At 40.2% G+C, this 123,663-nt stretch overlaps 3 protein-coding genes and 1 long non-coding RNA gene across 5 annotated transcripts in view; 2 read left to right on the top strand and 2 right to left on the bottom strand.

Annotated features, from left to right (window-relative positions):
- igfbp2b (insulin-like growth factor binding protein 2b) overlaps positions 1 to 20,318 on the bottom strand; it is a 24,016-nt gene extending 3,698 nt beyond the window's left edge. The window contains exons 1-3 of the mRNA XM_034693997.1: positions 19,964 to 20,318; positions 9,526 to 9,677; positions 1,566 to 1,706 (exon numbers count right to left, since the gene is read on the bottom strand). Coding sequence (XP_034549888.1) covers positions 1,566 to 1,706; positions 9,526 to 9,677; positions 19,964 to 20,318 — 648 coding nt within the window. The remainder of the gene's footprint in view (positions 1 to 1,565; positions 1,707 to 9,525; positions 9,678 to 19,963) is intronic.
- Positions 20,201 to 33,514, top strand: LOC117819830 (receptor activity-modifying protein 1-like). 2 transcript variants are annotated; one of them, XM_034693310.1, is made up of 4 exons: positions 20,201 to 20,279; positions 28,445 to 28,490; positions 29,503 to 29,641; positions 31,771 to 33,514. In XM_034693310.1, the coding sequence occupies exons 2-4, from the start codon at positions 28,445 to 28,447 to the stop codon at positions 32,003 to 32,005; spliced, it is 420 nt and encodes a 139-aa protein (XP_034549201.1). In that variant the 5' UTR covers positions 20,201 to 20,279; the 3' UTR covers positions 32,006 to 33,514. The 2 variants fall into 2 exon arrangements, with proteins under 2 accessions (XP_034549201.1, XP_034549200.1); XM_034693309.1 differs by lacking the exon at positions 20,201 to 20,279 and adding an exon at positions 27,380 to 27,523.
- A 4,635-nt stretch (positions 33,515 to 38,149) lies between these two features.
- Positions 38,150 to 119,473, bottom strand: slc4a3 (solute carrier family 4 member 3). The gene is made up of 23 exons (XM_034693465.1): positions 119,143 to 119,473; positions 107,819 to 108,217; positions 89,731 to 89,914; positions 87,701 to 87,951; positions 87,329 to 87,516; positions 84,413 to 84,639; positions 66,318 to 66,463; positions 63,909 to 64,089; positions 63,508 to 63,643; positions 56,512 to 56,698; positions 55,650 to 55,755; positions 55,077 to 55,261; positions 53,786 to 54,005; positions 52,301 to 52,516; positions 52,060 to 52,208; positions 51,760 to 51,954; positions 51,484 to 51,675; positions 49,335 to 49,424; positions 49,078 to 49,244; positions 48,730 to 48,983; positions 47,581 to 47,750; positions 43,358 to 43,531; positions 38,150 to 41,735 (listed from the first exon to the last, which is right to left on the bottom strand). Exons 2-23 carry the CDS (start codon positions 107,870 to 107,872, stop codon positions 41,658 to 41,660), a joined length of 3,750 nt encoding a protein of 1,249 aa, XP_034549356.1. The 5' UTR covers positions 107,873 to 108,217; positions 119,143 to 119,473; the 3' UTR covers positions 38,150 to 41,657.
- Positions 93,227 to 119,846, top strand: LOC117819930. Its single transcript, XR_004632655.1, has 3 exons — positions 93,227 to 93,325; positions 113,532 to 113,654; positions 119,155 to 119,846. It is a non-coding gene; the product is annotated as an uncharacterized LOC117819930 (long non-coding RNA).
- The last annotated feature ends 3,817 nt before the right edge of the window (positions 119,847 to 123,663 follow it).

The following is a 123,663-nucleotide window of genomic DNA, read 5'->3' as shown; positions in this document are numbered from 1 at the left end:
CATGTTGGAAAGAATGCACTCATAATGACAAACACAGATTATGTCAGTTTTCACTAAGAAACAAAGCTCAGTGAAATACAAAGACCAAAAATTAATCAATTCCTCCGTACATGGTCGGAACATTCATAAGTGTCAAAACGCTCACCGAAACCTTAATGAGTGATGTCACAGCAGGTGTTGCTCCTCTGACATCAGGCAGAAAACACCTGCTGTGATATCACTGATTGGGGTGTGGCCAGTGATGTGACTTTCTGGGAAGTTTCCACCCAGAGCTGCAGCATCCTGCTGTGCATTACAGCTACAATTTAAGTTTCATTCATGACAAAGTAGTTCATCCAGAAATAATTATGATGCATCAATCAACTAAGCTGAATAATGGAATCTGGATGAATGACAGGGAGAGATTTTCCAGGGGCACAAACACAGCATCGGGAGCCAATTCCAGTCAAAGTAGATTATCCTCGCCAAAACTGACACAGTGTTTATAGATTATGACATTTGTGTTGTTTTATTAACATTTTCCTAAAACCTCTGCCCTTTCCCACTGCAACCCTGAACATGTCTGTTATGAAAAATCTTCCACAAAACCATAAATCATTGTAATTATATTTTGTTGTTGTCATGATTCTATCCCAGTTCGGTTATTTTTAGGCCCATTAATTCAAAAACAAGAAGATCTAAGCATGGTCCAAGGCCTCGGGTTGGTGTACTAGTTACATGGCTGACATATGTTATTTAACTTATATATGGTATAACTTCAGTAGATGAAAGGGTCACTTAACGTAAAAGTAATTAGCTTCTTAACCCTAGAAAACTATCGGCGGGTGATTTTCACCCGAGCAAACACAGTTACATGATTTCATTATGTTGTGTTTGTCTGAGTGTCATGGGTCCCTGGGTAGCTTCAGCATCTTCTTTGACGTCTTTGAAGGCGTGGGTGTTTCCCTACTCCAAAACCCGCTTTTTCCTACAGACACGTGTTCGGGTGATTTTCACACGGCAATAGTGATTTTTTGTCTCTCTCTCCTGCAGCTGTTTGTGTGTCAAGGACACTGTGCCTTCACCCGGGAAGTCTCAAATGTCCCAGGAATAGGTGGACCGAACACCAAGTTTCCAGCTTCATCATTTTTGGTTTTAGAAATTTTTGCTCCCGAATTCCAGATTTTCAGTCATTTTGGAGCATTTTTATAGGAGTCCCCCCATAATTTTTTCCATTTTGTTAGACATGGCACAGTTTAAAATAAAAGACAGTACTCTAATTTGTCATGTATTGTCATATTTTGATATATCTAGATGACAAGTACTTTTTATTTGGTACATTATATCTGGTAAAAAAAAACATCCAACGTTAGTGATGGTGTTACTAATTTTAGCATTAGTATTCTAGGGTTAAGAGGAGTAACCATTGGTTTTAGGTTCCGTGCGGGGATCATCAGTCATATTTTGAAGAGCTGAATCCCTGACTTTGAGGCCATTTCTGATGATTAGGGTGTGCGGATGGTCTTAACTGTGCCACATTGTGTTTGTTAGAATAAAGAGACGTAAGTCCGGTCTCTATGGCTCACCTGTTTGGGGTTGTACAGTCCATGTTTGTCACAGTTTGGAAACTTGAGCTCGTACAGGTTCTCCAGCGGGCCTCTGTTATCCTCTGACGTCATTTTGGAGATCTCCTCTAAGACCTTATCCAGCTCCTGCTGACAGGCACTCTGAAGGGACGAGAAAGGAAACAACAATTATACTTTGATAATAATTAAGGCAACAGAACTATTCTGAGCAGTGTACAAATACACCAACAGATTATTTTAAGTTAACTTCATTAAACATACAAGAGCAAGAAGTATAAGTAAGTGTGAATTCTGTTTGAAGGCGAATCTACTCTGTGTAAGACCAAAAACCTGGAGAAATAAAATACGACTGTGTTCCTCGTAAAAACGTCACAAACACACATTTATAGCAAACTTTTTTATGAGGTGTGGTTAGGCAAGCAGAAAGTTCAGCCAATATTATTGATGTGAGTCTGCTGGAGTGGAACATGAGGGGCTAGACTGCTTAACTCAGCGGGCGGCCATTGCCACACACACACACACACACACACACACACACACACACACACACACACATAGAGAGAGAGAGACACAGAGAGAGAGATCTGTGCGGACACACGTTACATGAATAGTGTGCACATTGTTCCTGTTGAATGCACACACACTAACTATACACACTTGGGCAAACACAAACTTTCATGTAACACCCAACCGCCCCATACACACACACACACACACACACACACACACACATACACACACAAATACACACACACACACACACACACACACACACACACACACACACACAGACACACACAGAGTGTATCAAGCTGCCAGTGGGATCAAAGAGGTCGAGTCTTATGATTAGTTGGATGAAGATGAGAGAAAAGGGCAGGAGGAGGTGAGTTCTGCCATGAATCTTATCAGACATCTGAACATATGGATGAAAGTACCCTTTCTCTCTTTCTTTTTTTCTGTCTGCCTCTCTCTTTCACACTTAATCTAACAGTCTTTTATGATGACTAAACACATTACACTGAAGGTAAACTGCTGCCTCACTGATCTCATATATGAAGGGTCAGGTTCAGGCCATTTTATCTCACATATGCCACGTGTACATGAAAAGAGTAACTGGTTGCAGTGTCGTTTTCTATCCTGGCTCTGAGATCTCTCATAATGCAACCACAATGTGAAAAACAGAGAACAAAATCCACAAATGTTCTTCCAGGCAAACATGCATTAAAAGTTATCTTTCAATTTCGCTTTTTGCGGTACATTTTCGACTGCCAGGGCTAGAGGGACCCATGCTTTAATGCACTGAGTTTCACTTAGTTTCTCTCTCCTGTAGCTGTTTGTGTGTCAAGGACACTGTGCCTTCACCAGGGAGTTTAGAAGTCTCAAATGTCCCAGGAATGGGTGGACCGAAGACCAAGTTTCCAGTTTCATCATTTTTTGCTTTAGAAATTTCTGGTCCCGAATTCCAAATTTTCAGTCATTTTGGAGCATTTTTATAGGAGTCCCCCCATGATTTTTTCACTGAGTTCTTTTACACCTGTATGAAGCCTATGATGCATTTTGAAACTTAGTGTAAATGGGCTCTTATGACTTCAGAGTGTCTACTTTGCTTAAACAACTGGTTTTTTTTGTTTGTTTGCATTGAGGATGGTGGATTTGTTTACAATTGTTTGTTGTGCAGTCAGGGCAGATTCAGTTCTTGATTACACGACATATGGTTGCAAATTGACCATGCCTCTTTCACTTTGCAAACTTCTTTTCCACTGAATATTGCAGTAAGGCAGAAAAAACATGTCTCACTTAGTCAGAACACACCTTAAGAAAATACTTGCATGCTTTTGCAAATGCAGGCGAAAAGAGCATGGGTTTGATTGCAGTCAGCTGTGGGAACTAGCATGGCTTGCGAGCTAACAGCAGCATTCCACAAAGTTTTCAGTCATTGCAATAATTCAGTATCATTGATCTTATTTCACTGTATTCAGTCAGGTGCTCACACTTTTCTCTGCAACATGTTTTATTTCAGCATGACAAAAAGATACAAACGTTAATTTCTGAATGAGACAGTGAAAGGCTTTGCTTGTCAGATCAAACTCAGTCTTTTTTTTCAACTAATCCCACAGCTGTGTTAAATACTTGATTCCAATTTGTCAAAGCCCCACAACAACAGGAATTATTTCTCAACACTGAAGACGGTGCCAGAGACAACCTGAAGACCAAGCGGCAACCTCCGGTCTCAAAATGTGAAGCCCATGCAGAAGTGTAATAAACTGCAATTCATCAAGAGTCCGCTTGAGGCTGGCTGCAGAAACACACCCATTCAAAAAAGACGATATTTGCAGCATTAATAAACATGTTTACAGCCTGGTACAAAAAACAGCTTTGGTCTATGTAGCTAATTTCTCTATCAGAACACACTGTACAGAGAGTGAATTTGTTTCTAACGCGACGGTTCAGAAAACATTAAGATTTCGAGTTTTTGCCCAAATAAGGACATGACTGACTTAACTGACAGGCGGGAACACATAGATGTTGGCTAAAAGGCTCAAACCCCGCGTCTTTAAGTCACACTCTTTTCATTGAGTTCAACATTTCCAATATGGCTGCTGCCGACGATTGGCTTCAAAACAGCGCTCAGGAACAGATGTGTGACGTCACAGATACTACGTCCATTATTTATACAACATCTCCAAGTTGCTGATCGCTAAAAAATAACTTGAACCATGACCAACAGAGTTAAAAGTTGTGATTTCTGCCTCATTTTTCTCTAAAAGGCATTCCAACTGCAAAGATTTGAGTTGAAGGTCAACCTAATGATAACAAAGGTCAACCAGAATATTCCTGCAGAAGTCCTTAATCGTACAGGGTGAAACAACACCCTTCTGTTTTGTGTTGAAGCCCTGCTCACCCTGTACAGATTCTAATTCACTAATGCTCACTAATGGCAAGTATTTCTAATGCGCCAAATACCTGATAGGTGTACATGTGTGGTGATATTTGGTGTGAGTGCACAATAAGGAAGGACATGGCCTGAAAAGAGAATAAGAATTATTCCCTGTGCTGTTTATCTCTAGGCCTTTGTATTGATTGCATACAGTTGTGCTCATAAGTTTACATATCCTGGCAGAATTTATGGTTTCTTGGTTAGTTTCTGTTGTCTTTATGATATAATACAAGTAAACACAGTTGTTTGATAAAAATTTTGCTTCACCAGACCACTAACCATGAGTGAAAAAAATGTTTTTCTCCTATCATTCATATTCTCTGAAAAATGGCCAAAAAAATCACAAATTCTGCCAGGGTATGTAAACTTATGAGCACAACTGTATCTCTTTTTGCACTGAAACCCATCAGATACAAATATCTTGACTTGTTTGATATTATTCCTAGTTAATTAACTTGAGGAGTAAGTTAGGTCAAATAAGGAAGAGGATCAATGAAACAAAATACAAAGAAAATACAAAGCTAGCTAACAAAGGTAGCTAACAAAGGCCGTATTACCACAGCTCTGATAGCTAAGTATGCACTTAGTGTACAGTGTTTGACCTCATATGGCCACCCACAATGAAGTGCATCCATGCTTGATGCCAGCTGTTTCTTCTAACGATCTGGACTATTGTTTTGTCCATCCCGCTTGTGATTTTTTGTTTTGTTTTGTTTTTGTTTTGCTGCAAGCGAGCAAGTTAAGTGAGGGAGAAAATGAGCAAATGCACTTATAATTGTCTGCCAGGTTGAGACATACGTGGGCCTCCTCAAGCGTAACCCCCTGGACCCAAGCTCATTTGCATGAGACAAAGAATATCTATGTTTGGACGTCATCTCGTTGAGGCTTTACCAGGAACTGTTTATATTATGTGGAGCGGCGTTTGAAACTGTGAAATGTTGAGTGAAATTTAAAGAATGGGAAGCGGGGGGGGGGACGAGGGGGTTGAAGCTATAGACTGCATTAAACCGCCAACATGCATTCCACTGTGAATAGCAAAACAATATCCCTGCACATCATGAAGCTGCTCATTATGTGCAATTATGGAAGCTGAGACATCTCTGTGTGAATGCAGCACATGTTGCTTGTACAATTTCATAACTGGAAAATAAATCACAGAGGTGGTTCCTGAAGCATTGAAGTAAAGACATCTTCATTTAACAACCACACAGCGTGCAAGGACAGATTTACAGTTAACAGGTTTACATTTAGCATGAAGGCATCGTAATAGAAAATCTCTCCTTTTAAAAACAATTTAACATTTCTATAAATCATTTAATGTAACAGCTCTACAGCAGCCCCAAAGTGAGTGCTTATTTGAATTATGTAGACACATAGTCAAGGTATAACACTTATATTTAACTCTAATATCTCTTTTGTTTTACCTGCTTTCTGCCAACATACTTAATGTTCAAAGACCCCGTGAGGTCTACGGTTAAAAACAACCATGACAGCAAGATGTTAAGTTATTTATTTTTACAGAATTTAATCTACAGATAATACACAGATCATAATTGTTAAGTGTTTTTAATCTGGTTCTGTTGAATTTGTGTGTCCTTCAAAATGACAGGCATGCCCATCTCATTACAGTGGAATAAGGAGCCATGGAAAACTTGAAATAATTCCATCTATATGAAAAGGCAAAATGGATGCTTTTTACTGCAGTCATGTGCAACCCCAATACATTGTTCTTTTCTACATCAAAGCACCTGTGAGATACGTGAAAAAACCCTGGGATCTATAGCTACAGTTATCAGGATTAGAGATGTGTGAGGGTGAAACAAGGGTTACAGTTAGGATTAGATCTAAATGCTCATTTACATTTTTTTTAAGTGTGTCCACATGTTGAAATGTGTCCATGCATGTTTGTTTGAGTGAGTGTGAGCCCAGAGGAGGGCACCACTGTATCAGACAACGACAGCGACACAGCACATGGTTGACCTTTGTCACTGCTTGCTTTGGATACATACCAAACACAACTACACATAAAACACACTTAACAGAGAAACATGAACCCTTTTTGTAGAGCAAATAGGGCTCTCTGTTGATGAAAAATAATATCATATTCAGAGTTTTGTATAAGATTTTTTCCAATTCAAATAAAAGAGAGGTTAGAATAAGAGGTAGAATTAAAACAGTTTTAAAAATCCTTTACTGCTGTGAGGGGCACTCAAATTGGCCCAATCTCAATGTCCTCCCTGAACCCAGAGCCCTTTGCCCTTTTTGACTTAGTTGACTGTAATGGCTCAAAACTGTTTAATTGGGAGTGGGACAGCACTTCATGACTTTTCACTTAACCTGCATGACGTCATGTCGCTCACCTTAGCGGCATTAGCAATTTGTATTGCACAATTTTCTTCCCCCTCAAATTCAAGGCGTTTAAGGCACGGACTGCCATATGATCCAGGCTCTCGCATTACAGACTGCTTAACTACAACATTTAAAATGTATAAATATATAACTAAAAATGTAGAAATTATACTGTTATACACTTATAGGCTATGTGAAAATAAATACATTTTGGCTGATTAAGGCTGTTTTCTACATTTACACTTACAGGCAAACTTTTTTAGAAGGCAAAAATTGGTTTCAACTTTCAACTGCTTCCCCTGGGAAACCCATGTTTGACGTCACAATGCTATGAACTATGGGTAATTCCCTTAGACTAAGGCTGTTGTCGAAACGGCCTGCTAACTACGAATGTAGTAGGCAGTAAGTATCAATCAATCAATCAATCAATCTTTATTTGTGTAGCGCCAAATCACAACAAACGTTATCTCAAGACGTTTTTACAAACAGGAGGTCTAGACCACTTTATGTCAAATTATGAACAGAGACCCAACTTCAAGACAGGGTAAGACTCAGTCTGACCCCACCTTAATCCATCATGAGCATTGCACATTGCAGTATTTAGCTAGTTACAGTGGTGAGGAAAAACTTCCTTTTAACAGGCAGAAACCTCAGGCAGAACCAGACTCATGTTAGACAGCCATCATGCCTCAACCGAGTTGGGTCTGGAAAGACAGATAGAGGGGAGTAAGAGAGAGAAGTGATAGTGATGAGACGAGTCGTAGAAGCTGTTGCCGCTGGAGTCCAGCACGTCCGTATCAGCTGGAGTCCAGATCGTCCGCAGCAGGAGCACGTCTACGGCAGCTCAGAAGAATCTACGAGACAATGGAGCTCAGGGACTCCAGAAAGGTCTCCCTACTACATACTGCGTTTGTATTTAGTCTGTAGTCTGACTGTTCTGTTGTGTCTGGTCTGCAGTACGCCGGGCCAGACATCACTGGATTCCAGGTTTCAGAAAGTAAGTTACTTTGTGAAGTAAACAACGGCCAAGCTGATAGAGAAACGGCTTCTTTACCATCACTTATGATTTAAAAAGTTAAGAAGTGGTTTATGTGGAATTTAATCATTTTCACAGTACCTAAAAACTGAGTTCCCCCGTCAATAAGAAGAAAAATGAAAAAGCGGAACAATGCTGTGTATTGTGGGAAACAGTACGCAAGGGAGACTGGTCTGATGCATACTGTGAAATTTTCCCAAATCAGTAAGGCATCAGGGGAGTTTTGGCTCGCTGCAGATTTTTCTCTTGTTCCCTACTGTATACTACAAACAGAATTTTGGCAAAGTAGGAGGAGGTTTTGAAAACAGCCTAAGTCTGTAAAAATGCCCACTTACGGGCTCAAAAAGTCTGCCAAAGATCCCTCACACACTTGAAGACTTGAGTGGGACAGCCCTAAACCCTCACGCACTTAGCGGTAATGCGCCTCAAGGGTGTTTGAGGGTGGACATTGAGATTGGGCCTCTGAGTTTGGTGAGCTGATCATCACAGTGCAGGGTCAGGTGTGTGTGTGTGCGTGTGTGTGTGTGTGTGTGTGTGTGTGTGTGTGTGTGTGTGTGTGTGTGTGTGTGTGTCTGATTGTCCCTGATCTGGAGCAAGTGTTGGAAGTTTATTTATACTCCTGGTCTCCAGTTCCCTGTGTAACTCATTAACTCACCTTCAGAGTTAGTGAGAGGAGCTCTTCTGTGATCTCTGCATTGTGTAGTTTGCCTAAGCACAACAAAACCTCTCTATATTTAGGTCAATAAGAAGATAGTTTAGTTGAAGTTGGGTGGGTCTTTACCCCAGTCTTTGGTTATCTTATAGGCATCTCTAGTAGCCCTTGAGTTTTGTTGAAGGGTTTTCCTGGGTCTCCCTCATACATTGGTTTCCTGTCAGTTGCTCTGCAGCGGTGGTTTAGTTTCTCTCATCATTGTAAAGCTTTGTTTAAGTTTTGGAGTCTCTTTGTTTTAGTCTTCTTTATTTTGGTTTTCCCCTCTCCATTTGATCGCTTGCAATTTTTATTCCTTTTGGAATAACTTTAAGAAACCCTGCAGTCCACACTTAAGGCTGATTTATACTTCTGTGTTGAATCAACGGTGTACCCTACGTCGGGGGTCCGCGTAGCTCCCGTACCTACGCCGAGGCCTACGCATGTACAACACTTCCGGGATCCCGGACATCGGCCGCACATGGGCCGTGTATTTCATCTCCTCCTCTCTATTCTTCATGTAATCATATCTGTATGATAAACAGCAACATGTATCAGCTGTAGATTAACATAACAAGCTCTGAATCTCTGTGGAAAAGTAAACAGAGATCGTAGCGGGGACGGAAGCAGGCGACCGGCTATCAGAGAGACCGCACTGCCCTCTAGTGTTTCGGCGGAGAATTGCTGCGCGACACGGACACACCGACGCACAAGTATGTGGGGCTCATGTCCGCGTCAGCCCCTGCTGCGTAGGGGAGACGCAGAAGTATAAATCAGCCTTTATGTCCACTCCCCCTCTTCCTGACAACTACAGCCTGCACCAAAGTAAAATAAATCAAAGAACAACAGTTTTACAACTTAGTGTCACAGTTAGAAGTTAATATTAGTACTAAGATGTGAGGAAGGTGATCTTGAATTGTTACGAATAGTTTTCGTGTTAAGTTCTTACCCGAGGCACTTTGGGGGTTTGAGGCTCCTCCAGTTGGTTTGTCTTCATCTTGGTTTTGCGCTCCCTCTGGTTTTGTGTCCTGGCCAACTCCTGCCAAAACCAAGTATCTAAAGCAGGTCTTTTGGTGAGTGGATTCTCTGTCCCGTGCACCTCTACAACCAAAAACACAAACACACAAACTAAGTTAGAAATGCTGTTAATCTGAAGCATCTGTGCCTTCAGATCTGGCCTCTTCTTTTACTTGAAAACAGACACAGCGATCAAAGAAAACCTATTCAAAGTTCATTCAACCTTTTGGGTTTACTCTCTGGTTTTAATCAAGAGTGTAACGTTCAATACTGGTGAAGGTTCTCTGAAGTGCTTGTACTGAGTCAGGTCTTTGAGCTTGAAAGTAATCTGCGTCCTGTCTTTTAGGTATGTGGTTAATGGACAGATGTTACACACACCCATACACTCACTAGACTGTCATTGCCAACATCGTTGCTGCTTTCTGATATAATCACACACATGTTCATCTACATTTATCTATTCTTTAATCACAAAGCTGCTATTAAAAGCAGACATTTTTTCTAATAACAGGCCGTTTTACAAGTCATCTCAATCCCAGAATTAGAAGACAAAGTCATGCTGTGTCCTCAGGGCATCCTGTGTCCCTCCTACCTCATGTCACTAATTCTATGCTGGACGGTCAGGCGTTGCAATGGCTGTAATTACTATGGCGACAGTGTGAAGAGAGCCGCTGAGATCTTTTTCTGTGAAATAGCTAAGTGCTACATCCAGCCCATCGCTGGGCTCATCGCACAGTTTACACAGGTCTCCTCTGAGCAGCAGGGTCACTCTGAGTGTGCTTCCTGCTGCTTGTTACACCAAAGTATGGTCATCATTTGTGCATGGCAGGAGACACAAAACACATACAGGCTAACAAGCTAACTCAGAGCAGACACACGCAATGGTAGTAAATGAATGCAGAAGGTTTGTCCTAAAAATAAACCCTCTCCTGCAACTAATGACTGTGATTGTAAAACACAAATGCATGGAGGGATTACCTCTGCATGGACGCAACAACATATTTATTCTCAGACAAAATTCAAAGTCTGGCTGAATTAAACACCTGAGTCTGACTAGCTTAACATTGCTGCTCAGTCCAGACTCGTGAGGAGGCTCTTCTGAAGAGGACTTTATATGCTGAGTAAGGTCTCTTTTAGATACATAACCAACCTGCCTGAGGCTAGGTGAGTGTGTATGTGTGTCTTCGTGAGTGCATGTGTGTATGTCTGTAATTAGCACTATAAAAAGAGAAGCCAAACTCTGAGGTCGTAAATCACACCTGAGAGGGAAAGGCCCCCCTGTGATTCCCTCGAGCTTGTTACACATGCTTCAACACCATCCGAAGTGTGTGTGTGCACAGGCATTTCACTCTGTGTTCACTCTGCCAGGTGTAAAAACTAAGTGATTGTGACATTTACGTCACAAAAGACATGTCTTACAAATTATTCTCCACCAGCACTTTTTTCATTTATAGAAATGACTTGAGAAAGTTTGATTTCATGAAGTTATTTTCAACATTTACATGCAGGGATGCTGGGTAATGACAAAGCGGAGAACGGTGTTCAGGTTTTAATCTGCAGAGAACAAATATGCACTGGATAGAGAGACTAAAAGGGAGGAGTTAGCCAGGGTAAGGGGGACTGGCTAACACTGCTTTTAGATTAGTTTTAGCACTAGCTGGTTTATAAGAATACGCTAATTTTCAATTATTGTCTTTGGTTTGAGAGTTTAACAGTAGGTCAGTTGGTTAGATTATGTTGGTAATGCCTAGAGGCTTATGTCTGTGTTTTAACAGTCAGTGGTAAGATGTCAGCACCTCCAAGTCTGAGTTACATAAGTCACATTCTGCAACATAAGCAGTTGAGCCTGAAGCGAAGCTTTAGATTTACCAGTCTATGCTACAACTCTCACATTTGCTCGTGAGCTTTAGGCAGTGACCAATGGAATGAAATCGTGGATACAAGAGGCAAAATTGAGTTTATTTTTAACTCTGGCTGGGCTCAGCCTCAAAGATCTCAGACATACAGGAGGAGCTCGGAGAGGAGCTACTATCTTCTTGCATCAAAGGGGGTTCAAGCATCAAAATAAGTGTCTTCTGGGTGCCTCCCATTGGATATTTTTTCAGGCATGTCCATCTGAAAGGAAACCCTGGGCAGACCCAAAGCTCACTGGAGGGATTATGTACTGATCAGCCATGACATCATGACCTTCTGCCTGATATTGGGAGACCCCTTCATGTCAGGTCAAAACAGGCTAAAACAGCCCTTAACTGATGAGATGTGGACTCCAGACCTTCTAAGGTGTGCTCTGGTATCTGGCACAAAGACATGAGCAGCAGATCCTTTAAGTCCTGGAAGTTGTACGGTTGGGCGTACATGGATCCAACTTCTTGAACTCTTTTTTGTGTTCCTCCACCTTCTTTAACTGCTCCTTGGTCCAGTTCTTGTACTCATGTGCTCGGTGGCGGACAGGCGTATGCATGGGCACCATGACTGGTCAGCACTAAATGTGAAGACTGTGATGCACTGTGTTCTGACACTCAAGCCTCTCATGCCCTTGTCGTCAGACCACCAGTTTTCCTTCCTGGTTCTGACCAATGCAGAACGGGAACACCCCACAAGAGCTAGAGTTATGGAGATGCTCTGACACAGTGGTTAAATCATCACAATGTGGCTCGTATACGTTGCCTCATTTGAATTGCATGCAGCTAGTTCAATGATTGATAGTCACTGCCTGATGCAAATGTGTACAGCACTGTTAAATGTTGTCCAGTTGTGTCTGCATGTCATCTTTGACATATTGCTGTTTCCTGATTGTCTTGCTCCATGTATTTTATGTCCATGGTCACTTTCTCAAAGACTGTCATATCATGTCCTTATGTAACTTTTAGTCATTTTAATTGCATGGTGCTATTTGTACTTTTCTTTTCTTCTATTTTTTGTTTGTTTGTTTGTGTTTTGGTTTCTCCTCTACCTTCTTATTCTGATCTTATTTTACTCTATGTTATCTTTGTTTAATCTTGATATTATTAGGGAGCCTTTTTAACATCTGGCAAGGGACTACGGATGTAAACTAGCCTTTTAGCTAATTCTGGCCTATTTACAGAAGTGTTAATTATTATGCATGGTCCTTTTAAATAATAAATAAATAAATATTAAAGTTACTGTGGTGAACGACGTCTAGGTCAACTTGCTTACCCGGCTGCTGCTGCTACCCAAATATCTTAGCCTGCAGATTGTCACCCTGCTAATTTAATTAAATATCATTTTGTGCTGAATGTCAAATAAATTCTTGATGATGATGTTTTATTTCACCATCAAGAAAAATATATAATCTGGGGACTTAATCTGGCACCAACCTGTTGGCATTAAGATCACATGAGGGGGCACACACCCTTGTGAGGAACATTGTGTAAAAGTATAGTCAGTGATTGAGATAACTCCAGTCTTTTAATTATGTGTTGATAGTTTAACAACCACCATTACCAGATACAGCTAATGCCAGCCAAGGACAACTGAAGTAAAAAGAAATCAAGGCTCCATCTGACAACATGTTGAAGACAAATCTTCATCAGTGTATCTTCTCCTTAGTTATTAGACTGACATGTTTTAAAATGCTACTCTCTATAGAACAGGAATGTTAACTGAGTTGCAACAAAAGGCTTGTTATGCAGGCATAAAGATGCCTTTATTTCACTTAAAACTTTCTATAGACACTTATAGGAACTCATGACGGCATGTTCCAGGGAGAAAAAACAACACCTTTTTAGCCAACAGCTGTCATCTGAATACTGTGTTGTTGATTCTGTCTTCAGTGCCATAGAAACTACCTGTCTCGAGCTGTCGGGAGTGTTGGCTTTGAGTATTGCCTTTGAGCAATGCTTACACAATTCTCTCATGGCACAGAGTGAGTAATGTCTTTCCAGAGCGTCTCAGCATTAATATATTTGCCCTGTTATCTTATGCACTGAAGCTGAGTGTGCTTCTACAGGCCAGAGTGGCCTTACATTACTTCAAACCATTGTCAGTGTAAATGGTTCCTCTCAAGCCTCGGCCACTTCAAACACTTTACAGCTGGCAAACAGACAAAAAGGAATCGAATGATGAAGAAGGTTTTGTGTAGCCAGAGGTTCCCTTCAAACCTTTTACGGTTGGTTCCCTCTTTCAACTCTTGGTGCTGCTCTGCTTCATGTGGCCGAGTGTGTCATCCTAACCAAATGACGCTGGCTTTGTAGCTTAAAGGGAAAACTGTTTCCAATCGGCGCTCTGAGACTGTTATTCAGACTTGAAAGACAATAGTGCACTCCAAGGTCAAGATGAATTTTATCTGATGACATTTTAACCATGATGTACATAGTGTGGACTGATACTATTTTGAAGTGGCTGTCCAGTTTTAGAGTTCACAAAAAAAATGCACATTTTTATCCTTTGTTTTTGCAGTTATGTGTTTTATTCTGTATTTTCTTGTATGCAGTTTCTCAATTTGTCTGTGACAAATAGTAACAACTCTAACTGGCCTGCAAAATAAACGTCCAGTGCAACAGTTGTCTTCTAAAATAACATGATAACCTTATGTTCATATCAGTTATTCTGCCAATCTAGACAGCACCAAAAACACCCAGCAAAGGTTGTGTCGGTTCAGTCAGATAGTCAAAATCAGAAACTAGCCGGTGAACTAGTTAAACATCGTGCATCTAAAGAAACAGATGCTTTGAAGAGGTTGGTGGAGGGCAACACAGAGCTAAAAGGAGAGTACATATACACCTATCAGCGATAACATTATGACCACATGCCTAATACATGCCCACCTCTCATAAGGTAAGGGCCAACACATCACTAGACTGATGGACTCCACTGGACCTCTGAAGGTGTGCTGTAGTATGTAGCATCAAGACATTAGCAGCAGATCTTTTAAGTCCTGGAAGTTGCGAGTTGAGGCATTCATGGATCAGACTTGTTTGTCCATCACATGCCACATATGCTTGATCGGACTCACATTTGAGGAATTGGAAAACACCTTGAACTCACTGTCATGTTCCTCCAGGCCACTTTCTTCCATTGCAGTGGTCCAGATCTGGTTCTCACGTTGTTAGTGCTTCAGGCACTGGGCAACTGGACAGGGGTCAACATGGGCACCCTGACTGTTCACACTACACAGCCCCATATGCATCAAAAAGTGGTGCAGCATGTGTTCTGATGTCTTTCTATCAGAACCAGAACTAACCTCTTTATCGATTTGAGCTCCAGTTCAGTCAGACAACTCACGTTTAAATTGTTTATTGTAGCAGCAAATACATATTCATGTTTGGCGCCCAGGCTCCGGCCTCATCACACCCTGCAGATAAGTTTACATGCAGACTTTGAGGAGTGATGAGCAAAACATACTAAACACCCCCGAAGCCTGCAGGTGGAAGCTGGGGAGGCGGCGGGGAAGAAGAAAATATCAGCAATGGCATGCAGCAGCAGAGTCGTTGACAGGCAGAGGGAGAGATGGGAGATTTTTTCCCAGTTTAAATAGACCGCCAATTTGAGAGGCAGAGGGCAGGATTGGATGATGGATAAAAGAGTGGGACATGTGACGTGTATGGCATTGCAGCTCGAGTTGTCTGCCTGAACTAGCTCGCAGGCGTCGCTCCATTTGTGCTTCTGTTGGATGGGACTACATGGGTCAGCCTTCGCTTCCCACACAAATGAATCTTGGCTGCCCATGAGCCTGTCACCAGGTCACTGGTTTTCCTTCCTTGGCCCACTTTTGGTACTGACCTCTGCAGACCAGGAACACCCCTCAGGAACTGCTGTGTTTCGAGATGCTCCGACCCAATCATTCAGCCATCACAATGTGACCCTTATCAAAGTCCTCAACACTATATGCCATTGTACAGAGGTTATCAGTGTTATTCATCAAAGCAAAACACTGAAACAAACCTTTGTTTAAAGACTCCCCATGTTGACTTTGCAAAGTGTATTTTATCAGTGTTGTATCATCAGCTTCTTGTACTGCCCATAAAAGTCAAGTAAATCAGGTTTACAAAGGATGTGCAGTGCATCCTTCAGAGGGTTCTGTTGTCATTACAAAGAATCTTCCTATTGCTAATCTAGAGACTACGCAAGTAATAATTACACTGCTGCATTAATATTGATACAATGATTACAGTGACAATGAATGGGTGGTTGTATAAAGCACAGGTGTACTTCAGTATAAACTTGAGTAATGCAGTGCTCTGTCTCATTATTCTTGTTAAAATAAAAATGCAAATATGACTTTGTAACATCCTTGGCTTTTGGACTAGTTAACTGAGGCAGGACTTTCTTTTAACACCTCAGGTGGAGCTTTCTCAGAACTGCACGCACCAACATGCTGCTCCCACCCAAAGTGATCTCTCACTGTTTCACCTTTTCCTGCACACACATCTACATAGAGTAATTAAAGACCAGAGAGAGCCAGCGACGGAGCAGGAGCATGTCTCAGCAGAGGATCACCTGCAGGGCAACAATAAGGCCAGTCTTGGTCCACTGACAACACGAGAAAAGAGAGAGAGAGAGAGAGAGAGAGAGAGAGAGAGAGAGAGAGAGAGAGAGAGAGAGAGAAAGAGAGAGAGAGAGAGAGAGAGACTGAGACGAACAGGGAACAAGCTGTTTATTTTCAGACTTCAGCACATCTAATTTAATCACTATTATTAACAAGGCCTTTCTCAGAAATAGCTAAGCTGTCACAAGTTTTCAAAACTTGAATGTCAGAACTGCTGCCGTCAAGTTTCAGCTTTTCAAGGATTTCAAAAATAAATAAACAGAGCCGTGCTGAACTCAAAGCACACATTGCTCAACAGACCTTCACCGCATGGTAACAGCGTATGTGGAAATGTTTGGTTTAATCCAAATATTGTTGCGTAATAATATCTCCGTTATTGACAGGAGCTGTGCACCTCAGTAGCACATCATCAGTTCAGTATCACAAGGTTGACCCTGTTTGTTCTCACAGCTATATGTGCATGGCTGTTAGCTAGTGCTATATTATTACAAAGTAACACTCTGATTGGTCAAAACCCCATAACAATGTTAATGAATGCTCAACAGCGGGTCACACACCGCATATCAAATCATCAGGGTTAGAGGATCAGGCTCATATCCCCTCTGCCTGTTGACACTGGTAAAATCATTAGTGTGGTCTCAGGCTGGATTGAGAGTAGGGACATAATGACAGTTAGCGGGCACATATGTGAGAGCAGCCTGAGGAGCTACTGGACCCCAACCATCTCTGATAGGGAAAAGTGGAGCAACACCCTGTCCTTTAATCCAGGCAACAGCAGCAGAGCTGGTGAGAGCATCTCTAAGCTACTCATCTCTACAAATTCACTCAAACTAGAAGCGTTAGAGAGGATATAACAATTGTAAAAGTTGTGACATTAGCCTCTTTAATGTTTAAAGGTGTCTCACTGCAAAGCTGAGAGAAGAAGGAGAGCTGAATGAGGACAGAGATGTCAACATAAACTGCAGAAGTTCTGCTAAACTTGTCATGTGACTTGCTATCCCTGTTTAATCGAAGGAAGTTTCAGAGTTTGCAGAGTTTGATCACAAGATTAATAAAGTGAAGTTTGCAAAAGTCCATTACTAAACTGTAATGGAATATTTGTGACACCAGACGAAGCTGTAGTGCATTATTTTAAGTCTGTAAACTGTTCTTGGCCATGCTGTTTACATCAGTTTCAGTTCTGCAGGTGAGAAAACACCATTTAAACTCAGGATCACACCAAAAAACTGTAACGAAATGCAGCTTTCTGTGCCCTTTCATGTGCACTGCAGTGTGGTCATTGAGGAGTGAAAATATAATCTCAACCAGCAACAGGAAACGACCCCAAAATGTGAATTTTAATGTGTACAGAGAAGACAGATGTTGACATCTGATAGCCAACAGTCACTCTTGTTTAAAAAGCCAAGCATAACACAGTGAACTCAGGGCAAACCACAGTCTGATCTGATGCTCATTCCAGTCCAACTAGGTCAGGGTTACAGGGACCTGAACAGGTTTGTTTCCACTAATTTCTACCATTGAAACATCTTAGGGTGTCACAATTAAATAAATATCCCTGGAGTTTCATAATGATACAACATATCTTGATATAGAAACTAGGTTTGACCTGTTTGTATAACTTTAAAGGGTTCCTATGATGACAAGTTTTTTGTTCGATAAATGCGTACTAAATCACTTCCCAAAAGCACCACAAAAATAGCCTATCAAAATAACACGCTCCCAGTTGGAGAGTTCTGAGGATACGCAGGTTACAGACATGTTATGGGTTCATCGGGGGGATTCTGCTTGTTTGCTCTCACAGATGTGGGACTGCCACTGCCTGCCAAACACATTGCATATGTCAACATTCATTTACAAGAATCAATAGTGACCGTTTGTCCTTAATAACCATAATGTGGGAGAGAGGAGGCTGACGTTTGTATGTCCCTGCTGGATTTCTGGGTTATATCTTTTGGAGAGTTATTTTGACAGAAGACTTTTGATGTCGATGTGGTTTTGATGACATAAAAAAAGAATCTTGCACTGAAAATATTGTTTTGACTGAGTGAACAGCTTCTGCATGAACTCTTGACTTGAAGGCACTTTAAAGTGTCATGCCCAGCTGTGATGGCAGGTCAAAACTAGCAGGCTGGGGGATGCTGGCACACTTACAGCATATTAATCAACATGTTACACGAACTATAAATACTGACAGAGGTTTGTTAATTCAACTAGAGTATGCAGGTATTTGGCAGAGGGCCAGCCTTTAATTAAAATAGATTATATAAAACCTTTAAGAGTGTATTAGTGGTCAATATCTTAACCTCCTGAGACACAGAAGAAAAAAGTTTTGATATTATTTTTTTAAGTATTGTGGTTGAAAGAAACATATTAAAGCAAAAAAAACAAAAAACAACGGTGTTGTTTATTTAATTTGTATCATCTGTCCCTTGTAGTGGACATCAGGTCTTGATAAGTCACAGAATGTAAACATAATATTTCATGGATTTGTTTATTTCTGTTAAGATTTCTGGTCATCTCATGAACATTAAAACCCTTTCATGGTGGGAACACATCAGAACATTAACATATCATTTTAAACTGCATTCTCAACCCTTGATGGTCACCAAAATCAAACTTTTAACTGATTGCGTGTGTGTGCATATATGTGCGTGTGTGTGTGTGTGTGTGTGCATGTGTGTGCATGTGTGAGAGTGCGTGTGTGTGTGCAGGTAAAATCCTCCCAGCCTCACTCAGCCCTCTGCTTCCTGGAGTACGGAAATTGGTTGGACACAGATGTATTTAGTCCTGCTGTCCACTACAAAGGACACTGAATAAAAGTCGTGCTCTGTTGACCACACCCCCACAAGTGAGACATCCTTAGAAGGCCCAGGATGTCCCTTGACAGGACAGTAGGGTTTTTACAGACTGCATATATGGCGCTTAACTTAGATGGCTAAAATGCAAGTCCTCTACAGAGGAAAGAAATGAATTGCCGGGTAGATAAGATTTTATGATAGTGTTGTGTTCAGGACTGAAACTCAAGTTTGACTCCAGTCATGAACTTAAGGCTTTGTGGCTGAACTTGGGATTCGAGCACTGATGACTCAGACTCAGATTGATTGCATCAGGGCTCAGAAGATGAAGAAGAGGACTCTGACTCATTTATTGATAAAACATACGCCCTATCATGCAGTGTTGTTCTGCTACAGTTTCTGACAGGATGCCTAAAGAGATGTCACAAATTGTGTGTTTTGTTTTCAAAGATTTTTACAGTAAATGCAAGCAAGAATAAGTAAAATAACAATCCAGGAGCAGATTGGGCAAACTAAAACTTTAACAGACATATGTTTGGGACGCACCTAAACAAGTAAGTACAATTCTAAAGTTAGCCGACTGGGACTATTGATTATGTCACTGTAGCAAGCTAGTGGTAATGTTAGCCTCTAAGGTGATTAAACCGCTGGGTCCTTCATTGGAAAACTGCATCAGCAGAAACTATGACTGACTTTTCATTAAGAGAAGCCTGCTAAAACTTCACTGACCATTTAAATCTACGTACATGCAGAATCCAGTCATTTCCGTGTAACGTGTGGAGTTTGATATGAAGCCTTTCTTGCCCGCCAGGCGAGCAGTTCCATGAGGGTGTGACGTCACGTGATGTAAATTAATAGGAGTTGTTTGTTTGTTTGTCTTTGTTTTTTGTTTTTGTGAGTAGATAATAGTGAAACAGTGTTGATTAGAGCAGAAAGACCAAACTGAAGCAGTACAGTTGTGCGCTGTGAAACACAAACAAGGATGTAAAAGATTAAAAGCTTAATTTAGCCCATAGAGGCTCTGGAACATGGGAAAAACGCCTCAACTTTTCTCTTTCACTACTCACCATTTGTAGCCCCGTTAATAGTTGGAACATCTAAGTCCACTTTTTGTCCACATCGGCCAAAACCCTGGATGAGCTGCTGCAAAGGAAAGTCACTGTCCGTGCTCGGGTAACACCTCAGGCCATTGGAGCACTTCGGAGAATAGACCCCGCAGAACTCACCCTCTTGCCGAGCACACATCGGGCAGCAGCCGCAGCCCGGCTCCCTTACTATCTCCATACATAGATCTGTAACTTTGGGACACGCAGTGAGACGCTCTGCAGTACAGCTGGGACATCTGAAAGCCAAATCTCCAAGGATGATTCCAGGCAAAGCAAGGTATGCAAACAGCAGCACATGGCTCATATGTATGACCATCCTAACAGTTTGCAGTTTACAACTCACAGCCAAAAATGACCCTTGGAAGTATTGAACAGCATGAACGTCAGGAGCTACACTGTGAGGGTAAACAATGTGATGCAACCAGCAGGGTCCAATCTGCTCTCATATTACCAAGAGACAAAGCTTAGTCTCTCCATTAAACACAACCAAGAGTTTACTGGTTTACTTGTGCTGATAGGATTTTTATAGGCAACTATGATTTATCTTCATGTCAGATAAGGAATCCCAAAAGTCAAAGAGAAGTCAGTAAAAATAACATTTTTATTATCTAATTTATGCTACTATTAAATTCATTTTGTTCAACAAAAGTTCAACAGAGAGAAAGAGGCTTGATTTCTTATCTTTCTCTGTTATTTATTTTGCAGTGCTAAACTGAAATGCATACAGCTGGCTCAGCACCATGCATACTCCTTTATAAAGAAATTTGAGCTACAAAGAAAACACAGAAAACCAGATTCTACTCCGGGAATATTAAAAGTAGTGCTGAGTGTTTGTGATGTGGCCCCTTTATTTTTTGCATGTCAGCTGACACTCAGTTAAAGGTGAGGAGGCCAGGGGGCCAATGCTACACTCCAAAGGCAGCCCAACTATTTTGCTTAGTGGTCCACATAATAGGCTCTGCTGTGAATTGCAGCGAGTGATTACAGCCCTGAGCTTCCAATAACCGGCCGTTGACTTTTGCCCTCTGGAAGTTTGGGCAGTTGTGACATGAGGTTGACCTCACTGAAGTGTTTCTTTTATCTGATTGATTCTTTACTTCAACTCTGTGTTTGTCCCCCTTGTTATCCATCCCATACTAAGATCCGAAATGTCATAGTTTTGCTGTACACAGACGTTAGATGGCGCTCTCAGTTAATGTGTCACTTTAACAATGCTGTCAGAAAAACATCAACAAGTGTAAATAAGTTACTAGCAGCAGATCATATCAGCAGACCATGAGTACAAAAGGGCCTAAGGTATATCCTTTTTAGAATTAACAACAGATTTCATGCAAGGCAGCAAAGAGGTGAAAAGAAGCTGACATAAGATGCAAAAAAAGAACAAAGCTGTATACAACATTTTAATACACGGCTGTAGACTCTCCATACTTCAGAGAAACTAAGGCCCCGAAAAATACCCAAAACGCTCAGCTAAAGGTCACCAGTTTACAGGGTCACTCTTCAAACTGTAACACTGCAAGCTGACGGAGATGCATTCACACTATCTTGCCCAAAGCAGACTAATGTAAAGGTGTTATTAAATTAAGTTGTCTAGTTGTAGTCTACCAATGAGAAACATTCAGCATTCCCGGCCCTGCCATCCAAACTTCCTGGACCATTGGAAAGTACTGCCATACAATACAAGCAGGGGCTTTTCAGGGGATAGATCAACTCCCCTAGAACTAAATTTAGACCCTGACTCCTCCTGTTGAAACCATAGACTGTATAAATAATGGACATAGTATACGTGACGTCACCTATCTGTTTCTTAAGTGCTGTTTTGAAACCAATCGTTGACGGGAGCCATATTGCTGAACTCAACCTAACTGCGGTCGAGCTAGTGTTACGTAAAGAGGCGGGCTTTGAGCCTCCTAGCTAACAGCTACAGTGTTCTTGTCTGTCAATCAAGTCAGCTGTGCCTCTCATAATGGAAAACTCGAAATCTTAATATCTTTGAAATTGGCGTGTTATGAAAAAATTCACCCCCTGTACAGTGTGTACCGATAGAGAAATTGGCTATCTGGCTGGAGGTTGCTGCTTGGTTGAAACACAGAGTTCCTCAAAAGGTCCATTATTCCTGGGGAAAGTTCCTGCTGTTGAAAAGCAACTTTAAATTATTGTCCCAAATGAAATGAAATCATTCTGCACTTCTTTGCTACATGGTTTTCATCAAAGGAACCATTAACCTGAAGTGTTCTCATTTATACTCTGAAGCTTCAAGCTGCCCTCACAGCGTCTGCTCTAACCGGCTGCACAGAATAAGAACTTTCTTTTTCTATTCTTAAACACTCATCCGTATTTTCTAGTCTAAAGGAATTCACAAGACACACAGTATAATTCAAAGTGAAACGTATGTTCAATATTTCATTTGGCTTTCATTAATTGAAACAGAAATGTTTGGATTATAGGATTTGACTGTCAGTAACAATGAGGAGTTGAGGAGCGTGAGTGCAGATTACGTAGTGACATGATGTAATGATGGATTAACTCTCAGTCATATGACGAAGTGCACCTCTTAGGAGACGCTGCACCAACAGGAAGCTTCTCATTCTCATTACACGAGGCAACTATTTCCTCGTTTGACTGACCCCAGGATGCATGTTTGGGTTTTCCAGCCCTGCAGGGTTACTCCAGAGTGATGTCAGTGTGGCTCACTGTATAAAATGCTTCAACTGAGCTGCTCTGAGTATGAAGTAATGTCTGTCAGGTCTGTCTACCCTTACTTTGCCCCGTTCTGCCACTTGCATAATGTTTCAAGAGAGCAGGATTACTATAGGGCAAAAAAGACTCTGAACTGATATTTGTAAAGATTTCTCGAGGATAAACTCCCATTTTCAAATCTATAACACGTTCATGACGAATGAAATGAATCCTAGAATCCATTTGATGAGAAATTAGTCATTACTGGCAGAAAACTAACTAGATTTGATTATAACCACTCTATGTAAAATGTCTTCCTGTAAAAAAAATTATGGAAGGAAGTCATGCATTTCTTTCTGGTCCAAACTCAAATGTGAAAAGAAATTCCAACCCACTGACATTTAAAGGCACGTGCAACTTCCTCCCCACCCATGTTTGCAGCTGCATGGTGATGGAAGATACTTGTTCTGTGAAACAGCTGGCATAGTGCAAGAAATTTCATCCTCAAACCTCTGAAGGCTAGTAAGGCATTCTCTTCAATAGATGCACTCAATAAATCTCTTAAACTGATCCAGCTCTCTTTAAAAACATTTTTTCAGGGGGTTTCTAATGCCTCTATTCGGTGGATACGACATAGAATGGGAAACTGAGACGAGAGAGCGAGGAATGACAGGAGGCAGAGGGCTGCAGGTTGGATTTGAACCATAGACTGGATAAATATTGGACGTAGCATCCGAGACGTCACCCATCTGTTCCTGAGTGCTGTTTTGAAGCTAATTGTCGGCGGGAGCCGTATTGGAAATGCTGAACTCAACCTAACATAGGCTGTTTTCAAACCGCCTACTATACTAGCAGTACGTACTGATTTGGCCAAAATTCAGTATGTACTGAGTAGTATGTGAACAATAGCAAAATCTGCAGTATGCCAAAACTCCCCGGATGTCTACTGATTCGGGAAAGACTGCCTTGCATACTGTTTCCCACAATGCACAGCGCTCGTTCCGCTTTTTCTTTTCTCTTCTTTTTTTAACGGGGGAACTCAGTTTTTAGCTGCTGTGAAAATGATTAAATCCCATATAAACCACTTTCTAACTTTTTTAATCATAAGTGATGCTAAAGAAGCAGTTTCTCTATAGGCTTGGCCGTTGTTTACCTCCTGCATTCCGAAACCGGAAATTCAGGGATGTCTGGCCCAGCGTACTGCAACACAGATCAAACAGGACAGTCATACTACATACTAAATTCAAACACAGTATGTAGTAGGCTATACCTCCTGCCTACTACATTAGCAGGTAGTATGGAGCAGGCCATTTCGAAAACAGCCTTACTGTGACATAAAGAGGCGGGGTTTGAGCCTCCTAGCCAACAGCTATGTGTTCCCGCCTGTCAGTCAACTCAGTCATGTCCTTATTTGGGAGAAACTCATAATCTTAATATCTTCTGAACTGTTGCGCTAGAAAAACATTCACCCCCTGTACAGTGTGTGCCGATAGAGAAATTAGCTATGTAGATCCAAGCTGTTTTTTTAACCAGGCTGTAAACATGTTTACTAATACTGCAAAGATCATCCTCTTTGAATTGGTGTGTATGTGGTTTCCGGTGTTTCTGCAGCCAGCCTCAAGCGGATTCTCAATGAATTGCAATTTATAACACTTCCCCATGGGCTTCATATTTTGAGACCGGAGGTTGCTGCTCTATTTGAACCCAGGCAAGCTGCTGTCAGGGCCAAAAGCCTCTGTACATGGGGTGCCCAATCTAACCTCTGAGCTTTCTTTTTAGTAGTGTAAAATATGTCCTCACGGATACAGCAATGTAGTTTTAGTTAGCTCATTGTCTTGTCTTATCATGGAAAAATGGTTATTGAAGAACATTTATTGTCATATTTTATACTAAAGTGACAGGATACAGGTGTAGTAACTAACATACTTACATTTTGTCTTTAAAGATTCATCAACTGAGAAAAACAAACCCTGTTGGTCCATTTTTTCTAACAAACATCAAACCCTTCACAAGTCAACACTAAATTATAAACCCTTACAGACGTAGACGTAGACAAGACTGCTGCATGTTTCTAACACACGTGTCAGAAAAGAAACAAAGGTAAGTAGATTTTCTTGGACAAAGGGAGGGATTTAAGTTTCCTTCTTCCTAGGACAAATAACCAGCCCGTAGCACATGGTCTCCTCTCTCTACTCTTGTTCCTACCTGAGAAATACTTTCCACTACTGTAAAGACAGAGACTGTTCAAACAGCACGTGCGCTGCCTTTCACAGACGGTGTTTACAGAGCCGTGTCTATCTGCTGTGTCCTCTTGTTTGCTCAGTATCTTACGCCTCAATTTAAGAAAATGGAAATGTTTTCTTACGACCAATCCTCTACAATTCTCAGATCCAAAAACCCATTAGGGTTATATTATGTGTACGCGTTGCCTGGTAACTCTAAATGAATGGGCACTAGCAGAACAATGTTGGACCGTTTAATTTCAACTCTAAAGTGGAACGACCTGATAGTGCAGCGCTGAGAGATATTTTAACTGGGCTCCTGAAAGATCCGCCTTTCAGAGAGTCATTTAGTCGAGACAAATGGAATACCACAGAAAGGTGGTCACATTTTCCACACTCACTCATTTTCCTCAGTCATGGGTATAATTCAAAGGAGAGGAGTGAAAAGCAGGCCTATATTTGGGAGGATTCAGATATCCAGCAGTGAACAAGAGACTAATGAGGCTAGGATTAAGACCAAAGACAGGACTCGTACTGATTTCTAATAAAACAGGATACGAGAGAAGCTTTCTTGTGTTTGACTTGCGGTGTGTAATATCTTTCATATCATAATTATAAGGAATATTAATGGCTTTTCATAAGACACTCCCAGTACTTAAGGTTCTCATTGTGAGCCTGTGTGTGAGAAATGAACCCAATGCCAGCGGGTGAATAGTTTCGGAAGGTTTCACCGTTAACAGAACTGAATGTCTCTTAAAATAAATCGATGCCCTCATTCATCAAAAGCAGAATCTACTAACACTCTACACATGGAAACATGTTTGTCATCAACAAAGTTTCAACAACAAAAAATTAGCTTTATAAGTTTATTCAAATAAAACAGCTTTCTAGTGTGAAGTGGGAAACAGAGGAGGCTTCTGTGGAGGCTTCATAAACATGGACGTACTCTCAGTGATGTCACTCATTGGTTTCTGAAGTTGAAGTTTCGAAGCTCAACATTAATTGTCGTCATATTGGAAATGCTGACGCCACGTAACTTTCAGTGAACCTAGCATAAGGTGAAGAGGTGGAATTTAGGCGGGCCTTAAGCATTCCGGCAAACAGTTAAATTTACCTAGCTGTCAGGCAAATTATGTCAAATTATGTATAACTCTTACCCTTAATAAGAAGAAAATAGATTTTTTTTTTACAAAAAATCAGCCCCTGTGATGTAATATATAAAGAACTGAGGAATAAAGAAAAAAGTCTTCTTTGAAGCAGGCTGCAAACATGTTTGATGTTTTAATAAAGGTAGGCTATTTAATTTGTTCCCTAATGAGAGCTTTGGAGACAGTCTCAAGTGGACAGTGGAGGAACTGCAGCTTTTTTCAGTTCCTCCTTCAATGTATGAATGTATAAATAATGAACATAGTATCTGTGACGTCACCCATCTGTTCCTGAGCGCTGTTTTGAAGCCAATCGCCAGCGAGAGCTATATTGGTAATGCTGAACTCAACCAAACTTAGTGAGGTAAAGAGGCAGGGTTTGAGCCTCCTAGCCAACAGCTACAATGATCCCGCCTGTTTTTTGAACCAGGCTGTAAACATGTTTATTTCTGCTGCACAGATCATCTTCTTTGAATGGGTGTGTATGTGGTTTCTGGTGTTTCTGCAGCCAGCCTCAAGTGGATGCTCCATGAATTGCAGTTTATGCTTTAACACTTCCCTATGGGCTTCATGTTTTGAGACCGGAAGTTGCTGCTTGTTGCTCATTAGCTTCATTTTTCACTGTAAAGCAAAACAAAGTTTGTGTGATCTGTTCTTGTTTTACATCAAAACATGTGCATGTGTAAGCAGCTGTGAACATGCTGAACATGGAGAAGAACATTTAGGTTTATTTGTGTTTGCTCTCACATGCCATACGCTACTGTGTACTACCTATGGTTGTGCATATCTGTCTCAGTTTATAGGTTTTCATGCCCTGTAGTAACAGTGCCAAAGTGTTCAAGTTTTTTTTTTTTTTTTCACCTTTTGCTGAGTGTAAACAAAATAAAGTCCACCTCATGAGCTTTAATCCCTGATCTGGTCTACCCTTGAAATGTAATGTAAAGAAATGTTTGCTTTCCGTTGACTAAAAAATTTAACATCACCACATTCGCTAGTCGGCCCCAGAATTAAAATCGCTGAAAATGTTTTTGTTCTTTATTATCATAGTCCCAAAATGCCAGTCATATGATGTATCAGTGCTGTAAGATCCATCACATGACTTAAAATAACTTGATGAAATGAACTCTATCTGTGAGGTTCTGCTTTTTTACTTTGAGGCCTCCTTCAGTTTGCAGGTCTCTGGGGGGTTGTGTGAGTAGAACATGGGTAGTAGTCTGTGGGTAGCATGGGAACAGCTCTCCTCAGCCTGGGAAAGGAAGCAGGCTGTCCACTTGTGTTGCACAATCCAATTAGCTCTCAGTAGCACTGATAAGAAAGCACAGTAGATCACACAGAGGCTTTTTGCGGCCAGTTGTGCATCTGTTTGTTGGCTGGTTTTCGATTTGAAGCATCTTCAGCACGGGCTCTGATCTGAGGCGTTCACCAGGAATACAAAAGGGAATAAACATTCTTCAAATAGCAGCGCAAAAGCTGGGGTATGTGTTTATAAAGAACAATATCTTAGTTATGAGTTTGGCTTTGAACAGTTAAAACGAGCCATGTTTACATTTATGGAATGAAGTAACTACAAGTGTTGTTTTATCAGGGTAAAATATATTAAAAAAAGATTGATTCCATCTTGTGTGTGTGATTATATCAGTCCGGTTTTGTCATATGGATCTGTGATTAAGTTACCAATTTTAGATGCTTTGAATTTACAGTATACAGTACAGTGTTTCTTTGTAATACAACAAGCAACATTTGTGCGTATTTCCAGAAAGAATCCTCCTCTGGCTGCTTCCCATCGTAACATCTGTTTTCAGAGTCTCCCCCGAGATGAATTCATTAATTTAAGGGAATGTCCAGGACACAGATGGCCATCACTTCTGCTTTGCACAGAGCGTTATATCTCTTTCTTTTCTAAATGTGAAGCAGGAGTTCAACACGTGCAGAGCCTGTATGAGGAGCAGACTTTCATTAGTGTTAGCGTACATTACGAGTATCAGAATCAGAGACTAAACACTCTATCCACTTTTTGTCTGTCAGTCTAAATGTTAATCAAATAATGTTTCAAATATTGTTTGTAAAGAGGTCTTGTAATGCCTCTGTGATTAAGTTATTCATATAATCAAATATAAATGGATTTGTTAAGAGGGGAAAGTGTGTCTGCATGACAGATCTCACAGAATGAGACATTTGTAACATTAGATTTTGTTGACTGACACTGACTCCAGCAGAGAGATGACCATTGATCTTATTTTTATTGTGTATGCATGTCGACCAGCTTGTTTGCAATCTTTGTTCACAATAACTGATACAGTTCTCTGTGAAAGCACTCCAACCTGTGACAAAATCATTGTTTTTTCTAACAGTATTATGAAATTAAATCTCATATGTGATTTTTTTTCTTTTTAAAGATGGTGCCGACTGCATACTTTCTGGCACTTCCCTTCATCTGGACAGGTAAATGATAGGTTCAGAGCTTTAAGAAGGTCACTGTAGAACTCAACAAGTTTGTAAGCAGTTAAAATTATTGAACATAATGAGTTATTCCTTATACAATGCAAATTAATGTCTCCTTTTATTGTTTGCTTGGGGGATTTTGTGCCTTTATTCAAAGGATAAGACAGTGGATAGAGAGGGAAACAGGGAGGAAAGAGAGGGGAATGACATGCACCAAAGGGGCCGTGGGTGGGAATGACACCAATGCCGTCCCCTCTGAGGACTGTCGCCTCAGTACATAGGGTGAGCGATTTGACTGCAAAGCTAAAGCGATGCCCCAAAAAGATGAAAAGTTGACCGTTTGTCTGCCATGTTGTTTTGGTTTTGGTAGAATTTGAACTCATCATTTGCCCTCAATACTGACACCTAAAAATAAACCACTCCGATTCTGTTCCATGTTAGGAAATGCAGCTTCTTCTCTACACTTTGGGCACACTCCCCAGAGAGAAAACAAAAAATCTGCCCTTGTGTTTCAATGTCAATAAAGAACCGAGCTTTGGGAAAACAAGGGAGAGATAGAATGGAAGCTTTAAAAGGTGAAGTATTTTGTTGTATGCGTCTTGAAGGATAAAAAAGGGGTGTAAGCAAGTGTTGTTGTCTTATTTCTAGAAACGTTATTAGACTTATCAGACTTGATATAAGCCACATTCACCTGACAAGACCAGATCAACAACTTATGCCTAGTTTTTAAAAACTAAAAGGAAGACCTGAGTTGATTGTAATAAGTAAACAATTTGCAAATGGTGTAAGAAAGGTTGACTTTATTTATTATTTAGTCTTGTAGACATATTTTTTGTAACTAGAGATCAGACAACACTCACTTAGTTTTGAGTTTTTGCATTATGTAGAGGACAAGATCATCCCTTGACCATGGGCTTATTGAATTAGCATTAAAAAAAGATATCTCAGAAGTAAGTATGTCTATGTTCATGATAACTGTGTACTTGAGGTTTATACTTTCTGTTTTCTCCAGGAATAGCTGCAAAATTACCCGTCCTACCATGTGACCAGCTCATGTTTGATAGCAATATGGCCAACTGCCTGTCAGACTTCAACAGGAGCATGGAGGCAAGAGGTTATCGGGACAGCTGCCCATGGCCTGAAGTCAAAGGGTAATTTACCCTTTCATTGTTTTCACATCTTTCTGCAGTAACTGTAATTTTAGATACATCGGTAGTTTAAACATATAAGCTCTGAACTAAAGGGTGCAAAGGACAAAGTGTTTGGAAAGTGGGTGTAGGAAATACTGCAGATTGCGTCAACCTTCTGGCGCCAGTGGGTTTTAATGGGTGAACTATATTTCCAGTCAAATGCTCTTGATCAATGTTGGTCAGTTTAAAGAGCTTGTGTTTCCAACTGACAGACCTTCATTGTTTTCTGAGTGTCTTCTTCTCACAGAGACAAACCAAACATTAGTTTGTAACCAGACACCTCTTTAACCTCACTCTCTTAATGCTACCAGGCTCCATTTACAAAAGCAGCAATATCCAGTAAAACGCATAAAAACAAACTGGTCAATAGATCAGCAACTCCGGTACACGACGGGACGCATTACAGAATACTAAATGACATCTTGGTCAATGGAGTGTGGTGGCTATGACGAAGGCCATGCAAATACAATCTATTAGGTTGTAGCCATCGTAACCATTACAGCCTGTCTTGCTGGCCAAAGCAGCCTGCTCAGGCTTTCCAAAACTTTGTGTAAATAATTGTCATTTGGACCCCAAAATGTAATAAATTAAGGCTGAAAAGCCTGATGTAGACATCTCCACTTACACGATAAGTTGTTTGAGATAAGCAGACAAGTACTCCCAGAGCTCAACGTTGTAGAGTCCAGGGACATAAATCACATGACTAAGCTGGATATAGTTGCACATTACGTCTTTTTATTGGGTTTGCAGTGAAGATATATGATCTATCATCATGGGAAAGTCAGTTACTTTCATGTTTCCTGGCGACATTTAGAGCTAATTATTCAACTCGTGATGATAAAAACACTAGTGTTGCTCCCGAGCTTAAATTTCCAGACAGCTGTTGTTAGTGGAGACTTTTGCTCGTGCTGTGTAACCTTCAGTAGACTGCAGTAGAACTAATTATGGCTATAATAATACATATTTTACTGTTAGTATGGTTTGGGGCTGAGCTACCTTTCAGATCAAATAGTGTACTACGATGGAGTGTCCATCATCACATTGAGTCCTGCATGCTCAGCGGCTCTCAGTGGATGTTTTCCACCCTTAAACCTTGTGAGCAGTGACAACTGCTCATGTGATTTATGTTGCTTTAGTGAAGCTTTGGTTGCTTCTCCACCCAGAGGACGTGACATGTCAAAACTTAACAGTGAAATTCAAGCCTTCTCCACAACATCAGTGGGTGATTTCTACCTTCATAAAAAGCTTGGAGTCGCCAAGGCTAGATATTTTTGGCACGTTTCGTGTGATCTCCAAATGGTTAGGCATAATCATATAAAGACGTTCCTTCGCGTTAGTGCTCTTTTTTTAATGAACTTCAAATCATACTTTTCTTTATAACCACTTTCCAAACCAGGCCTTACCAAACAAGACCCACTGAAAGCAACCAATTCACCTGGCGTTGCTTTGTCCACCTCTGCCAGACCTTTTTCTAACATTCAGGAGGTTTGTATATGTGTAGATCTAGACATGAAACAAATGGCGTCCAATTTCTGTAAAAGTTAGAAGGACAGTTTCGATTTGCTGAAGGAGGGTTGTGTGTGATACGTGTCAGTAGTGACTATATTATCCACAGGACGTGACAGTCAGCTCAGCCCCTTTGTTGAGAAACTGAACAGCGAACCCATTCAGAAGCCAGACTATCTACTGCTGCAGATGGGGAAAACTTCATCTTTTAAATGAGCAAATTTGAAAGAAGTCTAACCCAAACATTAATGTTGGTGTAAGTTTAATTATCCTTTCAAGAATAACATCCAGCGGGGGCTACACTTGGGAAATACTGAGGATGGCACCATGGAGCCGTTGGCCACACACATTTCATATTAAATGTTTAATTGTTTGTTATTCATGTGCCAAAGAAAGTCAGTTTTTAAGTATCTCAAGCTCATAATAAAGACCAGTTTCATGGTGAAAGTGCCCTGGCTTGCAACATGCTAAAAATGTCAAATTAGCATAATCTGACCCCAACCCTGATATCTAATATGTTGTGAAATCCTCTTGACTGCAGGAAGCATTTCATGCCATTTCTGTCTTGCTCTCTTCCTCTGCAGCATCTACAACAAACTGAAGCTCTGTGTGGACGACAGGACCATTAATTCTTGGTGCAGCGTTGAAGGATTTTTGGTAGACAAGGTCTTCTTGGGGGTCCATCAGACATACTTTCATCAATGTGGACAGGTCCAAGACCCCCCACTCTTTACTCTCATTATGTTAATAGCACCGCCCATCGTTACCACACTCTTCATGCCGATTCTGTGTTTTAAACTCACCACCTGGGAAACATAGATGCCCAGCAGCGTTGAGCTATGAGCTGCAGTGTTGTCAGATGACTGCAGAATTTCCCAACACATTATGTTCTTATAGTTATGACCGTTTTTTTCAGCGCGACTAACTAACTTAAAAAGAAGTACGATTTACCTGCTGAGATCGGCAACTATTTGGCTAACGAAGCTGGATGCCTACACATCGACACCTGCTGTTTTGTTAAGTGTGATTCTTTGTGATACAATAGATTAATGGTCATTACTGAAGCAGTATAATAGCACCGTATAAACTTTGACTGAACTGGTGTTGTCTAAATGATATTCAAGAAATTAAAGGCAGTTTACCCAGAGGAATACTGAGATGAGTAATATAACTTGAAGCCAATCATTTCAATGCAGAGAAGGAAAAATGTACTTAAAAATAAAAAACTTTAGGAATAAGGCTTTCAAATAATCCTTGTTAACTGAGGCGTCTGGAAGTTTTTACAGTGAAATGTGCCATTCAAAAGGGCAGTGTTGAGATTTTACATGACAGCAGCAGGAAGCAGGAAAGAGCTGCGGCAGCTTAACTACGGCAATCAGAGAGGGACAAAACAGCAAGCATTTAAAAAAAAAAAAAACGCATTCATGTTCAGACTTTAATGGCATCACAACTAAGGTGTTGATGCTGGCAGCCTTATGTAGGAATATAAAGTTGTTATCTATCTTCTAAATATTTCTAAACAGAGTTGGCCAGTGAAAAGCTGTCAATAACAATTGTCACCTACTAAAATAGTCAAAGTTATTAATATTTAACTTAAGTAAAAAAAAAAAATCAAATTTTCTTGTAGCCAAAAGCGTTCTTCTTGCACTGATTTTTGGTAACTTCTATAAAAAATATACAAATTAACTTTTTGATTCACTTGTAATTATCCACCCATTTTATTTTCAACCGTCCAAAGTTTAATTTGCCTGAAAAATAAATACTAAAAAATATAGCAACTTGCTATTAATGACAATTATCCCTCCAGCTTTTGTTTCAGGCACTTTTAATCCCAACATAGAATGAATCAGTCCTGTCACTGATAGTCTCGTCTGTTTCTTGTAAGTCATGTTGAGGCATCAGACTGTTTTATTTCCACCTACAAACTTCTCACTGGAGATTCAAACTTGATTTAAATGTAGACTGCGTCATATTAAGCAAATGTTACCTTCAAAGCAATTGATAAACAATTCATCAAATGTTGTGTGTATAAGGAGATTTTCCATATGAAACATTCTGCACACATAAATCCATACTTGACTGTGTAAATACATTTCTGTGAATTTTTCCACTTTCTGGAACTCATTATTTTGTCATATATGCTGAAGCCCACCCAACTCGCACCTATAGAAAGTAAAGGAAAACAAAACACTGTTAATGATTTACTGCACTGTTTCACACCAACCTCACAAAGTCATACTTAAATCTCTTTGTACTGACACTCTAAAGATGACGAAGAAGGGTGGTTCTGTTTGTATTTGAAGTATAATAAATATTTATTTCAGTTTACAGTTGTTTGGAAAGTTTTTACAGCAAGACTGAGACAAGCCTGCTATACAAGTGTCCACAAGACCTACAGGTGAGTGTTAGTTTGTGTCAAGAATGCAAACATCAGTTCATCATACAGCAGTGGGTTACCTCATAGACTGTATAGAGATCTGCTGTGTATCATCAAGACTAAATAAAGGTCCATGAAGCACTGCTTTCAGTTGGACACTTATGGCACCTTTGATGTGAGCTGATGGAAGCACTGATGACCCTCTGAGAATGAAAACCCAAATCTACAGTTCTGTGCTCTGCTAACTGAGCTCTGCCTGCATAGCGTGAAAAAGAGATGAAGTGAACAACAGGGCATTGAAGAAAGTCGTGCATAACGCAATCTAATGAGGGATAAGATTTTCTCAAACATTTTGCACCACAGCAGGACAGCACCAAGACTCTTCTATGATGGACCCATGCTATAAAACATATAGAATGTGGTTTGGTATCTTCTTGCTGTATGAAGCATTGTCTTCCCCGAAGAAGAAGTTGTTCAGATGGCTGCATATGTTGCTCCAAAACCTGTGAATGTTGTTAAGAATAAATGGTGCCTTCCCAGATGTGAAAGCTATCATAGATGCTGGCTTTTAAACAGTGCTCTGATAGTCAGGTGGTCCGGCCCCCCTTTAGAGCAGAGGATATGTCATCCATGACTTCAAAAATAAGTGTAGGATTTTGATTCGTCAGACCACAGGACAGTTTTTCACTTCTTCTCGGCCCATCTTAATTCGGTCTGGGCCCTGAAAAGTTGCTGGTGTTTGTGGAACATGTTCATATATTCAACAAATTACAATACATACAAAACTCAGCTGCACGCCTCCTCACTCACACCCGCTCCAGAGAACACATCGCCCCAGTCCTCCAGAACCTCCATTGGCTTCCTATCACCTCCCGAATACAGTACAAGATCCTCCTCATCACCTACAAAGCCCTCCATAATCTAGCTCCCTCCTACCTCACTGACCTTCTGCAGCCGTACAATCCCACCTGCAACCTCCGTTCCACCAATGTCAACCTCCTCACCCATCCCACCAAACCCAAGCACCGAACCTGGGGGTACAGGGCCTTCTCTGTCGCTGCCCCCACCCTCTGGAACTCTCTCCCCTAACACCTCAGACTCTCTCCCTCACTCACCAACTTCAAATCCGGACTCAAAACCCACCTATTTAGAAAGTGATTTAACCTATAATTGTTTGATTTTTTTTTTGTGTGTGTGTTTTTGTGTTCTTTTTGCTTTGCTTTCCTTTGCTTATCTATTGTATTTTTTTTTTTTTTTTTTATTGAAGTGTCTTTGAGAAACTTTTAAAGCGCTTTTATGAATAAAATGTATTACTATTTTTATTATTATTATTATTATTATTATTATTATTATTATTATTATTATCATTATTATTATTATTGCTCCTTCTTCGCATCGAACAGTTTTGGTATGATAAACTGCAGACAGTAGCTTTAGGGAGTGATTCTGACCCCATGCAGTGAAGTCACGTTTGTTTTTAATGCAGTGCCACCCCTTCAGGGTGGACAAGACCCCTCTGCTTAATTTTAGGTTCTTTTCTCCCCCCTGTCGGGATTTGATTTCTATTTAGATCACAGGGAATCACTACTGTATGACAACAAAAAGGAAACTAATGGTTAATGGACTTGTACTTATATAGCGCTTTTCTAGTCTTTCTGACCACTCAAAGCGCTTTTACACTACTCGTCACATTCACCCATTCATACCCATTCACTCACTGATGGTAGAGGCTGCTACAGTAAGGGACCATCAGTGTTAGCTAATCTCATTCGTACACATTCACACACCTCTGAACAACAGAGGGAGCAATTCGGGGTTCAGTGTCTTGCTCAAGGACACTTCGGCACGTGACTGCCTGAGCTGGGATCGGACCGCCAACCTTCCGATTGATAGACAACCGACTCTACCCAGTGAGTCACAGCCGCCCCCCTAATGAAATAAATCCTTCCTAGGAACTCACCATTTAGTATGCAGCCCAGTAGAAAATGGCATTCCTTCATTATTGAAATAGATTATCCATCATATCTCTGTGTTTTCTGAGGAAATATGAGCGTGAGTAACCTTTAACATAGTAGAAGATCTATAGCTTTACATATCTCTTTTATAGTTATATAATTGTCAAAGCTAATACTATTCATCATGTACTAGAACTCCAGGATCACCAGGCGTCTTCACTCAGAGCAGTGATGTTGAATGAGTCCAGTGTTAGATTTGGGTGGGTGGTCTGCGCTGCCATCATGGTGGTATAAGGTGACGAATTGCAGGGAACTCAGAACATTGACAAGGCAGAACTTTTCATGGGTCAAGAAACTGTTTTTCTTTTCATCTAGCTTGTGTAACATCCAGTGGCCAGACAGCACAGAGTGGCAGCACCTTACCTTTTATTATCTTAAATAATACCCACAATTCCACTTGTTCCCCTGTGTAAACACTGGAAGGAAGTTTTGTTAAGGATATGTTCACCGGCTCGATCTTGGCTCGAGCCCATAGACCTCTACAAATACCCAGACAGACACACCGGTTCCTGACATAACAGGGGCACGTGGATGTGTTGAACAGTCAGACAGACTTATATTCTCAGACAACAAAGGATGTGACCCTTTGAACTCCTTTAACCACTGTGGGTCAAATACCCTGATAAATACATGCCAGAGGTAAGAGGCCAGACTGAGGACTTAGGTCAGAGCCACAGTAGATGTCACTGACATACTTAAAGCTCCTGTGAGGAACTTTAGAGTTGTATTGATTTTGTGGACAAAGTCAGACAATCATCTCAACTTCATTTAATTTTTGTTTCGTATGGCACAACACTTCTAAAGCCTCAATTCCACAGCAAGTATGTGTGCCATGTTCCAAAGCAGGTCTCAGGTCCATCCCAGTGTCACCTTGCTACGCTAAAGATACGTACACTCGGAGTCTGTTTTTGACAGAGCCGACTGAACAGGACAGGAAGTCAGATACAGGAATAGAACATCTGGTTAATTTCAAAATAAAACACCACATCCGGACCCCTAGCTTTGTACCAGATCATCCATCCATCCATCCATCTATCCATCTTCCTCCGCTTATCCGGGTCCGGATTATGGGAGCAGCACTCTCTGCAGTCTCAGCAGGGAAGCCCGGACACTCTTCTCCCGGCCATTTCCACCAGTTCTTCTGGGAGGATACCAAGGCTTCCCAGGCCAGTTGAGAGATATAATATCGCCAGCGTGTCCTGGGTCTTCCCCGTGGCCTCCTCCCAGACGGACATGCCTGAAACACCTCCCCAGGGAGACGTCCGTGAGGCATCCTTACTAGATGCCCGAACCACCTCATCTGGCTGCTCTTGTTGCGGAGGAGCAGCGGCGCACCAGATCATATGGTTGATAAATACTCAAATTGTAAGAGTTACATGCAAAACTAACTTAAAACCTTTGCTGGTTATGAATTTAAGTTTATTAAAGCTCCTGTGAGGATATTTCGGTGTTGACTTTGTTGCCCCCTGTGGACATACCAAACCTCTTTTTCTTTGCTGATTTTTGTCCATGTGTGAGTTGTGGTTTCTGACAAAATATCTCATCCTTCTTTCATTTGACTGTCAAATGTAACACTCACAGAGGATCTTTGATTGGTGAGAAATATACTGTGAAATCCATTCTGTAAGATGCACTGGTGTATAAGACTGTCTAGTGTATTTTTGATTGAAGACTTCTTTGTCTTTAGAAAAGTCCAGTTTCTATGCAGAGGTGTAGCTCCTTCTACCATCTGTTCTCTCTAACCTGACAGCTACCAGTAGCTGAGCACAGCCAATGGTAGTGTTGACAGTGAGGTACGGATGGACCTGCATCAGTGTCTAGGACACAACTGACTTTTTTCATTACAAACATATACTGGTCTATTGACCATACAAAAACCTTCTTGCAGACCTGCATGCTGTTGATCACCTGTCTGATACCTACTCTGCATCAGCAGTTTCAGCTTTTAAAAAGGACTTACTCAGTCTTGTTGCTCCGTGATCTCCTTTTCCTTTATAGCTAATGAAGAAACATCAGTATACATTCTTGTCTGTTTCATAATCAGCTTAAAACACATCTGAAGAGCTTTACTGACAAACTGTTTACCAAGCATTAAACTACTTATTTTATTGTAATGCATTTTTAAAGGTCAGCAACTGAATCGTAAAATTTATCAGCTCACAAAGCTTATGAAATGCAGCCCACTATCAAGACTTTCAAACTGCCTGCCAACAACTTGAGACTCTCAGGGTCTGAACAAGTGACGCACAAACATCCAGCCATAAGTTCAAAATGAAGATAATTAAACTGAGTGACATGTCTGCTCTATTTAAATAGACTGTTTAAGTTTATGTGAAAGAAATATAAACTACCATGACGCAGAGTGAACTTAAAGACAGAGAGCAGAGGAGTCCTGTTTGTGGCTCACAGAGTGTTCCTCTGTGAGAGCCTTGTTGATAAGACAGTTCATGATAATCAAGTATCAGTCAAAATGTACACGTTTTTTAATATGGTTTTCAATATGCTTTTAGGACTTCCTTTAAATTTGACATTTTTTTGGCAGAAAATAAACAAATATATACAATAAAAAAATCATTGTTCAGACTATAATTTAATTCCTTGAAAAGGGAAGAAATCTCTATGACAAAGACAATCATTTCAGACATTCCTGCAGGGACACTCTGTGACATATTATTTAAAATAAATACAATGAAGATACAATAAAGTTAGATGAACATTTCCTTGTTTTTTTTAAGTTATCTGTCAGGGTTAAAGGTTGGCTCAAAATTAGTATTTCAGAGAGTTTGGTTACAACTGTGTGCATACATCTAACACATAATCTGTCTGTGTGCTTAAACCGTCAACATTCAGCTATCACTCAGTGGCTTTTGTCCTTAATGGAGCTCCATATGTTGGACTCAGCTTAGCTTAACGTGTCAAGCAAAACATGTGCCGGAAAATACACAAACTGAACATTTACATTCATTCATGTCATGAACACAGTGTGACCAAGTATAATAGAGAAACATATCTTTGCCCAAAGTTTGTCATTCAAGTCTTTGTGAACCCTGAAACATAAACACGTGGTTGAAAAGGTCCATTAATGGTGCAGCTGATTTTCTATGAAACTGCTCTACAGTGCTAATGAAAAGCACATTCAGTCACTCATTAACTTGAGGAGCTGCAGAATTAAATACAGACCGCAGCAGGTGCATGCTTCACATCAAAGTATATCTTCAAATGTAGGCTTACAGACAACAATGGAGGGAAAATAAAGGTTTTAATTTACAGTTTGAATTCCATGTGACTGCACTCCAGTAAACACATCATTCTCTTCACTTGACCTCCTTTTTTCCTTTGTCTGACACAAAAGCCTGAACTGTAAGCCATATATTTTTACATCGCAAGTGTTGGATTGCCTTGACCGCTTTATGTACACAAAGGAGACAACAAACTGAAAGGCTGGGAAGCAATATTTACAGATCAAAGGTCAGTTTCCCCTGAGACAGAATTCCTGCATGGCTCGTAATGTAGGGCATGGTCATGTAAAATGAGATATACTAATCTGTGTGGTCTGAGTAGAAAAACACTGCTACACTGCGGATCATTACGAGGATGTTCTGATTTTAAATGTTTTTCATTTCACGAGTCCTTTCCTTTTTAGCGCTTTCTTCAGTTGATTGTTTTTGCAGAAGTATTCATACTCATCAGGTAATTACAAAATAACTATGAATATATGAGTTTTTTTTGTCATTTTTACAACTATTTACAAAACTTCTCAGCTGTAACACTGTGTATTTGACTGATTCCAACATATATTTCTTTGCAGATACAGTGAAAAGTTGAACAGAAAGAAATACAATTCTGTAGGATAGAAGAAAAAATATTCAGATTTTTGCAGAAGCATAAAAAATAGTTAAAATCTAAATGTTCCTCCATCACCCTTGAACTTGATCAGAGCTCAAAAAGATGAGCAATCATTTCACTTCAGAGCATCAAGTCCAAGTGCCTCCTCTTCAATCTGCTATTTCTGTCCTTTTTATCTTGTTTGAGAAAGCTGACACACCATGTCCCAGAGTTGTCAGAGTAGATCTTTAACACCTTTCCTCATTGATTTTGTGCTTTCTGGCTTTCCTCTTGGGTCGACCATAAACTGTATAAAAGAGATGCACACAGCCGCTATGATGTCACTCCTCCCCACCCCTCTTTGAAGCTTTAAATTCGGCACCTTGCCTGTTGCAATCTTGTTGTTTTAAAACCAGAGGTGGTCGTGAGGTCATGAATAGTTTGGACATCTCTATCCTGTGGTATCAAGCTGTACTACTCTACACTAGATCGGATTTTACAACAATTTATGAATATAAAGTCATACTGTCAGTCCTAGCGAGGCAGACCAATAACTCAGCAGGACATTTTCTAGTGAGGTGATAAATCAAACCTGAAGTACGCTCCTTTTTTCATCTGCTTCTATGCACCTAGACTCAGAGTCGCCCCCTGCTGGCTATTAAACAGAACGCAGGTTTAAGGCACTTTCTTCACTTCTATCACTCTTGGAACTAAGAGGCTATGTCTGCTCCTTATTTACGCTCCTGGTGGCGTGTTAGTCTAAGAATCCAATCCACAGGCCTTCCACAGAACTATACACAACACAGGCCTCCAGTCAAATTATGTGTAATTCCTCTGTACAGTAACTGACAACTGGTGTTTTTGTGCAGCAGAAGTAGTGTTTCTGAAAAGTGTCACAGCTGAATGGTAATTAAAATTCTATAGTGGGCTCGAAAATATAGGAGGTGAAAACTAAATCTCTGGGCATTTCAAAACAACTCTGAACACAGATGGTACATTATAATTCCAAGCTCACAGTGGTACTGTACAATGCATCATTCATACATCCTGCCAACACTCAACTGTTCCCCAGCGTTTTCAGTGCTTGTGTGTTTGCTTAGTTTCTATGCTTTTCCACTCCAGTGTGTTATTATATTATTCATGACACGTGTGAAAAATGCACCACGCTATGGAAATAGTGCAGAGAGATGAAAGAAGGGGTGAATAATGACATTTTTTGTTTGAATGTCTCAACCTACACAATGTTCTTTTATTTTATACTTGTATAGCTAGAAGTATTTGGAGTCTAAACACCACTAAGATTCTGGTATTAAGTCCAAAGGTCACAAAATAAATAGGTACAACAAAGTAGAAAAATAAGGTTTAGACCATGTCAGCTATTTACTTACAGTATACATCCAAGGTAACAATGAGAGGGTAAGAGTACTGGTATGTTGGGCATTAAACACCTAACAAAGTACAGTAACACCCCATGAAGAGGCTTGCACAGTCTCTGGAGGGATTTTGGCTTCAAGGGGAGACTACATTCAGGGAGGAGGCTTTGTGCCAGGGAGCTCGGTTGGCAGCGGCAAAAGTGAACTTTTGCCCAGTCAAAGTGCTCATTACAAGAAGTCTGTACAGAAAGGAAAAGGACAATTTAACTCCTTGTTTGCACATCATTGCAACGGCAGTGGTACAAAGGAAATCAGGCAGCTGACTTACAGAGGCAGTAGAATTCAGGGCTTTGAGATTTAGGGTCAATTAGACAGAAATATTTTGACTTTTGAAGAAAATCTGCTTAAAATATGAGCTAATCGACCCTGGATCCCACCTTCAGGCAAGAACAATGGTTAAATTATTCCGCTTCCTGTAGTCATAAAGGTCCTCATCAACATTGCACTTTCGCCCACAACCTGCAGAGTAATTAAAGGGATATTTGGGATAAAGGATGGTAAAAATGTTCATATGGGGTAAGCTTATTCTGCTATAGTTGCATCGTCCTCAGGTTTTTTTTTTATGGCCTCTGACACAATGAGATCTTCAGGGGGGTAAAACACAACACACAGGGATCTAACATCAGGTGTGCTCTTTTAAAAAAACCTGGACTAAATGAGGGTAAAAGGTGATCATCCAGATATACATCCAGATTCTTTTATAAACACTGTTTCAGGAGCTCCTCCCACTCTGCAGAGAAACGCTGCAAAGAGGCTCGCTCTGACTGATCAGAGCCGTACGATGAAGGAGGACGTCCAATTGGCAAGGTCCAATTTAAAACTTAGACAAGCATGTGGATCTCGTTGTACTCGTCTCGTCCATCTTCATCAAAGTTAGGAGAGTCCTCGTCGCAATCCAGCTGAAAGAAAACAAACAAATCAAATTCAGGATTTTATTGTTCAGTCGACTACGCACACACATCCCTACTTCTAACTTTACTTTTTTTGTCACATATGAATCATAACTGTTAAATGAAAAATACTAGATTATTGGGAAGGCCTGTATTCAATGTCAGCAGGATGTTTGAGAAGAGGAGCTATAATGGTCACATTTCTTTATTCTTAAGGAGGCTGATTTATACTTATGCGTCGCCCCTAGGCCACAGGGGCTGAGGCGGACATGAGCACCACCTACTTGTGCGTCGATGTGTTGCCCGTGTCGCGCAGCAATTCTCCGACGAAACGCTTGAGGGCAGTGTGGTCTCTCTGATAGCTGGTCGCCTGCTTCTGGCCTCGCTATCATCTCATGTTTACTTTTCCACAGTGATTCAGAGCGTGTTATGTTAATCTACAGCTGATACATGTTGCTGTTTATCATACAGACATGATTACATGAAGAATAGAGAGGAAATTAAATATATGGTCGCTGAGCAGGGATCCCGGAAGTGCTGTAAATGCGGAAAATACAACGCCGCCAAGCCGACCAATCCCAGGGCTTGTGGTCCTTGTCGATGCAACGAGTAGTTACATTTCGGAGGAGGTGCACGTCAGCTATGTGCACCGGCCTCTGAGTAGGTACAGGAGCTGTGCGGACCTCCAGCGTAGGCTACGACGTCGATTCGACGCAGAAATATAAATCAGCCTTTAGTATGGAACTACAAAAGCTAGCAATGTTAGCTTAGCATAAGTATGCCTAGCAGCAACATTCAGTTCCTTAACTAACAAATTATATCAAATTTGCTGGATCCACAGAAAACTAAAGTGTGCAAACATTTCACTGTTGGACAGAGGTTAGAGTCTTACCAACTTGAGTATTACAGAAAGTAAAAGCAACACCAACCTTAAAAAATAGCAAAAACTTAAAGACATCTAGCCCAAGAATGACAAGATCCTGTAGCTCTGTTGTACTGTAGGTTGAGTGGATCACTTAAAGTGTTCCTGCACTTCATCTCAAGACTGCTGTTAAACATTTGATGGAACATTTCTACACTGAGGGGATAGACATGACGGAGGTCGAGTCAAGGACTTCTCTAACTCCACTTTCAGGTATGAAGTGAAGTAGTAAAGAAGCTCTGCAGAGCTTTGGGTTCATGAGACCTTTGGATGAACACAGAATGAATGGTGGTCAGGTCAGAACCAAGCTGTTTATCCTCCATCCTGAATAAATTGACATTTTGGAACGGCTGGGTTTTAATGTCACAGTGATGACATGTATGGGTTTGGGGGATCTAACCAAGAAAACAGGCAGTGCTGCCTCAGGATGGGCTGTGAAACCTTTTCTGGTTAAAACTCAGAGCAAAGAGAAATATTTGCATATCATATGAAAATAATTGGATGAGAAAACTGTCCAAGATCACAGGGGAGGAAATCATTTCAAGTTCATTTGTAGGATTTCTTTATGGATTGTTAGCAGATACATAAACATGCCAACTTCCATCCAGTGTTAAATTCACTGTGAAATAAGCATCCAGAGGCTGTTTGGGATCAGATTTTTGTGGCAGAGATCCAAACATTCCTGGACAGTGCCTGCAACCAAACTCACCGCCTGCAGCTCACGTTCCTCAAAAATCCTGGAGAGGATGAGGCGACGCAGCGGCACCGTCATGATGAGGACGAAGGGGAACGCCAGGGAGGCCTCAGTGGATTTCACTACCCACAGAGCCACAATGCATCCCAGCTGAAACAGGGTGAACATGTTCATACGCCATGTCTTCACCTGAAAAAACACATGTGGTGGTTATTTGAGAAGATGAAACAATATCCCTTTTACTTATACACACACACGCACAGACATATGGCATAAAGAGATACTCAAAGACATATTAAGATACACTGGACTGAACTGAATCCTGAAGTTTCCCTCCTTTGAAGAAAGTCCTGCATGTTTTTGGCTCCATCTAGTGGATAATCCTACACTTTTGAGAAAAATACAACAGAGGTTTTCTGTGTTTCAGCTCTATCCATAGAGCTTCATATCAAACATTATTTGACTTCAACTCTACAAATGAATGTGCAGATGCTCATTACTTACAAACTGAAAGCATCTTCACATACACTACCAGTCAAAAGTTTGGAAACACCTTCTCATCAGGGGTTTGTATTTATTTTAATTATTGTAAACACTGTAGATTCATACTGAAGACATCAAAACTATGAAAGAACATATATGGAATTATTTAATGAACAAAAAAGTGTTAAACAAAGCAGAATATGTTTTATATTTTAGATTCTGTAAAGTAGCCCTCTTTTTCCTTCATGACAGCTTTGCACACTCTTGGTATTCTCTCAGTCTGCTTCATGAAGTGGTCTCCTGGAATGGTTTCTAATTAACATGAGCCTTGTCAAGAGTTCATTTGTAGAATGACTTGCCTTCTTAATGTGTTTGAGACCATCAGTTGTGTTGTTCAGAGGTAGGGTTAGTCCACAGTGGATAGCCCTATTTGACTACTGTTGTAATCCAGATTATGGTAAAACCAGATTATTTCATAGTTTTGATGTCTTCAGTATTAATCTACAATGTTGAAAACAATTAAAACAAATAAAAACCATTGAATGAGAAGGTGTGTCCAAACGTGTGACTGGTAATGTATGTACAATATATTAACAAATGTGATGATTAATTTTATTCCATTTTTTGTCATTTCTTCATCAAATTCACATAAAAAAAAGGCCACATCTAAGATAAATGTTTATTTTATGGACTGATTAAACAGACAGGATGATTGCGCTGTGCAAACTAAAGAGAAAATGAATCTATCCATGAAGGTATCGATACTCAAAACAAGATCTAGCACCAGCTCTGGTAGAAACTTAAAGAGGTGAGGATCTATTTTGTTTTGTGGTTATAACACTTTCTGTCAGAGTAGAATGTGTCACATCGTTAGCCTCACCTCGTCTTGCCTAAGTCATATTTTACTCTACTCTCCTAACGCTACTGATTCACTGTGCCTGAGTGGCAAACTGAATCAGCCAATCAGAGTGTTTGTAACATTCATTACAATTACTCTCTGCATAAGTCGTCGATTTGACTAGGTGTAAAATACAAGATGGCAGAATCAGAGATACTTTATTTATCCGTGGGAGAAATCCAGTAAAGTACCAGTTACTGTCAATGAGGTGCGGGCAATGAAGCCAGTGCTACCAGGAGAGGCCCACCAGTACTATGACAACCTCCCTGATCCATAGATATTGTGACAATGCACACAGTTCCTAAGTGGGACTTAATAGCCTGGTTAAGGTAGGCAAGAGAAATGGATGGGAAACTGTAAGTAATGTAATGTAGATGTACTGTATGTAAGAGTAAACATGCCTGAGTCATGCCATATTTTCTGCAAGAGTTGCTGATGTCACTTTTATTTGTTATGTAATCCTTGTTGTGTCTTTTTTGAATTTATCTTAAAGTAAATGATACACCTGCATTATGATTCTGCTCATCTACTGATTGTTAGGGAGCTAACTCCTTTGCTCTTAGTCGATGTCATCCTCCCTTTTTCTCCTTTGTTCAAACATAAAAAAACTCTGTTCAAGTTTTCATTCAACGTGTGTATCGTAGTGTCTCCTGCTTGGTTAATCTGAATCCTTGTATGTTTTCATGTATTCTGTCAGTCTTGATGTTCAAACATTGCTGTTTGAAAGTCTTTTGATGTGAAGCAGAAGAAGACGAGGTTTGTTTTCTGTCCTTCAGATTTTTTCTAATAAAATTCTTTGGACGTTTTATCATCAAATGAAAGATTTGTTTTTAATGGTCAGTATAAACAACACACAGATCCTTTTGAACAGGCGTCCAATGGGAGTGATCCGAGACATGATCTTCAGTTCTTGTGCAGTGGAAAAATGTATTCATACGTTTACTCAGAGATAATATGTTGAATCTCTTTCACATGAAAAACTCTCTGAATGTTCCCAAAGAGAGTGTCTCTTGGCTGAGCCGTCTGAGTCAAACCAAAAACAAAAGAGGGAATTTCATAATCAAATCACAAAGTTTGGATCATTTTTCTTACATTAGATAAACTCACAGAACACTTTTATTGAGCTGAACAAAGAGGCTGAGTGGAGCCTCCCATCATTTACACTTGAAGCTTATTATGAAGAGGTCTCCATACAGCCAGAGTGAACAGAAGCAAAGTCTGCTTCAGTGTTTGTATCAGCACCTGACGACTAGCAGTAAGAGATAGAATCCTCTCTTTTGATATTAACAGTGGTGGACAGTAATAAAGTACATTTACTTGAGTACTGTACTTGAGTACATTTTTGAGTATCTGTACTTTACTTGAGTATTATTTTTGGGGGAACTTATTACTTTTACTCCACTACATTTGAAAGACAAATATCATACTTTTGACTCCACCACATTTTTATTAGTGCTCTAGATACTCACTACTTTATCTTTGAAGTCAGCTGATAAATTAAATTTTTTGAAATCAGATCCCGAAGACTGTAAACCATTTGTGTACTTCTGTTTGGTTTGTCTCAGTGGTGTAGCTGTACCTCGGTTGAGTGTAGATCAAATGCAGATCAAACGTTATTCAGATCAGTGCGTTCATTTAGTCCAGGTGATGATGGCTATGGCCAAGAAGGATGATGATTCTCTACTTGACCATGGTCATATTTTAAACCCACGTTTGAGGTTTTGAAATAAAGAATGATTGTTTGTATTGTTGTAAATCTCTGATCTGTATACCACACAATCTTCATCACAGCCTACAAAACATCACCATCTAACCTGAGACAGCATGTGGAGGTCTGTAGCTAACACACTTGTTTTATTCCAGATGAACATTGTAAACTTGTCTGTGCTTGTAGTAACTTAGTTTATATTTCAAGGTGTACTTTTTAGATATGAAATCATGTAAATCAGAATTTAGCAGAATGTTCACCCATGCATTCTTGGCTGCACTCATGCTTTGTGAAAATACATTTAGAGATATTTTAAAAAGTACTTTGAATACTTCAGTATTTTTAAAAGCAAGTACTCCAGGACTTTAACTCAAGTACTAATCTGACTGAACAACTTTCACTTGTGTTGGAGTAATATTTGACCAGGAGGATCTATACTTTGACTTCAGTAATGAATCTGTGTACTTTGTCCACCACTGGATATGAACCTCCTCCTGCCTCATCATCCAGCTTATGTACTCCCCAAAAAGACTCACAGCCATGCTTATGAAACATGCAGGATCTGCAGCGCCTGTTTGGACAACATGAAGTTTGCAGGAATCTGAATTTGCCAGCTGAAGAGCTCCAATGGAAACTTACTGTCCTGTGTCAACGCCAGGTTGTACTGATTATTCTCTCGTGTGTGTATTATGTGTGCAAGTGCGCCTTGAATTACAGACACAAAGCAGCAAGCTGGATAAACAAAGACTATAAGAGTAAACAATATCATAAGAATTTTCATGTTTTCAGAGGCTAAAGTCTTAAAACTCTGATGATCAGATAGAGAAACCTTACTGTGTTGATGTTAAACTGTTAAATAAACTCCATCCCTCCATGGAACTCTGGTGGAACAGAATTGACATTTGCTGGATGTAAAGGAGGTGAAGACTTACGCAGTAATAAGAGCCGGAGTAATGATCATGTAGCTTGTAGAGAGGAGTCTAAATAATCAGATAATTCTACCAAACCAAGCTCAAAACCAACACTGCAGACCAGAGGCTGCCTGAACTTTTGCTGCAGCTACCACTCAGCTGGGTTTGGCTTTTCTCATCTCACCACTAATAACAGAAGACGAGGGCATGTAAACATTCTTGTTGCTTATTGTGTTACCTTAGTGACGTAGATGTGGTCGGGGTGATGTTTGGCGGGTGTGACCATAAGTGTGATGCGTTCGTACAGTTGGATGCCCGTCAGAGAGGTGACCCCCATGTACAGGAAGATCCCGAAGAGCACAGCCAGAGGGATGAGGCCGAGCCAGTCTGTCATCACTATGGACATACCTGATGAGGAGGTTAAAGATGAGGTTTTAAATGATATCAGATAGTTTTCAGATACTGCAGAAAAATATACAACGGAGAGGGAGTCATTCCTCCAACATGGGAGCAGCCCTCATGATAAACAGGCTGTAATTACTGTTTATTTGAAACATATCCACTGTTCAGCTGACTTAGTTAAAACACTACTTGAGCTAATCCAAAAGGCCTTATTCCTGATCTGAACAGCATTTCAATCAAATAAAAGCTCAACAATCATGGTGAGTCATAATGGTTGTGTACCCAAACTGGATTAAACTATACTTAAGACGACTTTGGGAACCACCTTAATTGAAACAAGATATTCTGCTGGAAAAACAGCGCTCGCCAGTGGAGGAGAAAAATGTAGAAATGTCAGACATGCTGTTCAACTTCAGCTATTTTCATTTGGAAAAGTCACTGTCGATGGTTAACAGTGAGGGTCACTTAGATCAGAATTTGTAAACAGAATCTAAAATCAGTTTTTAAGCTCTTGGTATATTCGTGCTTCATGAATGCCCAGACATGCAGGAGCTGCAGAGGCGCCACTCTGCACCTTTGAACTCCTGTTTGTTTTTAGAGTCTAATTCAGGCATTATGATAATGAAAATATAAAACACAAAGCATATTATTAAGTAGAATAATTGCTGTAGAGTTGGTCCAGAGCACCGTCTCCTCTTTGTGAAGTCTGATCCAGATGTGCTGTCGTGTTAGTAATACGTTCTTGAAGTTGCTACACAAGGGAAGCATGTTTTCATCTTGCAAGAGGAAATAGTGTTCAGTGAGGAGAACATGATGGGCCTGGAAAAAGTAACACTACTTTAACTGTTCTGTTTTTTATCAAGTTGTTTTTCCCAAAGTAATAATTCCCTCCATGACATCTGTAGACTAATACAGTCTTGGCTCACACAGTGTGAATGATCGATCCCCAGTCCTGAAGGATTTCCATCTTTCTCCGTCATCTTACCAACAAGAACGGCCACGAGGAGCCCGGTCAGCCTCTGCTCTTTCACTTCCTGTATCATAGGCTTCTCTCCAGGCGCCGTGGCTTTGCTCATGACGGTGAGGGCGTTGACGTGGGTGACGGAGCGCACGGTGGCGGCGGTGAGCCACGGCAGGCCGAACAGAGGACAGATGGCACCGAGGATGACGATGAGAAGAAGATCCAGGTGGAAGCCTGAGCCTTTGACCAGCCGGCGCTCCTTCTTACTGACTATGAGTCTGACAGGTTGGAGTGAAATGGACACGTTAGGTAAGTTAGTGAGAAATAAAGCTATATGTTGCATCACTACTGAGGATCATTTAATGTACGTACGAAGTGATCTGAGTCTCCATGAAAATGAGGATGAAGACAAGAAGTGCAGGTACAACAGACGCTCCCATCATCCAGGTGGGAAACGGCTGCTTGTCCCCGAAGGGACTGATGAACCAACCGCGCTTATCAGGAGAGGTGACGGAGAAGCCTGATGGCACGTTGAGTTTCTGAAAGTAAACAGACATCATGTTTCAACATGAGGAAACATCAAAGCTGTCATAAGGATGATTGACCTAAAAATCTGACACTTCACTCACCTGTGTGTAAGTATCCGTGATGGCATAATCCAAAAATACTGACAGAAGAATTGAGATGGGGATGCCAAAGTCACCGATGATTCTCCTGACCTGGAGGTAGTGAGAAAACAAACCGTAACTGAATCTAATCAAAAGGAACACTTTACCAGAGTTCAGATAAAACCACAAAGAGAGGAAAACAAAGAGAAACACCTCTTACTGAACACTGAGTCACTATTTCTCTGAAACTACCCTGGCCTGGACAGTACATGTCAAATAAAACATATATATGCAAGGACGATATAAGGAGCTGATAGATATTTGACTATTTCTAATACACATACACTACCAGTCAAAAGTTTGGACACACCTTCTCAGTCAATGTTTTTTATTTATTTTAATTATTTTCAACATTGTAGATTAATACTGAAGACATCAAGACTATGAAATAATCTGATTTTGCCATAATCTGGATTACAACAGTAGTCAAATAGGGCTATCCATTGTGTACTAACCCTACCTCTGAACAACACAACTGATGATCTCAAACACATTAAGAAGGCAAGTCATTCTACAAATGAACTCTTGACAAGGCTCATGTTAATTAGAAACCATTCCAGGAGACCACTTCATGAAGCAGACTGAGAGAATACCAAGAGTGTGCAAAGCTGTCATGAAGGAAAAAGGGGGCTACTTTACAGAATCTACAATATAAAACATATTCTGCTTTGTTTAACACTTTTTTGTTCATTAAATAATTCCATATATGTTCTTTCATTGTTTGGATGTCTTTGGTATTAATCTACAATGTTTCAAATGATTAAAATAAATACAAACCCTTGAATGAGAAGGTGTTTCCAAACTTTTGACTGGTAGTCTAGATAAATATTGGAATATTTCTAATCACATGCATGCATAAAAATAGTAAACATGATTTGTCATTATTTAAAGTGAAAGCATAACCTTGTATTTAATGTAAATGTTACCACAGCTGTAGTTGTGACATAATGTGATATACATAATGTACAATGCAACAAACAACAAAAGCCATTTTTGTGTAGGCTTGTGTTATCTGTATGAGCTTTTTAAATCAAGTAAATTCAGAGGAAACCTGCAGAGTGTATGTGCTCAAGAGCATGGGTTCCCTAACTTTTCAGTCCGGGACCCAGAAAATACAGGTACCAAAGACTCACGACCCCCACTGTCCCTGGATGTAATTAAAATGTTGCTTAATACTTAATTTAGCTGATCTGATGAAATTAGCCAAGCTTCATACACATGTTGCTGTTTCCTAAACCTGCTGCTACTGATGTTTTTTTGTTATATTTACAACAATGGGTAAAATATGCAACTTTCAATTACTTAAAGCTGCTGTGAGGAACTTTTGATTTATATCAATTTTGGCACCCCATTGTGGACAAAGTGATACCTCTTATTTCTTGTTCTGTACATGCAAAAGTAGTGTTTTCAACAAAAACCTCACCCTGCTGTCTTTTAACAGACAGATGTATCACTCAATGTGATTATTTGCCATGAAAACAGCTAAAAAAGGGAGTTTCTAAAGCCAAATGTCAATCATGTGGTCTGACACCTACCCCCTCTGAGTGGTTTAAGGTATTAAAATGACAACAGAGAAGGCATAAGTGTTGTTGTTTATGGTTTTGTTTGCTTTTGAAGGTCATAAAGAGGCATCAGTGTTGGTTTCAGTCTGTTTCTCAGCTGGTGAAAAACTCCTCATAGTGCCTTTAAAAAAATAAAAATAAAAATCTGGAAGATATCTCGCCCCCTTTAGTGTCACGCAACCCCCACTTAGGGAACCCCTGCTCAAGAGGACAACTTTATTTTGAAAGGGTCTATTCCTTTGTTTATTTCATGAGTATTTGTATAAGGATGTAAGTGCTGGCTGTAATGAGCCAAGAAATTAAATAATGTTGGAACAGAGGATGACTGAAAGTTGGTGTAAATGTGAGTATTGAGAAAAGTACTCAGATAGGAAATACATCCAACCAGTTTGTTAAAACCGAGGGTAAAACATATGGAATGTTGGTCAGGACCACACCATGCCATCATGTCTTTGTTGACATTAACTCTCCATAATAATAATAATAATAATAATAATTCTCCATCGTCTGAATCCAACAAGCTAAAGAGACCCAGTGAAGCGGTTTACCTTGCCTCCTAAAAACCGACTGTTTCTAAATTTCCTGAGGAAGAAAGCAATAAAGAAAGTTCCCATCATGAGGACCAGAGACAGGAGAGCAGTGTTGGGCTGGTTGAAGACAGGGCCTTCATAGTCTCTGAGCCCAGTGGCTGGAGTAGAGTCAGTGGGATATATGGCCATCAGTGGATGTTCCTGAAACACCTAGACACAGACAGAGGAAGGATTCAGTTCAGCTCTTGGACGCGTCTTATCAAGCTTAGTGTGGTAGTTGGTTATAAAAGTTACCTTGATGAGCTTTGAAAAAGTCTCATATATGAAGATAAGGGAGATGAGGAAAGCAAAGATCTCCTGGGTGAAGGGTGAGATGTAGCGGACCATGAAGCTTCCCTCTGCCGCTACAAGCACCAGGACGATGAAGATGAGCCAGAAACCGATCCACACCCGACCAGTCAGGTACTCAAATTCATGAGCCTGACAGAACTGGGTGGAAAGACACCGACATGATGACAAGATGTAAAAAAGCTTTCACAAAAGGGCATTATCCGACAGCTACTGATTCAAAAGATCCGTGTTTGGATAAAGTACCTTGTAATACGCTTCTTCAAACACCAACAAAGGTCCTGAGAAGCCGATGATGAGGAGAGGCTGACCACCGAGCAGCGAGAAAATAACTCCAAGGGCAGCAGTGGACACAATGAGCTCTGTGACTCCCATCATGCCTTCTGTTTTCTCTCCTGCATGTGCAAACAGCAGAAACACATTTTTCAATCACTATTATGAAATGAACATGAAAGTCATACTCTTCTGTGATGAAGCTTCTGTTTACCCAGCAGGCCTCCAAAGGTAATTGTCGGCGACAGTGCAGCAAAGTAGATGAAGATGACGGCGGCGACGCACTGCATGTCCATAGCATCTTTAAGGTCGCTGACATACTGAGGATAGCGGTGACGGATGTCGTGGATCAGGCCTCCGAAAGGGATCCCTGAGCGCTTCAAAGGGTCCACCTCCTGGTCTCCCTCCTCCTCCTCTTCTGGACTCACCTCTGGAGAGTTTGGTACAGAGTTCATTACATACCATAATGGTAAATGTCATATTAACAAAACACTATTCAAGTCCAGCATAGTGTTAAAGCAGGAATGTAAACATCTGGATGGCCTTGGGAACTTCAACCTGAGCCTCACTGCTGATAAATAATACGCTGCAGAAAGTAGTCCCCAACAAAAGCACTGTACTCCTGTTTGAGTGTTATTATATGAACACAGTAGAGCCTAGATGTTTGAGGATAGCACTTACAACTTACTCTCAAATATGACACGATCTAAGACCTTTTTAAATGATTCTCTTCTTGGAAAGCCTGGGCAACACAGTGAGAAACTTTGTACATTTTATATATATATATATATTTAGTAATTTTAATGTACAATGCTAGAAATATAAAGCACCTCTATTATCTGGACCACAAAGTCCTGAGTTCCCTCAACTAGACTCAAACAAAAAGGTGATATATCCTTACATCCATACCCAAAACTATGATGTTTTTTTCCCTGCATATCAAAATAAAACTTACAAACAACAAAACAGTTCAAAGAAACAGTCACATTAAGATGGATCATATACTGTAAAAAAGTGTCATTGCACATTTATCTTTTTAAGCACCTTGTTAAAGTTATACTGAACAAGGACTGTAACGACTGTTTCATATAAAAAATATGTGTATCTTTTTACTTGCCTATGAAATGATTAATAGGTACAAAAAGTTGTGGTATTGTTTCAGCAGATTGCTTTGCCCTATATACACCAACACGATATTGCTGCAATGTGCTCCCCTGAAGGCAGTCCTGTTCATTCTTGCAGAATAGAACAGTTTCTGGTGTACTGCTGCCCTCAACAGTTATTTTTTTCAGTGCATGCTGCTTGTCCACAGCTGCCTCAATCCCTTTGCTGAAGGATATTCATTTAACAGAGGGAGAGAGGCAGCCGTAGACAAGCAGCCATAGACAAGCACTGCAAGTACTGTTTCTTCCAGTCTTAGCTCTAGAAGCTTTGTTTTTTGTAAGTGATAACTATTTATACATAAAAAGACATCAACTTTTGTAGTTGTTGTTTACCCCTTAGATTTTCTTCTTTGAAACACAGTCCACATCTATGTTTAATAAAGATGTAAATGGTCTGCACGGAATTTGAAGGATGTTGGTCTTTTGGGATCAGTCGTTGATCTGCTGGGCTAACATTGTTTTTTGAAGAACCCCTGGAACCCAGCAGTAGCAGATTTGCTTTGAAAAGGAGGCTGGTAAAGGACTTGGCGGACTACCTTTGTTGTTCAGCTCGATGCCAGCTGTGGATTGTTGCTTCTTGAGTTCTCTCTCTTTCCTCTTGCGCAGCATCTGCTTCTGGAAATCAGCCACCGTCTTCAGGAGGTCTTTGCCCTCCACGTCCGAGGGTGGAATGACGATGCTGCAGTCCAAGAACTCATTGATACCGTTCAGGAGGTCCTGTCTGTCGTCAGCGAAGTAGGCCACCTCGTGGAAACTCTACAACAGGAAACAATGGAGCATCTTTATTAGAGGGCCGAAAAAGGCGACTCAATGTTAGAAGAGTTGGTCTGTGATTCATAACTGATAGATCTGTGCACTTTAAAGGATCTGTTGGTTCTTATTCAACTTCTCAAGTGTTGTTAAATTCCATATAATAACAAAATGCAAAGCTCAGTCACGTGTATAAAGGAGAAATACACCCAAAAACAAGCAGACTGACAGAAAGTTATATTTACAGAAAGAGAAAGACGTATTGCAATCTCTTATTTCATTTGACTGAAACGTCTGAAAATGAATTAGAAGTATAAACTTCATGAATCTATCTCGCCTGCCAATGTTTCTTTAAATTCTCCTGAATGTCTCTGATACTCTGGATAAGTATGGAATAACAATGCTGTGTGGTTTACTTATCCGGAGTATCAGAGACATTCAGGAGAATTTTCAGCAAACACAACATCCCGGTTCATTTCAAGCCCTCCCACACACAGAGACGGAAAGTGGTTCACCCTCAGGACAAATCACCTCAGCACAAACAGAGCACTGTAGTTCAGGTCACACAGAGCAAGGGAGACTGCAGGGGACTGTATGTTGGCAAAGTTCAGATTCTGGACAGAGCTTAGTCCAGCAGTTTGGAAGAGAACTGAAGAAGGGGAAGAAAAATGTATACTAGGTCCAGCTGCCTTTTCGGATCATGCTTTGAATGAATGTTTCCTCTATGTTTCATTTTTGAATGTGCTTTTATCTTTATTCTGATAGGACAGCTTGAGAGAGACAGGAAGTGTAGATAGATAGAGAGGGGGCATGACATGCACTTAATGGGAGCATGACATGCACTTAATGGGGAATTGATCCTGTGACCGGTGCAACCAGGACTGTAGTCTCTGTATGTAGGGCGCCTGCTCTACCAACTGAGCTAAAACGTTGCACCAACTTTCCACTTTGTTTAAAAGTGAATAATCTACTCAATCCAATGTCTTTTGTGCTTTTTATGCAACCTACTTGTGGTGAATCAGCTCCATTACTTTGTGACTGAAATGTCATTTTACATTGCTTCAGTTTCAGACGTACCTTGTCAGACATTAAAGTAGAGAAGGAGCGACCGATCTCGTGATAGTCCATGTTGGACTGACTGGGACCGAGCAGTACGAAAAGAAAGCGAACAGGGACGGGGACCTCCAGGACCGACTCCAGAAGGACGGCTTCATTCAGCCTGACGAAGGCCATGGCCGGCTGCTCCAGAAACTCAACACAGCCTGGAAGGAAACAATGACAAAGCACCACAAGATCAGTTTGAGATATTCCCATTTCTCAATAAGGGATGGTTATTTTTTTGTTTTAAGTTTAAATGAAGAAAACTTGTAGCACTAAGTTTAAACTTCTTCAGGTCCTCCGGGACTTTGAAGCTGAGCACTCAAACTCCAGTGAAAACCGGAATGATTTGAAATACACAGATTTCTGATCCATTAGTGAGTACGTCATTTCTCTGGATTTATACTGCCATGTAATTTTATAATTGTACGTTTCATTTGAAGAGGGCTTTAACACCAACAGATTCATCCCCTGAGAATTTCTTACAAAAGAAGAAAATAAAAGACATAATCCCTCTGACTAATGTAATTTGTCAAAACGATCAGAGCTTACCAACTAAAACAATGACAGCTTCAGCATCTTTGGGAATCTTGGCGAGCAGTTTCATGGATCTGGCTGCAGCCGGATGGCTCTCAGGAGGCAGAGGGTGGAGGGATTTCTGGGAGAAAGAACATTTGTAAAATCATCCACGTAATTGTTCTAACCAACATGATGTGACACCACGAATACAGCATGGGAGCAATATATGTACAAACAATAATAATCTAATGGCCCAGAACAATTCATTTCAAGTGAGAGCATGCCTGGTTCTTTATGCCTGAACAGAATTATTTTAATAGGCTGTTTTAAATTTGCCAACATTTGAAGCCGTGGGGAACATTAAGATTTCACAGTTAATGCATCAAGAAGCTTTAACTAGAAGCACCTGTAAGCTGACTAAGAGCATAATTCAACACATGTGGCGCAGGGAGGCTTACTTTCTCCGACTTCAAGAACTACCTACACGACTTCTGACCTCATGGAGGGTGTTTCAAAGAACAATGCGAGAGCCACAGGCCTCACATCAGGACTTTAGTGTAATCATGCTTAAATCTCTGCTAACTGCTGATTCTTAGAACTTAATTCAAACCATAAACTAGAAGGAGACACCTCCAGATCGCTTTTATCTCTGTCCATTTAGATAGCTGAGTTCAATTATCCTTGTGGAGTCCTGTCAAAACAAGTTACTCTGGCTTTGGCAAATCGTATTTACAGCTCTGTCCGCCTGCGCTGTTTCAACTATGTCACAATTCATCACCATCCAGACCTCCTTCCTCTCAGATCTTTGCTGACAGCTTTTAAAAATGGACCCGAAGAATAAAGGAAAAATAGGAACTGATGCAGAGATAGGGTCAAACAAATGTCAGGAACGTACAAACAGGCTGACAAACACGTCTTGTTTTGGGTCATATACAGCTCCTTTGCCATCCTGGTGCTCCTCGTGCTCTTCCGCAACCAGCGGCAGGTTGGTGTCCTGGACATGGTTCTGATTGAAGCTGTTGTGACCGAGACTGCTGGTTGAGTGATGGCGATGAAAACGATGCTTCAGATCGCTTGGATGGCTTTGGAAGAAGAAAAGATAAAACACAGAGATGAGTCTTGAGCTGTGATAGCAGCTCCGAGAGGCCCTCTGTAGACACAGCTGTGCTCTGAGCTAAAGCCAACATCAGCCTGCTAACGTGCTGACAAGGACAAAGTCATCGTTCCCAAAATAAAGATGAGGCTGATTGGAGTTTCAAAAGTTTTACATCTCCTAAACAAAAGCAGGATTCTAAGAACTACAATGTCAACCTGATTATGTCATATCCTGAGTAACTCTTATTATAAAACATCTGATAGCTGTCCAAACATTAACTTGTTAGTCACAAACAAACCAAGAAACACACGTGTTACTAAAAGACCAGTCAGAGGAATTTTCAAGTCATTATGGACTGAAAGAGTGTATTTTATCAATCAATCAATCAAGCTTTATTTATAAAGCACCTTTCATACAAATCAAACCCAGCAACCCAAAGTTGCTGGGTTTGACAGCGATTGAAAACAAGAAAGAAGCAGAAAAAAAAGCAGAAAAAAAATAATGGCAAGAAATATTAAAAAACAAAAATGGATTTAAAATAGAGACCAAAATAGTGATTAATGCACACTGACAGCAATAAAATATAAAAATAAAATATGTGTAATTAAAACAAGTTAAAGCGTCAAATAATATTAAGAATATAAAAAGTTAAAATCAATTATTTAAGAGTTGAAAATATAATTAAGGCTAAAACATCAATACAAGTCAGTATATAAAATAAATATAATAATTGAATGAATAAATACAAATAAAAAATAAGATTAAAATTTTAAATTAATAAAATAATAATACTTTAAAAAAAATCAATGTAACAGTAAAAAGTAAGTAATACAATTGTTAAACCCTACATGAAAGCCAGACTGAATAAATACGTTTTTAGTTTATGTTTAAAAGTCTCAATATCTCTGTCAGCTCCTCTCAGATCCTCCATCAGACTGCTCCATAGTTTAGGAGCGTCGTGGCTGAAAGCAGCGTCTCCAAATGTTTCTGTTCTCCTCTGAGGAACAGCTAAAAGAGAGCAGCCAGAGGATCTGAGAGGCCTTCCTGGTTTATACACACAAAGCATCTCTGATAGTCTGGTGCAAGGCCATGCAGCACCTTAAAAACTAGTACAATAATTTTAAAATCAATACAAAGAGAAACAGGCAGCCAATGTAAAGGTTTTAAAATAGGCGTAACGTGTGCCCTCCTTCTGGTCTTTGTTAAAAAAGTCAAATATTTGATGTGACACAAACAAGTAAATACATGTTCCTGGATAAAATCAACTAGCTTATATGTCAGACGTCATTTTCCCACTCCCACCCTGCTGTGCTGTGATTGTCCGATACTTGTTGACTCAAATTTTGCCTTCAGGGTATTTCGGGCCAGGAAGCTTTTTCACTCAGGAGAAAAGGAAAGTGTACTTTGTGTCCAGAGTAAAAGTCCATGGTTACCTCTTTTTATAGCCCCAAACAATCTTTTCCTAAACCTTATTACTGGTATGAAGTGTTGCTGCTGTTAAACTCATGCTTAGTGAGGTTTAGCAAACAAAACCATCTGTTTAGATTCAGAAAAAAGAGGAATGTTGAAATTCACTTTAGTGTTGACATGGGACACTATCAGCGTCTCCTTGGTCAGAATCGTGTGTGGCCTTTTGGCTTTCCAAGCACATCACAGCACAGTTGACAAGCCAGTTGCAATTTATGTGGGACAAATAAGACGTCTATGGAGGATGAAAAATTGTGCATATCACAGCTGTCAGATATAAATGGAGTTGTTTAGCGGCTCCTGATAATTAAAATGTTCCCTAACATGAGCATGTATCTACTTATTATCTCTGCAGCCTTTAATATTCACCTGCAAGAAGAGGAATTATTTTTAATGCATGTCTATTAAACTGCCTTCAGGATCATTAGGAATGTAGGTGCCTAACATAGCTGTGTTTCTTCTTCACATAATCTACTTTCCGTTCATTCAACATGCTAAAGAGCTCTACCTCATGTAGTTGTAATGCAGCTCATACATTTAGAAAAGCCATCAGCAAAACCTTCATAATCTAATCCATCTTTCAAAGCAGGCTTATTAGAAAGCACTTAAGACAAAGCCTGAGTGGAAACAGTAATTTCACCTAAAGTGATATTTGCATTAGAGCAGCAATAAAACAGCCAGAGGCAGATCTGTGGGGGCTTATTGTCCATACTTGGTGCATGTGATTTAAGCAGTGAGCACGTTTCCCCTCTATGAGAAGTATTTAGTGTGTCGCATCCGCCAAGTTTTTTAACACTGCGCCATTCCGGCTCAGTCCAATGGTGACATCACCTCAGACATTAGGCCAACACGGTCCAATAAGACGGCGCCCAAATTGGACGCGACAGCGCCCCGGACAAAAGAACGAGGTGTGACTCTGAGATGAATTGTGTCCAAGACGTTTCCAGAGGATCTTTAAAGTGCTCTGAGTAAGCGATGAGCTAAATTTTTGCAGCGCCTCAGTGTGTTTCTTTCCACGTCGTAAATCGGATATCTCACACTGGTGATGACTCTGATGATGACAGAGTGTTTTTTCACTGTGGAAGCAGCCAGTGACATGCTGGGAATTTATGTGGAAAGGCTGTTAAAGCTGGTATTAACGCATGAAGGCCTGCTGCTAAGAACGTCTGCTGGCTGGCTGTGTTTGATCTCATGTCTTGTGTCATTATGAGAATGCAAAAACCATCCCATGCACGTTAGTGACACTGCAAAGTCCAGCACTACAGTTATATGGATCTTTATTTGTTTGCTACTACTGGAGAAACTAGGCTTTAAAAGTGTCTGCACACCAAATCCCTTTTCATGCAACATTACTGTTACTGGTAAAACCTGATCTGTACCATTCTGACTCAACAGAGGGGGAGCCAGAGAGAGGATGTTGGGTCGGTGGTTTGGGAGAGCTGTACACAGAAACATAAGGATCAAGATATCATTATTATTCCTGAAAGGACAGGCAACTATTTCACAGCCAGCTGTGCCACACAAATGTCTCACAAACAACAGGAAGCGATGTTAAGAAAAATACAAGGGATACAAGAAAACACCCTAAAATTATTAAAAAGGCAAAGGCAATATAGAAATATAAATAATTATCATACTCAGCTGTTTAAATGCTACGGATTATCAGTCTGTTTGTCATGTATGTTGGTAAAAATGTATTTAAATTAAAATATTTTCATGACCTTAGCAACAGCAGCTGTCAAAACTATCTGACCTTATAATCATCACCCTCTTTTAATAGAACTAATTTAGCCTTTTATTGATCAGACAGATGTACAGAGACAGGAAATGTTTGGAGGCTAGAGTCGGGAACGTCAGGCAGCAAAGGGCAGAGATTGGAATCGAATCCACGGCTGCTGCGATGAGGAAAATCTGCTTCTTAAGTCAGACCTTGCTGGCAACGCATAATCTATCTCCAGTTCTATTAGCTCCTTCACTCCTAAGTTAACACCTGCTGCCCCCAGCTCTATTTATTGGTTTATTGTGAATAAAAAAGACAATACATTATCAAAACACATGGCAAGCATGTAGAAAAGCAGCATGTCATCTGCTCATCTGCACAGTCTGTCGTCAGACACTGTGAAGTTTTAAACTAGCACAAGATGCTAGCTAAGCGTCTTGTGCTTGCATGTGTTCTCAATGCTAACTTCAGGGAACTTTATAGAAGTTTATTTTTCAGTTGTTTAAGGATAAAACTGACAAACTTCAGCCATCACTTCTTCTTTTTGTCATCACATTGATATTGGTAAAAATACAAATGAAGATCTTTGAAGACTCTAGTCTGTTAAAGAAAGAAAGGAACAAGGCCCTACGGTAGATTGAAAATAAAATACCTGGAAGGAACTTGGACCTGGAAACTGTTTTATGTGAAGGTGTGTGGTCACCACTTATCAATGTGGCATAGCCTTTTACCACTGAGCTAAACCGGCAACCTAATGACTCAAACTTTAATCGCTTTGATTTAATTTGAATCTATATTACATTAAAGTTACCAGTGACTTGATTACTTGTGATTACTTTGTTCACAATCAATAGTGTTTGACAATTCATGCTTATGATCTCTTGATTAGGCCTAATTCAAAGACATTAAATGCTGGACCAACAATGTTTAAGGACCATCAATCAAGCTGTAGGCTGAGCTGGAAGAAAAAATATGTTCTTATCAAAAGCATTGGGATTCATCTTCTTGGCACCATGAATGTATTCGCCACTTTCCAGAGCAATCTATCCAACTGAGGAGAGATATATTCCTCTACAGCAGAAATCAGTTGTCATTAAAGTCAAAAGACTTCAAAAAGTGACCTTAAACATCTGTCTAAACTGCAAAGCGCTCCGTTCAACAGAGAAAGTGATGTCAGGAAGAACGAGCAGGAGAGAGAGCGAGCATGATGACAGAGTGGTATTCTGGCAGGCTTCACTTATCTTTCCTTTTTCTAATTCAACTTGACAGCCGACATTCAGTTCACTGGTTTTTTGGTTATCTAACACCGAGGGATCCATAATGCACCACATGATGTGCACTGTTCCATTGGCTGTGTGTGTTAGGTCAGTTTAGCTGGCCTGTCAATGCAGGTTTCAATCAATAAGAGGGGACCAGCTACAGAGAGGGAGGGGACGGCCCATCACATGTTTTACATCCACATGCTTACTTGATTTTAAATAGCAGTGTGCAGGATCTTATGTAACTGTGCCCTCTAGGGTTCTGTGGGCACGGCTCAGAGAGTTTGAACTTTCATGTAGGGTCCAGACACCTGAAAGTAAACTGTGGTGTCCAGTGATAACCATCTGCTTTCCAAACCTACTCCCACACTGCTCATTCACCAACATCACATCCAATCACTCCCAACACGTCCCGACTTCACCCACTGGGTGGACTTGAAAGAACCTGCTCATGTAGAAACCACAATGCACCCAAATGTCAAAATCCAAAACAACAACTGACCCTGCTGGCGAGCAGAAGTAAAGCTTGTGAATAAAGACACATAGCTGGATGTTTAGTCACACTGCTTTCATCTTCTTTATTTAAAGCAAACATCTGAAAAACAATGAACCTGGATTTATGAAAAGGAACTAAATAGCAGGTTTCAACCTAGCAGGATTACATGTTTTTATAAAGCCTCAGACATTGTCTTCTTATTCTCATTGTGTAGTTACCAGAATCAGAGTGAAAAACCCACTTACGACTGAGAAGGCAGAGTTTGACAAAGGACAGGGAGATCAAAATGCCAGGGTGGTTTACTCGATTGCACAACTTTGAATCTGAAGGTCTACGCTTTAAGATTTGTCGCAGTTACAGAGAAGAGAAGAAGTCCTGACATTTGAATCTCAGTCAACCTCGGGGAAGTACACCCGGTGATGAGCCAGGCGTTGTTAAATGTCACAATTTGGAAATTCCCTCCTCGGCTCTCCGGAGTTTGCCGTTCTGTAACAACCTCCACTGCAGAACAATGATTAATGTGGAGGAAGAGGAGGGCCAGGGTGTTTTTCTTTATGCTTCATTATCTCAAATCCGTAATCAATATGTAAACAAACGTGCATCCCCATGACAATACAATGACTGGTTTGTTAAAAGGTGAATAAAGAAACATCTGAACCCAAGATAAAACACATTTCAGGAGCTTGTTTCTGACTTTGGTATTAACTGGGATTGGGATTCTTTTGCGGTTTAATGAAATCTGTTGACATGGTAACTATCCCACAGACCGACACTGGGAGACAGAGTTCTTATTGAGGCTTCCATTAAACATGTAATTAAAGAATCAAGTCCTCAAAATCAACCTCTAGTCTTAGCCCTATGAAAACAGTCCTCCCACAGGCTGCTGCAGGAGATTATGGTTTGCGTCATCTTGTTTAAATTATTGTAAAATATAAATCTTTATGAGCAGATATCGTCGCCAATATGAGTGATAGATATAAGTCCTGACGGTGACAGGATCAGTGAAGCCTCTTTAACAGACCCCTGAGAGTGTTTCCTGCAGGCCTTGTTCACATTTTCTCCATCAGCTTTCTCTGTATTTACAAATGCTGTACTCCTGCAGCACTGCTTAGAAAGTCCGCTCTCAGACATGACTCATAAAGAAGGTCAGATTTTTTAATATGCTTTGATTTCAGCAATGATTTACTCATCCAGCCTAACCCTGCAGGGTGAGCTCTAGTCCAAACAGGCTTCTCTCCCTGACTCTGCCTTCCCTGTCCTCTTTCTAACATCTCTCTATGAACTCTTGTCTCTCTATTTCTCCTTTCTTTTCCTTTTCTAGAGTATAGGTATGAGGAGGAGTACAAGCTACAATGGAGGGCTCACTGTTGAGCCTCCCAAGGTGTCGTGGGTCTGACTTGATGTAACACTGGTGAAAGGTGGTGCCCTCTTGATGACCCTGGTGATGTGCTGGCTCTCACTGCTCATCTATCTCCATCTATCCTCATGTCTGGGTTGTGGGGGAGACCAGGGGCCATGTGGTGGGTTATATAACTTATCAGTGGAGTACAAATGTTGGTATGAGGGCGTAGCAGGGTGGGTTTTTCACCGAGTGCTTATCCTTCTCATTAGAGCACACGTACCTTGTGTTTATGTCAGATATCAGGGGTGAAGGGTTTGAAAATGCTGATTTTCCATCCTCTCTCTGTGATTATTTGGTCAAAAGTGTTGCAGATGAGGCTTTTAAATGCCTGTACATTTCCTGAGATTCATTACCTCACAACCATAGACTGTATAAATAATGGATGCAGTATCCCTGACGTCACCCATCTGTTTCTGAAAATATGAAAATGACTGTTTGCCTTGTTACTGACCTGTGTTTGAGGAGCAGAGCTCGGAGAACACTGGCTCTGTCCTCAGCTCTGATCTGATCAGAGATGATCATCGTCTCGACCACCAGATGGGCGATGCCGGGCAGAGAGTTCTGCTCCAGGTCCAGAAGGACCGCACCTTGTGATTAAATTACAGGAAGATAAAGAGTTAAACTGGCTGCTCATACAAAGTTGTTTTAAAAGCATCCACATAAACACAGATAAAGGGATTCAAATGTGTATTCTAGTGTTTGAGAAAGTGTGCTAAAACACGCTGGCTTTTGAATCAACACAGTCTGTTTGTTTTTTTTGTGATTATTCCAGCTGTATATGGAAATGTAAGTATCATCACTACAGTGTTTGTGAGCATCTTTTCCTCCTGTGTGCATGCAGGAGCTCTCTACCATGTGTGATGGTGCGCCGGAGCTCCAGCAAGCTGCGAAAAGAGAGCGAGGCCACATGAGGTTTTCCCCAGCGGTCCGTCTCCTCCTCCACATCCTCTTCAAACTTGATCCAGCGAGCACGCTCCTTCCAACGCATTTCATGGTCCTTCTCCACAATCAGCTCGTTCAGCTCCACAAACAACTGAAGACGAAGTGGAACAGAGTGTTATTGACACACAGCGTGTAGAAATAAAAGTGAAAAACTGTGTCTATCCTTAGCTTTTTTTTTTACAAGCAGAACATGATCTTTCACTGATGGCAAACGGAGTTCAAAGACAAGCTAATCCAATGACACAGTCGACACACATGTTTATGGGGACTGACTTAACTCGGTGGTTTGGATGCTGCTAACGGTGGTTTGGACTGAGAGGAGAACTGAATGGTTTGGAGAGACTTTTGTCACATTCCAACACTGAACTTTGAGCAAAGTGTTCTAAAAGAAACACAAAATAATATGATTTGTGTTGTTGGTACATTTGTGCGGTCAAACCAAGGTCAAACATGAGGAACAGATTCAGTTTGATTCTCGACGGGTCAGTGGAGAAGACTTTGCCTAAAAATAGAACACACTCCAGAAAAGTAGTGTTTCTTTTTAATAGGAGTTACAGATTTATACCAGTCTGCAAGTAAGAATGATTATTTTAATGTTAACAATTACATTATGCATCTTCTGTTGACTGTTAGTGGTGACCACAGGAGAGTTATCACCATCTCATCACAGTGTTGTATCCTCTTTTAGCTCCTTGTTTTGGTTTCATCCCATTTTGTTACTTTTTTAATAAACTGTTACAACTCTGCTTAATCTTGTTTATAGCAGGCAGCTAGCTTAACACCCCTTTTTTTTTAAGCACAAAAACATTAATACCCAACAGTATAGCGCCTACCTGGCCATAACATAGCTTATAAAGTTAGCAACTGGCTAATTAGCATCGACGGGCAACTGAAGAGTCAAATATTTCCTTTCAGGATTCAGTGAAGACCAAACTGGAGGATTGAAAGAGGAACTGTTGGACTTACATTGATTGGGAGAACAGATATACAACTCAATATCAAATCTTATTTTGCTTAATGTCTCCTAAATTCATTAAAAAAGAAAAGCTTGCTAATATGTTATATTAATATTGTGTCAGCTGTCATATTTTTAGCAAGAAGATATGATGCGACTGAAGTGTTTGAAGCAATAACGTAGTTTTGTGTACAGAACTCGACTAGAGTCCGACTTTCTTCAGGACTTAAACTGTTCGACTGATTTTAACGACTCGTGATTCAACTTGGACTTGAGCATTGACTGTATTTAGACTCCAAAGACGGAGAAGATGACTTGGACTTATTTACTGTGAAACAGTGTTTAATTGTCTTTGTTCTTTTTTGATATTAGACACTAATATCCATTCAGTTTGGAGCAAGGCTGGCATGTGTTCACACGCTGTCTTGTTCAGCAACGATGCCTTAAAAAGCACTGCTAAACAACACTCAACACAGCAAAGAGAGGGCAAAGAATCTTCATCCCCCGGATGTACGCAAAGACCTCATTGCCCATTTCCCGGTGAAGACAAACAGAGGACGCTGCAGACACTGTAATACAGGATATACCAACACCCTATGCAGCAAGTGTTATCTTCGTCTTTGCTTTTCAGAGGAAAATAACTTTCTGGGACTACCACTGCAAATGAATCAAGCTGAACACTTGGACAATGGGACTTTGAATGCTCAGAAGGCATTTTGTAAATTTTGTAAATAATGTTTTATCTCCTTTTTTTTTAAATTAATAAATGACTTCATAAAAAATATGATTGTTCTGTGATTGTTATTTATGACATAAGCTGTTATCAGGCAACATAAGCACTCAACCCTGCAAAGGAACCCTAAGTTGTTTTGTTTAATCCCCTGCTCCCAACCAGGGCCACTGTGCAATATTACATGTCCCTAAAAACTTACTAAAACATCAACATTTTGAAAAAACCTTCATTTGTGCATCAGAGGCCCCCTACAACAACATTTAAGAGGTACAAAAAAATCTCCCTTTTTTCTATATTTGGGGGTTTACAGGGCTAAGGTGACTCAAGATGTTTGGTTAGGTTGGTGGATGTTTCTTATCACTTCAGAAAAGTGTGTTTTTGGAGATGACATAGTAACGTTACTGTCTGAAAGCTACTTGCATATTTTTGGAGGTACTGAAACAAGGACTCAACTCAGAATCTCCTTGAGTAACTTGGACTCTGACTGTGACTTGAACTTTGGGGTTTCAAGACTCAACTTGGATTAAAGCTTTGGGGACGTGATTACATCCCTGTTGCCTTCTAATTGAAGGATCACCTGGATATCAAAATGCTGATTAATTCAAACAGCAGGAGAACATTTGCTGCAAACCTCATGAGTCTTCTTATCTGATGATCTCTTCTTTTTCTTCAGGCTGCTCAGAGGTGTTGAGCTGTTGCTGCTCCGGTTCATCTGACACCGGGACGACTTCTTCACCAGGTGGCGCCTCACCCCGGGGTTGTCCTCAAATCTGTGACCTGAAAAGCCATCACAAGTATTTTGAGTCCAATGCAAAAGGTTGCTAGGTCACGCTGTCCAAAAACTCAGGGTATGTGCTCCATACTGGAAATTTACAAATCAAATTTATAATGTCTGTTTTAATTTCCAGCTGACAGAAGAAGATCCAGTAATAGAAGGTGAAAGCTCCTCGGGTGAGTGAGCGTCTGCTGTGCATTCGCCATGGGAAACTGTTACAGAAGAGCTGCTTTTACTCGCAGACATTTGTCAGTTGAAAAAGAGTAATTTCGTTTTCAATTTCCTCAACCACAAATCAAGTTTTATTGAGTTTAGAAAAATGAGGAGGTCTGTAAATTACAGAAAGTACCTGGCAGTCATTTGCCCTGTTTGTGAGTGGAGCTGAGGAAGTCACTTAATTAGGATAAAGCGACTTGGAAATGAGAAAAGGTTAACCACCTGTGTGGAGATGTGTTTAAAGGGTGGTAAAGGATGTTTTAAATGATTCGAGGAAATTGTCATAATTTGGTAAAATTGGGAAACACTATTTTGATATGTTATTCGGAGGCCTGGTGTGTGTTTTCATGCAGAAATGGTCAAAAGTGGTTCCCAGTGACTTCAAAAGAAAGGACAGAATAGTACTTTTGCTTGTTTTTATTGCAAATCAGGTTTATTTAAATTTCTTGTAACTATTCTCAGAAAGGTCCCTGAAGTATTTTCATTGACCTTCTACTTTCCAGGCAGCGTTTTGTGTGTTAATCTTACTTAAGCTTCACATTATCTCACACATAAATGTTAATCCACTGTAGTAAACATCCCTGTAGCGTCACTAACAAAGACATTATGTGCTTAAAATCTTTGTTTAGAATAAGTGAACTGTAAAAGCAAATCCACTGGCACAACTATACGATTTAAGATTAGCATAAAGTGTAAGTATAAGGTTATATGAGGTAAAGCTATAATACAGGGCTGGTGTGTTTAAGGTCAGCGTAAAAAAATCTGTGGGCAGGTTTAGAAGCTGACATTTCTGAATTGAACGAACTGCTCTCTTAATTTTCTGACTAAATAAACACTGTCTTTTTTAATCTTCTACATGAGCAGTTGGACCTACGTGGAGGTGACAGAGAGAGTAACTGTGTGTGTGTGTCTGTGTTTGAGTGTGTGTGGAGTAACAGCAGCAAGTGTTCCGTTCTGCTGCGTCATGCCTTCCTCAGGGAAACAGAGAGAAATGGAAATCAAGATGAAGTTAGGCCGTTTTTCGTTCCCAGACTCTCCCGAGGGGAAAGCTCTGAAGCCTGTCCTTCGGTGAACTGCTTCAGCTGATCCGATGAGCACATTTTTCTCACCACAGGGAAGGGCATGAACTGTGTAAATAAAATGCAGTTGAAAAGGCATCCATTTTATTCCTCTCCCTCTTCTTGAACTCGTGTTTGACCTTTGGTCATTAATTTCTTATGTTGTTTTAATGTTTTCATGTAACACAATAAGTCTACAATTTTCATGAGCTCTTCTTTATTTTGAGTTCTAATCCTCTTATTAATAACTAACAGAATCAGACAGATAATGTTGGTCTACTTTATAAAATATACCTCAGGGGCTAAGAGTCCTAATGAAGGCTCCATCAAACAACAAACCCTTAGCTTCTCTGTGACCGAGCCTGAAGGAGCCATTTGATCATAAACTTGGGTGGATGATGAGACGCTTGTTTTCTTTGGAATAATTCAAATCTAGAGAAAGTAAACTATTAATCTAAAACTAACCGTCTCTTTTGGATTCTGTGGATTTTGGGAAACACTAAAAAAACAAATCCCAAGAATGACCCGAAAGTTAGTCGATATCAAAAATCATAAAGCGATTTATCTGTGCGCCAGGTACCGACGTCCACAGACTCTGTTTGTTTTGGCTCTGAGTTGAAACCTATCGTTGTAGAAATGTTTTTGGCAAATCTAGCTTCAGAGCAAAACAAAAGTTTCTATGACTGAAATCATAAACGTGTGTTTACTGGTGAAATAAAGATGTCTCACTGAGAGACTGGGCGTGTGTACTAACTGAAATGGTATCTGGTCACTTTATATGAAAAAGAGACTCGGCTCAGATCTCTCACTAACCTTCAAGTTTAGGGACATTCATGACGTCAATTCATATGGAACAGAATACATGTCTAAATGTCACTCTTAAAATGTATTCACTTTGTTTGTGAATCTGCCTCAAAAATGTCATCCCTAAGAGGCTGGAATTGCTCAAATTTGCCTTCTCTTCTAAACAGTGTGACTGTTTTCTGTCTCTGTGTTGTCTGACTTGGTGCAAAATGGTTAACAATCATAGGAACTGTTGTTGGCTTTTGTCACTACGGCTGCATCACAATAAGCCTACAAACCCTTTGATTGTATGCTCTATGAAGGGGAGGTTGTCCTGTTTCTGTAGAATGACTGCTTCAGTCATTGTAAAATTAAACTTGAGCACAATAACAATAACAAGTCCATGTCTTTGCAAATAAATATGCAGCAGGTTGCAGTACACTGATATGTCTTACTTACATACCTTTGCTCTGTGTTTAATTTAGAGTCAATGAAATGGAGTTCATCTATTTTAACAATGATATCACAAAAACAGATTATCTTGACGTTAATAAAACTTAGTGCCCAGGTTACCTCAATGAAATACCATTTCCAGACTTAACCTCAACGCCTTGAAAGTCTCCTCTGAAGGTCAACTACTTCCAATAACACCAGAATCAAAATAAGGGCACTCAAGACCAAAGGCAACGGCTTTGAATTGGGCCTATAGGTCAAAGGTCAAGATTAAAGTCTATCAAGAAGTTTTCAAGAAGTTGATCAATTTAGACCAACATTCATCATGGATATTATATTTTCAAGCAGCTGTAAGAAAGTCAACAACAGCTCTACACAAGCCAAGTGCCTGTTCAGGTTTACACGACTGTGATGATGAGTGGTCCATTATCTGGGGTAAATTGACTCCTCGGGGGGCAGTAGCTCTTTGCACAAAAAAGTAGGCTACAGTTCTCTCTTTAACACGATGTCCACAGTCAAAAGGTCAACTCACTGGATACTGTCTAACTTATACTTAGAATTGCCAAATAACTTAAGTAACAGTTCTAATTTTTGCAGCTTTTCAAAAACCTAAACTTTGTTTCCTGCTAGACTCCAAAAGATGTATTTAACCCTCTGTAAGCCTTAGCCCATTTTTGGTCATTCGCAATATTCGCCTGTTGTGTTTTGGTGTTTTTTTCTAAGCTTGGGGCATGATATTAAAGACAGTGGAGTTGTTTGGGTCAATTTACAAAATTTTTACATATATGATTTGGTAAGTGTAATGTCCTCCAGTGTACTCATTTTACTAACGTTCGTGCTCTTAAGCCAAAAATGGCAGCCATTGAAACCCATTCAAACCACGTTTTTTGATCCTGGAATTACTACATCAGAAAAAAAGGTTCTGAGTTACTCATTGTTGTGAACCAAACCACAGGGACCTAAAATTTTGATTTTTACCATAGAACACCAGATTGCGCCATTTTCTTAGTTTTCATCCCTTTGCCAAATTCATGCTACTCTCCCTTTGTCCACTAGGGGCACAAATCCTGCTCTAGAGTACCAAAGGGCAAATGGGTTCAGACTTTTTTGAGTTCACTGCATACCTTGAGATGTCTGGAAGTGGTGTATGTGTGTGTTTAGTGAAATTATTTTGTGTGTGTGGGAATATCTGTAGCCAAAATTGGAGTAATGAATTCCTTATGGGAAAATGCCCTGATTAAATCCCCACCTAAAAGCATAAAACACTCAAAGTTTGAATGCCATTATTCTGCAGGAAAAAATCATATTTTTTTTCAAAACAGCTTTGACATTGTAGGTTTGCCTTCAAAATCTATGATGTTCAGGGTTTTCAGCTGAATGAACCACTTTTCATGTTTCCACTGTGGGCCAAACTTCATGTAGGTTTTGATTATCATTTTTTTGGCTCTTTTTGGGAATTTTAGCTATAGTTTTACATTTTGGAGCCTTCCATGCAATTTTGAAATTAGATTCAACCAAGGAAGGTCTCTGTGTGTTGATATTGATCCTCAAGATTGATGTATGTATATGTGCATGGTGACAGTAATGTGTGTGTGTGTGTAGGGGGGATCAAATTATAGCCAAAAACCTATAGAGAAAGCTCATTCGCTTTTCATGGGTTTTTTCATAACAAAGGATCAGTCACAGACTGGCATATGAAGGGTTAAACTTTTGAAAATAAAATTTGTTTCAATTGATAGTGATGAATGACTTCCATTGAAAGATTTTTTTTCAAAATTTGAAAAAATACATTATTGTATGGCATATTTATAACAGTTTAGACTGCCCACTTTTGGTCAATTTGAGGCCAAAATTGTGACTTTTTGATAAAAAACATGACTTTGCAAAAAAAATAATGCAGTCATTTAATTAGTGTTGTTGTGAGTCATCAACATATGTTAAAATGTGTTGACCCCAATTTTTTTTTTCCAGTTTTCATTGTATTATACAGGAGATAATAATTTAGTGTTTTTTCATCCCCTAAATTCCCCTCTCTGGCACTGTAACACGTGGTAACTAAAGGGTTAATTATAATATTAGTGAATGTTTAGTATGTATCATTAACACTGAAGTTAATTTAAAGATTAAAAAAAAAATTGGAACGATCCATCAATATATGACATATTTATATCAGTTTAAAGCAATGCCCATTTTTGATCGCCTTAAGACCTTCAACGTAACTTTTTTAAACATAGGACATTACATGAAAAATAATGCAGTGATAAAAAAAGTGTTGTTGTAAGTCATCAACATATGTCAAAATGTGTTGACTCAAAAAAAGAATTCCAGTTTTCATTATATTATGCAGGAGCTGATCCATTTTTGGTGTTTTTTTCTTCCCCTAAATTCCTCTCTCTGGCTCTTAAACACGTCGTAACTAAAGGGTTAATTATAATATTAGTGAACATTCAGTATGTCACATTAATACTGAAGTTAATTAAGAGATTTAAAAAAAAATTGGAATGATCCATCAATATATGACATATTTATATCAGTTTAAAGCAATGCTCATTTTTGATCGCCTTAAGACCTTCAACGTTACTTTTTCCTAGGGCTTACAGAGGGTTTTTAATACCTGAAACAGTCTCTACAGGTTCTAATTAGGGATATGTGTGTTTGGGCGACTACATGATTAAATGTCATATTCCTCGCTAATATTTAACTAATACAGGCCTGAAATGGGGGCACATGTTATTCTGAGGTGTAAAACAGCCAATAGGAGGAGCTGTAGATCCAGTTGATGACGACCACTACGGTTGTAAACAATCACAGATGACAGGAGGCCTCTCGTAGCGTGGGGTGATTTGGCGTATTTTGATTTTAAAAGAGAGATAAAGTTATATGAAGGCTGGGTCTGGTTAACTCGATCAGAGCGATGGTTCAAACACAGGCATGTGAACATTGATGTGCAGGGAGGACCGAAAGCTGGTGCTACTAGCTCTGCTAACATTAGCCACATTTAGCAAACCTGTTGGTTTTTTCTTGCCCTTGGACTTTTAATTTCAGTTTAAAAGACTAGCAAAGTGGTCACTTTGGAACATCCCTAGTTCAACTAACAAGTTTTAAAGTTTTCACTACTTTTGAAGCTGATCTCAAACAAGGCTTGGTCATGGGCGAAATTTAAGTCACCTCAGCTAAAAGAGCAATAGCCAACTATAAACTGAATACCTTATGGCGTGCAAGGAAGATTCAAAGTCATTCACATGGCATGCATTTCATATACAAGAAACACAGTGTGAGTATTTGGTACAGCAAGACTAACTAGCTTACTATCCAACTGAGTCATTTTCCAAAACCGATATCAAGACTTACAAATAAGGGATACCATACCTTGTTGAATTATAGGTAAATCTGACGAAAGCAAGTCCTTACCAATTTGGACTCTTATGAATAGAGCCTGTAACCTTGGCCCTGTTTAGATCTGGTATTAACGTCTGTCCTGGGTGATTGAATCACAAGTGGACAGTCATGTCAATGCATCCTGAGGATGAATTAGGATCCAATAACTCATGTGTAGACATAAAATAACTTAGGTGAACAGATAGTAAAACTTGAGATCAAGTTCTAGATAGTTGTCCACTGGAGGAATTGGACACCCTAAAGCCAATCAGCCTCAAGTATTTACCCAGACGATATTATACCAACTCATATTGTATTATATTGTAACATATTGTTGTTAATCAGGTTTAACCGGCACAGTGCTCATGACATTTGACAAATACTGCTAAATTTCTGACAAACAGAAGTACTGCTGGTTGATTAACTTGATTCATTTTGTGTTTGCTGGAACTAAACTCCATAAAACAACAGAACTACACTTTGCTGGTCAATGAAATATCTTTCCACTCCAGCAATGGTTGATGGCAGATGGACATGCCAAATAGGGGCCACTGGATCAATAGGAAAGCAGGAAGTAGCCACAGTCGACCATTGTGTCAATTCACTCAATACCATGGGCAAGCTTGTTCTGAGTGTGGCCATGAATGAGTTCTATTGCCATTAATTAAGCAGCAGCAGGCTACAATCAATGGCTACAAGTGAGCTCCTATCCATTGATTATCCATGTAAAACCTGAAATGAAAGCTCATCCATTTGAAATTCCAGATGCATTATGATTGCATAAGAACTTTTATCATCGACAGCTTGACACATTAACTACGATCAAGTGTACATGACTCAGCTCCACACTTAATGGACAGAAGTATAATCCTACTGGGCAAAAGGAATATGCAAATTTCCACTGAAGCACAATGATGCAAAACTTACGGATAGGCTCGATGGCCGTCTCCACATGAGTTTGGATTGACTCAAGCAAGTCATAGTCATCGAAGTCCAAAACAAACTCATCAAAATCCTCCAATCCCTCTGCATTGGCCATCGAGCTGCGGTACTCATGTTGGTGCTGCTTCGGGGTGACCCTCTGGGTACTGCACCGGCGTTCTTGTCCATGTTGGTCAATGCTTAGTCTCTTATCAGAGGTCCCATGTCCTTGGTTTTCCTTTCCCTCAGTGTCTGTCATCTCCACGGCCGGTACCTCCTCCTATCCTCCTCTCTCCAAGTGGACACACTGCTCATCCAGGGATCCAGATCATGAACGCCACTGTTTTTCCCAGATCGCCGTTCTAATGAGACTTGGTCCCAGAAGTTACAGCTAGCCTACCTGATAGTGAGAAATAACCTTTCTGCAAACTTCAGAAACAAGCTCCAACATCTGACTTCTCAAAAAGTTCAGCCTCTGCCATCCAAGAACACTTTCTTATTTCTCGTCCAACTTATGACAAAGATAAAAGAAGCGAAAACAGAGCTTAAAATCCAAACACAATACGTTTAAAAACAAAGCCGGAGCCACACCCTTAGGTACGAGCCCCCCTACTAGATCCACGACCAGAAAGACACATAAATGGCAGCAAATAACACTTTGGCTGCAACTCCTAAAAAAAAGTATTGATAAGGGATGGTCTACTTTGTGGGACCTGCCTGTCAACTGAAAGGTTGTCCCGCCTTTTTTAACGATCCCCCGGCTCATTGATCTTTCTGCCTGTTGGAAAACCAACATTTAGTGGATCAGGCGAGAAGAGTTCATGTCTTTGGTTTCCATCCCTACAACCGTCACACTGCCATCATGTGATTTGTAGAAGGGTAAAGGTTAAGTCCTAATAGTTGCATTACATTATAAGACAAACGCTGAGACTTTACTGTAAATGAAAATGTTTAATGTTGGTTCGACCCACTAGTATGCTTTTTAAATCATGGATGCCATGAAGGAGCTACCAGCTGTCAGAACTGAGTGACTACTTTTTCAGCTGTTTAAATCAGTGACATCATCTTTAGATCAAAACTCGGTGTTTATATATTTAGTTGGTAGCCGGGCAAATAGCAGGATAATGTATAGTTAGCCGGTCTTGTTTCAATCTGTCTTTTATTTACTATATATTATCCATTACCTAAATACTTTGTCACACCACTCTCTGGGCCAAAGATTGTCAAATGCATGTTGGATCCTCTTGGACAAATGGTAGTTTAGTTCCTGGATTTCTCTGCGTCACAGAAATAATTCTCAAATTTTGAAAAAATTAATATACACTACCAGTCAAAAGTTTGGACACACCTTCTCATTCAAAGGTTTGCATTTATTTAATTATTTTAACATTGAAGATTCACACTGAAGACATCACAACTATGAAATAACATATATGGAATTATTTAATTAATAAAAAAGTGTTAAACAAAGCAGAACATGTTTTATATTTTAGATTCTGTAAAGAAGCCCCCTTTTTCCTTCATGACAGCTTTGCACACTCTTGGTATTCTCTCAGTCTGCTTCATGAAGTGGTCTCCTGGAATGGTTTCTAATTAACATGAGCCTTGTCAAGAGTTCATTTGTAGAATGACTTGCCTTCTTAATGTGTTTGAGACCATCAGTTGTGTTGTTCAGAGGTAGGGTTAATACACAATGGACAGCCCTATTTGACTACTGTTGTAATCCAGATTATGGCAAAACCAGATTATTTCATAGTTTTGATGTCTTCAGTATTAAACTACAATGTTGACAATAAATAAAATAAATAAAAAACATTGAATGAGAAGGTGTGTCCAAACTTTTGACTGGTAGTGTATACAGAGAACAAATGACACATTTTTTTATTTATGTATTTAGTTTCTACTTCATTTCTAGTTTGACAGTCAACATAATGACAATAATTGAAATATTCAAATAAACAACAACTCATTTTGGTAGAGTTTTTGCAGCCATGCTGTCTGTTTATCACCCCACCACACAAGCTCACTACATAATGCACTTTTCAAAACACTGTTTCAACACGGAGTTTTTCTCTGCCACAACAATCTTTAAGTGAGATATATTAAGTACTGAAAAACCAGCAGAGTGTCTTAGATTTTGGAAGGATTACAAAAATGACGCATTGTTAGTTATTGATTGTCATCATTTCAGTCTCGAGTGGTCACTGGCTAAACCTTTAACAATTTTGTTTCAATTTGCAGCTTATGTGATTTTGACATTGGGAAAAAAAAATCATCCAGATAAATGAAACACTGAAATGAAAGCAGTGAAGATAACCCACAATCAAAGATCACAGTGGACAATAATGGAACAGAGGTACTTATAGTGGGGATTTCTGGTCTGACAGCTTCCACCATCACTCACTACAAATCCGATATCTGGCTCTGACCGGCTGTGGGTGCCCTGTTTTCTGTTTCCAGAGGGTTCCCAAACAGTCAATGAGTACTCTGCTCTAAAGCAGGAAAAGCCAGAGGCAGGGTCGCTGCTAAAGGGGAATCGACTGCAGCCTTGGTTAATTAATGCCTCTGGATGCTGAGAGAGAGTTTCTCTCTTGCTATGAGGGGTTGCCTCCCTGTTTCTGTCGCCTCTTACTTTTTTTTTTTTCCGTTTCATTTTCTTCTGACTCAACGTAGCATGATCAATCAAGAACACATTATTAATTTTTAAACTTGTATGGCATTAATATCACTGAAGGAAAGCAGTATCTGATCAAAGACATTTCAAACTAAAACAAACACAGCTGCTGATTCCACCAAAACTACTACACATGCAGGCTTAACATGACACGTTCACACTGACTGACACCAGCTGTGATGTGTTTTCACATCTTAATCATGGTGTGTCATGTTTCAGGTAGCTCTCCATCCTGTCTCTCCTTCAAACCGACTGCTGTCAGTACTTTCTCGAAAGAGGGCGTTTGTTTCTCATCCACAGGTTGACAGGAGTTTGGTTGATGTTATGTGCTCGTGAAAGGAGGCAAAGTAAAATAAGAGAGCACAGTTTACAGATAAAAAAGGTCCCAAAACAATTTGACTTCTCAATAATGTGGATATAGAGTGAACATGCAGGGTACTTCACTATCAACACCAAAGAATTGTCCCCTTTATTACCACAAAATTAGTTTTTGGAGGACTTTGGATCATTTGAGGCTTAGAAATGTGCAATTCTGTCTTTTCTTAACATAAATTTTTCTAAGCAAGTTTCACTGAACTTATACAGGTGTGTAGAAATAGACAGCAAATGATCTAACTTATATGTTTCTCTCTGACCAGCAGAGGGGGCTGAAGCCTCTACAGACCTCTCCACAGAAATGCCTTCTGTTATAGTATTTCCCTTCTTACCAAACATTTGACATTGAAGGCCTTCAGATTTTCAGAAATGTGGCTTCTACCCTTTAATAATACAATATTCCACCCTAAATAAAGAGATATTTTACTGATTTCAATGAGTGCTATGTGCCCATGATTAGAAATGGTACAAGTGCATTTTTCTAATATATCTGATTCATATTTTGCTACCTGAGTATTCTGCACATATGATCACTAATAGGAGAGATGTGTAGATACTGCAGGTCCTCTGTCCTCCATCCTCACAGCTATTGTGTCAGAAGCTTATATTTAACAGTGCATGAGGAGGCAGGGAGCTGTGTAGGCTGGCTTCATGAGACAGAATGCTGGACGCCCACAGGACAGCCGACTACTCAGCAGCAATAACAAAACTTGTCAATTGTCAACATCGGGGCAGCAAACCTGACAATAGCTGTCCAAGTTAACAACTTTTTTAAAGATGCTCTCACCAAGTGCAAGAAAATGATTGCTCCAATGTCTCTGACATAAAAGATCAGAATATAGATGTTTTGAATTGAATCTGAAGAAGGCTTTCGACTGATCATAAAGCATGTGGTGGATGAATTATACGTGATTGGTTCTTGTTTTAGGAAACGAAAAATACTGTATATACTCCAGTTTCAAGCAGTCTGCTGTATTACCTTTGTGTCTAACGTTAGAAGTATTTAGTCTTTACAGTTAGGAGCTAAAGTACTTCTGTAAATGACGCTCATGAGAAAGGAGCTGCAAAGCAAACAGCAGCAGCTGCTGACTCAGACTGCTTTAAAGAGAATGATTGTTTGTTATTAAAGTAACTTGGGAAAAAAATCATTAAAGGTTGTATGTGAGACAGAAAAAAAACTATCACTACAGATTTTAATCTCTCAGTAATTAGATCAAGGAATTGGAGATCTGGAAAGGTAGAAATTTTTTTTTTTTTTAAAGTTGTATTTTTGGGCTTTTTGCCTTTATAGATAGTACAGCTGAAGAGAGACAGGAAATGTGGGGAGTAGGGAGTGGGGGAAGACTTGCTGCAAATGGTCGCGGCTGGGAGTCGAACCGGCGACCTCTACGCCAAGGACTATAGCCTCTGTATGTGGGGTGCTTAGAACGCCAGGCCACCAGCGCCCCAGAAACAAAGTATTTGACAGATTTTTAAAAACCCAAATATGAAATATAAAAATAACTATCACTACTGACCAAGAGGCAACCTCTGGTCTCAAAATATGAAGCTCATGTGGAAGTGTTATAAACTGAAGTTCATCAAGAATCCGCTTGAGGCTGGCTGCAGAAACACCGGAAACCACATACACATCAATTCAAAAAAGACGAACTTTGCAGCAATAATAAACATGTTTACAGCCTGGTTCAAAAAACGGCTTGGGTCTACGTAGCTAATTTCTCTATCGGCACACACTCTACCAGGGGGTGATTTTTTTTCTAACACGACGGTTCAGAAGATATTAAGATTGCGAGTTTTGCCCAAATAAGGACATGACTGACTTGACTGACTTGACTGACAGGGAACACATAGCTGTTGGCTAGGAGGCTCAAACCCCACCTCCAGGGTTCCCACTCTTTTCCAGAGATCATTTTCCAGGACATTTCCAGGACATCTTTATTGATGATCAAGCTGGTATGACAGTCTAAATTTAGTTCCTAATTTAGTTCCTAAATAGTCTTATATGTCCCTCTCAGTGGAAGTCTACATTGAAAGACATGTAGTCTATGGCAGTGCTCAGCCCCAGCTCTGCTCACAGCAGAACTTTGTTTTGATTGGTTAGCATGGCGGCCATGCGGCCAATCACATGTGAGGATATAGGATACAGGTGATGGAAGGGAGGCTGTGTATCCTGGCTTCATCTGTTCCTTCTGAGAGGGTTAGGGTTAGGGTTCTTCTCAAAGACCGGGCAAATACTCACTAAGAGGAGAAATCGGATCAGCCCATCCAAACTGAGGCATCTGATTTTTCTCAATGCCAACCTGAGGACACTAATAATGTTTGCTCCAGTTTGGTTCTGGTTCTGTTTGCTTGAGTTTGGTTCTGGTTCTGTTTGCTCCAGTGTGGTTCTGGTTCTGGTTCTGTTTGCTTGAGTTTGGTTCTGGTTCTGTTTTTTCTCCAGTTTGGTTCTGGTTCTGTTTGCTTGAGTTTGGTTCTGGTTCTGTTTGCTTGAGTTTGGTTCTGGTTCGGTTCTGGTACGGTTCTGTTCTGGTTCGGTCCTGGTTCAGTTCTGGACGGTTCTGGTTCAGGTCTGGTTCGGTTCTGGTTGGTTTTGCTTGAGTTTGGTTCAGGTTCTGTTCGCTTGGTTCTGGTTCTGGTACTGTTCTGGTACGGGTTCTGGTTCTGTTACGGTTTGGTTCGGTTCTGCTTTGGTTCTGGTTTGGTTTCCTTGAGTTTGGTTCCGGTTCTGTTTGCTTGGTTCCGGTTCTGGTTCGGTTCTGGTACAGTTCGGTTTTGGTTCGGTTCTGGTATGTTTCTGGTTCGGTTCTGGTTGGGATTGCTTGAGTTCGGTTCTGGTTCTGTTTGCTTAAATTAAGTTCTGGTTCTAACTCTAATCCTAACCCTAACCCTAATCCTAACCCTAATCATAACCTTAACCCTAATCACAACCCTAACCCTACCCCTAATCCTAACCCTAATCCTGACCCTAACCCTAACCTTAACCCTAATCACAACCCTAATCCTAACCCTAACCCTAAACCTAACCCTATCCCTAACATTAACCCTAATCACAACCCTACCCTTACCCTAACCCTAACATTAACCCTAACCACAACCCTACCCTTACCCTAACCCTAACATTAACCCTAATCACAACCCTAATCCTAACCCTAACCCTAAACCTAACCCTAACATTAACCCTAATCACAACCCTACCTTTACCCTAACCCTAACCTTAACCCTAATCACAACCCTACACTTACCCTAACCCTAACATTAACCCTAATCACAACCCTAATCCTAATCCTAATCCTAACCCTAATCCTAACATTAACCCTAATCACAACCCTTACCCTAACCCTAACCCTAACATTAACCCTAATCACAACCCTAATCCTAACCCTAACCCTACTCCTAACCCTAATTACAACCCTAATCCTAACTCAACATGACAGCATTTATACTTTTCAAGTAATTGATCTTAAACCCTTTCAGAAAATGAACAGTAGCAAGACTCACATATCCCTTCAGCCACCAAATGGTATCATAACAATGGTGTATATGCTGTTTTTAATGACACAGCACAATTTTATAATTTATTAGAAATTTATTCAAATTATTTCACAGACCCCCACACTATGGTTCGCGGACCCCCAGGGGTCCCAGGACCCCGACTTTGAGAACAACTGAGCTAGAGTACGGTAATTGAGCTCTCAGCCTGCAGAGAAAGTTGTGAGGAGCAGACCCCCAAGCTCTCTGCCCAACTCCACTGGTCACACTAACTTAAATATAAGACTCTTTGAATCAAAAGAACACTCTACAAGGTTAATGTACCATAAAACTAGACAATATACCCCCGTTTTCTGTGAATGCATGATTATGAAGTGAAGGAGAAAAGATGTGAAAACAGCTGTGCAGTGTCCCTGTCTTTTCCAGCACAGAGTGCACTCAACTTTCAATGAATGGGAAACTGGTCAGCTGTTTTCCAGGTTTTCCAGGACAAGTGGGAACCCTGACCTCTTTATGTCACACTCAGACTGGTTGAGTTCCGCATTACCAATATGGCTGCCGCCGACTATTGGCTTCAAAACAGTGTTCAGGAACAGATGGCTGATATCACGGATACTACATCCATTATTTATACAGTCTATGCTACTGACACAGCCATTACTTCTACGAATTTCTTAAGTATTGTGTAGGATGTTAAAATGACTGAGCAGCAATATTGTTCACTGCCACTAGAAGGTGCTAAACACAACCTTTGGGCTACATTCTTCCTGACCACCAGAACATGCTCTTCTAGACAGATTCTGTAACTTACACTGATATATAATAATAATAATAATAATAATAATAATAATAATAATACCTAAGTTTTATATAGCGCTTCTCAAGAACTCAAAGACGCTTTACAAGAGAGACAATAAATAAATACAATAAAGACATATAAGACAAGCAGACGACAAGGCAAGAGGAGGAATAATTAATGTGTGGGGAATGCCTGTTTGAAAAGGTAAGTTTTTAACTGTTTCTTAAATGAATGAAGTGAGTCAGAAGCACGGATGTGTGGGGGGAGAGAGTTCCAGAGGGTGGGGGCGGCTATGGCAAAGGCCCGGTCCCCTAAGGTACGGTGCTTGGATTTAGTAATGGGAGTGAGGAGGTTGGAGTCAGAGGATCGGAGGCGGCGGGAGGGGTGGTAGTACTGGAGAGGGTCAGTGAGGTATGGGGGGGCCAGGTTATTGAGGGATTTGTACGTGGTGAGCAGGATCTTGAAATGGCTGCGCTGTTTTACAGGGAGCCAGTGGAGCTGTTGAAGGACAGGGGTGATGTGGTCTCTGGAGCGGGAGTGGGTGAGTAGCCGGGCAGCAGAGTTCTGTACATATTGTAGTTTTTGTAGATGGGAGGAGGGAAGACCATACAGGAGGCTATTACAGTAGTCGAGTCGTGAGGATATAAAAGCATGAATTAGGGTTTCAGCAGCGGATTTGGAGAGAGTGGGACGGAGGCGGGCGATGTTGCGGAGGTGAAAGAAGGCAGTTTTGGTGATGTGACGGATGTGGGGTTGGAAGGAGAGAGTCTGATCGAAGATGACGCCAAGGTTTTTGATCTGAGGGGAGGGGGTGACTGAGTGACCGTCTATGGAGAGCTTGAAGTCCTGGGCGGAGGGTAGGAGGGATTTGGGGCCGATGATGATGATTTCAGATTTGTTACTATTGAGTTTTAGAAAATTGGTGGTCATCCATGATTTTATTGCAGATAGGCAGGTGGTGAAGGTGGAAACAGTGGCAGCGCTGATTGTTTTGGTGGATAGGTAGAGTTGGGTGTCGTCGGCGTAACAGTGAAATTGGAGTCCATGATGGCGAATGATGTGACCAAGGGGTAGGATGTACAGAATGAAAAGGAGGGGACCAGCAATGACACCAGCAATCCACATCCTAACACTATGACAGTAACACCTGGCTCTAAAGAAACATTAACAATGTCTGTCTCTCACAGTACAACAGCAGCCAAGCCAGCATGAAGAAAGCAGCTTCCGGCTCTCTGGCAGGTAGAAAGGATGCTGAAAGCGCAAGGAGTAGAGTCTGAATCATGTTCAGATCAGAGAAGGGATGCAATTAAAAACTGGCAGTGTGCGGTTGTCTTCCTTTTGCCCTCTCACAGGTATTTTCTCATCCATTACCTGAAATACACTCAGTCCTTACCTCTGTTACTGACTCTTGGCTGGTTTAGTTTGAGGTGTACACTGTGATAATAAAGCAGGATTACATTTATGATGAGAAAATAACTTCAGATTCTCAGACCAATGATCATTTCCCAATGACAACATGACCTCATGGCTTTATGAAAGTGTATGTATTTTTAGCACAACATCAAGCACTCTATGAAGAACTGATAGAGCACATTCTCTGTCTGATTTATAACAACCATGATGGAAAAAGACACTGCAGACCCCAGTGTTGTTAGAGCGTAGGTGAAGAGTAAAACTGAGTCATCTCTGAAAGTACTTTTAGCAACAGATGAGATCATCTCCTATCACCCTGCTCCGACGCCGTTCTCTCTCAGCAGCAATGAGGAAATAGAAATGTAGTGTTTAAGTCAGTAAAGTGGGCTCAGCCATGAAATCACATTTCAAAAATCAAAACACAACAGAAGCTGGAACTAATTCTATTTTTATGCATTTCATTCTGGCTCGAAAATGTACTTGATCAGCAGAAAAATATTTCCCTTGGTATCAGCCTCAGAACTGCCGTATAGACGGACTCTACTTGTATCTTTTTATCTGTAAAGTGCCTCTTAACATTTTTATAAAAAGACCCCTCAAACATTTCTGCTGTGCACTTTGTCAGAGCACAAAATGCAGCAAATGTAGCTTCAGTAGAAGAAGCTATCAGCTATCACCAGTCCTGCAGGTTACCAGCTGTTCTAATCTTAACAGGATGATAACAAAGTGAGGGTTGCACAGAAGACAAATACTCTGATTACAGGCCGATGAACTGGCCAACATTTCTGCTGTTTTCAGAGTTTAAAAACGTATTGGTGATGGATTGGTGCGTCAGCAGTTATGCGGACGTTGTACGAGACCGTTGTGGTGAAGAGGGAGCTGAGCCGGAAGGCAAAGCCTTCAATGTACCAGTCAGAATAAGATCCTGGATACAAGCGGCTGAAATGAGTTTCCTCCGAGGGGTGTCTGGGTTCAGCCTTAGAGAGAAGGTCAGGAGCTGAGACATCCTGAGGGAGCTCAGAGTAGAGCCGCTGCTCCTTTGCGTCGAAAGGAGTCAGCTGAGGTGGTTGGGGCATCATGTAAGGATGCCTCCCAGACACCCCCCTTTAGAGGTGTTCCTGGCACATCCAACTGGGAGAAGGCCCCGGGGTAGACCCAGAACTCGGTGGAGGGATTATATCTCCCACCTGGTCTAGACTGGGATCGCCTCGGGATTCCCCAGGAGGAGCTGGAAAGTGTTACTGGGGAGAGGGATGTCTGGGTCAATCTGCTTGGACTGCTACCTCTGCAACCAAACCCCGGATAAGCGGAAGAAAATGGATGGATGGATGTAATGCATTGGTGTTTTTGCAGACTAGTGATAGCCAGTCGGAGCTTGAAGATCGAACTGAGAACATGAACATTTACCTTTCTAAGCCATACACAGATTTATGGTGACTGAAAAGTGTCATCTGGCATGGGTGAGATTAACACAGCTGCACAGGCTGTTGCGAGTCATCTAATGCATATAAAACATGCACTAAATCTGCATATTTTATCATAGATGTTATGATGCTTTTTCCAACTAAACACAAATACAACTCTTCTGTTGATTGGGAAGGAAGTTGGGAGGACAGACACATCAGTCAGTACTGATTCTTTTTTTTTTCTTGCATATTACATCTTTATTCATCGATGACTAAAGCCCAGCTTTAAGATTTCTTCAACGCTACAACAGCAAAGATCTATTTTGTCCTAAAATGGCTAACAGGTCAGTTTGCCCCTCAGGTATTATTGCATTTGTTCAACATTAAATACTGAAATGACCCTTACATCTCAGATGTGTGAAAAATGCTACAGTAAGAGGTGGCAGAAGAAATGTGATGCCTTCATGTACACACTGGATTACTTGAATGTTTCCCATTTACACGTCTCTTAATAACACTGATAATTACTCGTTTCAAGGTTTACTAAATCAAAGACAGGGAATCTTAAGAATCCTTGATTTCACTCTCTGAATTTTTCATTAAGACTTCGGCTGGATGGTCTTCCATGATGCCTGAAAACACTTTATGGAAATAAACCTGTGACAAATATGACAAACAAAATTCATGGTGTTTAAAGGAATAGTCAGACATTTTAGGAAGAACTTTTATCCACTTTCGTTGCCAAGAGTTTGACGAGAAGATTGATACCACTTAGATCTGTCTCTTAAAGCTGAAACAGTCAGTACTGATTCTTAACTACAAAATGAAGTGCATCAGTCAACAAAGAATAAGTCAGTTGTCTTTTTGAGTTCTTTAGGACATCTTAGTATGCCTGAAAAAACGTAATAGTGCCTCTGACATCATCAAGTCACCTTCCTGAAATGTGCATCATTATCTAAAATGCCATAAATATCTGTATTTCTTACTTTTCATGTCATCCAGATCAGCGCTGGCCAACATCTGGGCCTCGGCCTCATCAGTGGGCACCTGTTGGTAGACGGCCGTCTCATGAGCAGTCATGCTGCCAATGCAGATTCGCTCCCGCAGGTCATAGTTGCTCCGCTGGGCGGCTGCTGGCCGATGGTGGACGGGCTTCTTGCGGAACCAGCCGCGGGGTGAGGTCGAACTTGAAGGGTCAGATTCTTCGGTAGCACTGACGAGGGAGGAAAGTTGTGATATGTTATGTTTTAATGAGTTGACTTATTAAATAGTCAAAAAAAGAGAATGCTTGAAACTTTATTCAAATGTTTCTACTGAGTAACATGTTGTGTTGTGACTCCTGGGTGCAATGCTGTCTCCTCACCAGCAGAGGGCTTCACAACACAGAACTACACCAGGACCTCCTCTCAAACCCTCTGAGTCATCCTCTGCTGTGTTCACTCACTCACAGAGACATAATCTGACATAGCACAGGCCAGATGCTGTTCCGATCATTTTCCAGACATTTGCAGAGACAAACACCTGAATCACAGCGAAGCCCCTGACCTCAAAACCTTACTCCATTCTGGTTATGTAAAAAACACGGCTGGAGCACCAGTGAATCATCAGAAAGAGTATGCATGGGTGATTCCTAATGACACAATTAGGATTCTCATATAGAGCTCACATGCAAAATATATGAGTCTATGCATGCAGTCACAGCAAACACAGCTCCTGTCTGCTCCAGCCTGTTTACTACTGCGTGCACCTGCTTAATTTAACACATATATTTAATACAGGGGGTCAGTTCCAAATTTAGAATGCAAATCAACCTTTAAGTATGAATGTAATCATCTCTAATCCAGCTTTTGGATCTGTCTCTGGTAGCCGTTTTTAACCGGGGATAAAACAATTCACATACAACATTGTTCCTGTGTCAGCGTAGCCGTATTAAATTAGACATCAAATTAGGTCATAAGGCACACACTGATAAACTGCAAGTAACCATAGCAACGCACTACTGAGTTACACGCTTCCTTTCATTGTTACCGTAAACACTCCTCGATGAAATGGACTTCAGAGTGAAGAAAAGAAATAACACAAGACGCTGCTGGAACACGATGGTTTAAAAAGGAGTGATGTGTTTTACAGTTTTATTTCACCTTACTTTACTTTATTTATTTATTTATTTATTTATTTATTTATTTATTTATTATCTAGTTCAAATTTTAGTCACTTTTTAATTATTTTATTCTATTTTATTTTACTCTATTTATTTATTTATCTAGTTCAAATTTTAGCCACTTTTTATATTGTTTTATTTTATTTTATTTTATTTTTTAATTTATTTTTTAAAGTATAGCATCTTATTTTCTTTTCATGATTTAATATTTTTGTTTTTTACTATCTAAGAAATATATTTTATTTTGGTGAGTTTCCTGTGTTGAGTTTTAACATCTTATGTCTCCTCCAGTGTTTCCTCATTAAGATATCATAAGAGCGTTTCCTCAGTTTGTTCAGCAACTCCTTTTTTTTTTTTAATTTTCATTTATTTATTTTATTTTATTTTATTTGTATTATTATTATTATTATTATTATTATTATTATTATTATTACCAATATTGTTGCATATATTGTGTTCTTAACCTTAGGATTGTGGGAAGGGTTTAGGGTCAGGGGTTGGGTTGGGATTAGGACGGGGGGTTCTTTTATTTTTATTTGTATATATAATTTATCATTTTTTAAATATATTCTATCTTAAGCTGTTTTTATGTACAGCACTTTGTTTTACAATGTCATTGAATGAAAAGCGCTTAATAAATAAAGTCTGATTGATTGATTGATTGATTGATTGATTGATTGATTGATTGATTGATGTGAAGGGAGAAGTCAGGGAGACTTATCACCAGACTGTGCAGATCATCAGTTCTAACATCCCCATGTTGATTTTCTTTTATGTCCCACAGCTTTTCTGTTCACAAGATGCCCATCATCCAGCAGCACAGAGACAAAACCAGCTGCTAGCTGCTAGCTGAGAAGAGTGGAGCGCTGAGCAGCCACAGGGACCGATGTTTGATGGACAGAAAGAGTCTGTAGACCAAAGACCTGAAGCTGCAAAAACAAGAACTTCAAATGATTTCATTCATGCTAACAACTCCAAGTGAATGTTAATGTTGGTGTGACTGTAAGCAACTCAAATTCATAGAGACTTCATACAATGCTAATCTATCAAGGCTGGCAGGTTTTTATCTGCATAACCACCGCTCACATACCTCACCTTAAGCTCTCCATATTTGCCTCTTTTTACATCCTGCATGTTATCAACATTTGTTAATCTTGATTTTTGTTTCTAGTGACCTCCAGCGAGTTATTTCAACGCTAACTCAACTTTTAGGTTTGCTGTGAGGTCTGTGTTGTGTGAGGGGTCCGACACTTTGGAACCATCTGCAGGAGGAGATCGGGTCTGCTGAGTCAGTAAGGTCTTTTAAATCACTTCTACAGATTCATTTTTATAATCTTTATTATTATTATTATTATTATTATTATTATTATTATTATTGTGATTATAAATTGTGGCCTCTGGCTGCTAAATGCCTCTAAGTAATGTATTTCACTTGCTATCACTGTTTGCTGTTTGGTGCTGGGCATGTGGCATGAAGCAGTCAGTCAGAGCTTCATTTCCCCTGAAGTCCACTGCTGCAGAAAAGAGATCTAATATTACATTTGTTGGCCAGCAAGTGATGCAATTAGCTGAAGGATGCTCATTTCTGTTAAAGAAGACTCATTAGAGGTGAGAGGAGTCCAGAGTCAAGCAGTAATCCAAGTCTGTGGGTCAGTTGCTATTAGAAACACCTTTACATGAGCGATGTGGTTCATCTAGATAAAACAAAAGAAACAAACTGTTGCCACCTGTAGTAGCTCACCTGCTGCAGGCTGCTTCCTCTCCATCCACCTCCTCACCCTGCCCGTGAACAGCAATATCCCCATTACAAGCCTCTCTATGTATCAGAGCTGGTGTTTCTCCCTTTGCGATTGCATGGTCTTCATTCTCCAGGTGGAAGGCAGGGAGTGGGAGGGGTTCCTCCAAGTCTTCTTGGCTCCCCAAACTAAACTGAGAGGAAGAGGAGGGTCAGTGAGAGGGGAGAAATTGCTTACAGGGGATAACATTCATGCTGTAGCAGTTAGCTCAGCAAGTCTGCTCTAATACACTTAGACATGGTCATGCTCCAGCTATGATGATATGGGTTTCCCACCTGTTTCACCTCAGTATACCCAAGGTTCCTGTCTTATTTTACCTGCGGTTGGATCCCAGGTGTCTCCGCGCTAGGAGCAGCTGCCACCTGTCGATCAGTCTCAGACTCCGCCTCTTCCTCGTCTACCTCGTGGATGGTGGGTGTGACATCAGAGGGGGGCAGGGAGGTCTTTTTTTTCTTCCGTTTCTTTTTTCGCCGTCTGTCCGAGCTGTGCACCCTCTTCCGTAGACGCTGGGACAGGGGCAGGTGGGTGGATAACGGGTGATGGGTGTGATGAAACGTGTGACGGTGATCTGAAAAATTAAGAAGAACGTCAAAGCACATCAAGAACATCTCAACTAATGATGTCAACAGACTTCGTGCACATTTAGTCATGCCCCGTGTGAGCATAAAAGCTATTTATGAAGTATTTATGAACCTGGTCTTTATAATAAACTTGACTTCAGCTTTTTCTCCAAACATCCATCCATAAAGTTTGAGGCTTCACAAAATTTTAGGAACCAATGGGTGATTTTCCAGAGTCAGTGTCTGTCTGTAAAACAGTCTTTGATTATATTGAAGTTATACATATATAAAATGTATTGATATTTCTGTAACCAGATGGGAAGTTATTAACATTTTGAAGTGAATCACAATCCATCCATCCATCCATCCATTATCTTGACCGCTTAACCTATATGGGGTCACGGGGGGGCTGGATCCAATCCCAGCTGACTTCGGGCAGAAGGCAGGGTACACCCTGGACAGGTCGCCACCTATCACTGGGCAAACATGGAGAGACAGACAACCATTCACACACACACACACTCACACCTACGGGCAATTTAGAGTGACCAGTTAACCTGTGAGCATGTTTTTCGACTGTGGGAGGAAGCCGGAGAGAACCCACACATGCACGGGGAGAACATGCAAACTCCACACAGAAAGGCAGCTGCCCGACCGGGGACTTGAACCAGGATCATTCTCGCTGTGAGGCAGCATCGCTACCCACTGCACCACTGCGCAGCGTGAATCCGAATCCACTTTGTAAATGAATATTAATGTCCACAGATTTGTTTTACAACCACAGAACCTTAATAATGACTTTCTGAAGTTTGTAACACACACCTCCTTACACTGAGGAGTACTGTTGTCTTGGCCACAGCTGTTTGATTCCATCAAATAAAACAGGCTGCTATTCTCAGAGGAGATGTTCTATCTCCCCTGTAATACCCTATTAAATGCTTGAAAGACTCAACACAAACAAAGGCTCCAGGTTTTAATTAACATACAATAATGGAGAGATGTGCTGTTTAATAAACATCAACAGAAAGAAGCTCTATCCAATAATAGAAACCATTATCTCCTACCAGAGCGTGTGGTATTCATCTGTTAAGCCGTCCAAAGTTTAATCCACTGGAAGACTTACGAAATCTAACGCCACTCTACACGAGTCAAACTTTGACAAACAAGGTCAGAAGATTTTAGACATGTGTATTTACTCACACATAAAGCTGATTTATGTCACTTATTATTACATAAGAAAACATAAAGTCCAACACAGTGCAAAAACACGACTAACATAAAGTGATCTTGAGTGAGCCAAAATATTGACAGCCATGCTTATTGGCTCCGAGAGGCTGAAGTGAGGCATGCTGGTGTTATGAGCTAAATGCTAATATGCAAACAGTCACAGCTGATACTCAAGTATGCTAATGCTTGGCAGGTTTAGAATTAAAGTATTTACATTGCCTTGTGTAACTGCCAAGTATCATCCAAAAGTTTGCAAAAAGTTTAAGTAAATTTTGAGATAGAAAATCCTAAGACCTTCAACACCTTTAAGATCCGTAAGTTAACATCCCTAAAACCTTTCCACTGTTAAATGTAAGAAATGTGCCAAATAAGCTTTACATTTGGACTCAGACATTTTCTGTAAACTGTGATTGTCTAGAAAAATTCATGGAAATCATCCTTAAGTGTTGATAAGTCTCCCTGTGACACACTTTCTGATAATTAGGTGTACTTAATACAGTTTTCAGTGGCCCCTTGTTGTGTCATTGTAAGTAAAAAGTGTACATGTTAGCTCTGCTTACTTTCAAAGTCTTTCTCCGTGTAGTGTCGGCCCATCCTGTCACTGCTAGCGAAAGCCGAGTCGCTGATGATGTCTCCAAAGCGCTCCACAGACAGTGCTTTTTCCCAGTTCTCGTCGTCGTCCTCCTCCTCTTCTTCATCATGTTCCTCTACCGACCCTTCCTCATCTTCTTCCTCCACCTTCACCTGGAGAGGAAAACATATGTTAACAAACAAAAAAAAAAGAAAGAGTCAACTCAGTTAGAGCGATGAGGAGAGTATGTCTGGGTTGGTATTAATGGCTGTTTATCCTCTACAACTGGTGCTCAATGTTTGTAAAGGTTTCACTGTGATACAAAACTCAGAGGGAAACACAGGAGTGTGTGAGGAATCATTCCCTGTGATGAAGAGGGAAACCTGTTAGCCCAGAGAGCAGTCACCACCACTGACCTGATGATTACATGACTTATGCTACTGATTACTCCAGTAGAGTATTGGCCTTTAGCAGGTAAAGCAATCAGACATTGTGTTAGCATGGCACAGCTTGACTTTGACATCAGAACTAACAGCCACACAGGAGGCAGATTGATGCTACATCAAAGTGAAATCATTACTCAGCATGAAAAAAGAGCAAAAAATAGGAGGGGTCTTTTTTTAAATGTTGTTGTACAAATGGTTCTGTCTACTGAGGATGATCGACTATCTGTGCAGGTTCTGTGCTCAGTTTTTCAACAGAGAGGCTGAGTTAAGATTCATCCTTAAGATTCATTTAGATATACTTTTTGTTAGACTGGTTAAAATGACCTTTATGTCCCGATGGCAATCAATACATAATGTGTTCTTAAAAAAGAGCAAAAAAAAGCCTCTATCTACAGAGTAAACCTGGGAAAACACCAACCAATCCCTGCCATCAGGAGCCAAATTATGATACCAATCAAATCAAATCCTGTCCTGCCGTTCTGCCCGCCTCCTGCAAAGCGTACATTTCATGTTTGTTTGTGTTTTTAACTTTCACTATGATAATGTTTTGGTGTTTTATTACCGCTGAGTGAGACATGAGTTGACGTAGTGCAAAACACAAACAATGTGCTGAGGACCGGTTTTGAATCAGTCTGAGGGGAGGGGAGGGGGGGGGGTTATATGGAGTCCTGAGGGAATGCTACATTCAAATTCATGCTAGATTTACGTGACTACCAACCCTAGCTTCAAGCATGAAGTGCCTCACACATTAATAAACTGGTGGCCACTATTTAAACAATGTGTGTATTTCTGCAAGAACAATGTTAGGGAAACCAGGGAATCAGCGAGAGGCAACTGTTTTTGGGCAATTAACATTTTTAGAGAAAGCAAGAGAAAACTGGAGACTGCACAAGTTTTAGTACTTTTTTTATATCAACACAAAATACATGGATTGTGTCAAATCAATCATGAGATCATTGATTTAAAGCTTTACATTTAACTGTCAAGCTGCCTTGCTGAAGTTTTGTTATATACAATGTTTTTATGCCATAAACTTGTGAGAAATTTTTGTTGAATTTTTTTGTTATGGAATGCATGTTTTTTTTTTTTTTCCTATCCAGGAACCGCAAATAGTATCTTTTTACTAAAGGTTAACCATCTCAATAAAACTTTTTGCAAGTATTTTAAAAAGTGTTCAACGCAGAAAGTAAAAAAAATATGCCAGGAGAGCGTTTCTTTGTGTCGTCCTAATTTAAGTGAACACAAACTATAAGCGGCCCAAAATCCTGATTTCTACTTTCTATCTGTCTTCGGAGAAAACTCCAGTATGTTTTTTAAAGTACTTCCTAAACAGAACAACAGGCACCTGGTGTCTGTACATCCTCCACTTCATGTATGGAGAACAATAATCAATACAACAAAGTGCTTAGCAGCAGAGGACTAATGCACTAGTCAGCCCCTGGAGACAGCAGAGGCTGATGGGAGGGTCCTACAGGAGCTGTTCTGTGCCTCTGATAGGTCAGATCACTGTAACAGGCGGCCTCCTCCACCTCAGATTGGTGCTGGCACGGTGAGCACTCTGGCTGCTGCTCTGTGGTCTCCGATTTCTCTGTGCCAAGGCTCCATTACTTTCTAATTACCAGAGGGATGAAGGGACAGGATGCGTTTAATGATCTCAGCTACCTATCTACACAAAGCCGAGGCAGATGAAGCTAGTCTGAGTACAAAAGAACAGTTTCAAATTGAGTGAGCAGTAAAAGCCTTGTTTTTATGGTCGGCCAACTCAATTTGGTTCATTATTTAAGGTGCCCTATATTCCTGCAAACCAATTCTAGTTTCATTTGAATCCCTTACATCCTCCTGCTTGCATCCTGCTCTGGTAAGCACAGTGTAACACCCTGAAGTTAATACTCCTAATATAATGCAAGAGGGAATAAAAGTCTGAGCGGGGAGAAATGTTACAATAAAGGGATTTCTGTTAAATCTGGTTCTGCATTGCTGGGTCTACACTGCTGCAAATGACTGAAAACTCTTTCATGTCAGCTTTGAAGTCAGTTTGGGTGGAAGGACACAGGAGGAGGGCCACCCAAGCCCAGGTGGTGGAGGTAGTGTGTGAGCAGGATTTGGATGATGAGAGTGGAGGATGGGTATTTCCATAATCACATTTAGGTAATTACATTTTGTTCCACTGAGCTGCTGCTGAATTTATAACTTAAACACCTTCAGGTGTCCAAATAAATGAGTAATCGCACAATCTGATCCAGCCAAGGAGAAGTATGTGTGTGTGTTTGATCCGGTAAACTCTATGGTGGCCTCTGTCAGTGCAGAGTAAATACCTATCCACACAGGTATCCACAAAAAAACTCTGTGGTGTTTTGTAAATGCCTCTTGAAGCCCACCTGCTGTACCATCAAGGCCCACCAGGGGGGCACTGCCCACACTTGAGGAATCCATTGTGTAGATACCTTTTGACCGCGCACACAGCTGGACAAACTTTGCCTGCTTCAGTGTCTTCAGTGCTCACGTATTATCTATTGCTCTGGCTCCTTTTATTGTGTATCTGTCCAAGTACACGTTGTGTTGATAACACAAAAACAGTATTCAGTACAAAAGACCCCTGCAGCTCAAGGTGAAACCTTATGGCTCACAAAAGCTGTGCATTTCTGCAGCAGCTGAGAGCAAGTCTCATACTTACAATGTCCTGCTGTGTGCCACATGTGTGAAAAGGCAAGGCCAGACCTCTTCACCTGGATACTGTCTGGCGATATCTATTTAAAAAAAAAGGCTACACAGACCTCAGTAGAGACCTACAGGGAACTTACACCAGCAGCAACCAGCTGCATTATAAGGGTTACCCTCCATGCTGCAGGCAATGTGGTCAGGACCACCAAGGGAGGGACAAGACCATGTGAAACAATTACTATTTATACAACAGCAAAATCATTAAAAACAGGATACAAAAAAGTAAATATGCACCCAAGTTCTGATTTCTACCTTTAAGTCTGTAACACACACTCAAAACAATCACTTAAATCTGCATGTTTGTGCCTCTCCACCCCTCTAATCTCTATGGTTTGCTCCTTGAGCTTTGAAGTAGGTGCTCAGGCTTTTCCCAACTCTTTGGACTCCGCCCCCTCCAGAGGAGACAACCAGGAAGAGGTGAGTGCTGCCACTGTTCAAATTAGCTCTTTGTGTTAGCTTTAAAAAGCCAGGCAGGGCTGCTTATCCCCCTGTGTTTCCACCTCTTCTTATCTCTCTCTAGAACTACAACAACAAAGAATGTCAGCAGTTGTTTCATTAACTCTATCCAGGAGTGAAGATCAATATCACTTTGACCCACTGTTCTGGGTCTGTATTCTCAGCACAGACCCCAACAGATCCATATCTGTTGCATCACCAAATTGACTCCAAGTTCAGTTTTGCCAACAGACATCAAAAGACAAACTTCTTTATATACATTATAATCCTGCTACCTACCCATATCTAAGAGCTCAGAATCACTTTTAATGCATAATGTTAGGTATCTGCAGCAGTGGATAAAACCAGTCATTCAAAAGAGAAAGTGATGTTGCAGGACAGACAGCATAGAGAGGAACTACTTGAAACGTATGGGACTGTTTCTAAATAAATATTTCAAAGATGGTTCTTCTCAGATGCCTGTTTGCTGGTGCATTCTTTCTCTCTTTACTTCCAGCATAAATAGAAAAGCACAGAATTGACTATGGGTAACCTGAAAGCTTTGTGCATTCTGAGATGCCTCATGCCTCTGCAAACAGATCACAAGATGAAAACGAACTTTTCTTTCTTTCTTTTTTTACTCACGGAAACATGAAATCTGTGCTCAAAATCTGTGATGATTACACAGAGGTGTCAGTGTTGCCATTTTAACCTCAATTAGAAACATAAAAACTACAAGTCCCAAAACCAGGACTCAATTTTATGTCATATTACAAGATTCACTGGTCAAACATCTAAGTAACTAGTGTCTTAATATTGCATTATACACAAATGTCTTTGGGTTTTGGACTATTTGTTTGATAAATGAGTTACTGTATGATACAGAAGAGTTGTTGATGTCCTCAATTTCGCACCGTTGGAACACAAAGACTACAGAGAGGCAACTTTTGTTTAATGTGTATCTGAACGATCAGTATTAACCTTGTTTACAGCCTGGTTAAACATTGGTTTCAGTCTGAATAGCTCATTTCTTTATTTGTACACACTGTATGAAAGTGATATTTTTTATAACTCTTCAGTTTTGAAGGTGTTAAGACTCTGATTATACATAGATTTGCATAATTAGTGGCATGGTTGAGTTGGCTTACAGATGGAGGTGAAATAAGTATTTGCTAGGAGGCTTTGCGGTTGCCTCAGCACCACCTCTTTATCTGTTTCTCCATTGACTGAAGGTTGAGTCAGCATTTCCAATATTATTTAATTTACTTATGATTCAATTTTTTTTTAACCAGGAAAACCACATTGAGATTAAGAAGCTCTTGTGGCCAAGAGCACATTCCAAAAAAGTTGCACACAAACAACACAGAATTCTAAAAGATGACAACATATCATGAATTTCAGAACAAAAGTCATCAGTCAAAGCATCTACAAGCATGTATCTTCCTAAAAGCCTTCAATCTGCTTTTAAAAACATTTAAAGAGACAAGCTCACTCAAACCCAGGCTCTCCAGCAGCAGGTTCCAGATTCCAGGAGCAGCATATCTAAAACTCTTTTTACCCATTTCGAGACACACTCTGGAGACTGAAAGCAAAAGCAAGTTTTTTGACTGGGTCACAGAGCGGAGACTGTAGCTTCCAGTATTTTTTAAAATGAATAAAATCACATAAGGGAAGCAAGTTAAGAATTTCCTTATAAACAAGGACATGCCAGTGATGTAGTCTACAGGTAGACAATGCAGACCAGCCAACTCGAGCATACAGGGAGCAGTGAAGGGTTAGAGACTTAAAACTTGTAATGAACCTCAGAGCTCCATGATATGGCGACTGCCTTCAATTGACCAATGGTCACTGAGATGTCACTGAGATTTTATCCATGTTTTATGAAGTCTATGATTTTGACTTTCTTCTCAATATCTCAACTTTATTTTTGAAATTTCAACTTTCTTTCTCAAAGTGCGTTATGACGAAAAAATCTTCCTCACTTTTTTTTTTAATCCCCGACTCTGACACTTTTCTGTAGTATGATGGCACTGGATGCTGTTGGCATATTGTCGGGACATCTTTAACTATTTTATGGCATTTGTATAATCTGGGTGAGATGTAGATTAATTAAGGACAATTCAAAATAAAGGAATACACTACAGTCACTTATGTTAGTCCCTTTGATGTGTTGTTTAAACCTAGAACACAAAGGGTTGACATAATCAGTTTTCACTCAGCTGTTGTTCCAACAATGAGATGGGAATCTACTTGTACAGAAATTGTGGTTATGTAATCTGGATGAAAGCTTTACCTGTTTAGCATTTGATGTGGAGGTGTCACTTTACATCAAAACACAGAGATATTTGATTCGTGTAATTTCAGATATTGTGTGGCGAGTTTGAAGGCCTCCAATCGATGGGAGATAAGAGCAACCATTAATAAGCCTGAGTGAAGCAAGTGTTCACATTAAAACATGCTGCCTCACCTTTTCTCATGATCTGCACAACTTCTACTGCAACATCAATATTTCATATCTAATGGAATGCTGAGCCAGAAAGATGCATTGAAATATTTATCAGCTGCTGACTAATAGAGAGGAGGGTGTGTTTTGTGTTTTGGTAAGCCTGTGTGTGTGTGTTCTGTGTGTTTGCCTCGTATACTCCCATAGTGATCAGGAAAACCCTCTGGATTGGAAGGTATAAATTGTTCATTTTGGCACTGAAAGTGTTTAAAGAGAACTTTTTTAGCAGCTAATATCACACTTTCAGGATTTTTATTTAAAATCATTCAGTTGAAGGTTAGATAAAGTAAAGGCGGTAGTAGATCAGTGTGTAGGGATTTGGCTGATGAGCCAGAGGGTCGCCAGTTTAAATCCTGGAATGAACCAAAGTACAGAAACTGGGCTAGAAGCTGTAGTTGCCAGCTCACTTCCTGGGCAATCGCCCTTGAGCAAGGCACTGCACGTCCAACTGCTTAGGGTGCCTATCCAGGTGTGCTCACCTCTAATTGGATCCTTTCTGTGCATGGATGTGTTTTTTCAGTCTGTGTGTGTGTTGCATTTCAATTACAAAATTTCCCCTCAGGCATTTACAAATTGTCTTCTTCTGAAGTCTTTTCTTTTTTTTTTTACAAGAATAATGCTCAGGGGAAAAACTTTCACAAATGGAATGAGCTAATTTGGTTTATTTTTGTCTAATTCAACATGTAAATCCATAAAACTGCTGCCAATCTCATAAATGTCATCATTGTCTCATTAGCCCCCATTTAATACCCACAAAAACCCATTCATTACTTTGAAAAAATATTGTGTGCACCAAATATTCAAGTTGAAAATCGAGAGAATAATCATAGCAAATGATGTGTGAGACACTTTCTGACAACTGACACTACGGTGCATTAATGCAACCAGGAATGCAACAATGTAGTATGCCTTCACCAACCAGTCAAGGCACAGTATTTTTCATCATAGCCTATTAAACTTGAGTGTATTTTGTGTCATACTGCAGTGTGAAATATGACCTAAACCATTTCAGAGGTGTAACAGGGACCTTGACCTTTGAGCGATTTAATCTGATCAGTTCCTGCAGCAGCCCCAGTGAAGCATCTTCAAGTGTCAAATCTAAACATATACCTGAGAGAACATGTCCATGAGATGAGGATTAGAGGATTGAGACGGCATAAATTGATACCAGATAATGTTTATCCAACACAAGATTTAGAACAGTTAGATAGAATATTGTATTTTTTTTTTTTTACAAATGTAACAAGGAAAAATGTCTTTCTGAGACTAAAAGATCATTATCAAGTAGGGATGTCAACAATTAATCCAGTCGCGATTAATTGATTGTTAAGAACTTACTCAAACACATTTTTTTGTTTTGATTTTCTATCACTTGGAACAAACATCATGTGGTCTTATATTTGGTTCAGCTATCAGGGAGGTGTTTTTAAGTTTAAAGCATGTTTCAATCAGCTGACTGAAGGTGTTGCGCACAGCAGAGACGCTCATCTGCGGGTTGCGGATGTGTGACAGGTCTCCATGAGTGCTTTTATGTCCGCTGCCGGACTGATTATGACCCGGTTGCGCTCCCAGCTGACACCTGACCGCGTTCACATGCTTATTTTTCTCAATAAGAACCAGTAGACAGAAAACTGGACACTGTGAGTCTGAAATATGATTCTGTTCAGTTCCCTTGTTGAAGTCTGAGCCTTCGCTTAATGGCGTACGCCAGTTTTCACGCCAAGTTTGTGATTTATAAAAACAAACTTGACGTGAAAATGTGACTACCGGTAAGCAAACTCTGACCCAGGCGTACGTACATTTTAGAGGCAGGGGGAAATTGGCGACGCAGTTGGTGAGAGGGAGAACTGAAGTCAGATTATATTTTAATGCCTTTTACACATTTCATTTCATTGAATAAGAACATATTAACAGACCTGCGTCACCATCATCACTAAAATACGGATATTATATTTGTTTGTGTGACTGTGGTGAGCCGTTTCCAATAAGCTGTCATTAAAAGATAAAGCGTGACTTAAAGTTCATCAAATATTTCATCAGCTTTTTCTCACCGTCACATTTCTCCAAAGTGTAGAGGAACACACGGGCCGTATCCTAACGTGTTCGTCTGGAGGTAAAACCAAAGTAACATCAGAAGACGTAAATCAGCCGTGGAGCAAAGTGACAGTCATGTTTTCTACGTCTCTAACACCGCGCAGAGTCACTGAGTGTAGTTATACTTTTAATAAAGATTGCTGTACAGAGCACACGGAGCGCAGAGACACCAACTGCCTCACACACTCATCACATCTTCATCACCTGCATGTGTTTACTGTGCTAATTAGAAAAGTGCGGCTCTCAGTTATTATCCTACATAACCTCTCAATCAGTCAAAGCGCAGGTCAAGCTGCCCGTGATAAAACCAGCACATTAAAACTTATATTCACGGATCAAACTTCTGTCACATCATACCAGAGAGGGGAGATCTCTGAGGGACGTGAGCTCTCTGTAATGTGAAATAAAAGTGTGTGTCCTGTAAACATGAAACACTGCATTGAGACCCATGCGTAATGATGAATGATGGATGCTCTGGCACTGGTAAAGGATACATGAATGCTGCAGCAACATGCAGTCTAGGGATGACCACAATTAATCGATTATCGATTAATAATACTCGAAACACACATTTTTGTTATCAATTTTCCGTCATGTGGAACAAACATCATGTGGTCGTATATTACACTCATCTATCAGGGAGGTGTTTTAAGTTTAAAGCATGTTTCGATGTGAATCAGCTGTTAAAGGTGTTGCGCACAGCGGAGACGCTCAGCTGGCGGCTGCGGCTGTGCGTCAGGTCTCCACGTGCGCTTTTTAAAAGAGGATCAATACAAAACTGCTGCCAACAACAACACGGACACAAAGGTTGACAGCTTTAAACAGGATATTTCCCACCTTTGGATACGAAGGCAACAGACAGGTGGGAAATTCAGGTACGCTACGTTTACAGACCAGCAACATCAGAGCCGTCTGAGCTTTTCTCCAGCAGGACTGATTATGACCCGGTTGCACTCCTGGCTGACACCTGACCGAATACACATGTTTATTTTTCTCAATAAGAACGAGTAGACAGAAAACTGGACACTGTGAGTCTGAAGTACTTTTCTGTTAGCAGCCTCAGACTTCACTTTATAAGATTATGTCCGCGGAGAGTATTTTAATGAGTCTGATCGTTGATAATCTGCGTGTCAAATGTGTGCCATTCAATCCCGGCTGTTTTATGCATTTTGTTGCTGTAGAAAATAAAATTCAGGGGGAAAACAACCTATTTGGCATTGTTTTTGACGTAAGAATAATAATGTTTTTTTTTTTATCAATTAATCGATAATTGATCGTTAAAACTTCCAAAAATCGATCACGGAAAATACTTAAAATGTACATCCCTATTGCAGTCACTCAATATTTTTATTTTTATTGTGTCCCTCCTGTTGTAAGGAACACACAGTGGGTCTCATTCATGAAATGTGAGTAAATCTGTGTGTAGATTTGCATGTAAAAGCTCACACGACTAAAACTCTACTCCGGATTCATGAACGGCGCAGGAAATTCAGATCAATTAGCATAAATCACTGCCCATGAATAGCAAATAACCACCATACCCGAAGGAAAGAAGGATAGAGAGCGTAAAAAGAACTTCTCTGAGGTGGAGAAGATGTGTTGTTTTCATAGAAACACAGAATAGTGACTACTGGTTTGAATAGCTTAGCATTTAGCAACGTGAAAAACACACATTCCCCTCAGGGATGAGAGGAGATCAAGCTGAGATGAGAGTGGATATTGACTTTACAATCACAGGGCGTCCACAGCCACAACTGTAAGTGAAAGCTCACATGGCCCTGAGCCTGCTGTTGCAGATTTTGGTAATTACCTCTCCACATTAACTTGAACAATACCATTTCTCAATGCTGCCTGCACAGCTGGGTTCCACTCCCTCTAACTGCAAATGGGGTTTAACTAACACATTTGGGGATCCAAAATATAAATGATGTAAAATAAAGTTAACAATCATTGGAGCGCCTGGGAAAACACAGCAGTAATCAGATGAAGCATTAAAAGTATCACAGTGTGCAAGATAACAACACGTAGTAGTGAAGTGTTGAGGTGATTTAACAATTCAAAAATTCAATATAAGATAACAATGGAAAGTTATTTTAAAAAGGCTGAAAATAAACTGATGTTTGGTAAATCTGTGGACCATCAGCTGATAAAGTTGAGCTAAATGCTATGCTACTATGATTTATGACTCAAAGCATGGTCTGTAATACCTTCAAATCTAATGGAGCTGTCTCTGTGCTGAGCCAGATCTCAGAGCTGATGTCTTCAGGCTACATTATGTTACACCACGTAACAATATGTCACTGTATGTCTGTGGCTCATCCTGCAGATTCATTATTTAGGTCAAATACAGCAGAGCCAAAGAGGAGCTTACGATCGGGTATTCAGTACGGGGAATCAATGCAACCCTTTAAACACAATCTTTAACTAATGATCCTCATTATAATTCAGGACGATTAAATATAATAAGTTTGTTTGCCCTGCTTTCAGTTCCCTCCTGCTCTTTTATTTAGCTGTGTTTAGAATCTGCTTCCCACTCCCTTCATCTCTCCCCTCTGAAGCAGTTGGCACATTTCCCAGACCAACAAACACAACTAACATAAATATCAGCAGCAGTGTTTTGCTTTGCTTTTTCACTGCACAGCTGATGTTTATAAGCAATTACCTAAAAAATGTTGGCTTTACTACTCAATGTAGTTTATTTTAATCAGAGTCAATCAAGATTTTATTTTGTGTGATCCAATTAATGTGTGCACAAACATGATACTGACACTATTATTGCCATAACCCCTTCGACATTTCTGACCTCCAAAAGCTAGTAAACAAAACTTCATTTTATGCAGAATAAATTTCAGAATAAAAAAAACAGGACACAATACTAATTGAAAATCAATGCATAATGTGTATTATGTCACTCATATTCATATGGATGTTCCTGGGTGAGGATGTTCTTTGGCACTAGTAATGATTGAGGCCTTCACAGTTTTCCTTTGAGTTACACACCCCAGTTTACTGTTAAAACCTAACACGGGACTTCCACCAGATCAGTGTCCGGTCCATCTCTGATCTGCTACGGTCCGGCTCTGTTCTCTCTCTCATCCGTCAACACCCACCGGTTGCCTTTTCAGAACACAGCACGGAGCAGGACCGCCGGACAGCCGGAGTCATGTAGGAGTCATGACCGAGGTTTTCCCGCGGCAAACACTGAATCAAGGATTTTCCTCCTCCCCTCCTCATCCTTATTGTCTTTCTCGTCCTCTGAAAACTTCTGACCCGTCGCCTTCAGGCCGGCCTCCGTGCTCAATGTCTTTTTGTTGTTGTAGTTAAGTTAAATACCATCTGGTGATAACACAGGGCCTGATCTACTAAGATCCCAAATAACGAGCGCTAATTTGCGTGTGCAAATAATAATTTTGCACGTGCTATTTCTGGGCGTGTTGCAGGTGATCTACTATGACTGCATGCGCAAATGATAACGAGTGCAAAAGTGGTGCGGACCGCCCTATTTTAATGAGGATTTTGCGTGTGCTATCGGCTGTCACCATGTAGAGTTTGAGAGAACAGAGTGGTCTTAAGTGATAAATGAAGTTTGAAGACATGGAGTTGGAGGTCTTTGTGGAGGAGGGAAATAAACACATCGGTGAACTCCAGCAGAGACATCTCAGCGATAGAAACGCGATTTGGGAGGCCATCTGTGAAAAGGTGAAAGATGTGAGAAAAAACAGAAGATCTGCCAATGAAATAAACGCATCTACTCTTCTCCAAAACGCAATCAGTGTTTTGATGGAGTTTAGAGAGCGATTTGATGAGGCTTGGTCTGCCACTCTTGCTCTAGAAAAGTTAGGCGTCACTTGGATGAAGACAGTCGCCTCACTGTCCCAGGGAGCAACTTTCGGGTGAACGTTTTCAATGCCTGATATCATCATCCAGCAACTGTCCCAAAGATTCACCAGCCTAAATGGAACTGGGAACATGTTTGAGTCAATTCGCCCTAACACACTGCTGCAAGCACGAGATGAGGAGTTACGCAGAGCTGCCTGGCGTAGCTCAGTGAGCGCTCATTCACGTTAAAACTAACTGATTTTTGATTGATTTTTTGTTTGTATGTGAACATGTGGGCCGCTGTGCCAATTTTACTAATCTTTATAGCTGTTGATACAGTGACCTACTGTGCTCTCATTAGTTGAAAAAGTTAAAGTGGGTGTCAGAATGATGCGGTCGCTATTCGTGGTGCTGAACTGCTTTGAATTTGTGTTGTTTTATTATTATTATTATTATTTTTGTGTTCTCTTGGTTTGATTGACTAAAACATGTAGTAATGCTTGTAAGCCCAGCTTTTGCGGGCATGTTGCAAAGCGATGTTATGATGAGCTTTACAGTGACCGCAGCCAAGTGTGCGTAACGCTGTGCCAGTTTGCACCTGCCTTTCAAACGTGCTAAATATAGACGCAAATACAGCGCGCGCTATCTGCTTCAGGTTTGATAGATCACATTGCGTGTGCTAAATGATTACATTTGCATCTCCTCCTCTCAGTATTTTGCGCGTTCTGATGATCTACATGTATTCTGCATATTCATGAAGGCAAACACGCTAAATGATTTGCGAGTGCTATTTTGCTCATTTGACAGACGCAATCCTCGGTGCTCCCGGTTAGTACGTCAGCTTTGCGTGCGCTATCAAGTTTGCACGTGTTTTTATACACGCAAACCTTTAGTAGATCGGGCCCACAGTGTTTTATTCTGAAAATTAACCGGATGTTTTTATTTTGTTTTGGTGCCTGACTTCCTGTTCCGTTCCATCTGCTCTGTGCTGATTGATGCGTCATGCATTCGGCAAAATAGAAGTCTTGCATATCTGATGCGGATGGGAGATAACAGATTGACTAGAATAGAAACCTATCAGATCTGGTGCTGTGATGGATCGGAGACTGACTGGACAAAGATCTGGTGAAATTTGGCCATAAGACCTGCTCCTGAGAAGAACTTTAGGTTTGGATGAATTTTGGCGCCCCCTGTGGACAAAGTGGGGCCTCTACTCTCTTTGCTGATCATGTCCAATTGGGCTGGAGAAGGATCGTATCTTCCAATCACAGATAGACATACAAAATCCCCTGAAACCTGCTACTTTGATCAGTTTAGAGCTGTATCCATCAAGAAGCTGTTGTGTTCTCTATATTGATGCTCTGTGTGTGCATCTGTAAAGTCACTGCATATATTAGAGGGGGTGGGATTTGGTTCACACAGCCTATCATTTCCCTCACACCAGTGCCACAGTATGCGATGCACACTGCTAATGGCATGGTCCCCACTGGGCATAATAACACATCACGTACTTCATTGGCAGAGCCTTTTCTCCCAGAAAACCCATGCTCATCTGTTTGACTTCAAAAACAGCTACAACCAATCTGCAAGAAATGAGCATTTTCCACAGAAACACGTATGACTCATCCCTTTGTTGGAGTGTCAGAAAAGATCTTTGTTGAGGACGAGTGTCTCTGTGCATCGCGCTGTTATTGAAGGGATTTCTACTCTTAAAGAATTCTCTATTCAATTCAACAGGTTATATTGACATTACATTTGACATTACATTTACATTTGCCATGCGAAATTACAATTATGACAGCATCGAGGAGGTGATTGTTGTCTCTCTCTCACTTGGCTCTTTGTGTATTTTAACATTCCTTACTAGTTTTTTCACATTTTTCCTCCTCATCTTGTTTTCTCTGCTGCTGACCTGTCAGCATTCAACTCTGAATTGAAATGTTGTGCTGAATGAACAGAATGTTTTTTCCCCATTGTCACCAGTACAAGGCTGCTCTTGCTATTCAGAATTAATTAACGTTGTTAGGAGTTTTAAACAATCCGAATCAAGCATCTAACACAGCTGGGTGATTAGTGAGAAAGCTGGGTAATTATTGATGTTAAAGCTCCATTCGTGAGTTTTTTGTTTTTGTTATGAAAAAGACTGAAATTAACTTTAATGTCTTTTTATGCCTTACAAAAAGAGTATCAGCAACACTTGACTATTTATTTATGGTCATTTTTAATGTTTGTAACAGCTGCAAAAGAGCAGATGTCTGTTGAGTTACAACCAAGCCTCCGGCCGCGAGAATTGAAGCCAATGCGGAAGTGTTAATAACTGCAATTCATCAAGTGTCCGCTTGAGGCTAGCGCCGGAAGTACCGGAAACCACATACACACCAATTTAAAAAAGCCGATCTTTACAGCAGAAATAAACATGTTTACAGTCTAGTACAAAAGACAGGTGTAGTCTGGATAGCTAATTTCTCGATCGGCACACACTGTACTGGGGTGGATTTTTTCATAACGCAATTTTGAAGATATTAATTATCCATTATGAGGCAAAGCTGACTTGATTGACAGGCGGAAACACTGTAGCTGTTGGCTAGGAGACTCAAAGCCTGCCTCTTTACATCGACAGAAGTTTGGTTGAGTTCAGCAGTTCCAATATGGCTTCAAAACAGCACTTCAGAAACAGATGGGTGATGTGGTTACAACACACTGAAGATACAGCCTTTTTTGTTTTACCTATTGCTACTGAAACAATCACAATGAGGGATAAAATTGACTGTTAGAAAATAGCTGGATGACTTGTTTTGTCTGAAAACACACAACATGTACTGGACAAGATCAGCAAATATATCAGGGAGCACCACACTGACAAAAACTTTAAGTTCCTCAAAGCAGCTTTTAATGGATAACATCAATCAAAACACATTTGCTCTGAGGGTTAAGCTAAATACACGAAATATTTAGCACTTAGATAAACTAATAGACATGCAGCTTCAAACATGGTCACAAAGTTAAATAAAAAACAAGGATTATGTCCTTGGTAAGCACATGTCACTACTTGAGCTTTATGAGTGTATTTCCTTGAATGTTCTGCTTTAGTTTACTTCATGAGGCATCACATTATAGTTCACCTTCATGCCTCGCTCTTGTCTCATGAGGACACATTCATGATCATGTTCAATGAGGGAATGGTCATGTGTGGATTTGACATGTCAAAAGTAAATGCTCCTGCAAGTAGCAAAATATGGCCATGAGACTTATATTATCTATTTTCATAATGGATATCCAAAAGAAAAGTAACATTTACAGGTAGATAGAACAATAAAGTGTAACTGGATAAGAAACAAGCTTAGTTTTACTTAATCCAATAATATTGAGTGTGCCTTTTAAAAGAACTGACACAAGCCCTATTTTTCCTCATTCACGATGCCAAATATGTTTTAAAGGGCAGCACTGGCCTGAGGGGAAGAATGAAACCCTCAAAGCTGAATTCTTCTCTCTGAAATACCAGATCCAGCTGAGAAAATACACGATTCAAGAAACAGGAAACGCTGCATCCAACAGATATTTTGTTCCAGCACAAAAATCTCAAGTGACCCACTGACTCTGCTCTATGGTTTGTTGTAACCGGCGACTTGGCAGCTCAACGGCATAAAAACTTGAGACGAGCGTGGTTTGGCAGCTGAGACATGAGTTGACACAGACACGAGCACTTTGTCTTTTCCGTCAAACAAGCTCAGGAACTATTTCTCTCCTTCTGAAGCTTTCAACCACACTGCCAACATTAAAACCCCACTTTAAAAAATACTGCAATCAATGTCCAGAAATTTCTTTGCATAGTTTCCCTCATGCAAAGTTCAACCCTGCTCCACATCTCCACTGCATATTTGCATTAAAGTCAATCACTGTCCAGTATCAACAATTTTCCCTCCAAAAATGCAACAACAAACAGCCTGGAGAAAATGTAATGAATCCTAGTTTGTAATGTTAAGTGTGGAGCTTCAGGGGATTAGTTTATGAGCATATGACTCATCAGGACTCGTTCTAAGTTTACAGAAGCAAACCAAATTTCATATTCAGATGATTATGCACTAATGTTAACATCATTCTGAATATTATATTCTATTTTTACCAGGTCTTATCTGCTAAATGTGGCTAATTTTTACTAACTGCACCTTTAATACTTCAATGCTTCGATAAACAAGTAAGGATGTCAACATTTTTAACCCATTTATGCTTTTCAATACCGCTTGTTTAAACAAAACAATATCTGTTGCTTTTATGTTCAATAGTATCAAAAACACCAAAGTCATTACAAAAAAAAGATCAAGTCTAATTTTTCAACCAGCGGTTGCTGCGAGCAAATGAAAGTGAGAGAGCGAGCAGTTGTGGTCAATCAACACAGAGACAAGGTCAGCCATGTGAACACTTCTTCCTGCATGCTGTGTGTCTCTGCTTTGCCCTCAATCACAGCCATGACACCACTTACTTTCCTCACTCACAGGTCAGCACATGCTAACGTTTGTGAGGTCCTTTAAGTGTCTAAAGAAGATGCACACGTTACATTCATGTCTGGTCCAGACAGACAGAGAGCAGAGGAGAGAGACAGTGATGTCAGATGGACCCTTCATGTTTTTTTAATAATCCCAACCTGCAGACCTTTGAATTATGCATGATGTTGGAAATCAAAATTGACTATTTTAGGAGCCCATGAGTTCATCATTTGTTTGCTGTGGCATAGATATCATTCCTCTAGAAGCCATTTAAATTAAGTTGAGAATTTTTACCTGCTGATTTTGGTTCTGGGTGGGGCCAGTAGTTATATAGAGCAGGAGCAAGCGGCAACCTCCGGTCTAAAAATATGAGTCCAATGCAGAAGTGCTAAAAACTGCAGTTCATTGAGGATCTGCTTGAGTCTGGCTCTGGAAGTACTGGAAACCACATACACACCAATTCAAAAAAGCTGATCTTTACAACAGAAATAAACATATTTACAGCCTGGTTCAAAAGACGAGTGTAGTCTGGATAGCTCATTTCTCGACGGGCACACACTGTACCGGGGTGAATCTTTTCATAACCCGGTAATTTCGAAGATATTGAGATTACGAGTCATCCATTAAGAGAGGCACAGCTGACTTAATTGACAGGCGGGAACACTGTAGCTGTTGGCTAGGAGACTCAAAGCCCACCTCTTTATGTCACAATCGCTCGACAGCAGCAATATGGTTCCCGCCGAAGATTGGCCTCAAAACAGCGCTTCAGAAACAGATGGGTGATGTCATGGATACTAAGTCCATTATTTATACAGTCTAGCAGGCGGCACAGGTGTGTGTGAAAACGTTTTCTGTGTTTGGGTTAGTTGGAGTGTCATGATGAATGTTTCTTGACCGTGATGTAATTTAAGCCTGTTTTGAGTTGTTTTTTTATGAAAGAATATGGAAATCTGAAAGGACAGTTGGAAGTTTTCGACTCTTGGAATGAACTGAGAATGAACTGCAGACCCGTGATGGACTTATTATTTTTATGAATGACGGTGGACACGCGTCAGAACCAAAGAGCAGCTCCAACTAGCCATGTGACATTTTAAAACTGAATCAAGAAATCTGCCACTACAATTCCATTTTTACAAGTATAAAATCCAAGTTCAAATTCTGGGATCATGACAAGCAGGTAACCCGAGGGTGAGACTTGCAAGAATCCCAAAGGATTGTATTAGCCTTTAAAGTGCACTTACATACAAAGATAAAAAGATACAAGCTCTTGCTTTAAATTCTGATGGTGGTAAATCATATCAAAGTGAATGTTGCATCTTCACTGAGTTTTAACATCCAAATCCCCGGCCTGGATGGTGACTGTCCTGAAAGTCCCGCCTTCTAAAAGGCAACAGAACCTTCACACTGTAACTGATCATTTCTGATTAAATGTTATGGAGTTAATGATTTTTCTTTCCTTTTAAAACTTGAAATGTATGATATTTTCCCCAAGCTCTGCAGGGCTGTTTTTTATTTCATATTTTATATCCTCCTCATCAATGACAACATCATTACTTTCAAGAAAAGAAATCGTACCTCTTGTAAGTTGATCAACACATCTATCTCTGGGGCATGACCTCCTGTAGCCATGGGGCCCGGCGTGCAGCCAGTAGGTGAAGAATAGCTCTGTGACGCGGACAGGGGGCCTGCAGGGACGGAGGCTTGTGTGGCTGGAATGAAATTAAGAGACGAGGGACGGAGCGGCTTTAGGGGAGGATTTGTGGGGGAGAGATGTGACAGGATGAAAAAGTCCTAGAGGTAAAGGATGACGGGGGTGACAGGGTCAGGTGTGGTGAGTGTAGTTGGGCGAGGAGGGTAAGCAGGAGAGGGACACGGGAAAGATGAGGTGCAGAGCTGCAGGAACCTGGGGAAGGACAGGGATCAGCCTTTCTCTTTCAGGGTTGGGGATCCAGGAAGCCTTTGGGGTGGCATAACCTGCGGGACAGAAGACAGGAGGATCAGATGTGCTATATACTGAGGAATATGGGCAGATGATGTGCAGTAACCAAGCACATATGATACAATGCATGCACTATAAAGACACATGTTCATGCTAGTGTGTTAGGATGCACTTTTCTTAGATTTGAGGAATTTCTACAATACATTGAAAAGTACAAGACCTTCATCATTAACTGAGAACCAATGTCTAATCCATCACATCCTTTCTGCTTACCTCCCACATGATGATGTTTTTTAATCAGGGCATTTTTAATCATATGATCATGAGTTCCCAGTGGTGTCTTTATCAGCACTAATAGAGAGGGTGTTAACAAGCAACAAGAGCACCCCTCAGGAGGTAAAGTAGGGGTGGCAGGGTCACACCCATGACCCCCCTCTGCTATATTCATTATTTATTATGTGGTTTCTAGTAGGGATGGGCATTTCAAGCCAAAATACTTTTCGATAATCATTGGCATCTATTTTGCCGATTATTCGAATAATCCACCCACCACCACACACACCCACACACACACACACACACACACACACACACACTTAAAAACACACGCACACACACTTGTCCCATTAACAGCCCGTTTGTGTGGCAGCCACATTAATCAGCAGCAGGATGAGGTGCTGCTAGTAGCGGGCACTGTCTGCGTCTCTCTCGATCTTTATGTCGGTGTTTCTGAGACTCGCAGCGTGGCGTGTGTGTTTACATTTTACAGCCATGCTCAGTCTCTGGAAATACGTGTAGTGGTGTTAGATTCAGAAACGGAGAAAATCGCAGCAACTGTCGCTAATGTTTTCTTCTTCTTTTGCTTTTTAATGCAGTTGGCATTCTTCTTCTTCTGTTTGCTAATGCGGTTAGCAAACAGCCTTAAGACACTCTATAGCCACGGTATGGCGGGAATACTGCATTACAACCAGGCACCGGTAAAAACAATGAAAAATGTTACTTTTAAAATGAGAAAATATTAAAAGTAACTCTTCGATTTATACAAAGTGAATGAATATTCGAAAATCATTGCCCATCCCTAATTTCTAGTTAAGGAAACACAGGATGACTGAAGATACAATACGATACCAAACAATACCATACGATAGTCAGCCACGATAATGATATCATAATACAGCAATTCTGTGATATCTCCCCTTCTCACAGCAAACTGACTGCAATCAATAAGCATTTACATTTATCACTGATAACAGGGTCAAATGGAGATGTCTGGAAATGTAGATTATGAGATTAATTGTGCAGGTGCAGGAGTTTGATGTGACAATGTAAAGAAAATAACTAATCTGAATTGACAGACAAAATCTGAGCTTGTTACAGACTTATACTGACTCCCATACCAGCCCCCTCTTTACAGTAATGTCAACAGTATTTATGTTTCTATTATCTAAAGGCCTCTTTCTGGCTGACCACAGTAACAGTCTCATTCTCTATCCTGGTTACACTGACAGTTCTTTATTCATATTATTATTTTTACACTTAGAGTCGTTGCAGGGGTTGAAAAAATATCTGAGAAGTGTTTCCCATTTTTAGAGCCACCACAAGGCAGATTACTTCTGGAAACAACCAGGCGAGCTGTTCCACCACATTCCTCCAGATGAATATAGTGGCTTTAAATCTATCACACAAACATTACAGGGGGATCAATCTCTCTACATTCTCAGAAAAAGATCACGTCACATTCCCCAGGATTTATCAGGAGACAGCACTGGTGTACACATGTGACACCAGACCCTTCAGTGTGGTGGATGTGCTACTACAGGCTGAAGCCTCATTGTATTCTCCCGTCATTAGGAAAATGAGTACTACAGTGAAAAGTAATTCTGAACATTTACTTAAATGTATGTAAAAGGACTTGTGTGGCGGGGTTGTTGTGAGCAGAACTACAGTGGAGAATGAGTAATGAACTGACTGACTTTGGAAATATGCATTTTAAACAAAGCAGCCCTTTCTTCTCTTTTCTGCTCAAGTGGAAGCGGCCGTCACAAAGACGCCAATTCAAAATCCTCAAAGACGTCTAGTTGGCACCAACTTATATCACTGTGGCATTGTTTATTTTGTTGGTATTGCCAAGCCTTGTGCTAGTCTCTATGAAGTCATACAATTTGATGTACTTTGTCATTAATACCAATTTCTGCATCGTCCTTAAGACTTAGATGATCACTCAGAGGCCATGAAACATAACAGAAAGCAGAGAACACATCAGCATTACGTTAAGCAGCATTGGGTTTGTCTTAGTTTTTATCTCTGCAACTTCGAGGTAAAATTGGACATAGAGTGGATGCCAAACAATGACTTATGTCTGCAGAAAAACTGAATTGTTATTAAAGGAAAGCCTCCCTTTGACATTACACAGTCATAGATTTTCAAAGATCTACTGTACATTAGGGATGGGCATTTCAGGCCAAAATACTATTCAATAATCATTGGCATCTATTGGACGATTATTCGAATAATCCCCCAACCACACGCACACGCTAGGGATGTACATTTTAAGTATTTTCCGTGATCGATTTTTGGAAATGTTAACGATCAATCATCGATTAATTGATAAAAAAAAACATTATTATTCTTACGTCAAAAACAATGCCAAATAGGTTGTTTTCCCCCTACATTTTATTTTCTACAGCAACAAAATGCATATAACTGACAGTTTTCTGTCTACTCGTTCTTATTGAGAAAAATAAACATGTGTATTCGGTCAAGTGTCAGCCGGGAGCGCAACCGGGTTATAATCAGTCCCGCTGGAGAAAAGCTCAGACGGCTCTGATGTTGCTGGTCTGTAAACGTAGCGTACCTGAATTTCCCACCTGTCTGTTGCCTTCGTATCCAAAGATGGGAAATATCCTGTTTAAAGCTGTCAACCTTTGTGTCCGTGTTGTTGTTGGCAGCAGTTTTGTATTGATCCTCTTTTAAAAAGCGCACGTGGAGACCTGACGCACAGCCGCAGCCGCCACCTGAGCGTCTCCGCTGTGCGCAACACCTTTAACAGCTGATTCACATCGAAACATGCTTTAAACTGAAAACACCTCCTTGATAGATGAGTGTAATATGAGACAACATGATGTTTGTTCCACATGACGGAAAATTGATAACAAAAATGAGTTTTTCGAATAATTTCTTAACAATCAATTAATCGATAATCGATTAATTGTGGTCATCCCTAACACACACACTTGTCCCATTAACAGCCCGTTTGTGTGTCAGTCACATTAACCAGGCACTGACAGCGTCTGTCTCGACCTTTACGTCGGTGTTTCTGTGACGCAGCGTGGCGTGTATGTTTACATTTTACAGCCATGCTCTCTCTCTGGAAATACGTGTAGTGGTGTTAGATTCAGAAACGGAGAAAATCGCTGCGCCTGTTGCGACTGTTTTCTTCTTTTGCTATTTAATGCAGTTAGCATTCTTCTTCTTCTGATTCTTACTGAGGTTAGCAAACAGCTTTAAGATGCTCTGTAGCCACTGTCTGGCGGGAATACCCTACATTACCAGGCACCGGTAAAAACAATGAAAAATTGTACATTAAAATGAGAAAATATTTTAAGTAGTTCTTTGAATTTTACTAAGTGAACGAATATTTGAAAACAATTGCCCATCCCTACTGTACACTGGTAAAATTCAAGTAAACTCTTAAATGCTGACCTCCTGTAGAGAATTCGAGACGGCAATTAGCGACTATCTGTCTTCAGACCGACTGATTAATTGTTGTTCCTGGTGTTTCCCTGAAGATAAATAGATGTCTTATTGTTTCCAAGTAACAAATCCTGCTGAACCCGTCACTTAACTCCACTTTATCCACACGTATTAGTCTCATTTAAAATCAACTGTGACACACACACACAAACAAACAGGAGAACAAGAGGAGGCACCTTGAGACCGATTAATCATCCCAATGATGCCAAAATAGACACGGCTGATTATTTTGGTTTTACCATGGAGGAAAACAGGTGCCTGTGATCCATGTAAACATGCCAGGGATTGCTGATCTGTAATTATTTTTGGGTAGTGTGGGAGAAGACGAGCCACATGATTGCCATATACTCTGTACAGATCTTGTGACTCAGTGTTGGTCTTCAGGATTTCAGTCAATTTACAGTTTTTCTTTCTGCAGGAGACTGGAAAGGAAATACTAGAATACACTGCTCATTTGATCCCTCTCTGAAGAGCAGCCACTTCTCTGTGATTGCACTGTTGGTGTTCTCGTATTATTCGGTTAATTATGTCTCTTGTTGTTACATATTAATATCAAGTGTACTGTGAATAATAAGACATTAATTGAATTAAGTGTGTAAATGAGAATAAGCTAACAAGGTTCAGGGTTTAGTGGAGCTTTTAGAGGCATGTTATGACGAGACAAAACAAATGACTGGACTGAATCATTATGTGGCATTATGTGACAATTAGATTCTGTGGACATAAATAAGTCACAGAAATTGATGGAATATAGCTGATAAATCCCACGGGACCCGATCTGTTTGTCGCAGCTTTTTTTCCCACTGTCACAATAAGACGCCCTACATCTGCCTCGGTTTTATTCCGCTGACTCATTTTCTCCCTGTGAGACACTTACAGCTGGCTCATAGCACACATTATGCACAAGACGCTGCACAAATAAAAGTATGCTGTTGAGCTGAGTGTGCGGAACAATTTGGGGAAATCTCTGGAGAGCTTTTGTGCAAAATATGGCATTATTACACCGTGATGAATCCATATGAGAAACCTACAGTGGAAATTTGATAAACGCAGCATTACAGTCTTTGTTGTTCAAGTTATTTTTAAAATTTCTTATTGCAGCAGCAGATCTTGATCTCTATTTATTTGTTGTTTTTTAATATCCAGATTATCACAGTCCACCTGTTGTGCATGCTATCATAACCTTATATATTGTAAAGAATATGGAAACACATCTTAACTCAATTAAAACTTTTCTGATATAGTTTTTGGACATGCAAAAGTTATTCGTATTTTATTACATGTCATTGATCAATGCAACATTATGCAAATGTCATTTTTAGCTTTTGTAGGATATTACTAGCTTCAGAAATGACATTACAAGGCAACTTTATTTGCCTTGAGACAAACAAGACAAGACAAATAATTCACAGTTTGATATTCTAAAAAAAACCCTACAAGTTACTTAACCCTGCACAGCCATGAACTGACCCATTCAGATTAACTCCATGCACCTCACACCATCTCAATGCCAACAGTAGTATTTATGTAGTTAAAATATCCCACTGATTAATAAACTGTCCTCATATTGCTTCCTACCTTCTATTGTGTCTGAAGGGCCAGCAGTGTGTCATCCTGATTGGCCACCAGTGGAGCGAGTAGTCACCTTGGCCAAACCTGACCCAGCTCCTACCCAGCCTACCCCAAGCAGCAGCTAACTCACCACTACAGCACTATCAGGTGACCCGCCCCCGTCATACCAGCTGTGTAATCAGAGAGCTCTGAATGGCTCGCCCTTTGAATGTGTGAAGAGGACGCTGACATACACAAGTGACAGACACTGATAGTGCAGTGTTGAGGGGGGGCAGGAGCAGCTGAGGAATGCCAACACACACAAACAAGGAAAACAATAGCATAGGTGAAGGACAGGTCTACAAAACAATCATGAGAATGACCCCCTAAAAATAATAATAATAAGAAAACAGCACACCATCTGATACCTGATTTCTACTGCCAGTAAATACTTAGCACTTGAGATAGTGCTCATAAGGAAATAGTAATGCTGTGATAATTTCAATTAAATGCCGATCTCAAATTGCTTTACTGAAATAAAATTGCAAATAAGCAATTGCAAAGAGGACATCAGGTCTGGTTACTGTGTGACCTTTTTCCCCCAGAAATATAAATACCATCTTTCAGGCAGGATTTTTTCTCTATGCAAGTTGAAGTGTTGACCTCATTTAAACTTAATGTTACCCCAGCAGCAATCTCCAGAGTTGAAAAATGAAGCTGATACAGAAGTGCAAAAGACTGCAGTTACTTAGTGTCTACTTGAGGCTGGCTGCTAAAGCAAAGAAAACCCATTTAACACCCATCTTAAAACGCCCATTTTTACACCTGAAATAAACACCTTTACAGCCTGGTTACAGTCTGAATAGCATTTTTATATGACTTGAAATATATTTGGAGGTTTGTGACATAGCTAGCTTGTTTGTCAAGGTTAAATCAGAATTAGAATTAGAAATACTTAATTTATCCCGGGAGGGAAATTCAGTCATTAAAGAACTCTTATAAACAGTAAGAAAGTCAAAATATTAATAGAAGAAGGAGTAAAATAAGATACAAATATGAATAAAATGAAATAAAATAAAGATCAAATAAAATAGAATAAAATAAAACAATAAAGTACATAAAGAAGCTCGGAATAGTTCAAATTATCTATGTACAAATGCTCTGTGAATGAATTAGTTATATACAAGGATGTTAAAGTGGCAGGGATACTGCACTGTGTATTGTATGGTTAAATGCACTATATCTAAACAAAGCTAACTGCTTTGCGGAAAACATTTAGCCACATGACCTCTAAGGGCACCAATTCAGCTCCATTGGTAGAGCAGGCATCTGTCATCTCTGCTTGTTAACATTCAGTTAGTACAGCATTGTAAAATAATGGAAGTAGTAGCTAGAGCTACATCCCGGGCTAGCAGCAGTTGAATGCGTTGGCATCTGGGCTTACAATAATTAAAACACTGATAACTATTGTAACCAACTAGTAATTCAGGAGCCAACTAGCGAGGGTGATGGCATTGGATTGTTAAGGCATCTAAACAAACACATCCCTAGCAAGTAAGCCAGTTGCCTTGTATATGTAAAAAATATGCAATTCAACCAAAAAAACAAGAAACAGTGAACAAGTTATATCTCTATGTTATCCAATTATTACATTCAAAAAAGGTTAATTAACAAAAAACCTGGTCTAAAAAAACCTTCTCTTGCTGAGGTCTGATATAAATAATAATAACAGATGGGGACACCTGTTATATTGAAGTATGTTTCAATCTCACAATTTTGAGCATGGTTTTTATTAACTTTCAAAAGTTTCCACTTTTATCAAAATATAATCTTGAATCACTGATTTTAATTTTGATTAATAAATTATAACCAAATCTCAAATGCCTTTTAAAGAGTTATATTACATTTTTCAAACACCCAAGAAATAGAGCTGAGACGCTTGAGACAGCAAGAGACTGAGGGAAGATTACAATGAGAATGAGCAGAGGTTGAACTTTAAATTATAACACTCTAAAACTCAGCAGGTTAATTTCCACACAAGCACGATGTTTGTTGGGTTGTATCTCAGCACAAGGTGTTTGCAGCATATCATAATATCAAAGTAACCACAGTGGGACATTTTGCCTAATGGCAGTGTGTCTTGCTGCAGCACTTTACAAATTAGGCAACTCATATCTGCCTTTTTATTTCTGTGGCCTTCAGATGGGACCTCAGACAGTCTGAAAGCTGTAATAAATGACAGATATCAGACACTATCATTATAAATCTTCAGCTTGGTATTCAGATTTATTGATATTCTTCACTGTGTACTCAATTTTTATATGTATTCCAATGCATGAATTGACAAATAGCACAGGACAACGTTTTTAAAGGTCAGTAGAAAAAATGTCTTTGGTCAGTTACAGTGTGTTGATGAGTGTGGCCAATCAAACACCTTCCACACAGTGTAAACAAACAAGCTGAGTTCATGTTCACAATATAAGAGGATCTGATCAGTGTGAGTTTCATTGGAATGGCAGCATCCATAATTAAACTGAAAATCTTTCTATAAGACTTGAAAAATATCTGAGTTTCTGTACCTTGATACTATTATAGTTCAGAACACATCAGAGGGATAAACTTTGATTTAACACTGAACAAGAATTACTGGCATCAGTGCACCGACATCTTGCAGAGTTTCACAGTTCATACTGACAACATGGACACAACTTTCAGTGCAGAGAGTGAGTGTAATAACACGAGCCAGCAAACCACAGTTAACCTGTTAAACCACAAATATTGGTCTGTAAAGAGACACCACTCTGTAGTTAATGAAACCTTGCATTATGCACTATTATTGAAGAAATTTACTACATTTCAATCAACAGGCAGCATTGCCAAAAATAATCTGTGTGGGCCACTGCAGTCCTCGGAAAACGCACTGTAATCATATAGTATTCTGTTGGCCAGAAAGTCTGACCATCAGCCAGCAGAGGAGTCACTACAGGCCTTTACCCTTTGCAACCATTCCCTGAACTCTACGCCTCAAAGAGCAACCCCGGACACAGCCGTGAGCTGTTTCTTCATGTATGGACCTATATTTAGAGACAAGTGGGCAGCAAACTCAGAGACAAGGTAGCTGATAGTTCAACAAAGGCTTTGCACTTCATCGCTATGATACTGGAGACAAGTGCAACAGTAAAGTAAGGCCAAAGCAAAAGGTATAAAGGCAATAAGAACGCTGTGAACAAAGTCACAGAAAGAGAGTTAAATCAAACAGTTAAGTCCAAATGCAGAAAGGCCAATTAGTCTACAAGATGTACTTTTATGCCTTAAGTCTATAAAAATGTCAAATCCACTTACAGGTGTTTCCTCTTTATTACAAATATTTTGTACATGATGGTTCATGAACAAAAGAGATGGTTAGCCCACGTTATCTTAGCATGCTTCCTCCTGTTGGGCAGTACCAAAAGAAACTTTCACATTGCAGTGATAGAAACACTTTTTCAGTAGCAAGTGGTTTAAAACCTTGTGATTTAAAGTTCATAAACTACATAACAATAACTTGTTCCAGTAATGTTCTGTCACTTTGCCACATCATCTCTGACCAGGATTTTATTGAGTGTTAAGAACAGTTTGGTGTCCAGCTATTAAAAGCAAGGACACCTTCTGACTTCAGAAATATCTGGGGTTGCCACCTTGGATTTGTGAAAAAAAGGGACACTCGACCAATTGTTTAGGGTGGAGGGCTCGGCCACTAATACCAGTTCAGACTGACCAAATGAACATCAAATTCTGACATAGGACACTGGTAAGCTCTGCCGCTGCAATCTTGTCTTCTTCTGGTGAACTTTTTTTGGTCATAATAGTTGTGGTGGCTGTCTGTTTTTGTTTGTTTGATTCCACAACTTGATGCTTTTTTGTTTTTGCGTTGATTTGAGCGCTAGGACGCGCTCGTGTAACGTACACATAGACGGGAAGAAAACAGAGACAATTTGAAATCGCCACAGAAGCACGGGGGACCTTTCTAGACTACAGAACGAAGGAAATCAAATGAGGTTTTTGCATTTTCCCCAAAAAACTGGACAAATTGTGTCCCAGGAGAGATTTTCATTTTCCCTGGACAGCTGGTGAAAAAAAAGAACAATTCTGCCAAAATCAGGATGGATGGCAACTCTGGAAATATCTCATACATATATAAAATCTGTGTTCTTCACAGTCAAGCTAATGCTACATGAAAAATATGTATCATTAGCTTGCCAACATCTGAGAAATGCAGCTTGTTTGTGAGGACTGCAGTGACCAGAGCTAATTAGTTAAGCTAGCTGTTGATGGTTTGAGATAAAGGCGTGGAACTTCACCCAAACTTTTCATTGTAGTTCTCTCCTAGTATTATATTCTGAATGTAGGTTTAAAAGCTGAGAGGTGTTTTCAAAGATGGCTTGACAAAGTCGAGCAATGAAAGAAAGTAATACAACTACTTGTTGTATGTTAGCATCCTAACTCTGAACATATTAGCATGCTAACACTGGAATAAAGCTCAAAGAAAAGCTGTTAGCATGGCTGTTTAGTCTTATCTAAAACTACTATTCCTTGTGAGAGTATTTCTGACTGTTCACCTGCAATCAATTTGGTTTTTCAGAATCTCGGCATGAAACTGTATCTCCATGGGAACATAATAAAACAGCACTAAGAGTAAAGTGAGATGTGTGTGTGTGTGTGTGTGTGTGTGTGTGTGTGTGTGTGTGTGTGTGTGTGTGTGTTTAATTGGGTTGTTCTGCACTCAAGTCCACCGTTTGTTTACTAATGCCTCAGCATGATCTGTTCAATAAGAACCAGTTAGATGTCTCTAAGCTTATACAGCTGTTATATTTTGTATTTTGTTTATCCTACATTCAAACATATCTTATTTATGAGCATGCCTCTGTTTGAGGACATACAGTACCTCACACAGCTTCTGCTTCCTCTTGCTCAGTCTTGAGTGGTACAATAATCAATAGTTGCACTCAATTCTAAAATCCCTTATTTATAAAACATTGAAGATGGAAGGTGTCAGGTTACCACAGCCCTCTAGTGTCGACAAAAACAAGCAGTCAGCTCTCATATTTGGAAATTGCATGAGGCACCATTAGTATACCCTCAGCACACGATTGTTGCTGAGTCATTACTATGTGACCTATCAACCTCCTGCTTCTGCTCTAACTTCAATCTCAGACTGTTTTGCACGGATCATGCATGACCTATAAAGCTCTCTTATTTGTTGAGCAACAAGGCGATGTAATTTTAAATGCACGGGCGAAAACACTGTGGAACATCCACGACTAACAACATGATGCGAGTTACCAATCAGCCACCGCCTCCGAAGCAGAGCTGCTCTACCTGCACACGATGAAGTCGTCTCTTCCTCACAGTGCAGCTACGCACCTAGAGGCGATACTATACCTGCAAGGACAGACTCGTCAGTATGTATTTGCTCGGCTGGATAACTCAGTCCATGCAAAATCCCCAACACTGAAACGTTAGCATGTAATTTCCTTTGCTCACGCACATGCATGTCTTTGTTGCATTGCAAGTACACAGACAGCGTCTGAGCATCCTTCTGAAGTCAGAGCTTTCTGCACACTTCAGTCAATGCAGTAACATTCACACTTTTTCCCGAGCGTATTTGTCTCCTTACCTGTGATTTCAGAGAGCAGTCCAGCCGGAGAAAAACTACAAGCAAGAGATGCTGCGAGCACAGACAACAGCAGCAGCAACAGCAGCAGCGTAATAGTCCATACCGTAACCTAGTGAAGACACGCCACGCAGCCTGCTGGATCTGCAAAGGATGCTCAGCTTGACCACGTGACACTGGAGGACAAACCTGCCACTCTGAAGTCACTGATGGATGGACAATAACAAGGCGGTGTGTGCTTTGTTTTGTTCATGGAGGGTAGGACGAGTACAAGCAGCTGTTTTAATTCCAGCCATCATCGCGATTATTATTTCATCCAGTCATCACGTGCGGCAGAGTAATGGGGTCAAGCATACGCTGAAAATAAATAAATAATAGAGCGAAGATTTGTTTCGCATTTTAAAATTCAGTCGAAATTGTTATAATAATGTCGAACTTTTAAGTTCCAGATATGGCGAAAAAATATTTTATATGTGCTACTTATACTCTAAGATTGTTTTTCTCAGAACTTGCAAATCAAACAATGAATAGATGGGTCCTCTGTTCTTTCATATAGCCTTGATTCACATTGAATTGAGTATTGTTAATAGAATATGCAGTAGTACTTATGGTATTCCAATAAATACAATAATGACATTAAATATTTATAATAAGCTTTCAGGGGGTTCCCAAAGTGTAGGTCGGGACCCCCTGGGGGGTCGCGAGACACAAATGGGGAGGTCTTAAGATGTCTTCCAGAATGTTTTTTTAAGTTATATAAAACTATTTATTATTTATTTGTATTTATTGACCATGTTTTCTTATTTTATCTTCCTTTTTTGTTTGTACTGTTTATTATTATTATTATTTCTTTAGTATAACATTTTTTTTTGTTTTTTTTTTCCTTCTCGGTTTTGTAGCCTATCACTTTGATATAATTTGTTAACTTGTGTTGAACAAAGAAATACAGAAAAAAATGGAATGAAAAAAATTGAATGTCAAAAGTTATCTTAAAAAAGTACATTTTACCCATTATAGTAAAAAATATCGAGTTTTCTGCCTTTCTTTTTGCCAGATGACTCCTAAGTTTATTGGTTTAGTGAACAGTTCAATATCAAAAGCATCAGTAGCAGTAGGTTAATTCATAACGGCACAGGAAACACAGACACATGCTCATATAGGTAGGCTAACTTTGTGCAGACCAGCTAAATGAAGCCACATTAAATCGCTTTGAGGCACAGTGGGGGTCGCAAGTCTTTGGCACCTATATTTCTGGGGTTGCGGGCTGAAAAGTTTGGGAACCCCTGGCTGACATGATTGCTTGGACCAGGACAAGACCAGGAGATTGCAGAATCACTTCAGGCTGCCAACTTCTTGTTCTGTTCACAAAATGTAAATATGAGGTTGCATCAAGTCGTGCAGGACTATATTTTGATTCATTTATTTTCTCTCTTTTATAAACCTAAACTTAAAAAAAAGGAGACAGCTGGTTGAATTAATTGATACTTAACATGCAAAAACAAGCAACACATCTTATTGTATCACAGCTCTTCCAAAGAGGCTTCAGAGAACTAATACTGCTGGTACTAGTGCCTCATATTTGGAGTAATCATACTGTAGACAGGGGGGGCATTGCTTTTACTGCAGGAGTGTTTGATGGTGCAGGTAAAATTCAAGTAACTTATAGTTAAATATCCATATTCAAAGTGATCTTTTGCTGTACTTTATGATAAAACTCCTTTGTTGCTTTTTTGGGTGTCTGTTCCCTCCTCTCAGCAGCTGCCTCACACTAACATTTATTTGTGTAACATGAGTGAAAAGCTGTCAGTCAATATGAAAGAAACCCTGTCCAAGTCTGAAGCACTGCATCAAAAGAATCAAACCCCCTCCTCTGAAGCTGACAGCAATTGTAAGTCAGTTGCCGTTCTCCCACCCACCCACTCACTCTCAAAAACACATTTCCTCCAAAGCAGTCACCACATGGCCTCTGTTACAGTACACACAGTCAGAGTGTACAGAGTGCCTGCTCCGCTCAGTGCAGGATAAATCCATCAACAACAGAGTATCTGATACTGTGGGCATCATTATGGTTTTCCTCTCAGATGGTATTGACCCACGCTCCCTCTCACAGTGGAGCTTTATTGAACAATTCATTTTAGAGTCGGTAACCTGCACTGAACGCTTTTGTTGGAGCACCTGCACAAACACACAAAGACGATTTCTGCTAAATATATCCAATTACATACATTTCCATCCCTGTTTAATGAATAAAAGACAAATGAACTAATTATACAGTTTGGATTAGTTCCAAATTACACGCTATGTCACCCTTAAGAGATGTAGGCCTGTTCACAAAATATCAAAACAAACTGAACTGACTCTTTTATGCCCTCTATTGGCTTCAAAGGTGCATTGTACTTGCATAAACAACCACCTGATACAGTAAAACTCAATATTACAAAATACCTTCAGGTCTTTTTCATCAGCCAAAATATTTAATGAAAAAATCTAATCATGGCAACAGATGAACAGGTAGTCATCAATGGCCTTAATTAGCATTTAAATTAGATTAGCAGACCAAAAAACAGCATCATTTTTCATCAGTTTCAGTGCGTAGTTTTTTTTTCAATTAGTTTGAGTTTTGTTTACGTAATTTTTGGATGAACACAAACGGTTTAACATTCACAGCACAGATTTTTTTGTGTGTGTGAAATTAATATGAGGAATTGTTTTTTATTTCTACAGTGCCTTCTCTACAGCAAAAGATCTCATGAATCATAATACAGAGAGCAGATCTTGACCATAAAAAGAAGCAATCAAAAAGAAATCACTGAAGATAAAATGTATTTGGTTATTATACGTTTTTATTATTAAAATGTATATTTCTTAGTTTTATTACAATAAGCTGAAACATCAAGCAAAGAGGCTCTCAGTGGACAGCCATTGGCCTCAACCAGGTAGATCAGAGATGGGCAGACAGGCAGACGGACTGAGAGAGAGATGCACAAAAACAACAAAAGAAGCAATAGAAAATGTTGAATTGCTGAACAATAATTCACATCATGATAATGCAGATAGATCTTATAAAAGTCAATACAATGATACAACCAACAGACATACAAATAAAAAATTGAATTACACCATAGTAGTAAGTTTAATATTAGAACAAGAAAAATATGAGTAACTTTAATCATTCTTGCAGCATTAGGTTTAAAGGTAAAGGTACTTTATTAATCCCCATGGGGGAAATTCAGTTTTTTCCACTCCTGTTCTTTTTTCGGCATGCACTAATGGAGAGTTGTCAGAGTGAAGAGGTTGCCTTCAACCAGCGCCAACCGACGAGTTATGGCTCCAGTGCCTTGCTCAAGGGCACCTTGGCAGTGCTCAGGCAAATCAATCAGCACCTCTCCAGCCATCAGTCCACTTGCAAAACTTTTCCATACTGGGACTTGAATCGGCGGCCCACTGGTTTCCAAGTCCCTATGGACTGAGCCACTGCAAGACTCAAGGGTTGTTTGTGGCTTATATTAATGGTGAATATGTGATATATACTGTATGTATGCAAAGAGACAGGAGGAGTAGAGGATAGATAAGTCATCATACAGAGATTTTTCTAGACTTTTTTGACTGCAATGGCTCAAAACTAGGGCATTGACTTGTGCAGGGGTGGCATCATAGAGTAATGAGCAGGTGTTTATTGAACAACCAACTTTTGTTCCACAGAAGAAAAAAAAAGCTAAAAGAATAAATAACTCCTGCAAGTTCTACATTTCTTTCATGCAACCTAACATGTGTCTGTGTGCCATATGAATTCACTCCACTAGAGGGTGCCCTAACTTCAAATATAAAGAGACATTACATATGTACTTTGTTTGGCATATAGCATTTTAATATAATCACAAAAAGTTGCCTAAAGGTAGAAAATAAAAGAATAAGCAATAAGAACTTCTGTGCAATGAAAGAAATGGAGAAGCCTCCCGGGAAAAGATACCTTTTTTATCTGATCTAAACTGATGACAAAGCATGTTTTGTATTTCCCTTCCTTTATTAGTTTTCAGCATGAGTTTGCCACACCATATCCTGTCAGGACAGGCACAGACATCACAGCGGTGTCGGTGAACCCAGTTGATGTTTAAAACTGGACGATGTTTAAATCTGCCAGGCAGACGTTTCACAGCTGGAGGATCATCCACACGGAACATTTTCCGCTGACATTATTTACATTAGAGAGAAAGACAGAGGAGGGAGGCGAGGACTCAGAATGTTCTGTTTCCAGGATTGAAAGAATGTCACTTTTTGCGTTTCTGGCTTTAAATAAGAGAATCTGAATGTTTTTAAAGAGTCTGAGATCCAAAGTGAAAAAGGAACAGAGTTCAAAGTACAGTTCAGTTTTGGTTTATGGATCACACATACAGTGAGAATCAGAATCAGACCCTTCCAGCAACACCTCTGAAGAACTTGGATGGCATTTGATCTCTCGCCTTGAGCTGGTTTCCTAACGTGACCTCAGACAGACTTCCTCTGGTGCTTTGACATGAAGTTTCA

The sequence above is a fragment of the Notolabrus celidotus genome, chromosome 10 (genome assembly GCF_009762535.1).
Source record: "Notolabrus celidotus isolate fNotCel1 chromosome 10, fNotCel1.pri, whole genome shotgun sequence".
In the NCBI taxonomy this organism is placed as follows: domain Eukaryota; kingdom Metazoa; phylum Chordata; class Actinopteri; order Labriformes; family Labridae; genus Notolabrus; species Notolabrus celidotus.
The sequence above is the reverse complement of the archived record's forward strand: the minus strand, read 5'-3'. Positions and strand labels throughout refer to the sequence as shown.

Coding starts and splice junctions, on each gene's coding strand:
- LOC117819830 (XM_034693310.1), top strand. CDS start 28,445: ATGGTGCCGACTGCATACTTTCTGGCACTTCCCTTCATCTGGACAG. Junction 28,491..29,502: donor ACTTCCCTTCATCTGGACAG/GTAAATGATAGG, acceptor TGTTTTCTCCAG/GAATAGCTGCAAAATTACCC. Junction 29,642..31,770: donor CCATGGCCTGAAGTCAAAGG/GTAATTTACCCT, acceptor CTTCCTCTGCAG/CATCTACAACAAACTGAAGC.
- slc4a3 (XM_034693465.1), bottom strand. CDS start 107,872: ATGGCTACAGGAGGTCATGCCCCAGAGATAGATGTGTTGATCAACTTA. Junction 87,517..87,700: donor CACCTGGGATCCAACCGCAG/GTAAAATAAGAC, acceptor TCTTCCTCTCAG/TTTAGTTTGGGGAGCCAAGA. Junction 55,756..56,511: donor ACGTGTTTGTCAGCCTGTTT/GTACGTTCCTGA, acceptor TCTTTCTCCCAG/AAATCCCTCCACCCTCTGCC.